We start from the raw sequence: 144,179 nt of genomic DNA, 5'->3' as shown, positions 1-144,179 counted from the left end.
AATAGGGAAAACTGCAGGGATATGAGTAGACTATGGAGGAAAGGAAGGAATTGGGGTATGTCTGTCCTTGGGGTGACACTGGATGAAGGTAGGCATTGTTATATCAAAGTTATCTTTGAGATGCTGTCATTTAACACATTGGTAAATAATTGTATACTCATATTATTCATGATAGAATGATATGATTTAAAAAAGCAAATGAACTAGTTCTCAGGGGACCTTTTGTCTAGCGTGGAAGATTTAGAATAGATTTTTGCAAACAGTAATAAATATTATTTTAAACTATAATAAATGCTTTGAAGAAAGGCTGTGAATGAAATGAGCAATTTAAACACAGAAGTTTGATTTAGAAAGGGGGTATGCAGGACAGTCATTCCTGAATTCTTGTCATTATTCTCAGGCCACAAGGATGAATAGAAGTGGTTAACAAAGAATGGGAGAGGCAGTATTCAAGGGAGAGTCAAGAAACAATAGAGATGAAGGGAAATACCTTAGTGGTGCTGTGGTTAAAGACATAAACAGGGAAGAGATCACATAGATTTATTTTGGTGGGTGAGTGTGGGGAAAATAGAAGTTCAGTGGTATGCAACGAAAGTTGGATATACAGGCCTAGAATTTTAAATGAGAGGGAGTATGGAGATATAAATGACAAAGAATAATCATACTGAGCAACAGATAAAAAACAAACATGTGTATTCTAAGTTTTAGCACAAAATCTTTGACGAACAGTTTTAAAGCTTTCAAGAAGCATAGTGTTTATTCTTCTAGACTCCCCAGAGGAAAGCTTTAAGTGGAACCATAATGAGCCTGAAAATTTTGTCAGTCAAATCACAAGAAGCAATGGAAGCAATATTGCTGAGGCTCTAGCTCATCATCTGAGATGAACTGTAACACATCAACAAATCAGATATCTTGGGCTCTTTGATCTTGCCATGATGTCCAAAGCCAAGTCTACATGGCTACGCAAACGTTTAGTCTGGGTTCAGAAGTGTCTAGCACCTCTCTACACAGTAGCAAACTAATATGTTTGAGGAAAGAAACAATTGCATGGGTGGCCCCAACTGCATGCTCAAACTGGAATTAATATCCCCAGAGTTCTTTGAAGCCCTTTCATAACATAAACAAACAAGGGAAGATATCAGTATTTGCAACCAGTAAAATGTAACTTAATTTAAAAAATTACCAAAGAAAGTTAAGCTGTTTCAAGTAAATATGCAATGAAAATAAACACATGGAGGTAAGTGAGCAAAAGCAGTCAAATTAATGTCTCTTTTTTGATGGTTTATTATCAAACACAGTAAACATAAATACACACACACTCATAGACATGCACACATGCACATACACACCTACACACACGAACAGCATTTTTAGTTGAGACTTGGAACAGTCCTGGGTAAATAAATGGCCCACACAAGAATTGGAAGATTGGAGGATGGAAGAGTTTAGAATTAGACTGGATCATAGATTGGGTCTGAACCTAAGGAACCAGAACCTGATGGAGTTTATTAATTTGAACTTTAATACAACAAATAGAGTCCAGGAATAGCTGACTTTAGCAGGCATGAAGAAGGTCCAATTTAGGGAAAGCCTATCCAAATAGACAGTGATATCTATAAATTGAATTCCCACACAGATCATAAGGGGGATGATTATCATAAAGTAGCAGAGTGTCAGACACTCTGGATTAGGATTAGGACCTTAGTATTAGGAAGATACCACGAGGAATAAGATGCTTTGATTCAGGTTCAAAGTATACAACAGAAGACCACTAGGCAAAAGTGAGGTGTACATCTCATCTCTGGAAAGAGGCATTAGTACAAGTATTGCAATACAGCAAAAAGTTAAGGGGGCCTATGTTCCCAAAAATGAGGGGTAAGTTTGAGTTACTCATCTTACTCCTGAATGGCCATTGTTTCCATCATAAAGATGGAAGAGAACCAAAGCTATAAATGAGAGCTCAGTGCTTCAGCCTCGGATAAAGAAGTCTGCAGAGACTGGGTGTCAGTCTGGGTCTAAGTGGTAGCTTGTGTTAAAGTGACCAGAAACTAAAATAAAAGGATTTAATCACTTTATTCATGAATTAATATTGATAGATAGGAATAGAATTATGGATAAGCATACAGACATACAGATATATTCATTTATATCTTAAGCTAGTTGATTAAATGTAAAGCATTTATCACAGTCTCTCAAATATTAGCTAGTACTTTTATGTATCTAATACTTAAAATGTCTCTAAGACTGGAAATAACAAATGTTGGCAAGGATGCAGAAAAAGGGGAACCCTCTTACACTGTCAGTGGGAATGCAAGCTGGTGCAGCCACTCTGGAAAACAGTGTGGAGGTTCCTCAAAAAGTTAAAAATAGAGCTACCCTACAACCCAGCAATTGCACTACTAGGTATTTACCCCAAAGATACAAACGTAGTGATCCGAAGGGGCACCTGCACCCCAATGTTCAAAGCAGCAATGTCCACAATAGCCACACCGTTGAAAGAGATGAGATGTCTATCGACAGATGAATGGATAAAGAAGATATAACAAGTAGTGGCCAGCATAGCTGACCTGAATAGGACTGCAAGAATGCAGAGCCAGACAGAGCCAAATGATGAAAGGAACCTCAAACCAAAATTGCCACTTGGAGGGAAGAGTTGTCTTATCTCATGGATCAGATCCATATTGGACCATTGTATAAGCAAGAAATAATCTTTTATCTTGGTAAACCATTAAAATTTCAGGGCTGTTCACCCTACTCTGAACCCTGAAAGTCTTAAATTTTATTATAAAAGAAATATATTATCTATAAATTGTTTTAATAAGAACAAATTCATCTTTTTGTAATTGAAGTGGCTTTTAAATAAATATATCCTGTTATAATACAGGAAGGAAGTTTCCAGCTACATTAAATAAACTATCTATAAATTCTAAATGACCAGGTAAGGACTATTTTTGAAGTAATTTAAAAAAAATATATAGGGGACTCCTGGCTGGCTTAATCGGTAAAGCATGTGACTCTTGATCTTGGGGTCATAAGTTCAAGCCCTACATTGTGCCTAGAGGTTACTTTAAAAATAAATAGCATGCAAAAATTTGTTAATAAACACAATGTCAAAGACAAGTGATTGACTAAGGAAAAATTTGCAATGCATGAAATACAATAGACTTTTTATAAGTAGTTAAGAGACACACAAGTAATAGAAAAACTGTAAAAGATGTTTACCACTACAAGACCACATGAAAGGCAAAAAGACCTCAAATGTATGAAGGCCTAAACCTTCAAAAGTAGTCAAAGAATTAAGTGGAAAATGAAACATTTTCAGCTCACTTCTACCTATGAAAAAAAGTCAATTTTTTCTTCCCCCACTATTCTCAGTGCCAAAATGCTATCTTTTAATCACATTACTAGTACTTAATGATTTATTGCAATAAATGATTATTGAAAAATATGGGACTATTCCTAATGCCCATTAGTGGAATAGAGATTGAGTAAATTATGGCATCTTTATTATGTAATATTGTGTAGCTTAAATAAGAACAACAATGAGCTATCATATTAATGTGGAGGCATAGTCATAAATTATATTAATGAGTAAACAAAAACAAACATACAAAGAAAAATCCATAGTATAATCCTATCTTTGTAAAACATAATGCAAAACAAATGAAAACATTTACAGGAGTATGTATCTATGTGTGTGTAGTGAGGTGTATGTGTGTATGCATTTATTGATGCATTCCAGGGCCATTCAGGGCCTCAGAGGTTCTGGGCAATCTTAGAATTCATCAGTGAAACAAAAGAGAAAAAGCCCTGAATGTGGAAAATACAGACAGTAACAACAAAACCAGTGAAAGTAAAATGTAGAGTACAATAGAGAGTGAGATGTGCTATAAAAAGGAGGGAAAGCAGTATTGAAGAAGGGAAGCTTTGGGGTAGCTAGGAGTTACTATTTTGAATGCAGTGATGAGGATTCATTTCAGATCACATTAGAGGGATGGGGCCTCGGCAGATGCTAAGACATGGGAACTAGACAAAGCAAAGCCTGATCAATAAAGATAAAAGCCTGCAATCATCACAGACCACTTAAGATTGTGAATTCTTCCTTAAAAATGGTAAACTGAAGGCACATCTCAAGAAACTGCATGCTTTAAGACCCTTAAAATAGCTGAAGACTATCTGAAACAATAACAAAATTTTAGCAAGGAAAAGATTCTATAAATTATCCTTTTGAAAAGAGAGATAAAGAGAAAATAACCAGATCTGTTACAATATTACAAAATGGTAAAAGTGTTATAAAGCAGTAAAAGGAAAGATGCAATTTTATCCTAAAGATTTTTTAATGGAAAATAGAATATAAATTTAACAAATGGCTGTCATCTCTTCTTATTTAGATGTGGGGGGATGGGGTAATTGGGTAATAGGTATTAAGGAGGGCACGTGATGTAATGAGCACTGGGTGTTATATGTAACTGATGAATTACTGGACTCTACATCTAAGACTAATAATACACTATATGTTAATTAATTGAATTTAAATAAAATAAGTTATAAAAAAAGAACACTATAACTTTTAAATGTGAATAAATTAAAGTCAGTAGAACAAAATGAAAGTGATAATATAGCAGAGTAAATAAGTTAAAGTGTTGATGGTTTAAAAAAAATCTAATTCAAAGTAACTTAACCTTTAGAGAACATATATTGTCTCACTTAACTTGAAAGTTCATTTAGGTCAGGCTTCAGGCAGGGTTTGATCAAAGCGCTTGCTTGGTGTCCCATTTTTCTCTGGGTACTTCTCTCCTTGTGAGTTTGAATTTGGTCTCGCCTTAGCTTCTTTCAAGGTAGCCGAATAGCTAAAGCAGTTGCATCATTTACATTTATAAACCCCAAACACTGTCCAGAAAGGAAAAGTTCCCTTTCAACAACTTCACTCTAGTCTGATTGAAGTAAGTCAGATTGAGTGTCCAACACTGAACCAGTGATCCCAAGGGGATAATATTTTATGGGTTGTCTCAGACCATCAGGTTCCATCCCTGAAGCTGAGAGAAGAGTGAATGAAACACAAAAACCTCATGACTCCTACACAGTGGGGGGTTGGTGGAATAGATGCCAGGAAGTCAACTAACCATGCCCAATAAAATTAACATTTAGAACCACTAAGTAGCAAAAACAGCTTTATGGAAAGCACAAATTAAAGAGGAGAAAGACTAGAAGAGCTCTCCCAGAGAGCAGAAGGAATTAATTGGAAACAAGAGACTATTTGGTACACAGAAAAATAGATCACAAAGAGGCAATCTGCAAATGAGAAAACAGAATACACAAAACAAAAATGACAATCAAGAGCATAATGGAAGAAAACTTTCCACATTAGAAAGAGAATTCAGATAGGAAAGCAGAAACTAACAAAATACAGTGTGGTAAAATTGTTAAAATCTCAATGGAAAGAAATGATCAAATATCTCTAGAAGAAATCATTCCCTAATGAGTAGAAATTAGGCACTATACTATATATATTTCCATACATGACCTTATTTAGTTTCGATCCTCACTATCATAAACTGTGAGATAAGTCCTATCATCTCCACTTGGCGCTTGATGAAATTGAAGCTGCAAAGTATTTAAACAACACAACTGATAGAATTGCCAAGCTTCCATTTGAACCTAGTCCCACCCAAAAACAAAATCTGCATGCTTTCAATTGTCCCATTTAAGAAAGTGAAATGAAAGAACAGCTTGCCAGAAGTTTGCATAAAAAATAGAACTCTGTTAAAACACTGTTGCTGTTGATGTGAACTTGCCATGACCATGGAAACTAAATACTCATTATACAGATAAGGGAATAGGAACACTGTCCTCTCCTCTTCCCACTGAGTGACTTTCCACTAACATGAGCCAAAACTGGTTTTTAACTAATCCACACTCAGCAAATGAATAGTGTCCTAAAGTCAAAGAATCCTCTCCTCTGTGTTTCTTTTACTAGACATACCTAACAGATGGGTAGTCAGTCTTCTCTGCAACTAATAAAAGGATATATTCAGTACTATTAAGACAAGTTAAAACATGGTAGTGGGAAGATATTTTAGCAGAACTATTTCTAACGATTTCCAACTGCCAAACCACTAGCTTCCTTTAATTTGGGCTTTCCCTTGTTAACGCACAACATTCTTAGCGGTTGGAAAATGTTCAAAGAAAAACCAAGAAAGAAAAAAAAATAAGTAAAATGAAACAAAACATTTTTTTTTAATGCCAAAGAGCATGAAAAACAATAAAATCTAAACAGACATAATCTAAACAGACAAGTTTTGGTGCAAAAGAAGATGAGGTACAATATTCTTTCTCTTTCCCAAATCCACCAGCTACAATGCATTGGCTTGGGAGGAAAGTCTTGGCATAGAATGCAAGAGTTTGCTTGTGGTGGTGGGTTACCTAGTGTTAACGTTGACATTGAATGAAGTCTTTTTTCTGAGTCACCATATTGTGATTAAGGAATGTTTATTGTATACAGACCATTCACTGAAACCAAAACAAACCAAACCAAAAAACCCCACAAAACTTTATTCAACATCAATTGCCTGTGTTGTGGGTTGAATCCTATCTCCCATCCCTCACCAATTCTTTAGTACCTCACAATGTGACTTTATTTGGAAATAGAGCCACTGTAGATGTAGATTGTAGATTGTAGATGTAATTAGCTAAATGAGGTTGAGATCTTACCGGAATAGGGTGGGCCCCTACTGGTGTCCCATACAGAGGGGAAATTGGAATTAGACATACAGGGAGAACATTATGTGAAGACGAAAGCGAAGATCAAAATAATACAGCAGAAGCCAAGGAATGCCAAAGATTGCCAGGAAACCTCCAAGAGCTAGGAGAGAGGTGTGGAACCAATTCTCCTTCACAGCCATCAAAAATAACCAACTCTATTGACATTTTGGATCTGGGACTTCTAGGCTCCAGAATTACAAGGCAATAAATTTCTGTGTCTTAGCACCCAATCTGTGGTCTTTTGTTATGTCAGCCTGAGCAATCAAATACAGTATTTAACATACTCTTCCTTGGGGAGGGGGGTGTTTATACTAAGATGATTCATAGATGTAAACAACGGACCACAATGCAGGTGTATCCAACAAATGTACTCCCTGGGTGAGAAAAAGATGAGTGAACTGGAGAGAAAAACTGAGAGGCCATTAGCTGTACACTTTGGCCAAAGAAGGGGTTCAGGGGCCCGTATCTTCAGTCACTTTTAAGATCAGGCTGTTGTGGTTTTTGGCATAATAGACTTAGTGGGCAGTGAAAAGCCAAAGAGCTTTACAGGGACCTGTAAGTATATTTGAGATGGTGACAAACAAAACAAAATATCAATCTATATAAGTACCATCACAAAATGAAAATCAATACAATTTTGATTGGATATGTATACATGTAACATGTGAACTTGGTTAATTATGAAGTTGATATTCAAGAGTAGTTTATAAAAATTGAAAAGTATTTGAAGGTTAGATTATGTTTGATTCAGCATGAACTCCCACAGTTGTATGATAATTATTAAGAAATAAAACCAAGCACAAAGTAAACATAACTCATTCATAGTTCAAATAGCAATTTCAAAGGAAAAATTACACAAAATTTTGTCAACACTTTACAGCACACATTGATATTTGATTTGAAGTGTGGTTGTGTTTTAATATGCATATATATGGTATTACAAAGGATATCTAAAAGTAACAATGCCTAGAACACAAGTGGCTCTTAAAATGCAGCATATCAGGGGTCAAAAGGAATATTCAGTAATGAAGCTCTTCTTATAGATTTGTGAAAAAATAATTAAAAATACTTAAAAATGCTATTATTTTACAAAGCACGTAAATTATCAGCAAACGAAATGGTTCACCTTAACCCATATATGGTGACAGATGGTAACTACATTTATTGTGGTGAGCATTTTATAATGTACACAGTTGTCAAATCATGTTTTTGTACACAAGAAATTATTATAATATTATGTCAACTATACTTCAATTAAAAATAAGAAGAGACTGAAAACATAAGATATTTGTATAAACTTTAAATGAAAAAATGAAAATTTTCATGGATTTTTTTTTTATATTTCAGCAAGGCAGCTCCTCAAAATCTCCCCAAATTTTAAATCAATGTGACATGTGGCAAAAATAAGAAATCAAGATTTGTTTCCTAGAGTGATTTTCAGTGAAAAAATGTTGACTTTCCAAATTTAACAGAAAGGCTAGAAGACATCTTAGACTATTTCAATTGACTGAACTTTATGTTCTTTGAATGTTTCTTGTTACTAATATTTTCATCAAATCAAGTATTTTGATTTGAAGAAAGTTCTTTTTGTCTCCTTTCCAAAAGTCTTTTCTTTGATTAAAATAATGCTGATCATAAGTATTTATGAGTATTTTGGCCTTAAAAAATTGTCATTGATATTTGGATTGGCTCTCAATCCCCATTTCATCTTCCTTCTATTTGAAGGTTGTGTCTCCAAGCTTTCTTGAAGCTTGGCTATCAGAAGTGCATTAGGGTCATCTAGGCAGAGGCCCTCAAACCAAACCAGAAGGCAGATTATGACAAATAGACAATCTCCCTGCAACTCCTTAATGATGTTGCTCCTTTGAAAGATCCAAGAGGTAACAGGGTTCATTCTTCAGCAAACTGGTGTCAGTAAAAAGAGGCTTATTGATCTGGCTCCCTTTCTGTTAGAATGAGGCTTTAGAAATTCATTTTTTCAGGTTCTTAGTGTTGAAACGAATATGACTTCAATGGTGGCCATAAACACATAGCTTCCCTTTCGGATCCATTTAAGAACTTATTCCTTCAGCTCCTCCAGTGCCTGTACATCTACACCTAGTTCCTGCCTATGTGCCTTTTTCCATAAGATACTTAACATGGTTTATGTTTTCTAAACTGAATCCTTACTGATACATAAATTTAAATCAAAATACATCAGTGTATGTCATTGAAATATTGAGAAATATATTCTCATTGTTTTATTAATCAAAGTTCCAAGTGAGATTAAAGATTGATATGAACTAAAAGCCTTTGACTATAGACCATTGCGTCTATGTTGTGGAAATCATGGATGAACCTTTAAAGATGATAATGAGTGAAAAACAACAAGTGAGAAATAAAATATATATTTTCTAGAGACTTTTAAAATAGTTTGTAAAAAGCCGCTTTTATATCAACTCTATTCATTTTCCAGAAAATTGTCAAGACTTCACTTAGAAAGTCATGAGATTTTGCAGTAGTCTTCCTGTAGGGGAAAGGAGGAGAGTGGGGAGAAGAGAAACAATAGTTCACGGCTACCATGTTTCTTTCTTTTAAAGAAAGACAATTCAGTAGGACCTCATGTGGCATCAATTCCAATTCAGTTCAGGGTCTCATTAAATCTACATGACTCTTGATTCACACATACAACTCAGTACTCTATTGATGTTAAAAAATGATGATACTTATATGTCAATAACATGCAATAAACTAGAAAATGTTAATGCTGGTAGTTGACTATGATGATCACCTTGGTCAAGGCCAGAGATCTATTTAGATTCCAAGAACATTGATTTCATTCTATTGGTTCTATTAGTCATATTGTCTCCTATGGTCATCAGGCTCTGTTTAATTAATTTAAAAGAGCCTTTCAAGAATGGAAAAAAAAAAAAAAAAACCTAGCTGTTAGGTGCTATTTGGAAGCACAGTCACCCTTCCAACATTTGGAAAACAATGAGTAAATATGGGGCTAGTCAAGGGAAACTGCCACACAATCTATGGCTGTTCTTATGTTGCCCAAGCCCTTCTGTGACTAGACTTGGCTCACCTCCGATGGCAGGAGACATCTTAGTGTTCTCCAGTCAGCATATTCTTGAGTCTGTCTTACCTGGAGCTTAGCACCTGAACTTCCCCACAGGCTAACAAAAATAATTTCATCACTGCCCTTCTCCCTTACCAAGTCTAAAGATCACTTTTCTAGTGCTCATTTCCTGCCCCTGGATTGGCTGTTTTCCAAGATGACTGGACTTGACATTTCCAACTCTCATCATAGAAAACAGCCCTCTCTCCATACAGAGCTTGGCTGTATCTTAGGACTTCACAAACATAATCCGTCAGAACATATGAATCTTATATACCACTACATTTGTCCATATTTGCGTTGCTTCATATAAAAGTAACTCCATGAATGGGTCTTTAATTGTAGATTCTACAGTAAACGTTAGCAATCCCAGTCAGATCATCTTTAGTATATGTGCTGCCGAAACGAGCACTCAGTCAGATCATCTTTACGGTCCCTCAACTAGCATGGGATCCAAATACATCACAACACCCTTGCTTTCTGTATCTTGAGCAAATGCGAGAACAAGACCACAGACACAACACATTTGTCAAGAAACAATAAATGTTATTAGGGGAAGTGCAGTCTAAGTCCATATTTATAAAAGAAACATTTCGAAGCGGGATGCTAATCTACAGACATAATGAATGAAGAGTCTTGTATATTATCAAGTAGCACGGTTTAGTTTCTTGGAGCCAGGATGTCTGGACAGTCAACATCCCAGAATGGGAACTTTGCTTAAACATTGCATAATTGAAAGCCCATTAAAGTGATTATCTGCAAATTGAAAGCCCATTAAAGTGATTATCTGCAAACAATAAACTTCCCTGTTCTGAAGGTAACTTTGTCTCAAACTCAAAAATCATAAACCTACTTTATAGCGTTCAAGTGTTTTTTCTGTCTTCTAACCAAAACAAAACAAAACAAAACCTGGTGTCCAGCATCAGCTGTTGCATATAGGAACCTTGAACTTTTGGAGAAGGTGAGGTATTGAAGAGAAACAACCAGGCCGGAGGCACAGAGACAGCGCACATAAAATGCATTGACCTGTAATGGTTTGGTCCTCCCAGTTTTTAGTCATAGTTCAGTTGTCATATAGAGATAGTGATTTGTATAATCAGCAAATTCCAGTCATGCTTATCTTCGTATTTAGTAATTATGTTCCATACTAGCTTACCAAGGCTGCCAAAACAAAGTACCACAGACAAGGTGACTTAAACAACAGAAATTTATTTTCTCTCCATTCTGGAGGCTGGAAGTCTGAGATTAGGGTGTTAGCAGAATTGGTTTCTTCTGAGGCCTCTCTCGTTGGTTTGCAAGTGGCCACTTCTCTTTGTCTTCACATGGTCTTTTTTCTGCTCATATGTGTCTGTGTCCTAATGTCCTCTTTTTAGGGACACTAGTCTTATCAGAATAGGGCCCACCCTAACTATATCTGTTTAATTTAATTACCTCTTTACATACTACTCCAAATATAGTCACATTTGAGGTACTGGGTGTTACTGTTGGGGACATAATTCAACCCATAACATGTTCCTTGTTCCTATTTGTCCTTTATCCTCTAATTTCCCTAAAAAGATCTGTCTTCTTTTAGCCAAATTAATGCAGATATTGAAATTAATATGGTGGTGTATCTTCTCTCAGTTTATGCAATGTCAGTGTTTAAAATTCATATTCTATAATGCTTTTTTGTCCTGTGGTCTTTTCTCTCAAAAATGAATTATAATAATATTAAATGTCAAGACCATTGCTCAGGAAATTGAGGTATAATGAATATATATAACCACTGCATGAGATAAATGCATTGAACATTTTTATCACCCCTTATTTTGACCATGAAAGATGTACATACTATTTTCTGCTATTACAAATAACATAATGAATATACTTACACAGACATACTTGTGAGTACATTTAATTATCCTATAAGATTAATTCCTAGGAAGGCACATTACTATTTCTAAGAATGTGTGCATTTCTAAAGCATTTAAGATATTCCTCTAAAATTGCTTTTCAGAACGAAGTTATTATACATATCACACCACAGTAAATCATTCGTAAAAAAATAAATAAGTGTTTTTTCATAATGATGTGCAAAACAGAGTGCTTATTGTTCAAGTTGCAATTTTTTCACTTAACTTGATAATATTTTGGCATTTTATTTAGTTCTTTCATATATACATATCCTTTACCAATTTTTCCATTGAAATATTTATGTTGATCTAATTGATCTGTACAAAGTTACCATAAAGGTCAATTTGAAAATCGATTATACTGGCTTGTCCACACTTCCATTTCAGTATCGAAAATTTACCCACTTGAATTATCCATAGATTATTTTATAGGATAAGGCATCATAGAATTTTTGAAACACATTTTATAAAAAAGAAGAATTGCCCACATTTACAGAGTCCATGTACCTATTTTGTACATATTTCTGTATGAGACAAAGTTCAGGACAGTTCAGTTAAGTCTTTGTCCTCTTCATTTGCTATTTTAATAGAAAATAAATTCTCTCTCTCCCTCCACTGCTCCGCCTGCTTGTGCTCTCTCTTTGTGTCAAATAAATAAAATCTTGAAAAAAAGGGCGGGGGCACCTGGGTGGCTCAGTCGGTTAAGTGTCTGCGTTCGGCTCAGGTCATGATCTCAGGGCCCTGGATCAAGCCCCACATCGGGCTTTCCATTGAGCAGGGAGAGAGCCTGCTTCTCTCTCTCCCTCTGCTGCTCCCCGTTTGTGCTCTCTCTCTTTCTCTCTCTCTGTCAAATAAATAAATAAAATCTTAAAAAAAGAAAAAGAAAATAAATGCTATCTCATCATTTCATTTTCTTCTTTCTTGCCTTAAATCAGGGAACTCTACATTTAAGAAAGATAGAGCAATGGAGTTGCTTTATTGTCATCCTCTTAAATGAAGGTAGATCCACTTAACTGCTGACATGGGATATCTCCTTTATGAGATAGTCATGGCTATATAGTATCAGGGCAAGGGAAATATAGAAAGATTAGCTAGATGCAGTAAAAATATAAATCCCAAGGAAAGGGAAAAAGATGTGTGGCAAGGGCTGGAGGCTGCAAGAAATGTGTAGAAGTATTGATAGAGATAAGATACTTATGGAAGGGCGTGATGGTCCTTAATATTGGAAGGATTGTTGTTCAAAAAGGTCAAGCTTACACTAAATGACTGCATAACTGTTTTGTTTCTTAAATTCCACATGAGTGAAATCCTACGGTATTTGTCTCTCTCTGACTGACCTATTTTGCTTAGCATAATACATTCTAGTTCCATCCATGTTGTTGCAAATGGCAAGATTTCATTCTTTTTGATGACTGAGTGAGACTCCATTGTATACATATACCACGTCTTCTTTATCCATTTATCAGAAATAAAACAGATGAATAAAGGGGAAGGGAAAGAAAAATAAAATAAGATGAAAATAGGAGGCAAACCATAAGAGATGCTGAACTCTAGGTAACAAACTGAGGGTTGCTGGAGGGGAGGAGGTGGGTGGGAGGTTGGGGTAACTGGGTGACGGGCATTAAGGAGGATGGGCATTAATGATGGAATGAGCACTGGGTGTTGTATGCGACTGATGATTCACTAAATTCTACCTCTGAAACTAATAAAAAAAAAGAAAAAAATGACTGCATGACTGCTAATACAAACCATCAGTAAAAATTGAAAGTAGGAATTGGTTTAATATAAGATGATCCTTCTAAAATTAGAGCTTTTAAAATAACAAAGTGTAGAGGTCTCCTTCTGGTGTAATGAAACACCTGTCACTGAAAGAATTCAAACTGTAGCTATATGACAGTCCTTCAGTGATGATTTAGAATATTTACTTATAGTCCATAGCATTGGCTAAAATCAGGATAAATGGCTATTAAGATCATTTTCAGTTCATCGATTCCCAGTTCATACTCTGATAATTTGGCTGTGTCTTCCTATGGTTTCATGGAAAATAACAGGAAGCATTTTATTTATTGCAATATATTAAAATATAGAAATTATGCCAAAGGAAAATTTGTAATATGATTAGATGAATGCCCCTCTTTATAATTACTGAAATCTTGGGAACATGTTTTTGTTAAATCTGAGGATAATGATTTAACTGGCGATAAGGCAATTATATTAAGTTCAAAGGAAGCACATAAAACCGGCTTTTGTAAAATAAATGTTTGGAGCATGATTTTAATGGTGATATTTTATCACAAATCATTTACATAAATGATAAGGTGAAAAGGGGAATAATATTGAGTCTTTGTGTGGCTCCAAGAAAAACTGATTGTTACAAAAAGAATGTATCATAAATATTAAATCATTTCATTTTGTTTTCTCCTAACCCCATGTTCCTGTAAGCTTTCCACATGCAGAGTAAAGCCATGTGTCCTAAATATTCCAGGGTATCAGGGAGCAAGTAATGGATCCCTTTAACAAGCAAATTACTGAAAAACAATTAGGCTTGAAAATCCAGGTATGGTAGATAAAGGCTCTTCTTAATTTCCTTTGAAATATCGAGAACCAAGCCTAGAAGTTACAGGTTGTGTGTGTATTGCTGTTTTCGTCAGTATGAGGAACATACTGCTTCCATAGTGACATTAAAAATAATTTTGTTGGGACACCTAGGTGACACGGTCAGTTATGCAGCCAACTTTTGGTTTTGGCTCAGGTCATGCTCTCAGGGTCATGGGATCGAGTCCCATGTCGGGTTCTGCGCTCATCGCAGAATCTGCTTCAGATTCTCTCTCCCTCTTCCTCTGCCCCTCCTGTTTGTGCTCTCTCTCTCTAATAAATAAATAAGTCTTTAAAAAAATAATATTTTTGCAGAATGACCTTTATATTGGTAGAAAACTATAGACAGTTGGCAATGACATTGCAACAAAAATTGAAAAAATCATGTCAATATTCAGATTAATATAAGGAGGTATTTTTTTAACACTACTGTTATAATCTAGTAAAAATTCTGTTCATTTAAGTAAATATTCAAAGCAAGCATTTAATTTTGATGTTACTACTATGTAAAGATCCGTTTTTGGTTTGGTGCCTTGCTGGGGGGGCACATGGCAGCATGCTAGAGGCATGAGCATTGGTGGCTGCCGCCTTTGGGCCGGGATGAACCGCCGTCAAAGGGGAGGCTGAGGAGCTGAGTCAGAGCCATGGCCAGTCCAGGGGTAGCAGCTGGACTGACCATTGCTGCTGCAGGATTTGCAGGCTGCTACATTTTGCAAGCCATGAGACCCATGGAGCTTCACGTAAAACAAGTTTTTCAAAGCCCACCAAAATCTGCCCTCAGTGGTGGTTATTACGGAGATGGGTTTGAATCCCAAATGACAAAATGAGAAGCAGGTAAGCCCCGCTGCCAATAAAGGAACAATATGAGATGCTCAACAACAGATTATGCTTTTCAGTCACCTGGACAAGGGAGGATCTCCTTGTACAGCAACCAAAATCAAGGAAGCTAAAGATTTACTAGAAGGTGAAGCTAAGAAATGAAGTAAATGTGTGATGAATTTTAAGTTCTTGTTAGTTTATGTAATAAGGGCCAGCTTTTTATAATAAATTACCTCAAAGCTAAGAAAAAATTCAACTTTTAAAACTAGATGTTTATTTCTTGCTGTGGCATGGGAAGGTGGTAATTTGGCAGATTCAAGGCCCAGATTTTCACGTAAGCACAGGAGAGCATCACTACTCAATCATTTTCTTAAAATCAATTACAAAGCTTTTCTAAGCCAACCTTCTCCTCCAAGCTTTATCCAAGCATCCTCTCCACATCAAATTTCATGGCAACACTACAGTTTATAGAAATGTGTAGCTAAAATAACTTAGATGTGAGCTAGGCCATTTAAAGATAGAGAAATCTTGGAAGAGGCGAAAATCTGTGCGGATATAAGGCGATGAGAAAAAAGGTAAGTGTGCGCACTCCCAAAATGTTTCATGAGAGTGGTCAGGTTGGGACACAAGTTGCAAGAGCCTTGGTAGGAAACAAGTTTACTGTTGAATGAAATAAAAAAATGGAACTATTGTAATACTGTTGTAACTAATGGTACTAATGTAAGTTGAAGTTTTCCCCCCTCTGTCTTCTGTTATTCTTCCTCTTTCTTTTTTTATAAGAACTATCAGACAATGTTTTAGACTTTGCTTAATATTGGTATTATTTAATATTTAAAGAATTTGTGTGCTACAACCATGTATTTTCTTGTACTTTTCTTTAGAGGAAGATTTTTGATAAATTCAATTGGGTTAATACAGAAGTGAATATAGACCTTTCAGTTCCTTTTTTAAAAATTCTTTCTTTTTTTCCCCCAAGTTTTTATTTAAATTCCAGCTAGTTAATACACAGTGCAGTATTAGTTTCAGGTGTACAATTTAGTGACTTACCATCTACATACAATGCCCAGTGCCCACCATTTATGTCAGTATTGATATGTTTTATTTTTCAAAGAATTGTCTTTATCATTGAAGTCTTCGAGTTTGTTGAAATAAAGTTGTTCATATATTCCACTATTACACATGTATTCTTAATAGGATTTATAAAGAGATCCCTGCTATAATTCCTGATATTAGCTATTTTCTATTTCCTAACTTGCTTTTTCCTTGACCAGTCTTGCTAGTGGTTTATCAATTAATTGATCTTTATTTTTTTCCCAGTTCAAATTACTTTATTTTTTTATTATTATGTTCAATTAGCCAGCATATAGTACATAATTAGTTTCTGATGTAGTGTTCAATGGTTCATTAGTTGCATAAACACCCAGTGTTCATCACAACATGTGCGCTCCTTAAAGCCCATCACCTGGTTACCCATCCCCCCACCCCCTCTCTTCTCTAACCCTCAGTTTGGTTCCTGGAGTCCAAAGTCTCTCATGGTTTGTCTCCCTCCCTGATTTCTTCCCATTCAGGTTTCCCTCCCTTCCCCTGTGGTCCTCCGAGCTATTCCTTATGTTCCAAATATGAGTGAAACCATATGATAATTGTCTTTCTCTGCTTGACTTATTTCACTTAGCATAATCCCTTCCAGTTCCATCCATGTTGGTGCAAATAGTAGGTATTTATCCTTTCTTTTTTTTTTTCTAATTTTTTATTGTTATGTTAATCACCATACATTACATCATTAGTTTTTGGGTATTCATCCTTTTTGAAGACTGAGTAATAGTCCATTGTATATATGGGCCACATCTTCTTTATCTATTTATCTGTTGAAGGACATCTCGGCTCTTTCCACAGTTTGCCTATTGTGGACATTGATGCTATGAACATCAGGGTGCATTTGGCCCTTCTTTTCACTACATCTGTATCTTTGGGGTAAATATCTAGTAGTACAATTGCTGTGTCATAGGGTAGCTCTATTTTTAATATCTTGAGGAACCTCCATACTGTTTTCCAGAGTGGCTGCACCAGCTTGCATTCCCACCAACAGTGTAGGAGGCTTCCCCTTTCTCCACATCCTCACTAACACTTCTTGTTTTCTGTCTTGTTAATTTTTGCTATTCTAACCGGTGTAAGGTGGTATCTCATTGTGGTTTTGATTTGTATTTCCCTGATGGCTAGTGATGTTTAAAAAACCAGACAACTTTTGTATTTCTTAATTTGTTTTCTACTTATTTAGAAAATAAATCTATGTATTTTTAATATCTGCTATCTTTATTATTTCCTTCCTTTTACTTAATTTGCATATAAATGACTCATCTTTTTCTAGCTACAGAAGATGGAAAATTCTATCACTTTTCTTTGCTATATATTTCCCCCTCAGCATATCTTAGCTGCATCCCACACATTTTGATAAGTTGTGTTGTGATCAGAATTAAATTCAAACACTTGTGGGGAGCACAGCATATTGTACAGAGAAGTTGAATCATTGTGTTGTACACCTGAAAAGGAATTCAACACCTTTTGTAATTCTCTTGTGATTTCTTGTTTTATCATATTAATTATTTAGAGGTATGTGGCTTAGTTTCCAAAAATTTGGGACTATTCTGGCTAACAATGTAATTGATTTCAAATTTAATTTCATGGTGGATGTCAAAAACTACTCTGTATGATTTCAGTCTTTTGCCATCGGTTATTGCAATGGGCCATCTTTCACTTACCACAAGAGAATTACAATTAATATTGCACCACTTCATGTGAAATGTGAGAACCTTAAAATAATGTATATATGCATCCCCATTCTATGTATTAATGGTGTGAGAGATTTTCAGTCTACTTATATTATAAATCTCAAATTTCAATGTAATTTTAGCATTAAACCATCACTTTTATTTTAAAGACTTTAAGAAAAAAGGTTTAGTCTTATTTCTGATTATCTTCATTCCCCCCTGTAGATCTGTAATTCTATCTGGTGTCATTTCACTACAGCCTGAAGAATTCCTGGTAACATAACTTATACTACAGGACTTAAGAAATGTATCTTCTTGGCTTTTGTTTACCTAAAAATATCTTTATTTGGCTGTTGTTATTTTGACTGGATGTAGGAATTTGAGTTGAATATTTTGTTCTCATTTTCATTAATTTAAAGATCATTAAAATCTTTCTACCTTCACTGATTCTTTCTGCAGTCAGCCATTACTTGTATCTTTGTTCCCTAAAAAATGCTGTCTTTTTCCCCCTGGCAAATATATATTTTTATCTTTGGTTTTTATCAGTTTGATTGTGATGTGTCTAAGTATAGTTTTTATTGTTCTTGCCTTGGAGTTTGTTAAGCTTCTCATGTCAGTAGGTTAGTGATTTTCTCCAAACCCAAAATATTTTTGGCGGTTACATCTTTAAAAACTTTCTTCTTCTTTTTTCTCTTTCTGGGAATCTAATTACATATCTACCAGACATGTTGATATTGTCTGATAAATCCTTGAGGCTATATTAAAAAAAATTTTTTTTCTTGATTTTTTTAAGATTGAGTCAATTCTATTGAAGTTCTTTAAATTCATTAACCCTGTCTTCTGCCATCGCCAATCTGTTGTAAAGTTCATCCAATATATTTTTAATGGACTTTGTTTTTAAAGCAGTTTTAGACTTACAAAAGAAAATTGAAAATACAGTACAGAGAGTTCCCTTATAACTTTTTACACAGTTTCTCCTACTGTTTACATATTAGATTAGTATGGTACATATGTTACAATTAAATGAACAAATATCAATATATTGTTATTAACTAAAATCAATACTTTATTCAGATTTTCTTAGTTTTCACCTAACATTCTTTTTCTGTTCCAGGATCTCATCCAGGGTACTGTAATATATGTAACTGTCATGTGTTCTTAGGCTTCTCTGGGCTATGACAGTTTCTCAGACTTTACCTTGTTTTTGTTGGCTTTCACAGTTTTGAGGCGTACTGGTTAGTTTTACTGAAGGATGCCTCATTACTAGAATTTATGTGATGCTTTTCTTATGAATAGATTGAGGTTATGGATTTGGGGAAGGAAAATTTCAGAAATAAAGTGCTGTTTTTATCATATATCAAGACGACATGATAAAAATTATTTATGAGTATTGATGTTGACCTCAATCACCTGGCACCTGCCTGAAGTAGCGTTTGCCAGAATTCACTGTAAAAAGTTACACTTTGCCTCCATTTCCATACTGATTATTTGAGGAAAATCGCTGTAGCCACACAGAGAGTTACACTGTTCCTTTAGGGTGGAGTATCTACATAAACTATTAACTATTTATTATACTATTAACTATTATTATTATAAATTATTAACTAATTCTTCTTCATGAGAGATTTCTTACTTTTCTCCTATGTGCTTATTAAATCATTTATTCATATCAGCTTGGACTCATGGATATGTATTTCATACTTTAGGTTGCAAACTAAAGCTACTTAATTTATTTTGTTGCCCAAATTGTTCCAACTACACACATTAGAAGCTCTTTCAGTTGATTATCCAATACATTTCTTTTTTCGTTGTGTATATTGTCCTTTTCTTTGAAGTTCTTTGAGGTTTTTTGATTCTTCTTGAGATCCTCTCTTTATTAAATAATTATGACCATTACTGCCTTTATATTTTGACATATTTGTATAATAGTTGCTTTAAATTGCCTGTCATGTAATTCTAACATGCGCATCATCTCAGGGTTCTTTTATATTGATTGATTTATGTCTGGGCTATGTGTTACTTTTTCCTCATTCTTTGCATGTCCAGATTTTTTTGTTGCATAAGTAATATGACATTAATATTTTTAGAGACTCTAGATTCTGTTACTTACCACTGAAAAGTATTAATTTTTGTTATAGTTTGCTAATTCAAGTAATAAGTCATTGGTAAGAGGCTTGTCACCTTTCTTCTGGAGACTTGGTTTTATATTTTCATAGACTATGACGTTTTCAAGTTTACTGCAGATCTCTTAATTCTGGCATATAGTGTTTTCCTACCATATGACCCTCCTAGGATTTTAATGAAAAGGTTGAGATTCATCCAAGATCTTCTTACTCAGCAGGACTCATACGTGAAATGTTCTCTCTCTTCAGGGGGCAACAAAATAAATTTTTGTACTGCATTTTCACCTTCTAGTTTGGGTTATCACCAATTTTTGATTATTACTTGATTCCTATGTACATATTCAGTCCAGGGTCATTCAAGAAGTAGAGAAGAGTTTACACACAGATTTTATATAGATTTTCAGGCTCCTCTCTTCTGTGACTAACTTCTTTTCTGGGATTTCTTCCCTCAGTTTCAAGTCATTCTAGCTCCAGACCTGTCCCCTGATACCTCAATCAGAAATAATAATGTTTGGTGCTGGGTGGACTTTGGGGTCCCTCAGGGAGAAAAATGTATAAATGATGATTTCACCACTGACACTCTCTTTTTCAAGGGCCAAACCTCATCCAGCTTTTGCCCACTTTTGTTTTGTCTCCAGGGCCTTCAAATATGTTTTTGTTATATTTGTTTAGAGTTTTAAATTTATCTGCCTCAGGAGTAGTCTGATACATGTTACCCTGCAATTTCTGGAATTAGAACTACCATTTGTTTGCTTCTTCAGTGATACTCAGATATACCTTCTAAAAACCTGGGATACAGTGTGCAAGTGAATAATTAACTTTAGTCATAGAGGTTTATAGTAACAAATGCAAAGAGTTTTTGCAAGGGAATAAAATATTATGGGTGAGAACTTCTCATGTATATTTTTCAGAGGGCATGAAAGAGATGCTGGCAGATTTCATAGCTCTGCTATTGGGTTTACTCTCTTTAACAAAATATACATGTTTTTCTGTTTTTATTTAAAATTACCAACTTCACTACCTTTGGCTGATGTAAAGCCTTCAGTATGTAAAGTGCTATAGGTCAGAGCAAAAAAAAATGACACATGGATTTGAATCATTGATCTGTTCATTGCTAGCTGACATTATAGCCTCAGAAAACTTTTCAAGACTCTTTGAGCTTTCGTTCACACCTGGAAACAGGAAAAATACTATTAATGACATAGTTTTGAAGAGAAGACTCAATCCTGGAATATAATTGTTACCCTATAGTTGGTCCTATTGCCAAACATATGCCATACTACTCTCTTCTAAGCCTACTTTAAGTCATGGGAAGAATTGAAGAGTTTTGGTTTTTAATTTATATGATTAATTCCAAAGAAGGCTGACAAGCAATATACTTACTGCCTGTGTTGCTAGTCTTGCTGATAAATGCTCTAGAACTAGGGGGACTTAATCTTATATCTGAACTTCTGCCAGTTGCTGAGGAAGCAGGAAACAAAGTCCAGCTCCAAATTGGGAGGTTATCAAGTGCTAGGCAGGGTGTCAATGTCTACTACTTGGCAGGGAGGAAGGAGTTGGATAAAGAAAGTCTGGGCTGATAATGGATATTGAAAATGTTTCAAAATTTAATAAACACGTAGCTTGGTCACACATTTTTGTTGGAAATTCTAATTTAGGGTGTTATTATACAATGAGATTTTTTAACTGAAGAGGAAAATTGGTGAAAGTATTTTAAAAGTCAGACTTCACATGGCATTATTCACATACCAGGATTACTGAGGCTATATCCTAAAGTAACTCCATAAGCTGCCTTTGGTGAAAAAGTAAAATCTAATAAGTAAGGAAAAAATCTGGATATGAGATTCACATAGGATGTGATACAGTTGTGGAAGACAAAATAAAGTGGAATTCTCAGAAAATTCTAGGGTAAAGCCACAATTCAAAACTACATAGAATTATTTGGTAAATTTACTAGAAACAGCATGCATTAACATATTAATTCTCCACATGAGTTTATTTTCTATATATTTCACATTCACTTGTTTAAATAGAGTGAGACTCGTGTATCTTGTGCTGTTTTATTTGTTGTTGTTGATGTTTTAATTATTTCAGCCATTTGAATATACCAAAGATAAAAATTCTATATTATCTTATAAGGAATTTGGCATACACTTCTTGGTTTGAAATATCCCAAAGTTAGGAAAAGCCTGCTACTCTCAGTTTAAAAACATTTACTTAAAAAATAAAAAAAAATCTTAAAAAAAATTCTTACAATCATTGGAAGAAGATATTTAATGGAAAAGAAGAGAAAGTCAATAGTCCAGCAAACTATAAGTAAATGAGGATGAGATTCATCCCAATCTTAATTGCTATAGAATAGCAATCTTTACCAGAATGCTGGAAATATGGAAGAAGATCAAGGAATATCCAAACAATGAAAAAAAATAAATGAATGACTGAAATATGTATGGTTTCTTTGTGGCAGAATTCTAAGTGTTTATTGATGGAAAATTAATTCTTACCTATTTCTCTGTATTATACTTCTACTCTTTCTCTATGTTGGCAAAAAAGAAACTATGACTGTTGCCCTAAAAGCAAAGCTGCCAGATATTAAATCCTAAATTGAAAATGCACCAATCTGGATATGAGGTTATGCAGATTTACATGGTGGTACAAACAGACACAATGGTGTATTCTATCCCAGAGGACAAGAGAATTGAGAAAGAAAAGAGGTGGGAAATATATTTTATTTTCTCAATCCTGGAATAAACCCTACAGAGAAGAGGGAAGCAAATGTTTGAGCCCATCCTGTTGTTTGAGGGATATTAGATAAAGTGTGAATATGTTTGCTCACCATTGCTCATAGCCATTTTAGGACTGTTTGAATCAACAGACTGAAAGATGTGTAGTAAACTAGAAATTGTATGATTTGTGTACAGTTCTTTCTTCCCCTCCCACATGGTTCATTGTTGGTAGAGAAGATTCTTCACTTCATTTATGTTCGTAAATTGAGAGATGAGAAGGATCCAAGAAGGTCGCAAAGTAAGCTGAGGCAACATTGAAGGGATCTCCAAGGCAGGTTGAAAGACATGTATCCGGGGATGCAGAATGTGAGCCATGAGGGGAATCAGAAGAGAGCTACATTAGAGCGGAATATGTATCCCTCACTTATAATTCTAAAGTAGGTGGGAAATTTCTATACTTCCCAGGAATGTAGGGTGAATAAATAGAGCCTCTTCCCACCTGTCACTCCTCTTTCTCAAAAAGAAATAGTATACGGACAATGTCTGGGTGACACTGGGAATTAGAACTTGTCTCTGAGTGTGAATCTCATTCTGGGTTCTTTCTGTTTTAGCCATGTCTGCCTAGGATCTTCTTCCTCATTTCAGAAAGATTACAGTTGCTGGTTCTGAATTTTTGGGCAGGTTAATAATATCCAATGGAGTTGCATAGTTGGAAGTCCAGTTTAGCCTAGAATCATGCTGATTTCTTCAGTAAGTCTTTTCTATAAGAAAAGATATTTTGATCTGTCACCCATTTGACTCATTTTTACTTCTAAGTTGTATTTGAGTTTGAAAGTGGGGTGGACAGAGAAAGGATGATTGAATCTGACCTTTATATTGTATTGTTTATCTACTTTTTTACCCTGACTTTTGCCATACTTCACTGGACGTGGAGTGTACTTTACCACACCATTTCAGCTGTGCTTGGCCATACGACTGCTTTGGTGAGTAACTAGAAGAGGAAGAGATAATGAGCCAGTCAGAAGACCTTAAGAGCTATCATGTGTTTCTTATTCTCTTCTTGGATTTCTGCCATCCACCATGAGAAGAGCAGATCCCAGGGAGCTGCTGGGCCCTGGTCCCCATTGGAGAAGACTCGAACTCATCAAACCTCCTCTAGCTGGGCTGCCCTGGTTGACCCTACACATCCATGAGAAAAATAAATGTTTGTGTTGTTTTAAGTCAGTAAGAATATAGCGTTGTTCATGATGCAGTTAAAACTCCTACAAAGAGCCTGGAACCTCAGAGGCAATGCCAAGGATTTGCCAGGGAACCAGATGTGTACTAACAAGTGAGTTCCCGTGTGGTTCCTGCCAAAAAGCAGAAGAGAACAAGAAGCAGGCCTCTCCCTTCCCATCACCAGTGGATGAACGGTCACCTAGAAGAACTTGTCCTTTTTTTTTTTGGCAACCTAGAGACTTGTAAACCTTCAGGATTGGGGCAGAACTGAGAGAAAAGGACAGATGAATATGGAGTCGTGAGCCAGGCTGCCAGACAGTTCTGATCTGATCTAGGAATTCACAGAAAAGGACAAATGCAAGAACCATAATGAGCTAGTTTAAGAAATTCATATTAGGCAAACAGAGGCCTCAAGTCAGAAATTAAGTTCAGATCTAGAAATAAAATATATTACTTTGACACACCCAAATAATAAAGTATGAATCATATGCCCAGCACATTTTTAAGCACATTACAGTATCTCAAGTCTCATAGTCTTTAGATGTCCCAAAAAAGGATTTCCTAAAGTCAATTATAAGGAAAAGAATTTAAGGCCAACTACCATGGCCATGACTTACTGGTTTTCAGTGGTAACTTCTTCTGTGACCTATTCCATATCTGTTTACACGCTCAACCATTTTGTCTTCTTGGTGTAAAGATTAACGGCCATCTTGCAGTGGGCTGGGTATACTCAGCTTTTCTGAGGATCTCAGATATTATCAGGAAATGTCAAATAAAATTGTTCCCATTGATCTGGTCAGCGAACATATTTCTTTTAGGTAAATCTATAGGTTTAAGAGCCACACCTACATAGAGATTTTTGCTTTTCCTTTTTGAGATGTATTCCCTTTCTGTGCGATTTTGTCAGGGAAACATTTTCCTAATGGTATGGAAGGTAGAGTTTCTTAAATATGCCATATTGACTGCTACGGGCTGGGTGTGGCCTCCACATAATTTTATTTAACTCCATTATTTTAACACATAAAATTCTTGTGTTAAAATCCTAATGCCCAGTATGGTGGTATTAGAAGATATGGTCTTTGGGAGGCTCTGCTGTCATGAACAGATTAGAGTCTGATTAAGAAGATTCAGAGCCCTAGCCTCTCCTTCCATGTGAGGACACAGCAATAAAGCACCAGCTATGAACCAGGGTGAGTCCTCACCAGATCACAACCACGCTGGCACCTTGATCTTGGATTTCCCAGCCTCCAGAACTATTAGAAATAAATTTCTGTTGTTTATAAGCTGCCCAGGCTATGGCACTTTGTTATAGCAGCCTAAGCTGACTAAGACATTAACACAGGCCTATTCTTGGAGTTCATGTCTCCTTGCCTTTTTAGTGAGATGTCAAGTCACTAACATCAATCCTATTTTCAATTCAATGACCTACATTTTATCTCACCTTTTTTACGCTCTGTTTGAAGGAAAAAAAATAAGCTCTCCTTCCCCAGATGAATCACATTTAAGCCTCTGGGCATCCGAAGACAATATAAATAATAGTCAATTTACTCCCATGAGGCACAGGGCCTCATTAAGAAAATTAAGAACACACACATGAAACAATCTCAACAGTCACCATATGCTATGTTGGCAAAATTAAGCCTATTTATCATTCTATCATCACTATAATCTAAAATATTAAGCAGATCAAGCATTTTTGAGTTTCACAAGCTAAGGAGAAAAGAGAACATAAAAGTGCTTAATAGAGCATAATTGAGAAATTTCTATTTCCAGGCAAACCTTGAAGATAATGCCACCATGGGCTGAAATGCTTATGTTGTTGTAACACTCATTTTACATGTCAGTGTGTCTGAACAATGTCATTGCCAACGCCATCCCTCTAGGAATCCACCTAGGTGTTGGCTCTGGTAACATCAGAAGAAAGGGCTGTCAGCACTGCTGGCTGAACAGATGAGGACAAATAAATATTCCTACTCTGATCCCTGCATGTGACACTTGAGTTGTGAAATCAATGTCCACATTTCAACATCGCCCAAACTTACCTCTTTTACTCCAGAGAAGAAGCCATCTAAAAATACTCTTTTCTTAGTCATTTAAGGTTTCAAAGAAGAGAAAGGAGAAAATTTGGGAATTATGAAATTTTAATTTTCTTGTTCTTAATGGAAATGCAAGGAATTCAAATGAGGATCCTGAAGATCAGTCATCAAGTGTCAAAATGTGTCTATAGCATATTATGAAGGCTTTAGAAGGAAATAAAATTTTGTTATAGACTTTTCGCTGTTGTACTTTTTATTAAGTTGCCTCAAAATACTTCGCTGCATACTATGGAGCATTTTTAGTAATCTTCTTTCAAGTTTCTGTTAAAAACATTTTGATGAGTTGAAGAGGTATATAATGTGTATTCTATGATGTGTAGTATGGCATCCTAATAAGCACCAACAATGCCGATTATGTAAGCAAATCTAATCAAGATATGGAGAATCTTAGATGCAGTAGAAAATAAGTCAGAATGTTCAAAAGGTAGGTCAGATCTGTCTGATTTTCTTGAGCTTGGAGTGTTTGGAATATAGTCTTTAATTTCAGGTAGAGTTTCAAAAAAAAAAAAAGAACAGTGTAAAGGCCAGGACTGCACAGCCCTTTTCTCCAACATCCCATTTGCAGCTCCTTAGAAAGAGCAAGGTTAGTGGGTTCCCATATGTGACAAACACTGCAAGTATGCATGTGCCTGAGAGAAAGGATGGAAAGGTGCCATTGACCTTGAGGATTATTTCACCTTCTCCTCTGGGTAGCCATTCAAAGTGGCAGCTGCCATGGAGCAAAGCCCACTTAAACTGTTTCTACACCCAAGGAAGGAAGTGGGGAGAGAAATACAGAAAGAAGAGGAAAGAAAGGGGACACCATCTATACAGGGATATTTGCTGTCTCTCTCACACATCCTAATGATTTAAACCATTGGTTTTATCCTGATAGACCTGTGAAGATATTTCTTCAACAACGGAAGACAAGGATTTCTTCTATCACCTTGTTACCTCTACAGTAAGATTTGTCCACCTAGCTCAATTATATAATCTCAAAATAGTGTGTGTTCTGATATTTACAGCTGGTGGAGATGCCTTTTGGATGGAACTTATAAAGACTTTCCAAGAGCTGGTAAACTATTATTACTGTCACACAATTCCTCAGAGCCCAGAAGATACATCTAAAGTAGTTATTGATGAAATAAGGAAAAATCTCTATGACCACCTGTGATCAATCCATTAATTAATAGTGCTGTCATTCAGGACATAGAAACTGGGTGACAAAATCCACTACAAAGAGCACAGAATGGGAAAGTATTATTTTCTTAAACAGTTGATTAATTAACATGTACTCACTACTCAGTCTAAAAATATTATAGAAGTTTATAGAAATACATATAATGCAATAAGTGAAAATAAAATGTAAAATAAGTATCTGTGTGGAGTTGGTGGACTATTCAATGTGGTCAGATAAAGGAATTGGCCTGGATGAAGGAAAGCACAGCTACCCATGTGTAGTTCAGAGCACCTGGATGAGCCACATGCCCAGTCTTCAGGGAAGCCTGAGGTGAAAACAGCTATAAGTAGCTTGGGATGTATATACCATTATTATATCCTCTTACTATTTTTAATGAGTCAAATATAATAATTACACATTTGTAAAATTTATATTTGCTAAAATGATAAATTTCATTAGTATCACTTATCAGATTAAATTTGTCAAGACAGGAAACTCATAAAAAATCAGGGACTTTTTTACACCATTTTGTAAATAAATAAATAAATACTGATTTATTTATAAACTGATATAAATAAATACTGATTTATTTATAAAGTTTAAGTGGAATAAAGAGCAGATAAGGAAGAGGAACCAAGAGATTGTTCAAATTTATTTGTACATAAACCTCTTTGAGATAAATATGAGGGTACATTTTGTTGAGTCTTTGTGTATAGAAAAGTGTCATTCAGACTTTTAATGAACTTGGCTTTTCAAAATTTAATATAAAATGACATTCCCAGTCTAGTTTTAAAAATAATTCTAACAATTAAAAAATTTGTAAGCCTATGAAATATAGTTCAAAAATGTTTTATTAACATCGCCAATTTTCTAAGAACATAATTTTAGTTTTTTAAATTCCTCATCCTCTGTGCTAATTTTATCTCTTAGGAAGAATGTAAATAAAGACAGCTAGACTGTATAGAGGAGATTTAAAATTCTCTACATTAACTCAGAAAGTTCGATATATTGCCTACATAATATTTTCCTCTTTTTAATTATAAGTGTAGGGATGCAACTGAATTGCATTAGGATCTTATATGAAGTAATTGTATTCATTTTCAGTGTTCTTAAGTAAAGCTACACATTCTTCCTGTCAGGTCTTTCCCTTGTTGCACAAGTTCATGTATTCTGGCTGCTGAATTTCATATCAGAGGTGATACATACTTGTGTTGTGTACATCCTTGAAATTTTCCCATTTTAAATGGTGTCAACCAAAGATAAGGGATTGCATAACATTTTCAAGTATATGAGAGGCAGAGATCATTTCTAGGTTTTTTTTTAAAAAGTGAGTAAAAACTCACACCTACAATTTTGTTGGCTTGCTAAAAGTCACATAGCTGGTCTGTAAGCCTGGATAGAGCAAAGGGTTCGAAGCAGGTTTAGTAACTCCTAGTGATTTGTCTTTTCACCATATTATCATCTTTCATCTTCAAATTCACCCCTTTGAGAAGATGTATATTGGCTAGAAATATTACATTAGACACAACACACCTTAGGATTATTTACATTATAATGGCATTTTATACTTAGATGAGTAATTTATTTTATATTGGTACATGAAGTATGCATGTGCATACACACACACACATACACACACTTTGACATGGTTTGATGAGAAATTTCCAGAGAGATTAATTTTTCCTAGATTGAAATCACACTCCTATATTAGAGCTGGATAAAACACTCACACACACACTCAAATGTAACCTGCCATAGGGCATAACACTATGTAGAAGAAAGTGCTCAGAATTTGGAGTCAGATGTTCCTGGATTCAAATGCTGTTGTATTATCCTAAAACCTATTGACTTCCTTCTTATTTATTTTTTGTCTCCAGCTTCCCTTACGTCCTCTCTACTCCTTTTTATTTCTCCTTCTTTTCCTCCATTTCTTTTTCTCTTTCTTTCTTTCTTTCTTTCTTTTTCTTTCTTTCTTTCTTTCTTTCTTTCTTTCTTTCTTTCTTTCTTTCTTTCTTTCTTTGTTTCTTTGTTTCTTTCTTTCTTCTTTCTTTCTTTCTTTCTTTCTTTCTTTCTTTCTTTCTTTCTTTCTTTCTTTCTTTTTCTTCCTTCCTTCCTTCCTTCTTTCTTTCTTTTCTTTCTTTCTTTCTTTCTTTCTTTCCTTTCCAAATAATTTAGCCAAAAACTGTTAAATACCCTAAATGAGAAATAGGACCTGGCCTGGCAAGTTTCAGGGCCTGGAGAGAGAAGTAACTGAGCAGGGAGGAGTCCAACAGGGTCAAGAGACTTGGTACACACAGGAGGACTGAGCAGTAAGTAAATGTGTTGAGGGATAATGGGAGCCAGCCTTCTCACAATCAGAGAGGTGAGGTTAAAAATATAAGGAAGGGAGACTGCTAAAATGAACGTTGGTGCTAGACTGGAATCAGAGATATTGTTTTGAACTCATAGTTTTCAGTATAGTTAGATAATAAACAGACATAGAAATAGATATAGATATAAAAACGTGTGTGTGTGTGTGTGTGTGTGTGTGTGTGTGTGTGTGTGTGTATTTTCTAGCTCTGTTCACTAAGAGGGTCCTTGGGCTGTGTTGCTCCAGTAACAAATAAGCAAACCTAGGCCCATGACCTTGGTTTCTAAATACTAATCCTTACTATCACGAACAGGAATTTTTTGGAAAAATTGCTCGTCCTAGGGCTAGGTCAGGAAAAGTACAAGAAGAAACACCTCATTTGATATAAAAATAATAAAGTACTTGAAGATTGTGGGGAATATGTCAAAAAGACACAGAACCCAGCTTTAAGAGGTTCCCACTGGCCAGATCTGGGAAAATATATGCTATCCTATTATATCTCTTTGAACCAAATAGAAATCTACAAGTATACTATGAAATAATAAATAGATGAATGGTAGAAGAGATAGTTCTTACTTAAAGTAGAATGGCCAGTTATATACACAGAAGGAATAATGAAATTAGGATATCATCATCTGGAAATAATCATAGTTTCTTTTTTTTTCTCAAGTTTTATTTAAATTCCAGTTAGTTAACATACACTTTAATATTAGTTTCAGGAGTAGAACTTAGTGATTCATCACTTACGTACAACACCTGATGCTCATCACTACAAGTGCCCTCTTTAATGTGTGTCACCCATTTAACTCATCCCCTTGCCCACCTCCCCTCCAGCAACCTTCAGTTTATTCTCTACATAAACTGTTTCTTGGCTTGCCTCTCTCTTCTTTCCCCACTATGTTCATCTGTTTCTTTTCTTGAATTTCACATATGAGTGAAATCATGTGGTATTTATCTTTCTCTGACTTATTTCGCTTAGCATAATACTCTAGCTTTATCCATGTCATTGCAAATGGCAAGATTTCACTCTTTTTTGTTGGCTGAGTAATATTCCATTGTATATATACCAAATCTTCTTTATCCATTCATCAGTCAATGGACATTTGGGCTCTTTCCATACTTTGGTTATTGTTGATAATGCTGCTATAAACATCGGGGTACAGGTGCCCCTTTGAATAAGTACCTTTGCATCCTTTGGATAAATACCTAGTAGTGCAATTGCTGGGTTGTAGGGTAGTTCTATTTTTAACTTTTTGAGGAACCTCCATACTGTGTTCCAGAGTGGCTGCACCAGTTTACATTCCCACTAAGAGCGTAAGATGGTTCCCCTTTCTCTGTGTTCTTGCCTCTTAGCATGTCTTTAAATTAGAGTCATCTATGTTGTAGTATATCTCAGAATTTCATTCCATTTTAAAACTGAATAATATTCCACTGAATGAATGTACTACAAACATTTCATTTATTTATTCATTTGTCAATGGGCATTTGGGCTGTTTCCACCATTTGGCTATAGTGCTGTGAACATTACTGCAAAAATACCTGTCCTAATCTCTGCTTTTGATTCTTTGGCTATTTATCTAAAAGTGGAAGTGCTGGATCATATGGCAGTTCTGTTAAACTTATTGAGAGATCATCATACTGTTTACCACAGTCCTTGCACCATTTTATATTACCACCAGAACACACAAAGGTTTCAATTTTTCTCCACCCTCACTAACACTTGTTTCTTTTTTTTTCTTTTTCACTTGAGATAGACATATTTGCTTGTTAAATCTTTGTTTTTTTTTTAAGATTTTTAATTTATTCATTTGACAGAGAGAGACAGCAAGAGAGAGAACACAAGCAGGGGGAGTGGGAGAGGGAGAAGCAGGCTTCCCGCTGAGCTGAGAGCCCATGTGGGGCTTGATGCGGGGCTCAATGCGGGGCTCGATCCCAGGACCCTGGGATCATGACTTGAGCCTAAGGCAGATGCTTAAGGACTGAGCCACCCAGGCGCCCCATACTTGTTAAATCTTTGAAATCCCTAAAATATAACTTTTTTTTTTACAGAACAAAAGAAATTAAATAGCTCATCTCCTCTGTCATTACTACCTTTTACTGTTAATCATTCTGCAATGTATTTAACTCATGCTATGAGCCAAGCACTTCTATCAGTTGTAAAAAGAATTAATGATTTATTGGCCTAATGCTCATGAAAATCTGAATCATCATTAATGACTCTCTTATCAGGACGTGAGCATCAGTGTCAAGTTTGCCACCCGTGTGCATAACAAAATCCACTTCTGATTTAAAAATTGCATTTCAATTTATTTAATAGGTATTTCTTAAATGTCAGACACTGCCTTTGGTGTTAGCAAAACAATGGTAAGCAAAAAGAAAATAGTCTCTACCATCAAGGCATTTATTTATTTTTTATTTTTTTAAAGATTTTATTTATTTATTTGAGAGGGACAGAGAGAGAACTGGAGGGGGAAAGAATCTGAACCAGACTGCGCTGAGCACAGAGACCAACACGAAGCTCAATCTCACAGCGCTGAGATCATGACCTGACTGGAAACCAAGAGTTGGATGTTTAACTGACTGAGCCACCCAGGCACCCCCACCATTATGGCATTTACAGGCTAATGGAGACACAGCCAAACAATGACACAAGTATGCAATTACAGCTATACTAAGTGCTATCAAGAATAGTTACCCAATAATTCTAATTGATAACCTGGTATGAAAGTTTTTTCTTTCAGGTTAATAGAAACAAGTCTTTATTAAGTCACTTTTAGTATCAGGGAAATAAAACTCTTGTAATTCTCTTTATAGCAAATATTTAATATCATTGCTTTGGTCACCTTAAGTAAAAGGACTTTTATTATAAAATAATATTTTAACTTTACACAAATTGAATTTATAATGCATATGACTTCCCTTCACATATACAATGGAAGAGTGTAGTAAAATTAGCAAATACTAAACTATATTGATAATTTATCTTCTTTAGTTTGTGTTGTTTAGAAACAATACATGCACCTAATGTATGTACACTCCTTGGCTTACTAGTTACAGTATCCAATGCAGCAAAATACAAAGTACATGTTTGGTGAGCATTCATTCACATCTATAAGATGGCAGCTAATGATTAGGTTTCAATACTGACATTTGATTATTCTATAAACAATTATCATTACATCATAATATGCCATCAAGGCAATTTTTTATACTGAAAAAAATCAAAATAAGGCTGTTATTTACAAACACTTTTCCAAAATATACCTCTTCAAGTGGGAATAAAAAATTTGTCTATTTGCTATTTAGCACACACAGAATATCAATTTTTATTATACTGAGAAAAAAACCTGTTGTGTTTTGGAAAAATAATACTTTAAACAATAATAACTAGAAAAACCCACCGGTGTAACTTTTGTCCTTTCAATAACAGCTCAGATCAAACAAAGCTTTCCTAAAGAAGTGACATCGGTACAGATCTGAAAGACAAATAGAAATCTAACTGGGAAAAGAGAGAACAGGAAACAAAAAGGATTTGCAAGAAAGCAAAGGCCCTCTCCATGGAGGGCACATGGCGGAAAAGAGCTTATACGAGCAGGGCACAGAGTGAGTGGGTGCTTAGCGCAAATGTGCTCTGAATTTAGTAAGAGTCAGATTGTACAAGGCCTTGCAGGGCACAAGGAAAGTTTCTGCTCTTTAATTATAAAATTATAAGAATTTATTAATGGGTTTTAAGCAAAATATATCTTTCAATGATCAAAGAGGAGATGTCAATTAGGCAGTTGGAGGGACATGTCTGGTGCTCAGAAGAGAAGTCCGATAGGGGGGTGTGAACTTGGAAATACTAGTTAGTATGTGCTTTGTAGTTAAATTATGTGTATAGACAAGATTGCCACGGACAGAGCTTAGAATAAGACGAAAAGAGCCAGGGTCCAAACCTTGAAGAACTCTAACCATTAGTGGTCCAGATTAGGAGGAGAATCGGCTAAAAAAAAATAAACAACCAGTAAGACAAGTAACAACAAAAACAAAGACAAGGACAAATCCAGGAAAAGGTGCAGGTCAAAAGTAAAAAAAAAAAAAAAAAAAAAAAAAAAGGAGTGTTTTTAAAAAGATGAAGCTAATCATGTAATAAGGTCGGATATTGCTGGAATGTTAAGAGAGGTAACAGCTGAGAACGCTCCCTGCACTGGATTTAGGACCACACTGAAGTTATTGGTGACTTCAGCAAGAGCTGTGGGAAGAAACTGCTGAGAGAGGACACACATTGTACTAGATTAAAAAACAGGTAGGAGGTGAAAAAAAAAATATCAAGACTAGTGAGACCCAATTGTTTTTAAGACATTCGGTTATGAACTTGTCAGGAAGGTAGGGCAGTGCATGGCAGAGTGTACTTGCTGGAGGGAGAGATTATTTTCTTTTCAGGTGGCAGAACAGGCCTTGTTTGATGGATTGGTGTTTTTTTTTTTTTTTTTAACAAAGGCGAGTAAGGACGAGACGGGCAGGTGCAATAAGGTTTATGGTTGACCACTCATCTCCTTTCTGGCTCTGCTTCTGTCTCCATGACTGGAAACCACTAACATGTTCAGGGCCTCTTTTCTTATATGTAAATTAAAGAAGTAGGGTGGGATAACTCAATACTTAAATTCCTATCGACCCTAAAATTCACTAAATTGTTTCTTATTTTCGATTCTGGCAATACCAGACGAGTTTTACATCTTGCACACCACTGGATTTTATGTGAACAGTTGGTTTGGTCTCATTTTTGACAAAGTGTGCAGCTCATAAAATCCTGTGTGTGAGCTTTGGTGAACTAGTAAGATTTTTTTTTCTTTGCTCCCCCCTGAGTGTACTCACTGATGTAAGGAGTAGTTTGTTGTGGTATTTTGATAACTATGAAGGCTAAAGCTCTCAAGAAAATGAAGGAAAAGTTTAGAGATGTTTTCCTTTTGGTTCTAACCTCACTTCTTCCAGGTTGGAACTTCAGACTTTGTTTCTCATAAATACTTTCCAAACAGCTTTATTGAGGTACAAGAGGCAAAACCCTGGGGTGCCTGGGTGACTCAATCAGTTGAGTGTCCAACTCAATTTCAGCTCAGGTCATGACTTCAGGGTCATGGGATTGAGCTCCGAGTGGGGCTCCTCACTCAGCAGGGAGATTTTCTCCTTCTCCCTCTGCCCCTCCCTCTTGCTCATACACTCTCTCTTTTTCTAAAATAAATCAGTCAATCCTAAAAAAAATAGAAAAATCTTGCACATTTTCAATTGATAGAATTTGATGAGTTTGGACATCTGCATGCACCTGTGACACTGTTAGGATGACTATCAAAACAACAAAAGGATGGCAAGGATGTGGAGAAAAAAAAACCTCAGTATACTGTTGATAGGAATGTAAAATGGTGTAGCCATTATGGAAAACGGTAAAAAACTAAAAATAGAATTAGCATATGATGCAGCAATCTCACTTCTTGGTGTGTATCCAAAAGAACTGAAACCAGGATTTTGAAGCAGCATCTGGACTCCCAAGTTAAATGCAGTCTTATTCACAATAGCCAAATTCTTGATAGGTAGGAACACACAGATCTTTCACTGATGACTTTTAAGAGTACCAAATCAAACCTTATTAATGGTTGTTTAAATGAACTGTTCTAGGTGACCTCATGTTGTCCATGGTATTTTTGGAAAGCAATACTAATAATGCTTAACATTCGTTTTGTGACACAGTCATAATATTCAACACTCTGGCTTCAATGGTTCAGAAAAGGATGGAATTACATGGTTCATGTTGACATTCATAAATACTTTTAAAGCCATCACAAAAGACATATGGTGATGTCAGTGTGGGCTGGGCACTTGTACCAGTGCCTCTCAGGGTGTTGATGTTATTGTCAAGTCCATTTTTGAGCCATCTAAACTGAGTCCCGGTAGGCACCAGCCCCACTCAACACACCTTCCTTGTTTCCTTATGATGTCAGTACCAGGACTGCCTCTTATGGAAGAAGAAACATGTCTTCCTATCTTGACATAATAACTACCCTCTGATCCAGCAATTGCACTACTGGGTATTTACCCAAAGAATACAAAAATGCTGATTCAAAGGGATACATGCACCCCATGTTTATGGCAGCATTATCAACAATAGCCAAATTATGGAAATAGCCCAAGTGGCCATCGACTGATGAATGGATAAAAAAGATGTGGTGTATAGGTACAATGGAATATTACTCAGCCATCAAAAGGAGTGAAATCTTGTCATTTGCAACAACATTAATGGAGCTAGAGAGTATTATGCTAAGTGAAATAAGTCAGAGAAAGACAAATACCATGTGATTTCACTCATATATGGAATTTAAAAAAACAAAACAGATGAATGCAGGAGGAAAAAAAAAGAGAGAAAGAGAGGCAAACCAAGAAATAGACTCTTAAGTACAGAGAACAAACTGATGGTTACCAGTGGGGAGGTGGGTGGGAGGACGGGGAAATAGGTGTTGGGGATTTAAGGGATGCAGCTGTTGAGATGAGCACCGGGTGTTGTATGGAAGTGTTGAATCACTGTATTGTACATCTGAAACAAATACTACACTGTGTGTTAACTACCTGGAATTTAAATAAAAACTTAAAAAAGCAAAACAAATAAAATAAAATACCAGGCAGCATTGATGACAAAATTTTCCCTTAAAGCAAGGGGCTAATGACTAAGAAAGGGGCTAATGACTAAGAGTTGACAAATCAACTTTTATACTTTATAGCCTCATTTCACATCTCCTCTTTGAATTAATTCCCCTTCTACTTATTGTTTCTTAGAATTACACACACACAAAATACTTTGACCGACATTATGAATTGACAGCTTCTTTATGTATTTTACTTGATTTTCAAGATGCATAGACTTTCAAAAGTATGCTTAAACAATTTTCTTTGCACTTGGTGAATAAAATTGATCATTTTGTTTCCTATAAAGGATTCTCCTTCAAATTTGCCAAGTCTATAATTCCTTATTTTCTAAATTAAGAATATTTTATAGTTTACCTGAGTAATTTAGGTTTCTACAGTCCCATTATACTTTTTATTTTATCATTCGGCACACGTGTTGGTTTTGAGCCACCAATGGAAATGCCTGGGGCACTACAGGAAAGTTTACTTTCAGGATTATCATATTTTCATTTACGGGTTACTTCTGAACAGTTTTTGAAGAGGGCGCTGCCTGAGTCAGAGCAGGAATTTTCATCAACAGGTACAGATCAAGCACCAGGGGGCAGGCTTGGATCACAAAAGTTTGTCAGCATTCCCTTTCCTTGGAGAGACGTAAGTGAATGGCTCATACATGAAAACAGTAGTGCAATTGCACTTTGGCTTACAAATTGGATCTTTCATGAGAATAAGCTATTTGATTCATTTCCACAAATTCAAGAGATTATAATTCACATAAAATTTTACATTTTTGTAAAATAAAAAATGAGCTCTCTCAATTCCAATTTTCTATTTAATTTTACTCATCATACATATCTTGGTAGTGATAAAGAATTTTTTTTTACAGATAATACTGTACTCTAAACATTAATTTATACGACAAATTTTTTTGTAACCCTAACCAAATAAATAGAAAATACTTCAAAAAAAATAGAAAATACTTCATAGGTTATTGACAAGATAATTTGGAATCTTAGATCTTTAAAATATATTTACTTTTCTCTTTATCTATGCTGTTATGGAAAACTTTGATATTGCTGATGTGCAAAAAAGAAGAAAATCCCCACATCCAAAGAGAAGCAATGTTACCATCTAGTACTTCTTTTTTTTTTTTTTAAATTTTATTTACTTATCAGAGAGAGAGAGAGAGAGACAGAGGAAGGCAGAGGGAGAAGCAGGCTCCCTGCTCGGCAAGGAGCCCGATGTGGAACTCGATCCCAGGACCCCGGGATCACGACCGGAGCCGAAGGCAGACGCTTAACCAACTGAGCCACCCAGGCGTCTAGTGTACTTCTTTTAAGATGTTTGTTCTCATCAAGATGTTTTTGTCTATCCCAATCTACCTGCTTCTATTTTTCATTTAATAACTTATTGTTAACAATTTTTCTGTCACTGAATATTTTTCCACACAGTGATGTGCAACAACTTCATAGTATTTATTGTATCCATGTGCATAATCAGTATGCTCAATACCTTATTTTAAGGTACTTAGATTACTTACAACTTTTGAAAAGTTCCTTTAAAATAAAAATAACATATTCTTTGGTTTACCAAGTAAGGGGACCAAAATGCATATGTATTTTCATATTTAGACATTTTTTATGCATTGAGAAGAACAACATAGTTTAACTTCAGTGTGAGAGACGAATTTCAGATGAGGACTGTACACTAATTTACAGCCTCTTGATGAAAGGTGAATCACAATTAAGAGGCCAGTTTTCACACTCATTTTAGGTATTAGTTATCTAATTCTCTTCCTATAGCATTATGTCAAACCGCATTTAATAACCACTTGCCAAAGTAAGTCATTTGAAATGTGGTTCCTCACTATGACTACGAATATGATAGATTTTTATTCCCATTATTTAAGTCATCCTTATTTAACGCCACATCACAACACTGTAATGGAAGGATTTCCCACATTGCAAGGGATGTTCCGGCATCAATGCATGTGTAGGCCATTACCAATGACAACTACAGTGCTTAGGGCCACTCCTAAACATATAAAGTAAAATTATTTAAGACTATCCTAAATAAATAGTTCTGGAAACTACAACTCAGCTTTCCAGGTTTTTGTACTGATACGGATTGTGACAATAATTGTGGAATTATACAACCAATGACAACAATCAGTGCTTGGGTACATTGTTTACAACATTTTTAAGCCCCAGATTCCTTTTCTATAAAGCAGGATTGGCCAGAGATATTTTTGCAAGATTACCGTGAGTAATAAAAGTGTTTGTTATAAAGAAGCTGTGGGGCTGGGCCCCGTTAATGGACACTGAAAGTAGGGAAGAACATCATGCTGTGTAACATTCAATGCCTCCAAAGTCTTACATTCACTAACAGGGGACAAGGTGACCTGACATTTGATGTAAACCGTTCCCCTCGGATGGAGAGTAAACCCAGGCATTGGGTCTAAAATGATGTCACTTCTAGATTTTCATCCCCAACTTCAGTGGTCATGAGGGGACTCGCACACTGGAGTTAAGACATGCCTTCTCAGACCTCTGTGCCTCCATTAACCATGATCAAAAAGAGCCCTGGACCCTCACATATGGCTGGCAGGTTGTAAAATGGGGCAGTCACATTAACATACAGTTTGACAGTTCCAAAGAAGATAAATATAATTACCATATGGCCCATCAATTCCACTCCCAGATATATGCCCTCCCCTAAAATAAGAACATACATCCACATAAAAATGTGAACATGAATGTCCATAGCACCATGATTCATAATAGCACAAAAGTAGAACCAACCTAAATCTATCAACTAATGACTGGATAATGCAAATGTGTAGATCCATAAAATGGGATCTTATTTGACCATAAAAAGGAATCAACTACTGATACAGGTTACAATGTGGATGAACCTTGAAAACATTCGCTAAGTGAAAGAAGCCAGTACAAAATACATATCTTATGATTCTATTTATGTGGAATGTACAGAATGGGGAAATTCACAGATACAAAAAGTAGATTTGGGTTGCCTATGGCTGGGAATGGGGAGGAGCGGAGGGAGAATGGAGAGCAAAAGCTAATGGGTTTAGGGTTTTTTTTCTGGGGTGATGAAAATGCACTTAGATGTGGTAATGGTTGCACAACTCTGTGAATATATTAAAAGAACACTGAATTGTGGACACTAAATAGGTAAAATGTATGTGATATTAATTGTATCTCAATAAAGCTGTTTAAAAAAAAAAAGATATCAAGTTAGCCAGCCCTCCCTGTTTCTCATCCCAGATGCTTAGGCCTTCACCCAAACTTTCTATCGCTATTTGCCAGGACTGATTTTACTATGTCCATTATCCCTGTTATTTCAGGCACCACGAAACTCTCAGACTCCCAGGTCTCCCCTGACCTCTGCACCATGGTCACTGGAAGTCTCTGCGTATAGCCTGTTTCTTTATGCCCTGCACTCCTGCCTTACTAAATACCCCCTTCGCCTTCTTGCATTAACAGAAACTTGTTTCTCTTCAAGAGCACTGCTTTCCCCAAAACCCTCTCAACTAGTAGTCTTCATTCTGGTGGGTTTGGAAGGGATGTGTTATCTTTGATTCTCGTTTATATTTTCAGAACTTTCACTCTTTGTTTCCTGAAAACTCCCAACCTTGAGTCTTATGTCATCAGATGATTTTAATTTTCTCTCTTCCGTCGTTATCTTCCACCAAAGTTGTTTTTCTGGGTCTCTCAATAATCTTAGTTCAGTTTCCTTTCTCTTCTTCTCTAAGATTTATTTATTTATTTTAGAGAAAGAGAGAGAGCACAGGTGGGGAGGGGCAGAGGGAGAGGGAGAATCTGAAGCAAATTCCGCACTGAGCCCGGGGCCTGACCCAGGAGCCTGACCTGGGGCTTGATCTCATGAGCCTGAGATCATGAACTGAGCCAAAACCAAAAGTCTGATGCTTAACTGACTGTGCCACCCAAGTGCTCCTTAGTTCAGTTTCTTATCTTAGGTTTTGATGATTCAAATAGCTGCATTCGAATAACTGGCTGCCAGGTTCTAGAATTTCTTGTCCAGTTCCTTAACCCAGCCACCCATTCACTGAATAAATTAGTTAATGAATAAAAATTATTTCTCAAATGTAAAACTATCGTTCATGTCACCAAAGTCCACATATGTTTAAAATAATGGGTGCCTATTTTAGAGTAGTTGGCCCGCATTTTATTTTGTTTTATCTTATTTTATTTTTTAATTTTTTTAGTTGGTCCGCATTTTTTTTAAAAAATGCTTCAGGAAAATAAGCAAAGATTTATTGATTTTATTTTTTCAATTTCCTTCTTTAACTCACAGGTGTGCACAGTGATGGAGCTATTTAGAGACATTGAGGGGGCTAGATATAGAAAATATTCCTCGGATGATGAAGTATGATTATATACTTAAGGAGCAATAGGCCAAAGATGTATTAGTAATGTGTTAATATATATTCAATTAATCAATTAAAATTATATTTCTTTATAGTTTTCAAAACTAACTAATGGATAAAACATATGCTTTTCATTTGGAAATTCCAAGAAATCCAGAGCCACAATTGTAGCCTTTGGTAAAAAAAGCTTTATAAAAATTTTCTGAAATTTTCAAGGGGATTTCTATTCACTAAACAGTTCCTTAAAAAAAGAAAAGTTGTATAAATTGTCTGTTATAAAAATTATATTAGTAAATGTCATTCTTGCTTAGAATGAGGTTTATAAATGGCAAATACCATTTGTTTAATGAGTAAAATCCTTTCATGCTCTTCAACACCTACAAGACAGACTCCTTTGCACGATGTTCCTGGTCCCTAAGTGTGTCCCCTGCCTAGGTCACCTGCACTCACAGTCCTCTGCTCTTATGCCATGAGAAGTTTATCTTTCACTCCTGTCTCAAGTTCTTCAAGTATTTTTAAGTTCCAGGACAATCCTGGGAACTTTGAGATTCACCAGTTTTGCCTGGTGCAGAAACCCCATAAATGGAAATGCCTTACAGATGGGAGATTTTCTCATTCTATCATCAGGACTCGAAAGAGCTTTATTTGAAATCTATAAAGACAAGGAGTTGGTGGTTATGTGGGTATAAATCAAATGATGTGACCTGTCAGCTCAGTTCCTTGCATTCAACACTCTCTTAACACATTTAGTCTTAAGGGAAGAGGTTCCAACTGCATAAAGTCATTGCTTTCATTTTAACCATTCAGAGTTAGCAAACCTCTAAATTGGGAAAGACCTGTGAAGACTTAAAAAAAAATTGCTTAATTTTGTTATTTGCATTCTCTGCATGGAAAAAAAGATTTCTAATGGGTCGTTTTTATTAAGTATATGCCCTGTTTTATCTTTATAAGAGAAATAGCTGATTACAGGATTATCTTTGCATTTCCCTCCTGTTGAAAATTATGAAAACTTTTATTTAAAATGATGAAAACAATAATGAGTAAATATGGTTGTTATGCAACCACGGACATGCAGGCAATCAACCTAAGATGGGAATTATTAAAACAAATTAAAATATTTATGTTACATAATTCAGCAGTTATATGTTTAATATGTCAGAAAAGATTTCATTATTTCACTTTTTGATTGATGTGTAAGTTTTTGGCAGGCTAATTTCCTAACTTCATATTTTAGTATTAGTAAATTTATAAATATTAATTAGCAAGTAAATTAAAATGAAACCCTTATATCCAGGATAACTGAAAAATGTTATCTTTCCCACTAAAAATGTGTATTAAAATGTCATATACTCAATAAGAATATCTAAATTTTATAATATAAAAATAAAAATAACAATGTAGCATAAATTTTTATCTTTCCTTTTGAAGAATTATGTTTGTTATTAAATATAATTTATGCTTTTTACCTTCAAATTCCATATCTTCCCTAGAAGCAGTCCCTGGTCCCCATCCCCAACACACACAAATAATAAAAATCTTCCCCCTCAATGAACTTGTATAATACTGTCTGATATAGAAGGGTCAGAATACTTCAAGTTGTTCATGGTAGAAAAAAATTAAAAATGAAGCACAAATAATTAAAGTTTCATCAGAAAGATTTTTTTTTTTCCCCACTTCCTAGGGATCATAACTATCTCTGGTTTATTTTCAGTCACATCCATCAAACCAAAGGCATCCTCCAAGTGAGGTCACCACAGAAGTCAAATAACACACTCCAAGCTTGTGAAGACCTGTCTGAATGGTTTTATTAGTAGGATGTGTCACCAGCAACTTTTGGTCTGATGTAAAATTGAGTTTGCAATGACACAAATTTCCTGTGTTCTCCAGTTAACCAGAGATTTCTTCCAGGCTTTCCCTTTTTTTCTAGTCATCTGTAGAAGAAAACAAGGGACTCCAGAAGACTCTGAAGGAGAAACAATTGTCTCATTTTATTCTAAATGCATTCTCTCTGTTTTTCTAGTTCCTTGGCTCTCAGAAGGTCTGCTTCATTTTCCAAATAAGAAAAACTGGCTGAGGAACTCTGGAGCCAGGAAAGAGCATTCAAAGTCTACTAAAAGTCACAGAATAGTGTTTCAGGCAGAGGAGGGCTCACAAAGATACAGTCTATAATAGTATAAAGGAATGGGGGAGAGAAGGGCAGCGGGGAGGAGACCTACAGTAATGAAAATGATTGACTGCTAGAAGGTGAAGACAAAAGAAAATACCCTTACCCCTATATGACCAGTCAAGGGAAAAAGGAGAGCTGAAGGTTGATTACATTTGTTGAGGGGAAGACTATATATATGAAAATGTATTCTTGTGTCTATTGTTGATTTTTGATTTTGTGATTTATACTTATCTAAAAGGGGAGTGATTTGAAGCCAGACTTCTAAATAGTGGATCCCTGCTCTCCTGCCTTTTGAGAGAAAGCAAAATTGTCACCTTTTTATAGGGAGCCACACTGACTCACGTGTCTGATTCCATCTCCTCAAGATTACTTCTTTCTAGTGAAACATGATCTCTAGAATAACATACATCTCCATTTTCCTCAGCCCTATCACACACATTCACTTACATACTCACACACAAAGTGATGAAACTTGAGTGAAGTAATAGAACAGAAAGCTAGGAGTGTGCTGAAGTAATGAGACAAGAGGGAGATTCTTAATACAGGGAAGAGAAGAGGCAGAGATTGCCAGACTTAGGACTATTCCCTTCCTCCAGGCTCTACTCAGATAGTTTACAAATAAGAGAAGACCCATTGAGAAAACCAAGACTCTGGCATAAACTTACTAGAGCTGGTGATATTGGACATCAAACTAAGCTGTGTTACTTCATTAGAAATTACATTTCTGGAGGAGTCTGAAAAAGTATCTGGAAAAAAGCCAGTGAATTTTTTTTTCTCCATGTTTAATTGACGTGCTTGTAAGGGTAAGCATCACCTCTGTGTCAAAGAGTGATGGTCCAAAGTTTATATTTAAAAGACTTGCTTGTTACATTGTACTTGCAGTTAGTGGAATGAGGATGGTATTCATATAATTGAGACAATCTACACTTCTTTGGGGTTGAGTTTTTTTTTTAAGTAAGAATGAAACATTTATCAGAAACAATTTTGAAGAAATTTTAAAACAGCCAGTAGTAAAAGGAGAACATCAACATCATAGTTTTATTATCTTTGTAGCTGGGAGATAATGAAATATAAATTATATTTATCCACGTCACATTAAGTTATTCTTTGGTAACAAAATAGTACTAATGAGACAGTTTTGTTTTATGATTTTTTTTTTCTGAATAAGAGGTGAATCACTGGGTGTAGAAACAAATGATTAATTACTACCTACACACTACCACCCAGTTATTTTAAAAAATCATGATATTCCCTTCCATTTTCCAGATTTTCCACCCTGGAAGGAAATTCCATCTATTGACATGAAAGAAAGTAATATTCTAAATAAATTTCTCAAGACAGATGCCAACCCATCCATTCATTTTCTAAATTTGCTTTCCAAGGGAATTTACCTGTCCTTACACACATAATACACCTTATTCTAGAAATCGGGAGTATGTGATCAAATAATGCATTGGAAAATAAAAGAATTTTCAGCAGCCTATGATAAGATATTAGACTAAGCTTTGGATAAATCTATCAGAATGAATTGTATTGGGTATTTCCATAATTTAAAATATGAAGTCATGGTATAAAAGTACCCATTAAACATTTCCTCACCCTTTAATTCCATTAAAAGTTATGTTCCCCACGTGCTAAATGTATCTACTTTCTAATAGATTTGATATATGCTGCAGTTACGATTCTAACTGGAGTTAAGTCCTGAGGCTGGGAAGACACTGAAAAGTTCAAAGGAGGCTTGAATTCTTGTGAATCACAACTACAAATGCTGCTATTCATCTTGAAAAGACAATGCATTGTTGTATGTTTCATACATCGTCTAACACAGTGTTTGGGCTCTTATTACAGGCTACATGTAAGTCATAGAACATCAGTCGCTGACTTCTTATTTCTTCCTCTTAAATTAAAAAAATAAGTGCATGTTACCTGTATCAAGGGGCTAAAATTTGGACATTTTTTTCCATGTACATATTGCAAGGAAGGACCATTTCCTGAGGAACAGTCAAACTTGATGTTTAATGGCACTGCTTTAGTCTTAACAAACATTCATTAGGGGAAGTTTAGTCATTTTCTTAAAAATATTTTATTTATTTATTTGAGAGAGAGAGAGAGAGAGAGAGCACGAGATGGGGGAGGGGTGGAAGGAGAGGGACAAGCAGACTCCCTGCTGAGTGGGGCACTCCCTACAGGGCTTGATGCCAGGACCCTGAGGTCATGCCCTGAGCAGAAGTCCGATGCTTAACTGACTGAGCCCTCCAGGCGCCCTGAATTTAGCGATTTTTATAATGATACTTTAATATTTTGTGTAATTTTTACTTAATGGGCAAATATGTTTATGAAAGATGTCTTAGGGAATGGGCATTGTAGGCAACGGTGAAAAATAATGAAAAACTAAAGCAATACAATAGAAGAGTAACAGAATATTTCATTTACTTCTACAATAATAATATTGTTTCCAGTTCAAAATTTTTATTCATAATTACATAGGTAAGATGATGTTTTGATATAAAGTCCTTTACGAAGATAAGACAGATTTTTTAAATTTAGCATTTCCATTGCTGTCAGCAGGAGTTAGTAGTACCAAATGATCAGTCTTTTTTGCTGAGAAACTATCTAAAATCTCTGTGCTAATGTGAATATACCCCAAATCTGCAGTTTATACACATATCATATTGGTGTTACATTGTGTTTTACTTATCTTGCTAATTACTCACCCAAACTGAAAATATATAAAGTTACTGTTTATGGAAACATCTTTTTATCATCTTCTTCATCAAATCTCCAAATGTTGCTTTAAACAATTTGCAGTAGATCCTCACGTTTTAAAATGTAAAATATCTGCTTTTACCCTTTCTGAAAATGATTGTTTCCTCATAATTTCTTTGGATTTTCTTTTGTGAATGAAGGTAAGTAAGACATTGGCACTGACAAAAGAAAAAAAAAGTACAGTTTTTGAATGTTTTTATTCAACTAATGGAATTTTGTGAATTATTTAGTGGCCATGAACATTATGTAGACTTTGGAATCAATAGGCAAGTGCATGTGATGGCAATTTTCACCCAGTTTTACTTCCCTTGCTCCAACTTATGTTCATTTCACTAAAAAAATACCATAAAATTCTTGGAGATGTTTTTGATGCCAATATGTAAACACAGTATGTAATCTACTCATTGCTGAATTTCCAAGAGGTACCTGGAATGTTTGAATTATATTTGCCGTCAGTCTCTGAACTTTGACATCCATTATCCAGTAGGCTAAATAATTCAACAAAATGTATTTAACATCCATTTACTAAAAACATTTTGTTTTTTAACTAAAAAAGATAGTTAAGATGATTAAGGTGATTAAAAATTATAAAAACCTTACTAGTGATAAGTCATGTGGATTTCTTGGTCCCATCATATAATTCCAAAAAAGAAGTTTATTGCAATAACAATCACAATTTTAACAAACCAAAGCTTGGAAACAAATTTCAGTGATTTAGCATAAAATTCTTCAGCAAAATCATGGTGCAAATACCCAACTTGAAATAAGTAACGATGAAAATACTTTAAATTTGTTCATACACCTTAGATCATGTGATATTCATTCTAATCTCATGTGACAGGTAGACAGGTCTTTTTCTTCCCCTTTTAAGAATAATAAAATTAAAAATTTCTGCTTAAAGACACACAGTCAACTTGTTACAAGAATAAACCTAGAAAAATGTCTCCTGAATTCACAACCAGGCTCTTTTTCATTACAACTAACTTCAGTTTTCTGGAGATTTACCATCCTTGACATTCAGAGTATGGAGTTACTTTATAGGTATGACTGGAATGTTTCAAAAGTGACATATATTTTGATTGGGGTGTGCAGTGTACTTTCTTTATGCAAATACTTCTATATAAGGAATTATATGAATAAAGGTTCATTTTAAAGAGCAAACAAGAGGCAGAACTTCCAGAATAAGAAGTAAGGAATTCCAAAAATATACTCTCTGCCAAACCAGTTAAGACGTAGGCCAAAATTGCCAAAATAACTCTTATAGAACTCTTAAAGGCTCAGAACAACCCAAAAAGTATTTACTCAAGTAAAGTGGTTGAAACTTGCTACTCAAATCAACTATATTCTTAATATATTTTTTTGCCCGCTTGATCTATCAATTAGTGATATAGAGGTGTTGAAGTCTTCAACTACCATAGTAGACTTATCTGTTTCACCTTCCAGTTCTATCAGTTTTGTCTTATGTATATAGACACTCTTTGGTTTGGTGTATACGTATTTAAGATTTTATGTCTTTTTGAAGAATTGACTCCTTTATAATTACATAATGTCCTTTTTTTATCCCCAGTAATCTTCTTTGTTCTGAAGTCCACTATGTATTATATTAATATAGCTACTACAACTTCTTTTGAATATAACTAACAAATTAAAAATCAGCCAATGTAATCTACCAGCAGGCTAAAGAGGAAAAATTATATTATTATATCTGTTGATGCAAAAAAAAAAAATCACTTGACAAAATCCAACACCCATTCATTATAAAAGAAAATCTCAGCAAAGTATTGAATGAAAGTGTACTTCCTCAACTTAATTTTTAAAAATCTACAGAAAACCCTTTATCTTTATTGTGTCTTTTGCAAATATCTTCTCCCATTCTGTGGGTTGCCTCTTTGTTTTGTTGACGATTTCCTTTGCTGTGCAGAAGCTTTTTATCTTGATGAAGTTCCAAAAGTTCATTTTTGCTTTTGTTTCACTAGCCTTTGGAGATGTATCTTGAAAGAAGTTACAGATAAAGGGCTGGTATCCAAGATCTATAAAGAACTTCTCAAACTCAACACCCAAAAAACAAATGATCAAGTCAAAAAATGGGCAGAAGACATGGACAGATACTTCTCCAAAGAAGACATACAAATGGCTAACAGACACATGAAAAAATGTTCATCATCATTAGCCATCAGGGAAATTCGCATCAAAACCACACTGAGATACCACCTTACACCAGTTAGAATGGCAAAAATTGACGAGGCAAGAAACAACAAATGTTGGAGAGGTTGTGGAGAAAGGCGAACCCTCTTACACTATTGGTGGGAATGCAAGTTGGTACAGCCACTTTGGAAAACAGTGTGGAGGTGCCTCAGAAAATTAAAAATAGAGCTACCCTATGACCCAGCAATTGCACTCCTGGGTATTTTCCCCAAAGACACAGATGTAGTGAAAAGAAGGGCCATATGCACCCCAATGTTCATAGCGGCAATGTCCGCAATAGCCAAACTGTGGAAAGAGCCGAAATGCCCTTCAACAGATAAATGGATAAAGAAGATGTGGTCCATATATACAATGGAATATTACTCAGGCAACAGAAAGGATGAATACCCAACTTTTACATCAACATGGATGGGACTGGAGAAGATTATGCTAAGTGCAATAAGTCAAGCAGAGAAAGTCAATTATCATATGGTTTCACTTATTTGTGGAGCATAAGGAATAGTATGGAGGACATTAGGAGAAGGAAGGGAAAAATGAAGGGGGGAGAAATCGGAGGGAGAGATGAACCATGAGAGACTATGGACTCTGAGAAACAAACTGAGGGTTCTAGAGGGGAGGGGGGTGGGGGGATGGGTTAGCCTGGTGATGGGTATTAAGGAGGGCACGTACTTCATGGAGCACTGGGTGTTATACAAAAACAATCATGGACCACTACATCAAAAACGAATGATGTATTGTACGGAGACTAGCATAACATAACAAAATTAAAAAAAATAGTTAAGCAGCATTTTGTTGGAGTTTCTGGGAGGAGTAAAAAGGGAAGAAGAGGCAAGAAGTGGGACAGAAGCCTAGAATCTGAGATGATAGAAATGCCCAAGAATTGCACAGAAACAAAAGGTCAGATACTCAGCTCAGCAAGGTGATGTATGGTGACTAACATAACATAAAAAATAAAATTTAAAGAAAGTCTACAGAACACCTATATTAACATCATCCTTAGTAGTGCAGTACTGAACTTTTCCAACTACTATTGGGAACAAGGCAAGGATGTCCTCTCTCATAACTCCTATTCAACATCATACTGGTAATCATAGCTAGTGCAAAAAAGTATGAGATTAAAAGATAAGAAATGACATCATCTTTACTTACAGATGACATGATTCATAGCAAGTGAACTACAAAGAATCTACAAAAAAACAAACAAAGAAACAGAAAAACCTCCTGGAAAAAATGAGCAAGGATAGGAAGTTGAAGCATATAAGATCAATACAAAAAGGCAATTGCTTTCCAGTATACCAGCAATAAAGAAATTTGGACTTTAAAAACCCCTATCATTTACATTGACATAAAAATATACAGTACTTGATATAAATCTAACAACAAATTTTCTGAGTCTTTTGCAATATACTATTAAACACTGACTGAGATAATCAAAGATCTAAATAAATGGAGGGATAGTCTATATTCATGGACTGGAAGACTCAGCCAATCCAGTGTTTCCTTCTCCCATTCATATTTTCCTCATTTATTTTTGGTTTCTAAAAGAAACCAAATCATATCTTCCCAACTTGATCTATAGAACAGTGCAATACTAATCAATATTCTAGCAAGCTGTTTTTGAAGATACCAACAATTGATCTGAATTTTTTTATGGAAATGGGAAGGACCCAGGATATTCAACACAGTACTAAAGAAGAGCACAAAGTTGAACAAGTCAAACTACGTGATTTCAAGACTCATAAATCTAGAGTAATCATGACAACAAGAAATTGGCAAAAGAATAAACAAATATATCAATGGACCAGAATAGAGAGCCAAAAATAGACGACACAAATATAGTCAACCAAATTTCAACAAAGAAACAAAGGCAGTTGAAAGCAGAAAGGATAACCTTTACAACAAGTAGTTCTTAACAACTGGACATCCGTATGTCAAAAACAGACAAAAAACCTAAACATGTGACTTGCACCCTCAAAGATTTAACTCAAAATTCATCATAGACCTACATGTGAAACTAAAATTCTTAAGGAAAGAAAAGGACAAAATATAGACAATATATGTGATGTTGGATTTGGTGATTTTTAGGTACAACACCAGATTACTCTCTTAGATACATCAGAGAGAAAATGGGCAAGATAAACTTGATTAAAATTAAAAACTGTTCTGAGAAAAAAACTATTGAGAAAATGAGAAGACAGACCATACACTAGGAAAAATATTTGCAAAAACATATGTAATAGAGGACTTTTAATCAAAATATACAACACACTTCTCAAAACAAATAATAGGAAAATGAAAAAAAAAAACAATTAAAATGGGCCAAATAGCTGAACAGTTCAAAATCTCTGAATACTTGTTATATAGTTGGCAGATAAGGAAGTAAAAAGATGTTCTACATCATTTGTATTAATGTGATATCACTGAACACTTAGAATAGCTAACATTTAAAAACTGGTGATACCAATTGCTGTGAAGAATGTAAAAAACAGAAATTCTCACTTACTGCTGATAGGAGTGCCCAATGGCAGAGCCCTTTAGGAATACAATCTGGCAGTTTCTTAGAAAGGTAAACATTGTCTACCATACAACCCAACAATCATATTTCTAGGTTGCTGCACAATTGATTTGAAAATGCATATTAAATATGATTGTTTATAACATTTTTACCCATATCTGGTAGCAACCAAGATGTAGGTGAATGAAACAAGTATGCAATGGATTATTATTCAGCAATAAAATGAAATAAACTATCAAGGAATTTGGCTTGTTAGAACAGGTATGTGACACAGATTAAAAGGGTACCTGTATGGCATTAAATTAGCAAATGTTCTATTATTTTTTAAAAGCTCATGTCTAATTACAGGAAAATTATCCAATATCCTTTAAAATGGCTGTTTTGGGTTCTTAGGTGTCTTTAAATCATGAGCTTGTTCTTACATGTGTTTTTTGGGGTAAAGAGGTCTTTTAGCTTTCATTCTAATTTCAGAGGGTTCCCCAACTCAAAAAGCTTAATGATAGTGAAAACTGTCTTCACAAGGAAGGCTTAGCAATGTGAAGAGAGCTTCATCAAGGCTAAAATGGAATCCAAAAAATCTTGAGTTGTGAAGTGAGGTTTCCTGTCTCTGAGTCTAGTGCCTTTAGCCAATTCATATCTCTAGTCAGCTGTTTAAAAAAATTGTGATCATTATTTTGATAATTTAGGTAAAATTATAGAAAGTGATTTTTTTTTTTTTTTACTGATTTCTTCATGGAAACTAAGCCCCATGACTGTTAGTCAGTCTTAGCTGTAGAATCAGTTTTTGTTTCAATTTGCTCTTTACATTTTATTCTCAAGATCATATTGCAGCTACTGTTTGCAGGAAGCTTTGCATATTTTGCCTTTGGATAGGAATACAAATTCTTCCTTGATCAAATGGGTTTTCTAGTATATATGGATGTATATACAGATGATAGAGAGATAGACATATAGAGATAGTGATATCTAACCCCATAAAATCTATTTTCACTATTAATTGGGAAATCTGATTTTCTTTAGTTGATGACACAAGGTTTGTCGTAACTCCTATTTGAATTGTACTAATTGCAAGTGAGTTCCTTTTATGTATCTAAATGAGTAATCTGATTTCCATCACATACAACCTCATGTTGTATTAGGAGTTACTCACATAAAATAGTATGTCACCAGAAATTGGTTTGGCCATGAAGATAACACCCACATAACTGTTTCTGCCATTTTTTAATTATTTTATTTTATTTTATTATTTTATTTGGGATGGGGGCATTTGAATAATAGCTGTACAACTAAGATGCTTTTAGATTCATAGCTTCTCCCAGACTAAGTGAATGTGCCAACCATACTGATATTTGTTAATATTACTTTTCACAAAAAAGGTGAAGTAAGGCACAGGAATTTGAGAGAATATCAACTTTCTACATTCCCTTTAAAGTATTATGACCTAATGTGAAATTTCCTCTTGAGTAGAATGCCAGATGTAGTCATCCTTGACAACTGATTTATGGTGAAGGTGAGATTGTCAATAAAGTGAAAGGGGATTCATAAACCAATAGGAAAAGCAACATGCACTGACTAGCAACAGGGTGTATGAAATAACTAGAATTTCAGCTTTCATTCATTGAAACATTCCCTAGCCCACATGTGTCATCAAAGAGAGTGCCGTATGCTGAATGAAGAACAGGAAATGACTGTGCCCTGAATATAGCATGTAATTAAAAAAAGAAAAAACAAAAAATCCAACTGTTGTCAAGTAATTATGCTGAAATTTAATTAAGAGTAAAAACACAACTGTGTAGGTTCCTTCGATATTTAAGGTAGTTAATAGGTCCTAAAATTAATGGACTCGCCAAATACTTATTGTTCTCTAGTTCTTATTTTACATATTTTAGTTTTCATGTGAATCTTATATTTTTAAGTTTTTTATTTGAGCGTAGTACACATGCAATGTTACCTTAGTTCATGTGAATTTTCATTCTTAGTCTTTGGGAATAGCAAAAACAGAAAAACTTTTTTCTTTTTCCAGCAGTTCGTGGAACAATTCACAAAACTATCCAGAAGGTACTGAATCGGATGAAAACTCAGGTTCAAGAAGGAAGACCGTACTCAGCCATACTCAAAAGATGGGGAATCTTCTCTGGTTTAAAAGCCTCATGTCACACAAGAACCAATACTCCTATAGGCATAGCTTCCAGGTCCCTGCAGGATACATACGGTTATGAGTCACTGCCCTCAGGAAAGCCCAATATATAACCTTATTTGGTGTTTATAACTCCTTGTCCAGATGTACTTTGTAAGTCAGGGGTAATTTCTGTGTTAAGTAATGTTGCCTAGAGATGGCATTTAACTCTTACCATGTTATCATGGAAACAGAACCTGCAAACTAACTGAAAGTCAAATCTCTATGCATAATTAGAAAAGTTTGATTTCTCTTTACCTATAACTCTCAAATTTCTATTTTCTCTCTAGACTTTTACTCTGAACTTCACACTCATATATCCTACTGCCTACTTGACATTTCACTGAAATATTTAACTAACAATGTTAACTAGTAATATCCAAGTTTGTATTCATCATTTCCCGCACCAAATATTCTTTCAGTCTCCTCAATGTCACCAAATGGCAATATCTTTCTAGAGGCCAATGTCAAATTCTCAGAGTATCCATAATTTCTCTGTATTCCTTTTACCCCATATCCAATCAACAGATACAAATCCCCCAAATCCAAACATTTCTTCCAACTATCAGTGTTACCTTTTGACCTAAATTAGCCACCATCTCTTGCCAGTAATTGCAATAAATAAATATCTACAAGGTTATTCTGCTTCAACACTTCTCTCTAAACTACTCACATCATAGAAGCATGAGCAATCTTTTACAATTGAAGTAAATTTTGATTACTCCTTTACTTAAACCCCTCCTATGGTTTCCTACCCCCTTGGAATACCATGACCTTTTTATGCCTACATGTTCTTCATAATCTGGCCTCAGTTACTTCGCTGCCTCAGCTCATGCTACACTCTCCCTCGGTATCTCTGCTGGGACCGGACCGGTCTGCTGGTTGATCATTAAATATACGAAACATGATATTACAGGGAACCTTTGCAAAAACTGGTTATTGCCCCTGGACTATTCTTCTCCAAAACATCCTCATATTTTGGTCCTCACAATTTTAAGTTCTTACTAAAATATCACCTTATTAGAAGGCATTTCCCTGGCATAAAACAGTCCCCTGCCCTGAAATCCCTGTCTGCATTGTCTACTGTAGTTATCTTCATAATGAGCATCAGCATCTAATATACTATGCATTTACATGGTCCATTTGCTTGTTGGTATTGTGTCTTGCTCACTAAATGTAAGTGTGCTGAGGTGAGAAACCCTGTGACTTTTTCTCATGGTTGTAAATATTATTTCTAAATCAGAGCCTGAAACAAATAGTCTCTTAATAAATAGGTATTGAATAAATGATGGAGGAATTAATAAATGACATGGAATATGTATGTGTATCTGTGTGTGTGTGTGTGTGTGTTTTGAATTCATCACTAAGTATGAAAATATTTGACACTACCCTTTCCCTCAAGTGTCATAACTCTGTAGGAGGAGACTGAGGCTGGTAAATAACAAATATCATTTCTTATGCGTCTACCTCATCTGGTGGTTACTTAATCTGGGCATTGTAAGGCCCAACTCTTCTCCTTACACAATTCCACTGAGGTTAAGTCAGCTTCTAATAACATGAGTTGGTCATCTTTCAGAAGAACTTCTGATGTCCTGGACCCATTGAGTTTTTTCTCCTCCAGCGTCCTGGTATCTCATATTTTCTTTACCAAATCCAAATTCCACATTTTTCTCTCAGAATTCCTTCAGAGGAGTACTCATAGCATTATACTTTCTGACATCTATTGGCAACTTGGATATTGTTATGAATTTTCATATATAAAGGGTGACTTTGACGGCATTTGTGGGTGGAAAACCACCATCTGGAGGGGTGTGAATGCCTTTCTGTCCTCTAAGATACTAATGTTTATTTTTGGAGTAGAGGACAGTTGTTTAAAATCATGTACATGTATTGTAAGAATGTACTCAAGAGAGGCACCCAAGAAGACATTTTGTATGGAGATGGTAAGTATTCTATTCAATAATAAGATTTGAATGGAATAACTTCATAATATGATAGAACTGTTAGAAAAATTTAATTTGAAGAAAAAAAGGTCCCAAATGTGTGTTTAGCATACTCCATGCGTGTAAAATACATTTTCAGGAGCATATATATGTCCTATTTGCTTGCTAATTTTTTTTGGTTTCAACATTTGCTCAAAATTGTGTGGAAGCTAAAACCAGATAAAAGTGGAAGAGCTTTTCAGTTTAATCTTACCTTTACCTCATGCTAGAAGAAAAAAACATGTAAATGAGAAGCCCTAGTCCGCCTGGAAGGTAGCCTGGCCAACTGAGGATGATACATAACACTGTATAATTAACATGATGGAAGCAAACTTTGCCTAATGTAACATCAACTCCTATGGTTATTTTTCTGCACCTTGGATCCAGGCAATTTTCAGGTGGGAGAGACTCTCAAAGGGAATTGATTTATTATCCTTCATGAATTATGTAATGTCCAGGGCAGAAAATAAGGTGAGACTTCAACTTGAAGAGAAAACAATGTCTTTTTCATTGAAGAAGATCAAGGAGCTGAAAGAAGGGATTCCTGACAATCAGGCTAAGCTGGGCAATTCTATGGAAACTTGCCAGGAGCTACTCAAGGATGATGAGGTAGAGCCTAGAACCATGGGCTTTAAGAATGGGTAATAGCAGTTTTAAGCTACTTTTCCTTTTTATTTCCATTTTCCCTAAGTTTTTCAAATCTTATTAGAAGGCACAGTCCTATCTCTTTTGTGTTACAGAGGATAAGAGAACATAATCTCCTCTTCCTTCCATTAGAGATCATTGAGGGGTATCAGAGGTGGTTACTATTGGCTGTAAGTCCCAACTCTGTGTCTATATCAAGAGGTTTGGCAGCATCGAAGGCAGTACCGGAGGGGAAAACCTTGAGTTTAATTTTTTTTCTGGAAAAAACCAAGGCAGTTCCCAGGAAGTTAACAGAAATAGTTTCTGAAATTCAGGATGCTCGGGACCTTGACAAAATAATCTGATAGAAAACAGATTCACAAATTCATTGTATAGATACAGGATAGTGCAGTCCAAGGACAAACGGCATTTTTATATAGAATCTGTTTAATGATCTGCAGAGTTGTCTTATGGAAATTTTTTTGTAACTCTGTAGCATCCACTCTGCTAACTGTTTTTTAACTTCCTTGGCATAGGAAATGAACTAGAAATCTTCCCTTGGCTTAGAGTATATATTTATTTCTATAAGGACTGTTTCAGAGAGATTTTCCTTGTACCACTTTCTCTTTCTGGAAGATGTATTTGGAATTCTCCCTGAGAATTGGCAACAGCTCTTACATTTCCTAAAAATGTTCGAACTATAGAATATTCAAATTCACATGCAAATTTCCTCTTGGGGACAGTACTAGACACCACAGATTACCTTGGAAAAAATAAATAACTCTAAACAGAAATTCCACTTGATAGTACCATAAGTAGAAATCACTCTAAACCATTCTAGTACATGAAATTTATTAGAACTATTTTAAAGGTAATTTTTAAAATTTTAAATTCAGAATCACAACCCAGCCATCATTTTATTTACTTCGTCTAATTGTATTAAATGTATGCAATGTTTAAGACATCCTATAAAAAGTTATATATAAGACTGTCATGTTCCAATATTGCCTACATATGCAAATGTGAGAATTTGCAAAAATTCAGTTCTAGAAGTCACATATTAAATTAATAGTAAAAAATCAGATTCTAAACTCACCACAAAATTGTCTTCCTTTACCATTTCTTTTTCATGGAAAATATCATGATGGTAGTCATATTAGTCAGATTTTGTTTTGTGAGAACAACTCCAAAGATTTGTGGTACAAATGCTCATCATTTATTGTTTATTTGTCCCTGATTCTGTGGTTCAGCTGGGTGATATTTTCTGGTGTGTATTTATTGGCTGATCTTTGCAGTCAGTTGGTGGAATGGATGGAAACCTGGAGCTTCTGTCCTATGTTCTCTCAACCTCTAGAAGTGTTGCTTGGATTTGTTCTCTTGGTGGGGAAAGGTTCCCAGCACTAGGAGAGGGTGCCCCCCCCCCCCCCCCCCCGCCACACACAAGTACTTCTCAGCTGTTTTGCTCCATTGTCCAGGGAAAGTTATATGGCCAAGCAAAAGTCAGTGTGGGAGGGACAATCCAAAGGCATGAGTACAAAGAGGGAAATTTTTACCACCAACTTGCAAACAGTCTCTCAGTAGATATGTTTAACATAGATGAGATTCTAATAAATAAATAGAGAAAAAAGACAGAAGCACTAATACAAACAGACTTTATGGTAGAAGGTCTTCCCTCAAGTTCTGAATTATAATATTTCACTTTTTGTATTATTTCTTTTAATAGTTATATCTATTTTTTGATGTAATAAAATCTATGGTTTAATTTTGTCTGACATGCTCCTGAACCACACCTAGGGAAAATTAATTCCTTAATCAAATAATAAGAAAAGGACTGATAATTAATATGTATCTTTTATTTCACTTGCCTTTGTATGAGTCCAAAAGTAATTAGTAATTATATAAAATAATTGTAATTAGTGCATAAATTTAAGATGTTATTTGAATAATCATTATTCCTGAACATACTGGTATATATACCTTACTTCGCTGTCTCTGAAGCTATCTTAGAAGCCAAATAAATCTGAGCAAAATTTTGAGGCAGTAAGTGACCAGTAGTTTGAATTGGATAGAATCACTACCTCTGAAAATTCCAGTGTTCTAGAGATAATTCTGGGTTTCTTTTCAGTCCTTCTTCTGGTTGATGCTGTTGCTAAACTTTGCTTCAGGAGACACTCTTATGAAATAGATAAATAAAAGAAATGAAACCACAACTGTCAGGAAATAAAGAGAAGAGGTAATAAAGGAGAGAAAGTTTGGGGCATGTGGCCCATTTCCATTTGTAACCACCTACAAAGCCTGCAGACATAGCTGCCAGACTGTGAATAATAACATGCTACCCGGAAAATGGTGCCAAATGATATCGTACCATATGGTTTGATCACTACAATCCAATCAGGATCTCTTAAGTAATGTGAGAAGAGTTTCTGCTGGGGTGTTGTGTACTGCATGTTTTTCAAGTTGAGTTTAGTTGAGGCTTGAGGGCTGGCATATACAGTGAATATAAGATTCCCTCTCAAAGTATTGAATTCTTTCAGAAAAATATTTCAGCAATGTATGAGGTATAATCCTGGCCAGAAGCCTGCGATATTAAAACAAGATTAAATTGTTACTAACTCATGCTAAATCCATAACCTTGACTATAACTTCACGAATTTTATAGGATGTAGGTTTTTTTTTTCTTTTTTAATTGAGAACATTTAATTTCAAAATGGGTGTAACATAAATTTAATGAACTCACTGGAAATTTCTTCTGGGCCTTCTAACTAACAATAATGTTGCTTTGTCTCATTTCCACATTATATATTGCAGGAATATTAAAATCCTCAATATACAAAGTACTTTCCCATTTGATTTTCACACAACTATGTGATGTGCAGTAGTTGATGAAGCTAATTTTGGTTGAAAGAAGTTACTTTCCAAGGTCATCCAGCAGATAATTGTGATTTAGCAGGGGTTAGAATTCAGATTTTTGTATATTTCAAAACATTAGTATTTATTTTATGTAAGCTTGCACAAGCAGAATTTTGAAAGATTTTCTTTTAATATTTGTTTATAAAAACAAATCAGAATGCTTGCCATGAAAATATAACACTTTGAAAGGGTTTAGATATTTGTTTTCTTTTTTAAAAAAAATCCTTGATGTTTTTTGTGAATTTTCTATTCCAACATGGAATGTAGAGAGATCTGAATTTTTATTCATGGACTACTGTTCTATAGAAAGCTTTGTCAGTGTGAGAAAAAAAAATCCTAACTACCTTACTTTAGCATTTATTTAGATAACTATATTTGCATCTTAGAATATTTATAAAAGTTTCATCACTAGAAATTTGGAGTCAAGTTTTCAATTCTTGATTGTTGAAGATAGTAGTGACTAGACATTTTCCCAAAAAAAGTTTCATGATTTCTAATTCTGAAAGCGAAATAAAAGTTTACATGCCAGTAATTGTACAAACCAAATGAAATTAAACATAATATACTAAAAATAGTACACTTCCAGTAGATACTTTTTGAATGAATTAATGTAAGAAGACTAAATGTTTATAATGAAGGAAAAACAAAGCCAAAAACCTCGATCTTTCTGTGACCTCTTTTTGGATGCTTTAAAACTATCTCCTAAGATTTGGTAAAGATAGCTCTAAAAAGCTAGGCTTCTTGGGGCACCTGGGTGGCTCAGTTGGTTAAGCGTCTGCCTTCGGCTCAGGTCATATCCCAGGGTCCTGGAATCAAGTCCCACACCGGGCTCCCTGCTCAGCAGAAAGTCTGCTTCTCCCTCTCCCTCTGCCACTGCCCTGCTCCTGCTTGCTCTCTCTCTCTCTCTCTCTCTCTCATTCATGCTTTCTCTCAAATAGATAAATAAAATTAAAAAGATAAAAAGCTATGCCTCTTTACCAGGTTTGATTTGCTTTCCTACTACAGCTATGACATATAAGAATAAGTTTTAAGGGAGACTATTTTCCACTATTGCATGGTTCAAGATTTACATTTTTCAATGTGTCAAAGTGACCTCCAAGAATTCCATATTCTAACATAATTACTATTGAGGATCTTGAGGAAAATGATTTCTTATTTGTGGATTGGTACCACCCTAATATAAAATTATGATTTGAAACATGGGTCCCAAGTGTCCATTTCATTTTGAATTTCTTCCCAATAATCTCAAAACAAACAATAATATGGGAAGTCTAACCACATGATTCATAATTCATTGTGGTTTATTAACTTGTATAAAAAACTTGAAGAGTTTTCAAGTGCATTTTACATCCATAGCTTATTTTGACATTTACAATGTGAATTCAAGTCCTAGACATGAAAGATAAAATTATGAAATGTTTTTAATGCAATCGGGAGAAAATTGTATGTCTTTGTAGTATCAAAGGCTTTCTTTTCATTCTATTATTGGTTATTTATACTTTTATTTTATTTTTTTATTTTTAAAAGATTTGTTTATTTGAGAGGGAGAGCACATGGGGGGAGGGGTAGAGGGAGAGGCAGAGAGAGTCTTGAGCAGACTATGTGCTGAGTGCTGAGCCTGACATTGGGCTGCATCTCACAACCCTGAGATCATGACCCTGAGATCACAACCTGAGCCAAAATCAAGAGTTGGATGCTTAACTGACTGAGCCACCCAGGTGGCCCAAAGGCTTTCTTTTTAAAAGGAACAAAGGATAAGGAAAAGTTAGTAATTTCTGTATATTAATAAATATCATAAGGAATATGAAGACAGATGCTGCACACTATGCCAACAAATATGTGATCAGCAAAGAATTATTACAAAGAACTTATAAAGAACTCCCACAAATCAGTAAAAAAAAGACAAATAGCACAATATATTAATTGGTAATATGCATAAACAGACATTCAATGAATGGCTTATAATTGTATGAAAAGATTTCAACCTCTTTTGTAATCAGGGAAATTCCAATTAAAACCACAATGAGATGCCATTTCACACCCACCAGATTGGCAAAAATTAACAAGTCCAAGTACAGGAAGTTTTGGCAAGGATGTAGAATAACGGGAACTCATACAAAGCAGGTAGGCTGTACATTAGTGAAAACATTTTTGAAAGCAACTTGGCATTATCTAATGAAACTTGAAAATGTGAAGTGTGAATTCACAATCCCACTCCTGGGAATATATCCTAGAGAAACTTTGACCTGTGTTTGCCACAAGTCATGTAATTGAATGCCAAATGCTCATAACAGTGGCATTGTTTGTACTGGCCAAACAAAGGAAGGCAAACAAATGAACAAATTAGCAACACATCAGAACCACAAAGATGCATTGAGAAGAAAATAAATTAATAGACTGTGTCACATTCTCATAATGTAAAACTATTCTGTGGTAAAACAAGATGCATTATCGCTATCAGTAGCATTGTAGGTAAATCTTACAAACATTATGCTGGTTAATAATAAGCAAGTTGCAAGAGGAAACATAGAAATGAAAAATGAATATTTCAGTTGTGAATCCACCACCTGATTTGGGGGGGAGGTAGACAGCAGAGAAGGAGGGGATGAAATTAAGGATGGATAAAAAGAATTTTAGAAGTATCATTAAAGTTTGATTTTTCAGACTCATTGATAGGTATTGAAGTATGTGTTATATTTTTAATGTGTTACCTATATCAGGATTGACATCTATTTATAGTTTCAGAATTGAATACACATTTAGACTAAGTTAAATAGATGTTCCAATAGTTCCTTGCCACACTGCAATAGCTTACCTTGACCAATCAACATATTAGTAGATTTAGGAGACCACCTGCCATAAAGGAGTAAAAAGAGGGTTAGTTATCAGCGGTAATAAAGGAGAAGACATTTGTAATTTCTATTCTTTTCACTCTTCTGAGCCCAGGTCAGTTCAGATTCGGTCAGAAAAGCAGAAGCCACTCGGCATATTTTGAGTTGGAAGAGACATCCTGCAGGTGATAGAAGGACCTGCAGTTATGGGAAGAGCTGGGGGACTACAGAGGAGCCAACACCAATGATCCCTGTATGTGCAGCTAGGGAGTGGGTGTTTCTCAAGAAGGTGCTCAGAAAGCATTGGCAAAACCCACACAGTCAAATGTGGAGATTAGGGAGCTACATTACCAGAGATTTTTGTTGATTACACATGGTTTTCTAGTTTTCCATGTGATTCTGATGCAACACGTCTGCAGTTAAAACTCAAGAAACTGTTGTAGGTGATTATTCTTTTATGACACTGTTGATCCCCTTTAAGATAACGTAAAACAGTATTAATATAAATATTAATGCATTGTATTCAATAGTGGCACAAATTTGGATAGTTTCATTGGAAACCAATGTTTTTGCTGTAGTTGACAACCCCTCAATCATAAGTGGCTGCCTTTATGTAAAGCCCTCCCTTCTTTTACCTTTTTCCTGAGGCTATGAATTAGAAATAAGGCAGAATTATTTTGGCTGTCCTGACCTATCAGATTTTTTACAGAACTTCCCTTGATTAGACAATTCTAAGGCCTATATACAACTCAGAATAGCTACTGGAACTTACAAATTGTTCCAACATGTCTTTATATAATTTAAGCTATTGAGAAAATTATGTTTGCATTGAAACTTACCTCTGGAGTTTCACTGTTTCATTACAATGTGGCAATTCCACCAGCCACTCTGGTCTGATCTCTACCTTTCAGGAGCACAGAAAATTACTAATTAGAGGTTTGGGATCAAGCTCTATGTAAACCTATACTGATGTCACACTGTCGAATGTATCTGTGAATCAATAGAACATTCATGTTAAAAAGAGAGTGATTTTCAAACTAACAACATCTTTCTTAGCTTAAAAAATGCCAGTGAAGTTTACTAGTCTACTCTTCTACTCATTAGGTAAAGATTTAACTCAGCTAATTGATAAATTAACTTACTTTACTCATTAAGAAACTCTAATAAGTATAAAACAGTAGAGAGGATTCAGTTTCATTTTTCTCTAAAATTATCAGCATACTTAAATTTTTCTAGCTTGAATTCTTATAAAAGAACAAGAGATGAATATGGGTATTTAACTAGATTTTTGCTAATCAAGATAATGATCATAACTACTTGGAAAACTCAGTGGTTAGCGTAAGTTCCAAAAGATTTTTATCATTTCATCCATCCCTATAAGGCAGGTTCTTTTATTATCCCCACTTTACAAATAGTAATGAACTTGCTTAAGATCCCATAGCCTTTAAGAAGCAGAGCTTTGATTAGGACTATGTCTATTTGCCTCTCGACTCACAATAGAATATCTGGGGTGTCCCATGAGAGATAAATCCTATGTTGTCATCATCACATTTTTCCCAGCTTCATTCTGGGGAGCTGCACTTTGGAGCAGTCTCTCCTGGGCCAGGAAAGCATCTCAAACCAAGACAGTCTTTGTTTAAAAATCAACTAGTGATCAGAGAACAAACTGATGGTTAACAGGAGGAGAGGTGGGTAGGGGGTTAAGGGAAATAGGTGATGGGGGTTAAGAGGACGTCTGTGATGAGCACCGGGTGTTGTATGGAACCGTCGAATCACTCAATTCTACACCTGAAACTAATATTACACTGTATGTTAACTGACTAGAATTTAAATAAAAACTTTTAAAAAATCAACTAGTGATACCTCAATATTAGCTGTGTAAACCCACACATTTTTTTCTGGACACAGAAACCTGTTTTCTACAGTCCTGTCTAAACTCACGCCTACCTTCTTAATTTTGGCAGCTTAAAACGGAACAGTGCATTTCATGATTCCTCACTTGGATGGAATTCTTTCCTGTACTCCCTGCCCTGTTCTGCCCTCTGTGATCCATGTCCCAACCTGTAAACCTTGACCGTACTTCACCCCTAATCCCTTTGCCCCTCTGAACACAAACTCCAACCCCCTACACTCTGCCCCTGAACATTCCTTTATCCAATTCTTGGCTGGCCACCAGCCTGGCCTGACCTCCAGGTCTGACTTTCTTGGCTTGGTTTATCTGGTGGGTTGTATTAAATCTGTTATTGATATTGAAAGGATTAGTATTCTGGGAAATTGTATTTTCTATTTGAATGTCACACACCTACTACAGGGACATCACTTTTTGGAGTATTTTATACGTTGTGGCAATGTGGCTGAATGATTAAAGACATAGAAAGAAACTAGATTCAGACTGGCAAGATTCAAATGCATCTTGTTGACTTTCTAGCTCTGTAACCTTGGGCAAACTTCTTTGTCTTTCTTTCTTTTTCTTTTTCTTTTTTAAGATTTATTTATTTTTTAAAGAGAGAGAGTGAGCAGGAGGAGGGGCAGAGGGAAAGAATCTCTAGCAGACTCCCCACTGAGTGTGGAGCCTGAGAAGGGGCTCAATGTCATAACCCCTAGATCCTGACCTGAGCTGAAACCAAGAGTCACCGCTCCCCGACTGAGCCTCCTAGGTGCCCCACTTTGTCTTTTCTATATAGCTCAGTTTCCTCCTCTGTAAAATAAACTGGTAGGAATCATATACCATTATTGCGATTGTTAAAAAAAAAAGAGTTAATTTATGTAAAACATTTAAAACTCTTCTTGGCACAGGATAAGTGGTTATACATTTTAATATTATTAGGAGCACCAGAATGTTACAATGATCCTAGCACATGTTTCATTTTTCATTGACATTTACAGTTGCTTCTTTTGCAAATTGTATCGAATAGCCTTCTTTACAGTAATCAGTATATTCAGTTGTCTGTTGTGGGTACCCGTATACCTTCTCTAGCAAGTGTACACATCCAGTATGTGATCTCTAGAGACTTTAACATGTCCACTTCTTTAAAAAAATTTTAACACCGACAATTTGATTATTGGGAAAAAGATATCTACGACCACTGAAGTTTGTATTTTTAGTAAAAAATACAAGTGAATAGAATAGCACTGTGCTTGGGCAGCAGTAAGGAAATCAGGTTGCCTGAAATGAAGTGTCCGTGATGAGAAATGGCTGGAGAAGGGAGAGACTCGCATGATAATCTACGTTTCACCTTTTTGCAAGGAAAATGGTGAGTAGGGATGGGCAATGCATCACTGTGTGCAATATAGTAATAGGACCTGATTTACATTTTAAGAATATTTCTCAAACAGCAGTGTGAGGATGGCCAGAGTCCTTTTGATGAGGTGGAAAGCAATTTCTTTAATTTATAGCTGAAACAATGGTGGCCAGAAATAAGGTAGAGAGAGGACTGAGAAGAGCAATTGTAAAAAAGTGGGATCTATAAATTAGTGAATATTTAAATGAATGAAGGGAAAAGTCTAGTCCCAGATGTCTCATAAGGGTTACTAAATGGTTAGTATTGCCTTTTATTAAAATGGGGACTATATAAGGGAAAACCAGTTTGTAGACTTCCAGCAGAGTATTAGATAGATCATTCTTGTACTAGGCAGGCAATGGTTAGGTAAAGGGCAGAGCAGAGAAAACTGAATGTATTCTGTAGAAGCATTTCTAGTCCAATTCTGACTAATTCTGCCCTCAGTCTGGTTATGGCATCCCAGCAATGTAGTTAATGATCAGTGGGATGTTTTGGAGACACCATCAATATCATCACTGCCAAAGCTCATGGGGCTAATGAGCAATCTAATGAAACTACTGCTGGGGTCCTGAAGGACCAAAGGAAGTAACAAGAGAAGTGACAAAGCATGGGCACCATTGTGGTACCTACATCATTGTGTCCATGTGGGCAGGCCTCAGTATATTTGAAAATGATGCTTTGATTGTTTTTGATAAATCCCCCTTCTCCACCATGTTTTAAGTCTCCCTTTAGGGATAAGAGTCCCAACCTCCCTTACCAACTTAACATTTGAAGGGATATTGTTGTTATTTGATCATATACCTTTCAATAGGAAATAGTAGTATCATGTTTCTTAATAATTTTTTCTGCTGGGAAAAGAAAAAATAAACAACAGCAAAACACAAAGTTTCTTAGTTTTTGTTTTTGTTTTTGTTTTTTTCCTTCTCAAGCAGTTCACATCCAAAGATTATACGGAGTGGAGAAAAAAAATGCTAATTTCAAATACACAATTTAGAGACTTTAATATCATGCTGAAGCCTATAATATAATGATGAAATGCAAAGACTTTGATCCCAGATGTTTAGGGTTAAAAATCTCAGTTCTAGCACTTCTAGTTACATAACAAGCAACTTACTTTGACTTGATTGGACTTCAGTTTCCTCTGAAGTAAAGTGAAGCTTGTAATAATAACTAATTTGTGGGATTATTGTATGTAAAACATTTAGAATAGTGTCTTCTATATATTAAGCACATGCATTTTAGCAAATGCAATTTTCAAGTGGCCACTCACTTTCTATTTATGACTTGTTACTAGTTTAGGTGGGATGAATTGGAATGCTAACGTTATATCAATAGATTGATGACTATAGAAATTCTTTCAATTTGTGGTGATTATAAAATTTTCATAATTGCTGGTGCTCTGAACTCTCCATTTGCGTCTGCTGAAAGATTTGGGGTTTAAAGCTAAATCCCTTTGAAAAGAGAGTTAGTCAGGAAGTTGGGATTAACTCTAAACATGGTGAATATATTTCTCAATCTCTTTATAAACCAAGATTTGCTCTGTCCTCTATTAAAAACCACAGGGAAGTATTTCTCCTGGAGGCTTTCAGTGCAATGCTGAATGTTGTATAGCCATGGACTGCATGATTAGTGTCCAAAGAGAAAAACACAAGAAAAGCTGTTGGAATCAACAGCAATGTTTGATGTCTGGTAATTATACATAACTAAATGCCTCTACTTGTCCATAAATCCTTCCACAGAAATGCCAACGATTAGTTTTTATGGGCTAGGAAGAAATTCAAGGGTTATTTTTCGAAAGATTATTATAAGGGGATTCCCAGATCCCAGTGCAATTTGAGGAGACAACTATTAAAAGAGGGTCTGGCTGGAAGACTATCAAAGGGATTGAAGTTATGCGAAGAAACAATAGATAAGGTAATTCCCAAGGTACAGGTTTACAAATAAGGAACTAAAGCAAATAAAATTAGCCCATCTGACTAAAATGCATTCTGGACCTACAGGATTATTAGCTATTACATATATTGTTATCAAGTTATGTTTATAGAAAGTTTTTCTCATTGATCAGGCTCTCCTTTAATAGTGGGGATTTTTGCTCTATCCTCCTTAGTTGCAAAATTTAAAATTTTACTCCTTTCTATTTTCAGGGAAAGTAGGATGTGGCCATAGGGCAGGGCAGTAATATTTGTTCATTCATTCAACAAATACTTCTTAAGCACCTAAAATACAGAGGTACTCTCCTGGGTACTTACACTGGCTTGCATACATTTAAATTATTGATTTTAGCAGACATATGGGCTGGCAAAGATGATAATATTACTCATATTCTTTCATAGTAACCTACTCATTAAGTAATTTTAACCTGAAAATGAAGTATTTGGTCTGTAATAAAAATAAAATGCACTCATTCTAAGTTCACAATTTGTCAAGATTTGAGAAATGTATACATCTCTGTTACCACAAATATAATCAAGATGTAGAATATTTCCCATAACTTCCAAAATGTTTACTTGGTCTTCTTTTCCTCATCTTCTGTTCCAGGCAAACAATCTGCTCTCTGTCCCTATAGGTTAGATTTGCCTTTTTGGAATTGGCAATTATGTATTGCATATGTATAATAATTAACAAAAGATAAAACACTAGAATATTGAAGTATGTCATTTTAAAATTAGGACTAAGAATTTTTTCTTAGTTTCTGACAAAATGTTTGAATCATAACTGCAACCCTACAATCACAAAGGGGAGTCAGTGACTTCCTGCAGGAGATTATATCTATTGGGAAGGCTCAGACCATGCCTTTCCCTATGTGATTAGCTATGCAAAATTATCCATGCTGCAATGCATGAGAGGGAGAATCCTAGGAGATTAAAACAGGAGGGCATTTAAGCCAACAGATTTAACATGTAGACAAAGAATCTACAGACTCTGAGGAGTCCCCAGAAATATTACTTAAAGTCACCTAGAGAGGGTGGGGGGAAAATGGAGGAGATTGACTTCAATAAGATCTGAACTGACCATTGGTATTGTGAAGAGTAAGTTATATAATTAATGCTTGCTTGCTTGTGTTAGCTCTAGAGCCATGACTTTTATATATTTCTAATGCTATGGGGTTTCTTTCTTTCTCTCCTTTCTTTCTTTCTTTCTTTCTTTCTTTCTTTCTTTCTTTCTTTCTTTCTTTCTTTCTTTCTTTCTTTCTTTCTTTCTTTCTTTCTTTCTTTCTTTCTTTCTTTCTTTCTTTCTTTTTCTTTCTTTCTTTCTCTTTCTTTCTTTCTTGTGTTAGCTCTAGAGCCATGACGTTTATATATTTCTAATGCTATGGGGTTTCTTTCTTTCTCTCCTTTCTTTCTCTTTCTTTCTTTCTTTCTTTCTTTCTTTCTTTCTTTCTTTCTCTCTCTCTCTCTTTCTTTCTTTCTTTCTTTCTTTCTCTCTTTCTTTCTTTCTCTCTTTCTTTCTCTCTTTCTTTCTTTCTCTCTTTCTTTCTTTCTCTCTTTCTTTCTTTCTTTCTTTCTCTCTTTCTTTTTCTTTCTTTCTTTCTTTCTTTCTTTCTTTCTCTTTCTTTCTTTCTTTCTTTCTTTCTTTCTTTCTCTCTCTCTCTCTCTCTCTCTTTCTTTCTTTCTTTCTTTCTTTCTTTCTTTCTTTCTTTCTTTCTTTCTTTCTTTCTTTCTTTCTTTCTTTCTTTCTTTCTTTCTTTCTTTTTGTGTTAGCTCTAGAGCCATGATGTTTATATATTTCTAATGCTATGGGGTTTCTTTCTTTCTCTCCTTTCTCTCTTTCTCTTTCTTTCTTTCTTTCTTTTTTCTTCATGACTTATATATTTCTAATGCTATGAGGTTTCTTTTCTCTTTCTCTCTTTCTTTTTCTGCTTCTTTCTTTCTTTCTTTCTTTCTCTTTCTTTCTTTCTTTCTTGCTCTATCCTCTTTAGTTGCAAAATTTAAATTTCTTTTTCTTTCTTTCTTTCTTTCTCTTTCTTTCTTCCTTCCTTCCTTCCTTCCTTCCTTCCTTCCTTCCTTCCTTCCTTCCTTTCTTTCTTTCTTTCTTTCTTTCTTTCTTTCTTTCTTTCTTTCTTTCTTTCTTTCTTTCTTTCTTTCTTTCTTTCTTGTGTCAGCTCTAGAGCCATGACGTTTATATATTTCTAATGCTTCTCTCCTTTCTCTCTTTCTCTTTCTTTCTTTCTTTCTTTTTTCTTCATGACTTATATATTTCTAATGCTATGGGGTTTCTTTCTCTCTTTCTCTCTTTCTTTTTCTGCTCTTTCTTTCTCTTTCTTTCTTTCTTTCTTTCTTTCTTTCTCTCTCTCTCTCTCTCTCTCTTTCTTTCTTTCTTTCTTTCTTTCTTTCTTTCTTTCTTTCTTTCTTTCTTTCTCTTTCTTTCTTTCTTGTGTTAGCTCTAGAGCCATGACTTTTATATATTTCTAATGCTATGGGGTTTCTTTCTTTCTCTCCTTTCTCTCTTTCTCTTTCTTTCTTTCTTTCTTTCTTTCTTTCTTTCTTTCTTTCTTTCTTTCTTTCTTTCTTTCTTTTTTCTTCATGACTTATATATTTCTAATGCTATGGGGTTTCTTTCTCTCTCTCTTTCTTTTTCTGCTTCTTTCTTTCTTTCTTTCTTTCTTTCTTTCTTTCTTTCTTTCTTTCTCTTTCTTTCTTTCTTGCTCTATCCTCTTTAGTTGCAAAATTTAAATTTCTTTTTCTTTCTTTCTTTCTTTCTTTCTTTCTTTCTTCTTCATGACTTTTATATATTTCTAATGCTATGGGGTTTCTTTCTTCAATCCTTAGGCCAAAATGACATTTATTTATGTTTTTAAAGTCCATAGTGATATCTGTGGGTCAGCTTGATCTAAGTTAGATTTCAGGAGTAGGAGAGAATTAGACCAAGATCAGGGGAAGATCAACCCTGGCTGGTGTCTCTGTTTCCACTTCTGCAGGGTTGAAGGGAGGCTTTCCATTCTTACTTTCTTGAATCTCCTTGAGTACTAAGCACATTGCATTTAAGTAACAAGAGGAATTTCCCTCTGGCCCTGTCCAGAGACTGTTTGGAACTTCCAACTTTCTGTTTGACTCCTAAATAGTTCCTTAACTCATTTGCATATAATCTGATTTTTTTTTAATATCTTCATTCCTTCATTTGTTCCTTCTTTAAGAGACTAAGCACGCTACAGCAAATATCTTTGGTTGGCCATAAGAAAAATTTTGAATTTGATATAGCTTTCAACAGCTATGCTTTTTTTTATGACCATTGCAAGTAATGTATTTAAAAATTTGTGGGTTTTTTTCAACTTTCAAATATGTAATATAGTATTATTAATTATAGTTGCCATGGTGCACATTATATAATAAATTGCTGTTTTCTTATTAAGGTAGATACATGCCTAATAGGCTTCCTTTTTGCAAAATAAGTCACACCTTCTTACTAAGTTTATAATTTTCAGAAGATTTTCTAATTATTTTTGTGCTTAATCTCTTAGGTGACTTTTAATAATATGTTTATTTTATGGCCGTAATACATAATTTAAATTTTTTTCTTTACTTCTATATGTGATTATATATATGTGTGTGTGTGTGTGTGTATGTGTGTGTATGTACACATATATAATAAACTAAATTTTTGTGGAAAATGTTGCCCTTTGATCTAGGGTACTTCAAACTGGCTATCATATTCATGCAGTAAAATGTTGCATCTATCATATATTAATTTTTAACTATCCCAATTACTGAATATGTGTGTGTGTATATAAATATGTCTATATATATCTATATGGACACATATACGTAAGAAGATAGATACATTCATATATACAGACAGACAGACATAGGTATTTCTCATATAAATAAACTCATGAGTCTGGTTTTTTTCACTTTCTAGGCAATGTAAGAGTTGAATTTTCACCACCTTCAAGTTAGGTATGGCCAGAGACTGGTTTGGCTAATTAACTCTAGGTAAAATTGACACATGAATATAATAATTTTATCATCAAACTGTATCTCTCTTTTTCTCTCTGAAATGGCAGTAAACAAACTGCATATTGTTTCCATAAGACTGAAATGATCAAAAAGACTAAAGCAACTTATGGTAGAAAATTTTTCTGCAGAGTGGCTTGAACAACTAGCAGACTGTATGGGAGCAAAAGAGAGATTCAGGGGGACTAAAACACTGAGATTTGGGAGTCATTTATTATTGTAGCTTAACCTAGCCTGTCTTGACTAATGTTTCTATTTTATGCAATTTTTTAAAAATATGTTTTTAATTAATGATATATAAAATAATTTTCTTCTTTCTGATACATTATTATTCATATTAATATTTTCTATAATATTGAATTAGTCTTGGAAAATTAATAAATTTTTAAATAAGTTCACTGTCTGCTTAAGAAAATATTCCATCTTATTAGTCAACGGTGTTGCTATATTTGTAAGAAACCTGGTTATGGAATAAAACAAAGATAAAAAATAGAAAAGAAAGTGTAGTAAAAAATTTTTTTTAAAGATTTTATTTATTTATTTATTTATTTATTTATTTATTTATTTATTTATTTTTGAGAGAGCGAGAGAGAACAAACAGGGGGAGCGGGGCAGAGGCAGAAGGAGAAACAGCTTCCCCGCTGAGCAGGGAGCCCGATATGGGACTTGATCCCAGGACCCTGGGATCATGACCTGAGCTGAAGGCAGTTGCTTAACCAACTGAGCCACTCAGTCTCCGTCAAAAAAATTTTTTTTAAATATTGACAGACTTTTCATGGACTCTAAGGCATTAATAAATATTGTTCAACAAAGGATCTTAAATGAGGCTGAACCCAAGAATATAGAACATATTTGTTAAAATGTAATTCTTTCAGAATCACATAATGCATACATTCAACATTTTTGTTTTGCTTCAAATAAATTCACCTCACTTATTTTCATGTTTAATATTTTTGTTCTCAAGAAAAATAATTTTATTGTCATTATCATTACATGTGGTAGAAAACTGTTTAGTCCATGCAGCTTCCATCTGCCCTCCGGTAGCAGAATGCCTCTTTCCTGTGGAAATTCATTCTATGTGCCATTGGTAGGGATGACCCTATATAGTCTCACACCTTCCCTTGGTTATGTTCGTGACTTCCTTGATAGAGTACAATAAGGTATGACATTGTTCACGGTAGGGGGGTAAGAGGGAACAGAAGCAAATGGTTCTCCATCAGTGTTCCAGTTCTAGAACCAAGATGATCTTTCTACTGTGATTGTTGACCAGTTATTTTCTAAGCTTGGAACTGCCTTCTGATAACTTGCCTAAACTGGAAGAGAACTTGAAGAGAAGGGCAAAAGACAGATTTCTGTTGAAACCACTGTAATTTTAATGAATAAGTGAAACAATGGTGAGCAGGTCAGGGCCTTTCTAGCATCAACTGAATCTTTGGAAGGAACTACAACTTAAACCTGCTCTGTCTGAACTTCCAGGTTAGTACAACTAATCAACTACTCCTCTCCTACAGTGTGTGTGTGTGTGTGTGTATATTGGCAATGGGGTTCTAAGGTAGTTGAGATGAATTTTAATTGTTTATTATGGAAGAGTCCTGACTGATAAATGATTACCATTATTACCATCATGATTATTATATGCCATATTTATTTTGTACAGATGGGAAAAAATGGGAAACATTCTTTCTTGCATGTAAGCTAGAGATCAAGAAAGGAGTTCTTGGAAGTTGGGTGAGATGAATGTTAGAGTAAAGCTTAATGACCTAAAGGAAAATAAAATTTCAGCAGAAAATAATAGAGAATTAGTTTGACAAAATATTCTTTCCTGCCTAGAATGTTTTTCTCTTTATCTCTATTGCATTCATTTTTGTTGAGATATTATTGTGTTATAGTATACACACTTCTACTCTGATATTTTTAGCTGTCATTAATTTAAACAGTTAACAAATTCAAACTCAAATTTCCAATAATATATTTCTACTCTATTGTGAATGGGTCAGAATTCTGTGTAATCAGATATTCATATATGTTTGAGAATCTTATGTGAGCAATGTGCAGGAGCTTTACCCATGAACTTTGTTATGGCCCATGAAGCTGAACAGAGATGCTGTGGCTCACTTCCAGGTTGAAGAAAATTGAGATCACCCTACAGGTAGAGTACAGAATACTGTTTGTATACATGATACACACACATACACACACACACACACACACACAGGATGTGTGTATACATTTATGTGCATTATTTTAGAACATTATTAGCATACCTAAGTTCAAAATTGTTGTATATGAAACCAGCTCACAATTTTATTCTAAGTTATTTCAATAGTTAAAATTCCTCAATTAACAATACGTATAGGTCAATTTAACCTCATTTTGTCACCTTTTTTCACGAAGTATCTAAAATACCATTGTACTTTATCTTTTGCTTTAAAATACTTCTAATATGTAACATTTAATTATGTTAACTGCTTACATTGACACTGTTAGTTTTATCATAATTATACTTTATCTTTTCTTAATGTAATAATAGTACTAAAACTATTTCAGTAGTTACATGATGGCATTAAATACATCTACAGAACACTCCCGAAAGTTTGTTTTTAATTAAGATTCCTTAGGAATTACATAATTGAGCATAAGCTCATCACATGGACACATGCCATGAATTAACAATAGTTACATTAGTGAACTATGTTACCTAGTAACAAAACAACATAACATTTTCATAACTTTCATAATATATTCAAATTGTCCCAAAGTTCTCATAACCAGATACATGGCGAAAATACTCACACATATTACATAAACACCCTTGTGAAACGTGCATTCTGTCTTTTTGTCTCAATGTTCCTTTTGTCTATTATTCCAGTTTTCTACTTCATATTAGAAATGTGTTCTATGCCACAGTAAGTGTCAAATGGGGAAACAGAAACAGTAAGAAAGAACCAATTGATAATTCTAGAACTAAAGAATAAAATCTCTGAAATTAAGAGATTTCTATGAATGGACTGAATAGCTGAATAGACATGACAGAGGAAAGAATAATGAACTTCATGATAAATCAATAAAAATTTATGAGAAAAACGATGAGAAAAAAAATTTTAAAAATATTTGAAACAGAGACCTGAGAAGTTGTGTGATGATTTCAAACATTACAGCATGTGGAACTAGAATAGTAGAAGGAGAGAGAGAATTGCGGACAGAAAAATATTCAAGTATAATGTTAAATATTTTCCAAATTTGATGAAAAACACATAATGGTAGATATAAGATGCTTCATGGATATCAAATAGAGAAAGGGAAAAGAAGCCTAAAGTTATGTGCATTATATTCTAATGGTTGAAAGCAAAAACAACGAATTCATCTTGAAAGTAACAAGAGAAAATTAACATACACAAGGAAAAAAATTCCAATTAATGGCTGGCTTCTCACAGAATCCTTGGGGATGAGACAAGAGAGAAACAACATCTTTAAAGTACTACAAACAAGCAAACAAACAAACGAAAACATATAAACACTGGCAACCCAGAATTCTATATCCATCAAAAACATTCTTCAATAATGAAGGTGAAATCAAGATATTTTCAGGTAGAAGAGAAGCAGAGGAATTCATAACCAACAGATCTGCCACAAAAGAACTATTAAGGAAATTTTCAGGATGAAAGAAAATGATAGGAGAAAAAAGATTATGTTCTGAGAAAAGAAGAAAAAACATCAAATATTTGGGTAGATAGAAACAAATATATTTTTTTTCTTTTTGCCACTTCTTATTTTTCTTAATAAACTCTCTCTCTCTCTCCCAACATTGTTGGGGCACCTGGGTGGCTCAGCTCCAACTCTTGATTTTGGCTCAGGTCATGATCTCAAGGTCATGAGATCGAGCCCCACATTGGGCTCTCTGATGGGTGTAGAGCTTACTTAAGACTCTCTCTCTCTCTCTCCCTTTGCCCTTCTCCACGCTGCTCCCTCTCTCTAAAAAAACAAAACAAAATAAAACATTGTCTTGTAGGTTTGTAAGTATTTAAGTGTAATGTAATCATTGGAACATAAAAAAGAGAATATATGACATATGACATAAACATGGGATTTTGAGGTTTTAGACAAAGTAGTACATTATTGAATAAACTCTGTAGAATTAAGGTTGTATATTGCAACCCTTATGTCCATCATGAAGAAAAGTGTAGTTAAAAAGCCAATGGGAAAATTTAAGTGGAATTCTAACAACTATTCAAACAATTTAAACAAGTGACAGTAAAAGAGGATCAGAGGAATAAAAACAGAGGAGGAGAGCAAAGAACATAAAAATGCAAATCCAAAAACAACCATACTGATTACATCAATTGCCAACAGATTAAAAATCTAAGTAAAAGTTGTATTTTCAGAAGGGACTCAAAAACCAAACCAACTATATGCTATTTATAAAAAATTTACTTTTAAACTCAAAAGGTTTGAAAGTAACTGAACACAAAACATACGATGCAAGCTTTAAGGAAGAGAAGAGTGGAATGTTTATATTAATTTTATTTTATTTATTTGCTGTTTTTTTACTGTGTTATTTATTTATTTATTTATTTATTCATTTATTTTTTATTATGTTATGTTCAGCACCATACACCATTAGTTTTTGATGTAGTGTTCCATGATTCATTGTTTGTGTTTAACACTCAGTGCTCCATGCAGAACGTGCCCTCTTTAATACCCATCACCAGGTTAACACATCCCCCACCCCCCTCCCCTCTAGAACCCTCAGTTTGTTTCTCAGAGTCCATAGTCTTTCATGGTTCATCTCCCCCTCCGATTTCCCCCTCTTCATTTTTCCCTTTCTGCTATTTTCTTTTTTTTTTTTTTTTAACATATAATGTATTATTTGTTTCAGAGGTACAGGTCTGTTATTCAACAGTCTTGCACAATTCATAGCACTCACCATAGCACATACCCTCCCCAGTGTCTGTCATCCAGCCACCCCATCCCTCCCAACCCCCCCCACTCCAGCAACCCTCCATTATTTCCTGAGATTAAGAATTCCTCATATCAGTGAGATCATATGATACATGTCTTTCTCTGATTGACTTATTTCTCTCAGCCTAATACCCTCCATTCCCATCCACATCGTTGCAAATGGCAAGATTTCATTCCTTTTGATGGCTGCATAATATCCCATCGTGTATATATATATATATATATATATATATATATATATATATATACCACATCTTCTTTATCAATTCATCTGCCGATAGACATCTTGGCTCTTTCCATAGTTTGGCTATTGTGGACATTGCTGCTATAAATATCGGGGTGCACGTACCCCTCAGATCCCTACACTTGTATCTTTGGGGTAAGTACCCAGTAATGCAATTGCTGGTTCATAGGGTAGCTCTATTTTCAACTTTTTGAGGAACCTCCATACTGTTTTCCAGAGTGGCTGCACCAGCTTGCATTCCCACCAACAGTGTAGGAGGGTTCCACTTTCTCCACATCCCTGCCAACATCTGTCATTTCCTGACTTGTTAATTTTAGCCATTCTGACTGGTGTGAGATGGTATCTCATTGAAGTTTTGATTTGGACTTCCCTGATATCGAGTGATGTTAAGCACTTTTTCATGTGTCTGTTGGCCATTTGGATGTCTTCTTTAGAAAACTGTCTGTTCATGTCTTCTTCCCATTTTTTGATTAGATCATTTGTTCTTTGGGTGTTGAGTTTAGTAAGTTCTTTATAGATTTTGGATACTAGCCCTTTATCTGATATGTCATTTGCAAATATCTTCTCCCATTCTGTCGGTTATATTAATTTTAAATAGAAGTTGTCAAGACAAAATGCTACAAATAAAGAGGGAAATTTCATAAATACAGTTGACCCGTGAACTGCATAGGTTTGTAGCGCACAAGTCTATTTATATATGGATTTTTTTATAAATACTATACAGTACTGAAAATGTATTTTCCCTTCTTTATAATTTTCTTAATAACATTTTTCATCTAGCTGATTTTATTTGAGAATACAGTATAAAATACATAAAATATGCAAAATATGTGTTAAATAAAACTTCTGGTCAACAATGAGTTATTAGTAGTTAAGTTTTCAGTGAGTCAAAAGTTATACAGAGATTTTCAACTGCTCGGGATCAGTGCCACTAACCCTTCAGCTGTTCAAAAGTCAACTACATAATTCTATAAAACAATAACTGCTAAAACCAACAATCTAATCTCCCCCATTTAAAGGTTAGAGAAAAAGAGCAAATTAAACCCAGAGTAGTTAGGAAAAAGGAGGTAAAGATAAAATATATCAATGGAAAAAACAGACACATAATAAAGAAAATTAACTTAATGAAAAGTGCATGTTTTAAAAAATTAATAAACTTGATAATCCCTACGGATCATGAAATCATACGACTCTGCCAATATCATGCATGGAAGAGCTTACATAAATAGACATTCTGCATGTTTCTTAAAAGAATCAAAAAGTGTATCATTAACAACTTTATGCTAATAGATATGGCAACTTTGATGAAAACAACAATTCATTCAACAACCATTGCTGCTAAAGCCAGCTTCCCACAGAGGTACCATAATCAACAGCTTCCTCAGCTTGCTTTCTGCCCCAGAGCTTTTTGGATGCTTTGGTTCCCACTCTCCTGCAAGCCAGAAAGTGCAAGGACTGCTCCTGACCAGTGGGAGATGAAGAACAAGAGTACATGGGTAAATAAATATCCTCCTTTATGCTCTTTTCAGGTGGACAACTGTGGGAGGTGTTTTACACAAATTCACAGATACTTCAGTGGATCTCAGTAGACTCAAACCCTAATTACTCCCAGCTCGATAAGAAACTGTTGTATTGGCTATACTTCATTCCTTCTCTTACTCTTGCCAATCCTTCATTCCAGTTTTCTGGCATGGCAAATACAAATAAACTATCCATAAGCAAGAGAATGTCTCAGACTCAGGTTCTGGAAAAAGTATAACATCAATGGGAACAGAAAATTTGAGAATTATCTGGAAAATACTAGCTAGAATTGAAAATGACAGGGAAAAAAAAAGAGCGGAATCACTTGATGATGATCTCCAAATGAGAGGCTTACAACAGAAGCATGTGTTTACATGTCCATTTCAGCTCTGGTGCAGCTGTGATCCCCATCATCTTCACTCAAGAATACAGTTGGATGGAATGTCTCCATCTGGAACAATGGCAGGTGTCATATCACAGGGATAAGGGGAGCATGTCACTTCCACTCACTTTTTATTGTACAAAGTTTGCCACATGGCCACACTCGAGTGTAACTGCACAAGATGTATAACATTTCAGCAGAAGGGATTCCAAATATTTATGAAAATTGATAAATGGTCAATTCAGTAAAACTCAGGAAAAAGCTAATAGAGCAATAATAAAATTTAGCTAACTGGCCACAAGATTACTTTTAGTTATAATAAATGACAGAGGAGGGAAAAATATCTCTAAATAAAGCATAAAAGACATTTTAATATATTTTAAATATAATTTCCTTAATTTCAAAAGTGAAGCTTTATTTGTTTTGTTTTTGTTTTTGTCATTTTACTGTGAAGGAAATGAGTTCCAATGAAATCAGAAAAAGAGATGTGGGACTGCAAATTTTCATTGTTTTAACAGTCCAAGAGTTTATCACAGGTTTGTTTCTCACTCGTATTTTATTTTCCTAAACTCAAAATTGTCAATTGGTAAAATGTTAACATAAAAGACATATTTTTTTCATAGAAATAAATCTGAAATAACCTTTTACAAATATGTTACCCTATTTGTGAGCTGCATAAATATTAGTTGAATGTTGAAAAAACTTGGAATTTAAAATTGTGATTTATTTCACTATTGATGTTCGTTGCCTATGATATTTAACACCCACATTAGGATTTATACATTCTCGCAAGGTTAACTGGTTTTCTGAGTAGGTCTCATATGTGCTTATTTTTATGAAAGAACATCCCTAAAGTTTTAGTGATAATTTTCATCCTTACATTTATAAGAATGAGTGATCCCACTATTCATAAGAGGAACTATATTGCCTGTAATTCAATGATAACTCCACATCATTTGATGTCAGAAAATCAGTAGCAGAGGTTGACCTGAAAATGTCAATATTCCTTCATTGTATGAGATTAATTTTGTGTTATATATCCGGCACTGGTTTTAGCCAAGCTATTAAGGAATTATAGATGTCATCACACTGTTTGAAGACATGCAGTTTCATGTTCCCAACATATTCCTCAAAGTATTAGCTAGGTAGAATTCAAACTGGTGCAGCTTCAAACACTCACACAAAATCATCCACAGTATTCAATGAGATGTTTCGTTTTACTGTCTCATTGCTAACGGCTTTGCATATCTACTAGGAAAAGTGAGAATGTATGTAAAAGAAATTCGAATGTTGGTGATGGTCACAAAAGAATGTTGATGAAGGCAAGAGTAACGTTGGATGGGAATATGTTTCCATTTAATTGTCTTGGTGGGCTTCAGGAATCTGATGCATATTGAAGATAGGTTGAGGTGGATACTTGGAGCAGAGATTCAGCTACTTTTGAGCCAGAATAGGAGGACCATACGTGCCCCTGCAAACCATGTACTTGAGCACTGTACTTAATTGTATTCCTCGGAACAAGAGAGGTGGGCATACGGTCACAATGCCTGCTATCCCAAGCCATGCCAAGCACACATTTTTATGTAACGGACTTAAAATGCCTTGCAGATATTGTGTAACTCACAATAACTCACAAGGGTGGGCTGGTCTGAATTTGATAATAGCTACTGTTGGGCTGGCCTATGCTAAGATAATAATTTAAGTTTAGCTTGTTGAATCCCATTCTTTTTTTTTATAACCAAAGTCTGCTTTTCATTTACATGTGTAAGTTGGTCATCTGCTTTGGTGACAAAGAGGAGGTGCCTGAGAAAAGGTTCTCAGACCAGACTGCTGTGTTGAAAGCTTTTTAAATCAATTTGGATTCATATAAATATTACTTCCCTAATCCAGATCTGGCATTGTTAATAATTTATTATTTTTAAAAATTTCCAACACAAAAAATGGAGAGCTTTGGAATCATAATTTATTTTCCTTTCTTGCTGTGCAGTCTGATTTGTCATCGTATTTTTCTAAGTTTTAGGCCTGATTGCTCAGAGTGTGCCTGGCTAAAATATGTCTATATTTTTAAAGATTTTATTTATTTATTTGACAGAGAAAGAGACAGCAAGAGAGGGAACACAAGCAGGGGGAGTGGGAGAGGGAGAAGCAGGCTTCCCTCAGAGCAGGGAGCCCGATGTGGGGCTCAATGCCAGGACCCCAGGATCATGACCTGAGCCGACTGCAGACGCTTAACCACTGAGCCACTAAGGTGCCCCTAAAATATGTCTTTTATCTGAAGGTAGAAACTCTAACTCCATCAACATAGCTGAGCTCTGCAAATAATAGTATAGAAGATGGTCAGTTCTTTGTCTATGGTATGTTTCTGACATCACTCTTCTGGGTTTCCCTTCCTTGAAAATAAGGAATCTGGGAAGTTTGCTTGTAGTCCAGGAGCAATTGTGAACAATGACCCTTCCAATACAGAAGGAACTCTTTCTTCCACTTATCTCCTAGAATTGACTGTATGTAGATGAAAAATTAATTGTGCTTTTATTTGGAAAGCTAAGAGATAATGCTATGTGGAATAGTCACAGATGTTTTCGATGCTCCTTTAAATGCATCTGAATTTAATAAGTTAAGAATCTGAGTCTGGGCTCTGTAAATATATTTGTCTGTCAATTAGTTTATTGCAGTACTTTTGTTGGATGTAAAATATGTTGGCCAAATTTTTACACTGTTTTGAGATCTACTCAAAGTTTGATTTCTTACTGATTCCAGCAATCAAACTTCAGTGAAAAGAAACATTAATAAAGTTTCCAAAGCTTCACTTTAAAAGTGTATTTCAGGGGCACCTGGGTGGTGTAGTTGGTTAAGTGGCAGACTCTTGGTTTCGGCTCAGGTCCTGATCTCAGGGTCCTGGGATTGAGTCCTGGGTCGGGCTCCACACTCAGCCTGGAGTCTGTTCTCAAACAGACTCTCTCTTCCTCTGCCTCTCCCGTTTGTGCTCTCTCTTTCTCTCTCTAAAATAAATAAATAAAATCTTTAAAAAAATAAAAACATAGTTCAGTAAAGTAGATTTTGATGAAATGTCAGAGGTAAATGACATTTGGAAAAATGATAACAATTAAGTGAAGTTTATAATTTATAGGTCTATATATTATATTGAACAATATTGAGTAAAAAAAAGAAATCACTATGCTTAAGTCAGCACCCAATGGTTCTTATTAATATTGATTTTCTTTCATTCATTTCAAATATATTTGTTGAGTGTCTTCTGATATTAGTTTGTCAATGTCCTTTTAAAATAAAATGGTCTATCAGTTTTGGAGATGGATCATCATTTTTAAAATATTTTTGTAAGAAATCACCTTGTCAAATAGAGGCACCTTAATTTTTATCTCAGTTTTTATTTTAAGAGAGGAAGATAAAAAATAAATTATTTTACAGCCTACAAGATCCCAAGCATATAATGATTTGAACAATGTTTCTGAGCTAGTACTGCCAGAAGGACAATTAATGGTATTTGGAAATGTTGTTCATCAGTGTAATAGAACAATGAGAAAATAATTATAGCTTGTATCACACAAAGAAATGAACACTTTAGTGAGATGAAGCAGAATTAAATACATTCCCTCATTGGGGACTTCATAGAATGCCACCAATCAAGTGCCCTACAGGGACAAAGGCACAGAGAAAAGCCTCCCCCAGGTTAATCAATAAAGCATGCTATCAGCATTTTGTAGGTCACTTTGGAGAGGAATAAAGTCTCCATATATATTCTAATAAAACAATTTCTTTCCATTTATAACTATAACCTATGTTTATAATACAAACTATAAACTATGCAGATGACAGGGGATGATAATGTTATGAAGTAAAGTAGGGACTAGCAGAATAAATAATGCCAAAAATAAAGAAACCAAAATGGACTAGTAATTTATTTTTTTAATATTGGCTCTACTAGATTAGAGTTCCCTCCTCTTTGGTGAGTAAGTGGGCTATAGTACTTTATCACTGTATTTTTTTATATTACATATATATATATGGATTGTATAGTGAAATACATTTAGTTTCATCAGAGAAAACAGTTCATTTATTAGACAAATTTTTATCTTTATTTTGTCCTCAGTTTAAATTTCTGTGCACATACACATACACATACACACACATATAGAGACCGAGATATAACCGAACTAAAAAACTATGTCAACCCAACTGATATTTGTAATCAAAAACATATATGCCCCAAACTTAGTTTCCTTTTGGAAAGGTAAGTAATGTACCTTTTAGAATACTTACATTAAAAAGGCTTATTTTTCCCTGATGGGCTGTATGTTACACTCACTCATTATTGCATAAATGCCACTGTGTTTCCAGGACCTCTAATCTTCTGTGGTCACTCAATACTAACATCCAATGACGAAACTTTTGTCCCCATCCCCCATGTAGGAAGTCTCCCCATTCTTTCCAGGTTTTCCCAGCATGTTTGCTTTCTCCTGGCCAGTCTCCATTTCAGGCTAATTTTTTTTGGACCTTGGTTTAAGAACCTTCCTACTCTTGCTTTTCTGAACACTGTCTTCAAGCTCTTGTCCCCAGGGTAACTTAAAGACACGGGTGCTGTGTGAGGCAGAGTTTTCCTAAACCATTGAGTAACAGGGTAGATTATTTCAAGGCAAAAATAGGAAAATAAAATGAAGGAAGCTATCTCTAACACTGAGTAACGAATGCACTGGTCCTAATTATTTATCTTTCCTTTCTCACCACAAGTAGTTTTAGTTTTCCTTCACCCACTCCCACTTCTCTTCCTTGGGCCCCAGTACGTCCACATTTACTTAGGCTTCTGTCCTCTCAATTACCTGTCAGCTTCGAACTCTTAAATTCTAGTTTTCCTTCCTTCTCTAAAATCAAGTTCTTAGTTTACTTTTGTGTATTACAGCAAATCAACAAACAAATGATGAAAACATTCGGTTCAATCTCAGCCTAACTTTAGCAACATAAAGTTATTGGTCTGTCTGGCCTACATCTTTTAGCAACTGAAAGAACATGATGAGTCTTTGAAATAACAGAGCTCTGCTGTTCTGTTGTTGGTGAACAGGATGTGATGTTGCACTTCCTCTCCTTAACAGCCATGGTTAGCAGAAGAAAAAGAGCATGAAGTTTCCTTCTTTTTCCCTCTGGCCTTTTACACTCAGTCCACAGAAACTCCTCTGAGGTGGTTTCTGTGTTTTTTTTTTTTTTTTTTTCCACTTTCAAAAACTCTTGCATGAGAGAAACTATTACAGGAATCTAAGAATTAATAGGTTTCCTCAGTTTGAAGGCACAATGATAGAAGTGTATTTTTTTTAAGATTTTATTTATTTATTTGAGAGAGAGAATGAGAGAGAGAGCATGAGAGGGGGGGAGGGTCAGAGGGAGAAGCAGACTCCCCGCTGAGCGGGGAGCCCGATGCCGGACTCGATCCAGGGACTCCAGGATCATGACCTGAGCCGAAGGCAGTCGCTCAACCGACTGAGCCACCCAGGCGCCCGAAGTGTATTTTGATATTTGCCTCTTCGAAATGGCAGTCACTAACCAATATGTTGTTTGAAAATGGTCCCTAATTCCCACCTTATCAAGTGCATTTAATAACTACATTCAGAACTCCTTCCGTCTGGCATCTGTTTCTGTCAATATAGATAAATAAATACGTGAAAAAACTGTAGAGGTGATAAAATACTATTTGTGTATCTATTCTTTTATTTTTTGAATGTTGAACATATTCAGTCTCAATATACTTTCAAGTAAACAGGCATTTTGTTAACAGAATTGAATAAATTACAAATCCAGGTGGGGCATTTGGATGTTGAAAAAAAAAACATTAATAAATGTAGGAAAGATTTGAGGTAGAAAGGAGGTCATTGAAAAGAAATTAAGCCAAGTGAAGTTCTAGGTTTTTATATGGCTATTTAATTAGGCACATTTAAGTAGAGGGGAATAGGATTCTCTATTAGAATAACTTCTGGTTTAAGTAAAAAAAAATAGCCCAACACAAACAGATTTAAACAATAAGAATATTAACTGGCGCCCACAGATAAGAATCTAGGGTTATCTTTAACCACTGGCTCCAGCTCTTCTGTGAAATTCTCTTATCACTGCCCTTCTCCATATGGCAGCTTCTTTCTCATGCCGGTACCAGTTCCAGGCCAATATTTAGGCAACTGCAATGTGCAGAAGGAAGAATTTACCTCCCAGTTGTTCTCTTGAGAGAGAGAAGCAACTAAAACAACAACAATAACAATAAATCAAATTTCCCCCATATTCCCAAACACATTTCTCTCACATGCCTTTGGCTGGTAGGGTCACATACCTTCCTGTGTGAATCAAATCCTACCACCAGGTTAATGCCATGGCGTGATTAGCTCCAGCCTAATTTCATTGAGAACCAATCAGTGGCAAGCACTACAGCATTATCTTAAGATTAATCATGAAAAGTTTGTTTGTTTTTAATTTTCTATACTTTTGTTGCAAAGCTTTCTAAATTCCACTGATTTATTGCTCAAGGATAATCTGTTCTTTAAAGCTGTAAGATGTTAGTTTGGCCTGATTTGGTTTGAAGTTGGGTCCATCATCGGCTTAGCAGCCAGTGTTCTGTGAGTTTGGTTACTGTTGCAGCCATGACTCACTGTGTCTAGCTGTTGGCCAGGACATTATGGAAACTTCTGAGTCTGCACCTTGTGATGTCCCATATGCTGTTGACCAGGTTTCCTGTAGTCTAGACAGTGGCCTGAGGGCAGATCATTTTTGTTATTATCTCTTCCTTGAACCATCATATGTAAATATTGTTTCTTTGGAATTTGAGATTGTCTCAAAAAACTTCTCTTCAGTGTATTTGTGTACAAGTGATCATTTAATAAGCTACAACACTGGATATTTAGTGTGTGCTTGTTATCTAGTAAAGCATATCTTGGAAAACATTTCATTAATTATATTACTTGCCACTTTATTATCTTTAGTTTTTTATCACTATGTTTTGCTTGAAAAATACGTAATATCCAAAAATGGCCTCTTATTAGATGGTAAAATCTGCTAGCTAATATACCAAGTGTGGGATTTTCTTTTATTTGAAATAACTGTATTATTTAATGACATCTCTCTGTGTATCTATCTATATCTTTCTCAGAGACTGTTGTATCACAAGTAAAAATAAGATACAAAAACTAAATACCAACTTAACAAATAGTCATATCAGAGCTGAGTCGTTCACTTTACAAACTAATTTATTATAAGTTGTCCTAGTGCCTTTAACAAATAATCTATTTACTGTAATTTCGTTTAGGCAATTTCTTTTCAGGAATACCTTAGTTGCATAACCCTTAGTACATTTGAAGATGCCATTAATATTTTCGGAAGGAAAAGAAAACAAATCAGTCTCTGTTCTCTGGAAATGTAAGATTATATATATATATACACACACATATATATATATACACACACACACACATATATATATATGTCATTTTTCCCATGTCATTTAAAAAAAATTGTGTGTTGTCCTCATTACTACTTAGTCACATGAAGACATTGTGTCCTATTTTTTTTCCTTTTTTAATATGGAATGCTTCACAAATTTGCATGTCATACTTGTGCATGGGCCTTGCTAATCTCTATATCATTTCAATTTTACTACGACATGCTGCCAAAGGAAATACTTCTTGTTTTTAATCAAGGGGTTTTTATGTTCTTGTTAGTCATAACTACTCTGAGTTATGTTAGGAGTTTCTTATTTCCCTGTGCTTATGGGAGAAGGTAGTAGAAATTCCTGTAATACTGGGGGGAGGGGAATTCCCTCTTCTACCTCCTTTTGCCAGGGGAATACCAGGAAGAAACCGCTACTAAATTTTTAGGAGCACACCTTATTCCCAGGGATTCCTATCTATTTCTTGGGAACTCTGTTATTAGAATCAGCATTGGAACACATGGAGCAATTCATTGGAATGAATACCAAGCTGACAGTTATATTTAAGTTTCTGAGAGATGTTGCAAGTAATATAGAATGCTGGAATTGGACCAGAGACTAAAGTATTAGTATTGTCAAATGGAATTTTCTAATAACAATTTAGCTTTAAAATTCAGAATCAATATTTATTGACTCCAGACTATAGATCAACATAGAGATGGGCTTGGTTTCATTCAAACACCTGACTCCAAAATCTTCAAGCTCCTGGATATGTTGTTCTATCTTCATTTCTTGTGTTTTCAAAGCACTTCTACAATTTCACTAGAAAAAAAAAATTGACCTAATCCACAGAATCACAATATTCCTATTTGTCACAGTTTTTGGAGATAAAAATTGGTAAAACATATTTATTTCCTGATTGAAGTTGTAATATTTAGGTTTTATGCTACCAGTTTCCAGAATAGAACATTTTTCTGCCAAAGGCATTGTGTTGTGCATATAACTACCAATCTTCTCACCTCCCATATCACTACTTACTATTTTCTTTATGTGAGATGCTTTGTGATACTTATAATATTTCAGATCAGAGGAATTTGCTGTCAGTTTTATGGGATAATGTGTCTGAGATTAGTAGTTTTATTTTTTTCCCCTGGTATTTCCAGTAAAGTAAACTGACACCTACAAGTTCCAATATCCAGTGGCAATTAGTCATTGCTGTTTTGTTACCTAGAGGACACGATTCAAGTTTCAGCAAGTTTTTGTCTTTCCCACATATATTGTAATATCACTTATTCTATTGGCAATGTCTCTAAATATTAGATCATCTAGCTTGTGTGCTTCATCATCTTGTTTCTGGGAAATTAAATCTATTTGAGAATATCTTTCTTCACTAATGTGAAATAAAATCTCATTGATAATAAGCTGATGATATATAGTTATCAATTACAGGTATAAAATATGTAAAATTATATTTTAAAATCTGTTACATTAAAATGTAATCATTAGAATTTGCATACAGAAGAGTAACTAAAGAACTTTACACTTAATGCAATTATTCTTATAGATCTAACAATCCTGAGACAATGATAATTTTGCATTATCCTTAACACTCCTACCATTGTGTGTTGGGTGTGGTGGGGGAAGATATCTTGTCTTGTGCATCAGATGCAATCATTCTTGAGAAATCTCATCTGTACCTTGGCCTCATTTAGTTTGAGATTACGGACCATGAGCATCAGCCTGATGATACTATAAGGAAATGAAAGCTCTGTAGGGTCTTGGGAAGCAGCGAAGTAAATTTGCATGTGGAAGAAATGTAGTTTGTGGACAGATGCCAGATTTGGGTGGTTTGAAAACGTGGCCACAAATTCTTTGGTATTTTCCCATCAAGAGGTGGGAATATGTCCTTTTTCCTTGAATATGGGCAGGATGACAGCCACAACCAATAAAATATGGCAGAAAATGCTATGATTTCCCAGGCTCCATCATAAAACACCAGGCAGTTTTTGCCTTATTCATTGAAACACTATGTGGGAGCCTTAAGCTTCCATGTAGGAGGACTAGCTAACCTAATGTGACCATGCCCCAAGGAAGCCCAAGCCACATGGGACTTGTGAAAGCAGTCCCAGTGCAACAATTTCAATTGACAGACTTAACTGAGCCTGGCCTTTGAATTCTCCAAGTTCAGTTTTGTCACATATGCATATGAGAAAGCATCCCGATGATCCTCAGCCCCAGTTACTCCCAGCCATTGAAATGTTCCCAGTAAGTCTCAAGATATCATGAATCAGAGACAATAAGCCAGGCCTATTGGCACTCTGCCTGAATTCCTGACCTATGGTATCCATGAACATAATAAAATATTCATTCTTTTATACCACCAAGTTTAGTTTGATTTGTCATGCGATGCTTGGTAACTGGATGACATACTCAGCATAAATCAACAGAATGAAGTTCAGCTTCCGAAGATCTATTTCAGCTTCAGAACTATGATTTGAAATTTCAGGTGTGATTTTCATCACTTGGAAAATTAAAAAAGAAAAAATCAAAAAACAAAAAATTTTCCCTCACCTGGACTTAACAACAGTATATATCTTCAGTAAATAGGAACTTTACATTTTTAATCATAAAAGATAGTTGTGTATTTTGTCTTAATAATAAATATCGACTGCTAATTAATTGTTTTATTTGAGTTCCTTGGGGCTCATTTATTTATTTTTTTTTTAATTTAAAGATTTCATTTATTTGAGAGAGACTGAGTGAGAGAGAGAGAGAGCATGAGCACGGAGGATCAGAGGGAGAAACAGACACCCTGCTGAGCAGGGAGCCTGATGTAGGGCTTGATTTTGGGGCTCCGGAATCAGGACCTGAGCCTAAGGTGGATGCTTAACCGAATGAGCCACCCAGGCAGGGGCTTATTAACTTTTAACACCCAAACAAAGAAGTCTCTCATAAGGTATTTAATATGCAATTGTTTATATAAGAAAGGGAAACTGAACCTGAATAAACTTTTTATTTTCTGTTCTTCCTGTTTTTTTATCTGACTTCTATTCTAACGCACATCTCTAATAAAAATGATCATTATCTGGCATACATAATGTGAAGAATTTTGGAGTATTAAATCCCAGAATCCAAAGAAAATAGATACGATTTTTTTTGTATAAGAAAAATAACATCAAGGTCTTTGTCATAATTCAAGCAGATACATATACTGGCTTTCCAAAAATTTTATATAGTTACATACACACATACATTTATTTGTTTTACCTCTTAAGATTTAAAGAATGTCAATAAGGTCTTTCCAAATCATTAGAGGTGAACAGAAATGATATTAAATATCAATAAACTTTGAAAGATATTGGCTAATTATATAGATGTGGCTTTATCCAAAATTTAAATGAACATCATACTTTAAATTTAGTAAACATAGAAACTTTTTATTATTAGTGACATTGATATATTCCTTAAGAAAATCTTCCCAAAGCCACATCACCCTTAGAGGATTTGCACATGCAAGACGAGAAATAGATTGAAATTTTATCTTTCTTTGCCTTTTGTAAATAATCTGAGGCATCTCTTTTAAAATAACCTTTAGATTTGACTCTTTGATTTGGTTGTCAATATCCATCTTCCAGAACAAACATTTTGCAATGGTACTCATGAAAACTATAGAGCTGTCTTCAGCAAGCAAGCATGAGTATTCAAAACCTGCATTTGGAAATGATGATCAAATGGAAGAAATGTTATTTATGCAGAGTAGGAAAGAATTGGGATTGCACAATGCTGTACAGTCTTCCTCAGAATGAGTACTGGCATTAAAAAAGTCAAATTCTTTTGGAATAATCAATTGTCATAACTCGGTTGTAATTAGTATAGATTGATTTCATTTCATTAAAGCCAAAACTATCTTCCCAAATAACTGTCTATAACTCACAATTACTAAATCTCATTGCCCATGGTGAATTTCATAGTGATTTGTTGAAACAACTGTGTTCTAAGAAAACACTATTTTCTTTCTTCGCCATCTTTCTCACTGAGGACGGTGCTACACTTGTCACCAAAGAAAAGCATCCTAAAGGAGGTTTCAGTGGTGTCATGTGATATTGGCTCAACTCTATACCATATGAATTGAATGAATATGTACCCACCTAACCTATATATACACATATGTAAGTTGTCTTCTCCAAAATCCACATTGTATTAGGCCATCTTAAATATAAAGCAGCATCTCATCTCTAAATAACAAATAGCAATAGCTTAAAAGGAAAGTAAACCTACAAATGATTGAACATACTATGTTTTTAAATACAAATTTATAAAATGTTAATGTTTTTGTACAAAAAGCAATATATTATAGGGAAATAGAATAGACCTAAAAATACCCCACATTTAAAATATTGCTTTCATCACATTTAGCAGTAGAAATTTTGGAAAACTTTCCAGTATTTTGAGTGTCCCTTTCACTACAAAATGGTCCTATCATCTCTCAGCGTTGTTGTGATGGTTTATGAAGGACACAGGGGCAGAGTAAATACTAAATGAATGTCAGCTTTTTTCTCTTTTGTTCCTTTCTTGGAGTAGGATCAAAGCTTAATCATACTTATATGCTCTAGTGTCTTGGAAACAGTGGACATGAAGTAAATGCTTGTAAATTATATTGACTTATTCAATTTTTACAAAATTTTAGTCAGGTATTTTTGGTAATTTCCACTTATATTTTATAACAAAAGAAACTCATAATTTCCTCATATAGAGAATACTAAATATTTTCATGTTAATGAATCAAATTTATTCCAAGATTTTTAAACTACATTGATATGATCATTATAATTTAAAGTATTAGAAGTTATGAAAGGGTAAATACAAGTGAAAAAGTAATATCCATAACAAGATAAATAAAGCAGGAGTATATCTAATTAAATTTTAAAATTTTCTTCCTTTATACTTAACCCTGAATTATGCCCATGAAAAACAGCAGATTATGCAGACTAGCAGATAATGATTTTATCAAATTCTACTTTTGAAAGGATGACTATCAGCATTTCCTATATAAATTATTCTGCTATTTACCATCATAACATTAGTATAATTATTACTCTTTTAAAAAATTCATTGATTTTATTCAGTGTATATTAAGTCCTTATCAAATAAAAGGGGGTATTTAGTATGCTTACATCTCCATTCACCTTCCAACTTCCAAATTTGGGTGATTGTATAATTTTTATTTTCTGTCTATTAGTTCATTATTCATTCATTCAAAATTATTTACTGAGCACATGATATATATCAGTCATTATTCCACAGTCTAGGAATGCAACAGTGAACAGAACAGACTTGGTGTCCACATGGAGCTTATATTTCAAGGGAAGAGACAGATACTAAAAGTAAATGAAGTAATTACGAAGTGATGTGACAGACACATCTTGCCTTGTCTTTCTTGTCTTTATAGAGAATACTGGTGGTGCCAATTTTTTTAAAGATTATTTATTTATTTATTTGACACGGAGAGAGCACACAAGCAGGTGGAGCTGCAGAGAGGGAGAGAGAGAGAGAAGCAGGTTCTCTGCTGAGCAGGGAGCCTGATATGGGGTTAGATCCCAGGACCCTGGGATCATGACCTGAGTCAAAGGCAGATGTTTAACCGACTGAGCCACCCAAGCACTCTGGTGGTATCATTTTGAATGGATAGTGGAATAAGATCTCTCTTAAGGGACAATATTTAACTGAGACCTAAAGGTTGAAAAGGAAACAGCCAGGAAGATACTAGGGTCTTAGAGCATTCCTTATAAAGGGAGCTATGATTACATAGAGACATTCCCAAGATGCAAAAGCATGAAGGAAGCCCAGAAATGGATCCACAACTATATGGTCAACTATTCTTCAACAAAGCAGGAAAGAATACTCAATGGAAAAAAGACAGTCTCTTCAACAAATAGTGTTGGGAAAACTGGACAGCAACACGCAGAAGAATGAAACTGGACCACTTTCTTATACCATACACAAAAATAAATTCAAAATGGAGGAAAGATCTAAATGTGAGACAGGAAAACATCAAAATCTTAGAGGAGAACACAGGTAGCAACCTCTCTGACACTGGGTTGTAACAACTTACTAGACAACTCCCTGGAGGCCAGGGAAACAAAAGCAGTTTGGGACTTCATCAAGATAAAAAGCTTCTGCATAGTGAAGGAAACAATCAACAAAACTAAAAGGCAGACTATAGAATGGGAGAAGATGTTTACAAATAACATATCTGATAAAGAGTTAGCATCCAAAATCTATAAAGAACTTATCAAACTGAAAACACCCAATAAACAAATAATCCAGTTGAGAAATGGGCAGAAGACATGAATGAACATTTTTCCAAAGAAGACATCCAGATGGCTAATAGATACATGAAAAGATGCTCAACATCACACATTATCAGGGAAACAGAAATCAAAACCACAATGAGATACCACCTCACACCTGTCAGAATGGCTAAAATTAATAACACGGTAAACAATGGGTATTGGCGAAGATATGGAGAAAAGGGAACCCTCTTGCACTGTTGGTGGAAATGCAAACTGGTGCAACCACTCTGGAAAACAGTATGGAGGTTCCTCAAAAAGTTAAGAATAGAACTACTGGATGATTCAATAATTGCACTACTAGGTATTTACCCAAAAGATACAGAAATACAGTTTCAAAGGGATACCTGAACCCCAATGTTTATAGCAGTTTTATCACAACAGCCAAACTATCGAAAGAGCCCAAATGTCCATCAACTGATAATGGATAAAGAAGATGTGGTACACACACACACACACACACACACACAATGGGAATGTCACTCAGCCACCAGTAAGAATGAAATCTTGCCATTTGCAACAACATGGATGAAGCTAGACTGTATTATGCTAAGTGAAATAAGTCAGAGAAAAACAAATACCATTTGATTTCACTCATAGGTGGAATTTAAGAAACAAAACAGATGAACATATGGGAAGGGAAAAAAAAGAGAGAGGGAAGCAAACCATAAGAGGCTGTTAAAGATAGAGAACAAACTGAGGTTGATGGAGGGAGGTGGGCAGTAGGATGTGTTACATGGGTGATGGATATTAAGGAGGGCACTTGTTGTGATGAGCAGTGGGTGTTATATGTAAGTGATGAGCCACTAAATTCTACTCCTGAAACCAATATTACACTATATGCCAACTAACTAGAATTTAAATAAAAATTTGAAACAAACATAGCAATAGCACACAAAAACCCACAAAAGCATGATGGCCTGAGGAAGAGAACAGGGGTCTGAGATTCAAATTATATTACTAAAATTTTGTCTTTGTCTCTCTGTTTCGGGTCCTCTGTGTATGTGTGTATGTATTTAACCAGCTCTCTTTTCATTATGGCCCCGTAAAGCTCCATGCTCACTCACATTCTTTCACCTTGTCTGCCACAGGAGAATAAGGTTTTCTTTTTTTTTTTTAGTAACTTCAGTTAAAGCACTGACATATTTCTTATGGGTCCGAATTGATTCATATGATTGGCTAAATCTGAAATATAGGCTGATGCTTAGAGCAGTGAAGGAATACATCCTATTTGAATCACATGGAATAAGTGGGGAAAAGTGACTTCCTAAATGATAATTAAGGTGCTGTTACTATAGAATGGATGAATGGATACTAATCAATGAGTGGCCAATATAGAAGCCTTGAAACATGAAAGTGGACTTGTCATAGGCAATTTGGAGCTACATCGTCTAGATATGTGTTGGAGATTTTAAAAAATGGCAGTCATCAAGAGATAGATGATATTCAAGAAAATGAGAAAAATTTAAAGGAAGTAGGAAAAAGTATAGAGCAGAGAAAATAGCATACAACCTAGCTCCATGGAACTCCAATTTAGAAGTTGAATAGATAGTAGAAAGCCAGCAGAACAGTCTACAAAGAAGCTCTTCTGAATAGCTGAATGATCTGGAAAAGTACAAGAGGCTGGGATCTTCTGCAGACAATTATGTATCTGACTATCGCTAGCCTTGCCACCTGTTCTTTGTGACTGTTCACGGAGACACTAGTTTTCTTTGATACAGATGGGAAGGATTCTCTTTTATGCAACCATCCTGTGCTTCTTTTGGATCACACTTGCTCTCTTCAGTTGCTTCTCCAATGCAATACCAATGCTACATTCCAGAAACTCCTCAAAGTCAGTGAAAAGCATTAATAACACACATCCTTGCTTTCTAAAACCATGTTTTGGATTTGCACATTTTAAAATAAATTTACCTTCATTTCTACAGGATATTGGGAGGGAAGGAGCTAAATGTCTTCCCCCAATCTGCCACTCTTCACTAGCAGTCTAAACGTTATTTTCTATAAAATAATTCCCTGAAATTTCCATGTATTAAAAAAAATCCTGCTGTGTAAACTTTGTAGTAATTTTCCCCTGGAAATTGAGATTGAGTTTAAGTAATTGAGTAAAATTAACACTTAACTAATGTGTTTTCTTTCTAATTTTTTAAATAGTTTAAGGCTTTTGAGGCAAGAGAAGCTCATTTTATAACTTTCCAGAACATCTATATTATAAACAACTTACCTAATGTAACATTTTGATATTCTTGGTTTTACTTAGAAATTGCACTTTTGTTTTTGTATCAAAATAGGAATAAATGATTTTTAAAAATTTCATCTCTTTGAAAAAAGAATGCATGCATCCATGCAACTTCTTGTTGACTGAGTCATTTGCTTCTGAAAGTTTTGATAGAATACGCCTCCCTAAACCAGTTGTCATTTAAAACTTTAGGGAAAAATATTCAATACTGCTACAACAGAATACTTACTTCAGATGATACTATTGTTAATAAGTAGCTATAACTCTGTGGGTAAAATGACCTGTCAAAGACAGCTCATTTATAAAATCCCTTTATAGAATTGTTGCTCCTCTTAGTGTTATAAAAAATGAAATAGAGCAACAAGCACATAATAGTTACTTAATCCATGTATGCTGACTACTTGACATAAAAATCAACTTCACAAACAACTCATAGATTTCTAGTTGGAGCATTTTGTTTAGTAGGTATTTTCATACTCAGTTGAACAAACATTTAAAAATCTGACATGAAACCAGTTTACATGGTTCACATCCATTTTAAAAGCAAATATTCTGTTCATTTTTCTCATTTCTTTCTGGCACTGTCTAAAACCAGACGATATTATGCTGTGAAACTCAAATTGGTTATTGAGCTCTTCCAGCTGTGAGGAAAGAAATAAAATCCCACACTTTTTAGGCACGATGTATAGGGAAAACATTTTTCATGGCAGGTAAATATATACCATGGCTCTTAACTACATCCAGGTGAGTGGTCTTATCTCAAATTGTTCTTAAAATGATCGTGATGCTAATGAGAGCTCAGCTAGTCAAGTGGGAATATCTTTTGACTTTGTGGCTGGTTCTGTTTTGAGCCTTATTCTTTACATAAAACAGGACATTTTTCCCCTGGGATGAGAGTTGATAGTATCCAGTAGAAAGCTGACACAACAGCCTATATTCAGAATAGAAATATGGCAATTCTTGTTTAGCCTTTTTATTTGGTACTATTGTAACATCAGCAAATTTTTTGCTCTTCTGAACTTTAGTCATCATCACTAAATGTGAGTAATTATGAATTCACCTCATTATCATGTGTGTGTTAAAGAACTTAACCTAATGACAATCCAAGAGTAGGCTTCCTGCATGTTATAGCAGTTTCTTCTTTTTCTATAAGAAAGACCATAGTTCAAAGTGAAACTGTATAACTCCTCATGGAAACTGTTTTTGTACTGAACTTTGTCAGAATTACACACACCATTTTCCAGATATTTTATTTGGTAACCTATAACTGTAAACATTTAGTGGACAAATAAGTATATTAAGATGAAGCTGCAGCATCCCGTTGTCTTGTAATAAATCAAAGGAAATAGGAGGCTACAGGGTAAAAAAATTCATGTGTCTTCCATGTTATATCTTTGGTTTCCAGGATACAATGTCTTTTAGAGTTTATTCCTCTGTTCAAAAGACATAGCATTCAATATCAACCTGGGGAAGAGTACATGAAAAGAATTTTTGGCCCCATGGATGTTGGAAATATTTTCATTTTATTTTCAGGCTGAATTAATAGTTTGGATGGTGTGTTAGTTTCCTATTGCTGTTGTAACAAGTTATCATAAATGTAGTAGCTTAAAACAATATGGATTTATTTATATTGGCTTGGGGACTTTTGCTTTGGAAACACCTCCTCAAGTATTTTTCAGAGAGGTATCTGGGCTGGACCTCCTACTGTGACCTCTAAGGAGACCAATAAGCCTGCAAGCTTTATTTGAATTTAAGCTTACATGGATGTGACTTATATTCCAGAGTGGAACATCAAGCCCTTGGAATGACCCCAATCTATGTAATCCGCTGCCTGTGTGGTCCAATGTGCATCTTGATTACTTCTTTCCTAAGAAGAACAAGGGACTCTTGAGGGATACCAATCCCCTTGCTTCTCCTGTAAACCCTTCCATTGAATTGCTAGGGTTATTTGCCCAAAGTTTGCATGGTACATTCAGGTGCTGGTTTCTTTTTTTTTGTTTGTTTGTTTGTTTGTTTGTTTGTTTTTGTTTGTTTGTTTGTTTTTCTTACTTCTCTATCCTAGGGCAAGTGGAAGTGTGAGGAGGGGACAAAGGGGCTGGGGAGATAGGGGAGATAACCTGGTAAGGTTAGGGAGAGGAAGTCATAGACTCAGGGGCTTCAAACAATACAAATATGTTCTCATACAGTTCCAGAGATCAGAAGTCTAAAATGGATCAGCAATGCTGCATTTCTTCTAAAAGTATTGGAGGAAAATTTGTTTTCTTGCCTTTTATAATTTTTAGAACCTGAATTTCTTAGCCTCTGACTGCATCCTACATCTTCAGATGTCTTCTAAACTTTCTCTCAGCTTCTATCATCACGTTGCCTTTTTCTGACTCTCGCCTTTCTGCCTCCCTCTTTTAGGACCTTTGTGATTATATTAGGCCTAGCCAGATAAACCAGAATATTTCCCCATTCTTGGCCTAACATCTCCAAATCCCTCTGCACCAAAAGGTAACATATTCAGAGGTTGTAGGGATTAGGGTGTGGGCATCTCAGAGGACCATTATTCTGTGTACTGCAGATACCCAGAGATTCATGTTCCTCCCATGTGCTAAGGACATTCATCTTGTTCCCAGATCTCCCTTAGTCTTAAGCGTGACAGCATCACCTCAAGTTCAAAGTTTCCTGTAAGTCTCATCATCAAAGGCACAAATCTCATTATCTAATTCAACTAGATTAAGTATGAGTGAAGCTCTCAGTATAATTCATCCCTGGACAAATCCATCCATCTTCATCTGTGGATCTGCAAAACCAGAAAACACCTTACCTGCTCCCAAAATACAATGGTGAGACAGACATAGGGTAACATTTATCAATGTCCTCATTCAAAAAGGGTTAAAATGGAAAGAAAAGGGGGTCACCAGTCCAAAACAATGTCCAAATGGGCAAGTAGCATTAAGTCCCAGCGCCTTGAAATAATCCTTGGGGTTCTGGCTGTCCACAGATCTCTCTTGGATAATCCCATCCGTGTTCCTGGCTTCTGATTCCATGGCTGAGGGGATCTATGAGTCATTTGTCTAATCTCTCATAGAGCCACATGTGTAATTGAATACTCTGATCTTCTGATCTTTCCAAAGCACTAGCAAAAGGTTGTCCAGCCACACCTTTGGCTTTCTCTTCAGAGCAGGCTCTCCTGACAGTGAATCTTCTAGTTTTAGTGTCTTTGCAATCTGGCTAGGCTAAGAATTTCACATATAATCAGGTCCTATTTCCTTTTGCTTTGACAGTGCTTCCCTCAGTCTCTTTCCTCTCACATTTTACCATAAGTGGCAGGAAGGATCAAGGTTCTACCTTCCATATTGGTTAGAAGTCTACTCACCTATCAAGTTCCTTGCTTACAAATTTTGCTTTCCGTAAAACTGTAGAATACAATTCCACCAAGCTTTCTGACATTTTATGATAAGGATCCAGCTTCTAATAACATTTTCCTCTTCCCCTTCTGAGGTTTCACCAACAGTGACTTTATGTTCAATTTTTATCAACATTCTAGGTATGATCATTTAGGTATTGCCTGAAATGGATAAGCATAGATTGGGGTGAGAAATATTTTTACTCAAGAATGCGTAATTAGTACTTCCTGTGAGAAGCGCCATACTATTCTAATTCTCAGTTTTTCCATATGACCTGCTCTCCATCTGGAGGTGGTTATTATTTTTTGTTTTTTAATATTATTGAGATGTTAGGCCCTTTAAACTGGAAACCCATGTTCCTAAGTTATGGATAATTTTCTCATATTAATTTGTTGTCAATACCCTTTTCTTCTGAAACTCTTTTTATTTCTGAAACTTTTTATTCAGTTATTGAGCTTCTTGTGTTAATCTTGTAATTTAAAAGTCTCTTTTTCTTTCTTTGCATGTTTTTTGTTCTATTTGTTTTCTTCTGTAATTTTATTTTTCAGGTTTCAAGAACCTTTACTTAACTCTGTCTTTTTTTTTAAATTTTTTAAATTTTTATTTATTTGACAGAGAGAGACACAGCAAGAGAGGGAACACAAGCAGGGGGAGAGGGAGAGGGAGAAGCAGGCTTCCTGCAGAGCAGGGAGCCGGATGCAAGGCTCAATTCCAGGACCCTGGGATCATGACCTGAGCCAAAGGCAGACGCTTAACGACTGAACCACCCAGGAGCCCCTTAACTCTGTCTTTTAACTTAAAAATTATATTATGTTGTTCTATTTTCTTTCATTATTTTCTATTTTCTCTCAGGGTACTATTTATATAATTTTTGGAATATTAATTTTTCCTACAATATCTGTGTTTTATATAGTTTCCTTTAATCTACACTTTTGTTTGCTTTGGTACCTTTCATTTAGAAATTTAAAAAAAATATCTGGTGATCCTCAACTAGCTATTAATAATTTAAAATGTGGCTCTAAAAATACTCTTTGGACATTCTGTGTGTATGAGTAGGACTTTTTGTACAGTGCTTTTTACGACGGTGATCAAGGAAGGTCCAGACATTGCATCATGGCATCTCCAAAATATTATTATCAATTTTCCTATTCTTTGAGGCCATTTCTTATTCCCAAAAAAGGATGGTCCAATCTGTTGGTAGCAGGCAAGGGAGGAAATGGTAGACTTTTATTATAATGCTTGGTTTCCCCTATACTATGTTAGCATCTACATTACAACCTCTAATATGCTTCATGTTTCTGAGATGGGCGATTTGGTGGTCCAGTGTCCCCAGAAAGTAAACTTTCCATTTTTTTCCCCCTTGGGGATGGGGTTAGTTACTTGACTACAAGAGGTTGGAAAGAGATTAGGGTTTCAGATTCTTGACATATATAATTTCCATAGACCTGATTTCAGTTGCATACCATCCCCTTATGTTTGGAGGCTTCTGGTATCTCTGATAGCTGATATCAACCAGAGTCAGTTATAATTACTATTAAATGTACTAGATTTTGTGAGTTTTATCTTTCAATGAAAGGATAAAATGGCACTCATTCTTCTTCACCTAGAAATGAATAATTGTTTTTTCCAATAACACTAACTACATTTTATTTTATTTTATTTTATTTTAAGATTTTATTTATTTATCTGACAGAGAGAGACACAGTGAGAGAGGGAACACAAGCAGGGGGAGTGGGGGAGGGAGAAGCAGGCTTCCCGCTGAGCAGGGAGCCCGATGTGGGACTCGATCCCGGATCACGACCTGAGCTGAAGGCAGACGCTTAACGACTGAGCCACCCAGGCGCCCATCACTAACTACATTTTAGATGATGTCTCTATGACCACCGATTTTGAGATTTTTTTTTTTTAATTTTCACTGGAATAATTGGAATATAGATTACTTCTAAAAGTTAAAAAAATAAATAATGTTCTTGGATCAAAAGTCTCAATAGGCTTAAAATGATAATGCTCCCTAAATCCATCTGTAGATTCTACAATATTAATCAAAATTCCAGCATTCCTTACTTATATTGACATGCCAGTTCTAAAATTTATATGGAAAATAAAAGACTTAGAATTGCCAAAACAATTTTGAATAACAAGAACAAAGTTGGAGGAACTTGCAGTAAGTTCCAGTTTCCCCCAGTATTTCCGAAGGTGGATTTCTAGTGAGTTCTGCCAGCGTATTACCCAACTTTTCTGCATCTTGTGAGCTATAAAGACTCTCTCCAGTGAGATTTGGGTCTCAGCCCCAGACAGGGTTGACCTTTTCTCTAGGTGTTTTACTTCAGTCCTAGGGGTGATGGCTGCTGCCTCTATCAACTATTGCTATATATTTTTAGGGTCCTACTTGCCTATGAGTCAATTCCCCATTACTCCAATTCCCACATTAAAAGTTTTTATGTCAAAATTTTCCTGCTAAAATTATTGTGTGGTTTCTGTGTCCTGACTGACACCTGATGCATACATTTCCTTCCAAATGGAAATAAACCAGTCTAATGGAATATTTATCAGCAATAAAATGGAACATATTTCTGATAAATACAATTATACTGGCAAACACTAAACATTATTGTAAGAGAAAGAAGCCATAAAAAGACTATATACTGTATGATTTACATTCTGAAAAATGTGGTTGTGAGGGGTAATCACTACAAATCTACTTGAGGGTACGTTTTGGGATGAAGTAAATATTCCATATACTGTTTGTGGTAGTGGTTCCAGGATGGCATTCATTTGTCAGCCTCACAGAACTGTCCCACAAAAGGTGAATAAAATGTGCATAAGTTATATCTATATAACTCTGAACAACCAGAAAAAAATAATATATTTTTAGAATGTTATGGATAGATAATACTATTCAATGCAGAATCAGAAGGTTTTCTATAACTATATTTTGTTTGCTACAGTTTATGTCTTTTGTCCACTTAAAGGAGAATATTCTTAACATATATTCTTACAAATTCTCCAGCAACTCCTCAAAAATATGAGTCATTTTGATTAACTCTATATTGGCCTTATGTCTTCTTACAGTTTGTTTTCTCTAGAATTAATGATTACCTTTCTTTTTTCTTAAATTTTGCCATTGGCACATCATCAATATTTTCTAAAGTTTATTTATTTTATTTTAATTTTTTATCCTTTAACATGTTGAATTTTTAATTTTTTTATTATGTTCAATTAACCAACATATTGTACATCATTAGTTTTTTATGTAGTGTTCAATGATTCGTTAGTTGTGTATAACACCCAGTGCTCATCATCACACATGCCCTCCTAATACCCACCACCTGGTTACCCCATCCCCTCACACCCTTCCCTTCTGTAACCCTCAGTTTGTTTCCAAGATTTAGTTCTACTTTTCCCTGAAAGACTTTTTTCTTTCAAAGGATTTGCATTTGCATCCTATGTCCTGACCAAGTCTGAACTTGTCTTTTGGGTCCTTCCTTCTCTATTTCACTGGATTCATTATCTCCTGTATCTCTTGTTTTTTATTGTTGTTGTTGTTTGTTTGTTTGTTTTACTGTTTAATGATTTCACTCTAAATTCACCATTGATGGGGCACCTGCGTGGCTCTGTCGGTTAAGCATCTCTTTTTTTTAATAATTTTTTATTGTTATGTTAATCACCATACATTACATCATTAGTTTTTGATGTAGTGTTCCATGATACATTGTTTGTGCATAACACCCAGTGCTCCACGCAGAATGTGCCCTCAAGCATCTGACTCTTGATTTAGGCTCAGGTCATGGCCTCAGGGTGGTAGGATCAGCCCCAGGTTGGGCTCTGTGTTCAGCATGGAGTCTGCTTGTCCGGCTCCCTTTGCTCCTCCCCCTGCTCAGGCTCCCTCTCTCTCTCTCTCCAAAATAAATAAAAACCTTTAAAAAATAAAAAAAAAAATAAGTTCACCACTGGTTTCCTAAAAACAGATGAATGTGAGCTAAAATTTTTGAGACCTTAAAATATCTTCATTTTTTACTATATTTTGATAGATATAAAATTATACTCTGAAATCATTTCCCACAAATCTTAAGATTGGGTTTTCTTTTGAATTTCAGGAATTACAGATGAGGTGACTAATGCCACGTTGATTCTCATTCTTTTGCCAGTAAACCGTTTTTTTTCTTGTAAAAGATTTTAGCTGATACTTCAAAGTGATGTCAATCTATACACCTATTTTTAACCTTTCTAGGAGTTTTGTGAAACCCTTTTCATTTGAAGACTTCTGTTTTCTGCTCAGGAAAATCTCCTGCACTGAGTTCTTTGGTAATTCTCTCTCTTCTCTTTCATGAAGGCTCTTTGGAAGCCCCTGGTTTTCTGGGAGCATTGCTCCTTTCTGGTGATTATTTTTCTTCCAGCACCATCTTTCTGTATTTTTTATGAGTTATTATTGTAACTGAACTAACATGAGCTCCCTCCTTAGTGAGTCCAAAATAGAAACTACACCAGGGGATTGTCACACAAAGGAAATTTTATTTGCAGCAAATAAGGAGATCATAGGGTATAACTTCCAAAATCATAACTCCCTAAGCAAGGGTGAATGGATTCTTTTTATTTAGACTTAGGATGAATATTTAAAAAAGGGAGCCTTGTCATCATATATAGTGGTGGGCATGAGATCACCCATGGACCTTAAGGAAATATACCTATACATACATCATATGTTATGTAAATGAGGCTTGTGCTCCTCCTTGGGCAGAGGTGTTAGTATTATAATGAGGTAAAAATAACTGTCGGTCCCTCCATGGCCCATCTGTGCAGGCCTGAGTCGGGGGTTAAGTTCAGACTGGTCTGGGTGGTCTGGGCCACAAAAGCTCTTTGTCAGGGCAATCATTATTGCTTTAGGGGTAGTTTTGGTTTCCATCAGATATTATGCCACTCTGGTCTTTTGCCTGAGTTAAGAGATAAACTGGAAAGAAGAGCTTAAGGAAAAATGTGGGACAAAGTTTGGTGGGTACAAGCAGGTAAGCAGTAAGGGTCAGGTCATGGGTCTAGCTAATGACACTGTGACATGACTCAATGTGTCCTGAGTGCAGTTGGTTAGTGTGAGGGAAACTCATGAACAAAGGAGTTTCAATGAGTTCCTGGGATTCTTTTTTTTTCTTTTTTAAAGATTTCATTTATTTATTTGAGAGAGAGACAGAGAGAACACGAGCAGGGAGAGGGGCAGAGGGAGAAGCAGACTCACCACTGAGCAGGGAGCCCCATGTGGGCTTGATCCCAGGACCTGGGATAATGACCTGAGCAGAAGGCAGGCCAGGTGCCCCCCTGACTTTTTTTTAACATGACACAAGAAAGAAGTCTAAAGCTGTTTTATTTCCAGGTGCTGAATTTTAAGTTGTAAAACTCAGTGTTCACTTTTATCAGTATGCAAGGGAAAGTCATGATGTGCAGTGGATTATACCTACAACAATATCTGTATCTTTATTCCCATCTTTGTCTATTATCTACCTTCATTTGTATCTGCATCAAATCAATACCTATATGTAATGATCTACTTCTATATCTATTATAGTGGTTTTCATTTAGGGGTCATTTTGACTCCCGGTGATATTTGGCCATCACATTGAGGAAGGTGCTACTGGCATCTAGTGGGTAGATGTTAGAGATGCTGTCAAACAAACTACATGCACAGGACAGTGTACTTGCAAAGAATTATCCAGCTCACAGTGCCAGTTTGAGAAACTCTGATCTGGAGAAGTTTTAGTAAAGATAAGATCTCTTGATTATTTTTCCCCACCTAAGTATTATATACTTCCTTATTCTTATTTTCTGAAAATACCTCATTATCATTAAAATTCATTCTTCTTTTCTGCTTAACTAATTCAAATTATATTTCAGATTATTTCAGCTAGGAACATCTGCACTCGCAGTGACTTTTTCTATTCATCTTAGTGTGTATTAAACAGTGGCAAGTATCTCAATGTTTTTGACTGATACTTATTCTTTGGTTGCCTTGCATGCTTATATCTGAAAACAAATTTTATTCATATTGAGAAAATAAAATTGTAAACTAACTCTAAAGACACTATACTGTTTCTTTAATATTTTGGATATCACATTTTTCTTGATATAAACATAGGGATGAAAATAATATTTTTTAAAAAATAAATAAATAATATACAAATATGAAGATAAAGCTGTGTAAAATTTATAAATATATGAAATTCCTTTTCTTTCAGCACTCATGACTAGCAGTGTCTGCCAGGCTGAAAATATTGCTGCCTATTAGCAGCCAAAATGTGTTCTGAACCAGAAAATAATGCTTGATTTGAGGCCAAAATTTTTCCCAAAGAAGTTATTTCTGAAATGTGTGCTTCTCTAGTAAGTAACAAACTTTCTCTGGAGTTAGTGACTATAGAATGCCCTAGTTGTCTGAAGTGGAGAAGACTGCAAGTATGAGAAAAAATAAACATGAAGTATAAAAAAAGTGGTCCATATTAATAATAGTTCAAAATATTATTCTGCCTTCATGAAAGAAAAAGCAAACTCTCAAATGTTCTTGTAGGGATTACCCAAGCATTTGTGTATCTTTTCTTTAAAATTTTATGTGAAAAAATTAGACCGTGGTATCTTCTAATTATCTATTTTTAAATAAATTCTTCAGAGACCTATTGGCTAGCATGCTGTGCCTTTATTTGGAAGAAATAGAAAATTTGGCTCTAACAACGAGGAACATTTATTGACTTAAGTGTCCAGAGGTGGTTCCATCTTCTGGGCTGATTGATTTGTCATTTCAAGGATGTTACTGAATTCTTGTCCATTTAAAATTCCAGTGCAGGCTTTATTCTAAGGCAAGTTCCCCATTGTGTTCCAAGAGGACTGCCAAAAATCTTCAGGGGGTATGCACTACATTGGATAAGTGCAGAGAGAGAGAGAAAGAGAGAAATTTCTAAAAGCTATCCCAAAGGGCAAGATTTCTTCCTTCTTATCAGCTCTTAGAAAGAATAATTGAGTACATATAATTATAGACTGATCAGCATAGGACAGCCTTTTCAACCTTTTATGTAAATTTGGATATATGGAACTATCATCTCTGGACCCTGTCAAGGTACAGATTCTTATTTGGTAGGTCTGGGCTGAGGTTGTATAATTTACATTTTTATCAAGTTTCTGTGCAATATCTATGCTGCTGGTCCTTATGTCTTTTAATTGATAAGTGCCCCTCACGTTGTCTCACTGTCTGTAATAATGGCTTATGATCAATGATTCCAGAATAAAAATGACCATTACTTGCTTCAAAGAAAGAAATTAACATCCAATTCTACTCTGGTTCTTGATGACCTTTTTTATCTCTCCAGCTTGAGGAAAAACTTTATGAAGTCACCTTTAGACCAAGTATCACGAATATTTTTAATAAAAACTTTGAGAAAAGAGATTTTATTTTATTTTATTTTTGTAGTCTCAAAACATTTTTATTAGAGCTATTAAACTTTATGATACTGTTCCAAAGAGTTTTCTAAAAGTCAGGGGAAATCTCTTATATTTTTCTATATTTCACTCTCTCTCTTCTATTCTTTTTTTTTTCTACTTTGTTCTTTGTTTTTTTTAAAGTGTTTATTTAAATTCCAGTTAGTTAACATACAGTGTAGTATTAGTTTGAAGTGTACAATATAGTGATTCCCTTCCATACAACACCCAGTACTCATCACAACAGGTGCACCCCTTAATCCCCATCACCTATTCCCTCCTCCCCCGGCACACCTCCCCTCCCCCACCATCAGTTTGTTCTCTATAGTTAAGAGTCTCTTTCTTGCTTTGCTTCTCTCTCTCTTTTTTCCCTTTCCTCGTTTGGTTTGTTTCTTAAATTCCACTTATGAGTGAGAAAAGCAATTTTTTAAAGATTTATTTATTTTAGAGAGAGAGAGAGCACAAGCAGGGGGGGCAGAGGGAGAGCGAGAAAGAAAATACTAAGCCTGCTGAGCACAGAGCCCAATGTAGGACCATATCTCATGACCCTGAGATCAGACCTGAGCTGAAACCTGACTGTGCCACCCAGGCGCCCAGAGAAAAGCAATTTTAAAAGACAATTCCCACACTATTTCTTACTGTCATTTGTTCGAAAATTTTACTAGAGAAACATGAATATACCGAAAAAAAATTTTCCTAGGTTTCAAAATAAAGTGACAAAAATGCACCAAAATGGAGTGTTTTGAATAAATAATTCCATTTTTGTATAAATTTGTAATCTTGACATTTGGAAATTATTTTAGGATCAAAGGAAAACTATGGCTTAGCTTTTTAGGAGTGCATCACAGTTGTGACCCAAAGAAGTAACTGATGACATTCTAACACAGCGTTCTTTAAATTCTTCTTCAAAGATCATGCTTTTGCTAACTCTTACAAGTTTATCTCTAAGTAAAAAGTACAATGTTCATTAGAAAAGTCCCAGAAATATGCTAAATTTTCTCCTTGCCAAGAGACTATTTATTACTGACTAGTAAGAGATTCCAACTTTTTCCATTTTATATCACCAGTGGTTTTATGGATTGAACTCAAGTCTATGTGCTCTCAATGGTACACTCCACTACAACTACAATCCACCTGGGTGAAGATATTCTCAGCAGGTCCTAAAGTTTACTTTCCCTAGGGATATCTTTACTTAGTCATAGAAAGCTAATGGGGAGGAGAACAAAGACTTTGCCTTTTCTCCCACCAAGAATGGATCATTATACTGTGCAAGCCTTTTGGTAAGAGTTTAGCTTTCCTTTTAGTTTTTCCATAGGCAGAGAGTATGCAGGCCACAACAAGAGTAGTACTTGCTCTTCTTGTAATAGTTATCTCTCATTGCAAATGAATACATTTTTAATACTGTTTATACCTTTTCTTTCATATCACTTTATTTAAACCTTTCATTTGGAGAAGGTTCTTTAATAATAGGACTAATAATTCCACAGATAAAACTGATAAGAGAGCATTTTGTCAGTTTCAATAAAATAAATATTTTGTTTCTATCTGTCCTCCTAGAATTGTAGACATCTCTCTCTTCTAGGACTTCATCCCATAAAGTATCCCCTTATGAATTCAAATGTTCCCTTATTATTGACTTTTTCCCTTGGCATATATAGATTTTTCCTTTCACATTAGTGGAGAAAACAGTAATCTCGTACTCTGCTCCGCATCCAGCTACCTCTCTGCACTTTTTCTTCTAACAGCCAAGAATAACAAACCTACAATCTGTGCTCACAATTTCCTTCTCCTTTCTTCCCGTTGAATTCTCCATGTGTTGTAACTTGACTTTCATACCAATAATTTCTCTAAATCTGCCTTAATTATCTCCTTAGGAACCCCCTTTTTGTCAATCCAAGTTGTTATCTAACTTGGTCTCTTGGGCATTTAATGATATTGACTCTTTTGCAATCCATTTCTTAGTTCCTTTGACTCTAATCACACTTATTTCCATTCTGTTTCTCTAATCCTTTCTGCCCCTTCTCTTTTCAGGCACTGCTATCTGTCTCTAAGGCTTGAAAATTGCCATCCCATAGAATCTGTTTTTACATTTACCTCTCCTCAATTTTCACACTCTCTAAACAGTTTCTTTCACATTAGTTGTTCGAGTTATCATCTGTATCACAATGACTTTAATAGTGAATTGACTATAAAATTTTTATTTTATAAGATACTCCAAATTATCCAAAGCCAAATTTATCCCCCTCCTATTGTCATTCACTCATACATTTGTTCAAGAATAAGTTATTGAACATCTTCTATATTTGAAGTATTATTTTAAGTGCTATGAAAAGAACCATGAGCAAAAAAATCAAAGTCCAAGTTCTAAAAGAAAAGGGACAGAAGGATTCCTGGGAGAATAGTGTCAGAAGGGGAAGACTATAGGATGCACAGATTTGAAAGGGAACAAACATTTGAAGTGTGATTTTGTTGAGGATAAACTCGAGATGTCAATTATACAGCAAAGTAGAGGAATCTTATAGGAAGTTAAATATCAGTTTGGAGTTCAGGAGAGAGATTTTAGTCATATATTAAATAAGATGGAACTCAGGAGTTAGGTAATAAGATTCATGATACTGAATAAGAGCATCAGTGAGGTGATTATAGATACGGAATATCAGAGGTCTATCTGAGTCTTTGGAAAAAACAATATTTGAATATTAGGGAGATGGAAAAAGAATAGCAAAAGTCAGTGAAAGGTAAGAGAACCATGACAGAATGGTTTCCTGGAAGCCACAATAAGGAGATGTTTGAAGAAGGAGGGGATGGGGCTTGATCCTGGAAATCCAATAAATATTTTGAGGAAGGTAAATGCTGAGCATTTCTATTTGTACCGGTGTCTGAATTATATCTACTTTCACATTAGTTCCAGTGAAATCTGGAGATGCTACCTTTTGGGGAAGGTTAAAGAAAAAGTGGAAGAAAACAAAGCTACCTAAAAGTATTTTTAGGCTAACAATTGATGTACACAAAGAACAAGGTAACTTTAAATGTTACCATGGACTTCATTCAAATAGAGGTTTTTCTTTTTAGAAGGAAATATGTGAATAAGGAAAAAAACTAGCTATGAACTTCTAGTAAACTTGGTTTTAAGGTTAAACTAAAAAAGCCATTATTTTTAAAAGGGAGACAAACATCACCCCATCATGGCAGAATATTTTAGTTGATTCCACATTTACTATCATCAACATGGAAGGGAGATTTGTAATTATTACTTGTTGTTTGTCTATTAGATCATTATGCTTTCTGTAATTCAATATTTGGTGTTGAGATGAAGCAAGTACTGATAAGTATAGAGAATACCACTATTGCTGTCTTAGTAGACTCACAGGCTCACCTTCCGTACAGGAGCAGAAAATTCCTAAAACCATCTGTTTTGCATAATTGAATTGGAATATTTCTTTCTGGTTTGTCTCTTACTTTCTAAAGAAAGACATGCAGATAAATCTCAGGACTGAAGTGACTTTTCTATGAATTATTGCAAGTAGTCCTTGGTAACTGAAGGTAGAGACTTTTCATCTTCCAACAGATGATGCCTTTAACAGAATTATTTTGTAAAATAGAGACACAAGATTAAAAAATATAGTTAGAAATTTGTTAGGCTTTGATTGTCATTTGATGATTTAGAGTTTCAGAGACAGTCTCATGACTTCCTTAATATCCATAACACTGTCTCTTGATAACTACTCTTCTTTTAACCAGATTTTCATACATCCTTCCTATAACCTGTGTTTTAAGATGGAATATGAGTGCCAGAACTGAGCTAAGTGGCATAATACAATTTGTAGCCACCGGTCTTCATCAAAGCTCAGCAAATGAGACTGGAGAAGACATTCTAGAATAACATGTTCCTTCTTTGTACCTTTTGAGGAGGAGTAGGGTAGAAATGTGAATCTTACTGTGATTATTTTGCCTCTTGGAAGGAAGCTAGCCTTAAGACAAGGTTCACTGTGGAAGGCAGAGTAGACTAATTAAAAAATCATGCTTCCTGATGATGTAGAAAAACACCAAAATCAAACAAACCTGAGCCTTTGGACTCCCCTGAGAGGTAAACCCATAATTCCACTTTATTGTTTAAACGAATTTGGGTTACATTTTCCATTATTTCAAAATTAAAGAGTCCTAAATATTATATAGAGCATTCTTATAGGTTGCCACAAGACTGTTGCTTTCTATAGGCAGTTGCTTCTATGGTGTATTTGGCTTAACCAGGAAGAACACCCTTTACCAAAAAGATCCTTTTTGTTTGTTTGTCTGAGGAAAGTACAAAAACTCCATGAAGGCATTAAATATTTTAATGACTTCTATGGTGAAAACTGAGCAATCCTGAGAAAGTGAGGACAATGGACTGGCATGTTTTGGTGGGTAACATGTGTAATTTAAAAAAAACTTTGGTTTCACAAAATTTTGTACAGGTTTGGTCAATGGGGAGCTGGGCAATGGCTGGGAAAGATTGTTGTTGGGGCATTCATGGAAGTTTGGATGAGAAAGATGTGTGGGTCCCAACTAAACCAGATTGTGTTTATCTCAAAAACGTCCATAAGCTAATATGTAATGTTTACAAATAAAGCAGATAGGTGGAAAAACAAAACAGAATTTAACAATATAAAGTACTTGTACTAAAGTAAATGTTTTGAATGTTCATACTCTTAGATCATAAAATTTTTTAAGGTAAATTCATATTTTTACATCAGTAAAACAGAACATATTCTAACTTTTAGCAACATTAAAAAAATGAATGGAAGCAGGCTATAATATGAGAAATCACCCAAATATCCTTTGCCTACCTTATTTAAAAGCACTCATTATGGGCGCCTGGGTGGCTCAGTTGGTTAAGCGACTGCCTTCGGCTCAGGTCATGATCCTGGAGTCCCAGGATCGAGTCCCGCATCGGGCTCCCTGCTCAGCAGGGAGTCTGCTTCTCCCTCTGACCCTCTTCCCTCTCGTGCTCTCTCTCTCTCTCTATCTCATTCTCTCTCTCAAATAAATAAATAAAATCTTTAAAAAAAAATAAAAGCACTCATTATTAGTTACAATTATGAATTCTAGGAATACTATTATGAATTTCCAGTGGAGACTGTGTCAGACTTGGAAATTTGCTCTTTGTGTTATTTGAGTATATTATAGGGTAAAACCAGACTAGTGAACTTTTGTCTCCATGAAAGTGTGTTGTTTACAACTTGACCATGCCCTGCCTATTAACTGCTTCCCTATTTCAACCAATAAATTTTCATAGCATCCACCAACCTAAATGAACATTTGAACTTCATGACAGGTGTAGGTTGCAAGTTTGTTACAAATTAGGATAAACATTAAATTACCTATGACAACAGGATTTGAGTGTGATTAATTTTTCAACTTTATATGAAAAACAGTCTTCAGAAGTTCTCTTTGAATTTGTTTATTTGTCATATTTGTGCTCGGAAAAAAATAATCATACCAATACAGTAATTTTCCTTTTATTAAATATAGTGAGGAAATAAATATATAGTAGACGAAACCAAAATTTTTAAATCCGACTTTTCCGGCACAACACATTTATGTGTGTGTGTGTGTGTGTGTGTGTGTGTGTGTGTGTGTGTGTGTGTGTGTGTGTGTGTCTGCTTTGTTTAATACATGTTTAATGCTAAAGAAGGTGCTCAAATTTTTTTAAAATGAATTTTTATGTAAAATGCTAGGTGTCTTTAAGTAACATTAATTTTTCTCTTTGACTTTGTTACGTCTATTGTGATTATTTCTATGCAATGATTAAAAATTAACATAAAATAAAACCAGATCCAGCATACCAGTATTTCCTAAGTTAGTGAAAATATGAATCACTTAAAAATGACTCACAGTTATACATTTTTGCAAAATAAATATGTTCTAGGAAATTTCAAGTGATTTTTTTAAGTAAGATTTCCATACTTAATTAATCAAAATATACTCCACGCCAAAATGTTAAATTATGGTATCGTATTTTGTCAAATCGGGATCCATCTAAAGTAGTGATAAGCAAACTTTTTCTGCAAAGAGAAAAATAAAAATTATTCTAGCTTTGTGATTCATAAGGTCTCTGTTGCAACTGAACTCCGCTATACTAGCCCTGAAAGCAGTAATGGTTAAGATATAAATAAATGAGATTGTTGTATTCCATCAAAGCTTTATCTACAAAAACAGGCTCTGGGCTGGATTTGGTTCACAGGCCACTGTTTTGTTGACCTCTGATCTAGACATATAAAATATATAGTTTCCTGATTCTTAATTGGACAAATGTATTCAGTATGCCTTTAGTACAACATACGTATTATTATATATACTAATAATCCACAGATATGTGTAAATATAATCTAATTTTTCTTAAAAAGTAAAAGCAATATTGCAAAGGTTAATCAGAATGACCTCATTATAAAAAAAAAAGAATGACCCCATTATCATCAAAAGTTAAGCATGCTATTTATTTAGGACTAAACATACAAAGAAAGGAAAAAAAATATTCTAGTTGATTTATGAAATCCGTCTTTATAATAATGTTTCACATTTTTGTCAGAATTCTATTTCTAATAAATTTTCATGTGGCATTTCATTTGATATTTTGAACAATTCTAGGATAGCTTATGTTAACATAATAAATGTTAACACAGCAAATGTGAATATATTTTAGGTTTCATTTAAAAAAGTCTTGTCTATTCATGTGATCATCATGAAGTTTTAACTTCAGTATTTAATCAATATTATTATTAACGTCAACTTGTATAAAAACTTCTATAATAGAAATATACTTAAAGCGTGCAATACTTTGTTATCTTCTGTATCACATTTGCCTTCAAAACTGATAACATTAAAAGGAGTGTTCCAACAGCTTGGAATATGTTGCTCCATTGTTACAATAAGAAAAAGCATAATGAACTGAAAACTAGTAACTTTTCTTGGATTTATCAGAGAACTACGATTGCAGGCCAAAACACCACCCTCTAATGTGAAGAGACAGCACACCTGAGGGTCAAAGCCCAGGTCTGCTTATCTGGGGCAGATGCTGCTCAAGCCGTGACCTGGTAGGAACACTTGAATGGGAATTTTTATAAATTGTTGGAAACTGACTATATATTAGCATGAGAGTGAGAAATTCCCATAGGCCACCATCTTGGGGGGTGGTTACTTCTAGAGACCTTGCCAAATCCTAATGGTGAAGAGTCAAGAAATATTGCACGTGGCTCTGGCCAAGAGAGAGGAGAAGAATGGTTGGAAACACACCAAGAACATTGTTCCATAACAAAGGACTACTCTCCACAGATAAAGATTTCACCAGAGTCCTATCTCACCTATGGGAAGGCACTTGCCTGATTCTAGCCCCCTCTAGGCTTCCTGTTTCACCTAAGCAAGGAAAAAAAAGTCAATAAACGCTTGTGAAAGCCACTGTTGAAGGATATGGGCCATGACACGTAAGCATAAGACTATAGAATACCTCCCCTCCTTCACCTCCTGTCCTGGAAGCAACAGGGCTCCAGGTTAATGCCAGTGGATTACAGATGAAAAGGCTGCAAGACAAAAACTCTAGCTAAGAAAGAGCCAAATGGAAGACAGTAGACGAATTTGAAGCTTCTGGCATTTACACCTGTGGCAAATATTAATTAAGCAGAACTCCAAACCAGATTAGAATAAACCATTAACTAAAGGCCTCAAACACACAATACCTCATGTCCAGATGTCAACAAAAGAATTACAAAGTATGCTAAAAGGCTAGAAAAACAAAGTCAGAAAAGACAAGGCAATCATCAGAAACATACAGATATAAAACAGATGTTAAAGTTATCAGACAGGGAATTTAAAATAGCTATGATTAACACATTATGGACACTACGGTAAGAAATTAACACCATGGAAGAACAGATGGGTAATGTGAGCAAACAGATGAACACGCTAAGAAAGAATGAAGAGGAAATGTTAGAAATCAAAAACCCTGCAACTGATATAATAGTGTCTTTGATCATCTTCTCAACTGACTGGACATAGCTGAGGAAAGAAATCAGTGAGCTGGAATATATGACCATAGAGACATCCCAAACTGAAATGCAGAGAGAAAAAGGAGTAAGAAAGATTGACAGAAAGACAGGCAAAAAGAAAGACAGAAAGAACATAGAAAAAAAAAAAAGAAAGAAAAAACAAAGAAAGAGCCAAAAAGACAATCTCTCAGAGACATGGGACAATAACAAAAGATGTCATTCGAATACCAAAAAAGGAAGAAATAGAATGGAACAGGAGAAATATTTAAAGTAAAATAGCCAAGTATTTTCCAAAATTAATGATATGTACTAAACAATAGATTCAGGAAGCTCAGTACATATTGAGCAGGCTGAAGACTGAAAAATCTACCTGACATGATGTATTTAAACTGCAGAAAATTAAGACAAAGATAAAATCTTGAAAGAAGCCAAGGGGGAATAACATCTTATTTATAGAGGAAAAAGGACTTCTCATCAGAAAACACATTAAAAGAGAGTGGAATGAAAATTTTAATGTAGTTAAAGAAAAAAGGTACCAGCCCAGAACTTTTTATCCAGCAAAATCACACTTCAGAAGTAAAGAAGAAATAAAGACTTTCTCAGAAAAATAAAAAACTTCAGGAATTCATAGTCAACAGACCTGCCCTAAAGGAAATGTCAAAAGAAAATTCCTCAAGGAAGATGAAAAGCATATAGGTTAGATACTCAAATCTATATAAAGAAAGGATGAATGTTAGAAAATGAATACACAAAAGTAAAATAAATATTTTATTTTTTCTTATCCTTATCTTCACTTCTAATACAAATCTCCAATAAAAGAAATCAGGGTTCCTTAGATTAATGGCTAATGGTAGCACTGGAGCAGGAAATACACAAGGTCAGCCTACAGTATTTTGTAGTTCTAGAAAGTATGAGAGTACTACACACACACACACACACACACACACACACACACACACACACACACACCCTCCCACAATGATTTGAGCATATTAAAAACACCAACTGAAAAATTCCCAATCACCAAAGCTAGAAAATTTGAACAATAAAATAAAAGGTAGTATTGGATTATGAGCCAAAGTATAAAATAAATATCCACAAGCCCATAATTTTATAAATAAATAACCAAATAAATGGGAGAGAAGAGATGAATCTCTCATGCTGAAGAATTTCAGATAATTTATGTATTTACACTGGCTTTATGGACATACAGCATAATCCCCCCTTAAGTGTGAGCTGCACATAGTGACTTCCTTCCTAAAGGGAAAGAATGAGAAAAATAACTTTAAAATGGATGCACCTAACTAGAATCACCTTGGCCAGGTGATCAAGAGCAATGTCAACACTGACAACTTACGTTAATAGCATGTACCGTTGGGGCGCCTGGGTGACTCAGTTGGTTAAGCATCTGCTTTCAGCTCAGGTCATGATCCCGGGGTCCTGGGATAGAGCCCTACATCAGGCGTCTCTGCTCAGCGGGGAGCCCTCTTCTCCCCCTGCTCATGCTCTCTCTCTCTCTCAAATAAATAAAATCTTAAAAAAATAGTATGTACCCTTGATGTGATGTAATGAAAATATCACTTTACCTTTGTGGTCTTCCTCTAAGAAACTCATAACCAGTCTAATGATGAAAAAAGTATCAAATTCCAATAAAGAGGCATCCTACAACATACCTGACCGGTACTCCTCAATACTGTCAAGATCATCTATGTGGAATATAAGGAATAGTGCAGAAGACAATAAGTGTGTGGGGTGGTATAAACTGAGTGGGAAGAAATCGGCGAGGGAGACAAACCATATGAGACTCTTGACTCCGGGAAACAAACTGGGGGTTGCAGAAAGGGAGGTGGGTAGGGGGTTGGGGTAACTGGGCTATGGGCATTAAAGACAGCACTCGATAGGATGAGCACTGGGTGTTATACTCAACTGATGAATCGTTGAACATTATATAAAAAAACTAATGATGTACTATACCTTGGCTAATTGAATTTAAATAAAAAATAAAAACTGGAAAAATTAAGAAATTAAAAAAAAACTGTCAAGATCATCAAAAATAAAGGAAGTCTGAAAAACTGTCCTAACCAATAGGATCCTAAAGAGACATGACAGCTGAATGTAATGCGGTGTCCATGATGGGATCCTGGAACAGATTAAGGACAGTAAATAAAAGCTAAGGGACAATGAAAAAAGTATACATTTTAGTTAATAATGATGTTAATATTGGTTGATTAATTTTAAGAAGCATACCATACTAATGTAAGATATTGATAATAGGAAATCTGGGTGTGGGGTTACCAGAACTCTCTATACAATCTTCATATTTTTTCTGTAAATCTAAAACAGCTCTAAGAAGTAAAATATACTATAAAAATTAAAGTATTAAATTATGTTCTTCATCATTAACTAAGATCTAACACTTTAAAATGTGAAGACAATTAACATTCATAAATGACTATTCAGCGTCATTTTCTTTCCATTGCTTATGTGCCTGCCATTTGCGCCAATCATTGATGCTCAGTTTAACATTTCCCTCTTCAACATGCCTTATCTCCTAACTGAAATAAAATGAGTCCCCAAATTTAAAGCTGCCACGAAAAATGCTAGTTAATGATATTGACAAGTGCCCTCAGTATGCTAATAACCTTCTCTTATATATCACTCAGTTTCTCAAAACACATCCTAAGGATTTTTATTATTAGACATAAATTCTTATACTACTCTCTGAACTATGTGAATGTATGTAATGTTTATTTCTGTACTTAAAAGTGAGGTGGAGTACTGTTTTGGTGTCTGCCCGTTAAACCTCCTGGTCATACAAAAGTAGATTTTTTAGTTTTTCTATAAAAATCAAACCAGTGGTAGTGAGAAACGGCTCTGTTTAATACAGAAACAAATGGTTTTCAGTGATTCTCCTTGTGTCTGACAATACTAGTGGATATTTTGATGGGTCTAATGAAACAAAGATTAAATTCCTTACATTTGGAGATGGTGGGGCAGAAAAGAGGAAAGAGAGACCTTTACATTCTCACTAAATTCTCATTTTTGAGGAAACATAACGGAGTTGTTCTCTCATTGTTTTAGTTGTCGATGGTAAATGTGATAGTGTTGTTGGTCATGAGGGTAAGGATCATGATAATATTGCTGTTACTGCTATTTTGGGGGCAATGTGGTGGTGGCGGCGGTGGTGATAATGGCGGTATTCATCCGTTTGGTGATTGTGTGGTCGTTTTTGGTGGATATTCGTAGTGTTGTTGATACTGGAGTCGGTAGTGGTGGTGATATAATTAAAATACATACAACAAGACAAGCAAAATTCCTCCAAATTCTTGGAGCATGTAATCCAAAAATCTCTAAAGGATTGGCCTTTTAAGGTAAGCTATGTGGTTGCCAAAGTAGTTCTCAGAACAGGATTATTGGGCGTAACTCAATTGCAAACTTGGGCTCTGGAATTTCCTTAAAACCCACGCATTGCTCTCAGGGACCTTGACAGATCTGACTATATATTACAAGGTTCATGCGTTCACATCTTTCCAAGGATTCCCCCAGTACCATTCTGGTCTGTTTACTACTCCAGTGCAAGACATTAGGTATTAAAAAAAATAAAGATTGCTGCAATTTCCTCCAAATGCATTTATAGTTACTTGTTTAGTCTTAGCCTGTGTATCTTGGAGGAAAGAGAGAGAGAAAACCAGGACGCTCAGATGGTTGTCGAAAATGGAATTCTTTTCAGTCTGAAGCGTTTCACCAGATGATCATTAACTTGCAGGTGTGCAGTACCACGGAATTCACAAACACTGGGTTAAACAAATATAAGGAAAACCATTTGGCAGTGTTAAAGCTTTTCTACAACTCATGGGGAGGTGGTAAGAGAAGGTCACTGTAAGACATGAGATTTATATGGGAAAATCAGTGGCAAAAGGAAGTATAAACAGTAACAATTGACAGCACCAAAATCCAGGACCTAAACTTGTGAAAATCAAAATGCCATTTAAGCACATAAATGCTTGGAGTCTTCTTCAAACGGTAAAATTACTTACTCTCATATATGGATAACCTTAGAACACTTTCAAGGATAGTTTTCTGCTTATGTATAGCATCTTATGATTTAAAATGAGTTAGAAATAATAGTCAGTTGGTTATAGCTGATTCTTTTACTGGTCGAGAATTTCTTTACCATCAAATAAAGTACATTTTGTACATTACACTATGTTTTCATTCATGGATCAGATATTTAGGAAATGCTGTGTGTCGCCACATCCCAGTCAGAAGGCTCTGACTTCTAATAGTTTTAATAAGCAGTGGCCAAGTTTTGGAGTCTGGAAGTTTCACATCCTAGATCCACCACTTATAAGCCATGCAGTCTTGAGAAGTTTGCTTGCTCATTCTGTGCCTCACTTTCTTTTTTTTTTTTAAGATTTTATTTATTTATTGAGAGAGAGAGAGAGAATGGTAGAGAGCATGAGAGAGAGGAAGGTCAGAGGGAGAAGCAGACCCCCTGCTGAGCAGGGAGCCCGATGCGGGACTCGATCCCGGGACTCCAGGATCATGACCTGAGCCGAAGGCAGTCGCTTAACCAACTGAGCCACCTAGGCGCCCCTGTGCCTCACTTTCTTAATCTGTAATATGAACCTATGGGGATCACACGATGTAACATAACTAAGGAAATGATGTAGAACATGATAGGCACTTTATGCCTATTCTTCACTAAAAAAAAAAGCAAAAGGAATTTTAAAATAAACTGCATTAAATTGCATATAAGTCATGGAAAATTTTAATCTAAAATTCAAGGCTGATAGTATTACCATCATGATAAATACATTTGTATGTCTTCTTCCTCATGTATTAGATATGGGCTGAATCCTTGCTTTTAACATGCACTTCTTCACCTCCAGTGATTTTTTGGCATCATTTAATGCAACCACATTGAAATGTTGATAAGCATTTGGGTCTCTGTAGAGATGATCCCTTCCCTTTTTTTCTAACATAAGCCTTACTCCCACTCATTTTTTGTTTGGCAAATCCTCATTCTGGAAGATCTATGTCTTGTTTGTTTCTTTATGACAACTTTGCTTTCCTAATTTTTATGATCACTGTCCTTTGTGCATAGACATTTTGAGACTTATTCCACTGAAATGCCACCGGTGTTTATATGCAAAATAAAGATAGTAATAATTTCTATCTCAAAGAGTAGTTGTCCAATTAAATGAGAAGAGTTTACAAACTGGTTAGCACAATGCTTTTACATAGTAAGTGCTTAATAAATATTAGCTGGTGGTATTTATGTGTCAATTTTTACACTCATGCTTGTATTATTGCTCATGCATGGCACATTTGTCACATCGTACAACCTCTACACATATTTGAAATAAGTGAAACTGAATATTAATGAAGTCAATAAACTATATCATGGGAAACATATTTTTTAAACATTAAAGTCTTTGAATGGATTACATGAATTTAAAAATGTAGTTTATTTGTATCAATGCAATATTTTATTTTACTTTTTTAAAGATTTTATTTATTTATTTCAGAGAGAGAAAGAGTGCACAAGCGGGGGAGACAGGCCGAGGGCGAGGGAGAAGCAGACTCCTCACTGAGCAGGGAGCCTGATGCTCCTTGATCCCAGTACCCTGAGAGCACAACCTGAGCTGAAGGCAGACACTTAACTGACTGAGACACCCAGGCACCCCTGTATTAACACAGTTTTTAAAAATCAAATGGCTATTTTACATGTTTTCTATTAGTATTATTGGCCCCAATATATTTCCATGAATTTAATAGGTAGAAATTTTGTAGTTTTTTTTAAGATTTTACTTATTTATGTGACACAAAGAGAGAGAGAGAGAGAGAGAGCATAAGCAGGGGGGAGGGGCACAGGGAGAGGGAGGAACAGGCTACCTGCAGAGCAGGGAGTCTGACTTGGGGTTCCATCCCAGGACCCTGGGATCATGACCTAGTCACCCAGGTGCTCTGAAATTTTGTAGATTTAAAATAAAACTCTTTTTGCTAAGAGATTTACAGTATCTTCTCAAAATAAGCTTTAGGCGGGATTTGGATGAACATCTACTTCTATCTCAAAACCTTGAAATGCTAGAAAAATGATATTCAGTAATAGTGCTAAAACAAGAAACTGTGTCATGAACAAAGAAGGAATATAAGAAGTTTCTGGAATATAGAAAGCAGTTGGAAAAAAGAGCGAAGAAACTAACCCCTTAAAGCCCTTCTAGGAAACAGTTCCTGGTAAGGTAAGAGCAGATGGAGAGAAACATAAGCTCTCAAAGATGCTGGCAATGTAAAGGTCCTAGAACCATTCTCAGAGACAGCAATCAAGCTTGAGCCTTCCTACTAGTTCAGTCTGGCCCCTTCACCGTCACCACACCCCCTCAGTAGAATTTGCTGATTATTATAAAGGTTAAAAGTATGTCTTCTCCTTAACCTAGGCTGATTACTATCTTCTGTGAAAGTGTCCCACATACCACCATAAACACACATACACCATAAACACACATAATTTTGAAAACATATTATAATATAAAAGATATATCTTAATATAAAATATATATCCAATAGATTTCAAAGTCTTGGGCAAATTAGATCAGAGCCCCTTTGAGATCACAGATTTACATTACTATTCGAAGTCTGCCATATTAAATAATCTATAGCTTCTACCATCACTTATTAAATAAGGACAGTCAAATTATGATATTCCACTAGGTCTTTGTTTGTTTTTAATGAATGAAATATAAAATATGTCGGGTGCCTGGGTGGCTCAGTTGGTTAAGCGACTGCCTTCAGCTCAGGTCATGATCCTGGAGTCCCGTATCAGGCTCCCTCCTCAGCTCCCTACTTCTCCCTCGGACCCTCCCCCCTCTCATGTGCTCTCTCTCTCTCTCTCTCATTCTCTCTCTCAAATAAATAAATAAAATCTTTTAAAAAAAGGAAATATAAAATATGTCATGAAAACAATTTCTTTTTAATTTTAAACTATGAGCAAGTTAACATTATTGGAATTTCCATCCACTCTGAGAATTTCATGTTAATGATTATGCTGAAAATTATAACTTTGTGTGAGTTGGGATATTAACATATACCTGGGATACCCTCTAAAATGCATTAACATTGTATGGAAAGGCAAAACACTTTAAACAATCTAATCTAATGGTAAAGGATGGATGAAATTAAATAATAGTTCCAATCTACAATGAGGTATTACTCATCCAGTCTAAAAGGTCTTATAGCTTGGTGGATTTTTAAATGCTATGAAGTCTTTAGCATAACAGGAAGAAGAGAATAAGCCTCAGGCCCTAGATTATCTGTTTTATTGTTGGAACAGGACTTTTTTGGATGGGTAAGGTATGGCTTAGACTATAATAGTCTGAATCACTTGTCTGGCCCACCCCTCCTCCATTATCCCCACCCACCGTTTACAGTCGTTCATTAGCAGAGCATATTTGTTTTACAAGTGAACAAAAGAGAGACTTGTTTTTTGTTATTATTGTGTTTATGTGGGACAACAGATAGCATAGGAGAATGGGAAAAATTAGAGCTCATGAAATAATTGAGGAGGAGATGCTGCTTAACCGTAAAATATAGTTTTTTGGTTGTCCAAGTGGCAGAGTCTTTGGAGGAAGGGCATCTTCTTTCTTTGTGTAGAATCTAGCAACAGTGTGAGAGAGAAGATGTTTGTGCTGTATTTATAGAAATTGGTAGTGACATCTATAACAGTTTCATGGCAAAAAGGATATTGAGCTGGAGAGAAAGAGGGAAGAATAGGTAGACATTTGATGGTCGTGGTAGTTGTATCAGTCAGGATTGGCAAGATTATGCTGAAATAACAACAACAAAAAAACCACTCCCGATGTCAGTATGTTAACACAGTGAATGTATTCCTTGTAAATCCTAAATATTCATTCTGTTTTGACAGAGTGATTCTCCTCATCAGTTATTCAAGACCCCAGGAAGATGGAAGCTTCATTTTGACATAAGCTCTGGAGAACTGGGGAAGGAGGCAGCTTGAGGAACAGCACACAGGCTCATTGCTACTTCCGTATGTAGTAACATGTTACTTCTGCTCTTATTTCACTGGCCAAATCAAATCAAATGGCCACAGGTACCTTCTCTGGGGACAAAACATTACAATCTTTTCATATGCCTAAAAGACAAAAATATGGACATTTGACAAATATAAATTGTTGCTTCCAGTTTTTCCTAGTAGCTAAGTGTCTGGGTTTGGGATACAGGCCAGACCCTCATTTGGATCTCCTATATAAATGGGGATGCTCTTTGATAATTTATGTTTTCTGTGTTTAGATTAGTGACTCTTTTGTTAACATAATCTGGTAACACAAAGAAGTATGTAATCAACATTAGCAAAGCCTAAGACTTTTGCATTTCATTTGCTTTTGAGATTTTGTTTGAATAAAGAGTACTATAGAAAAAATAGAACTAGCCTAATTAGAGAATATTTTCAGGAATGAAGATATTTACATTATTTACATGAAAAATATTGATGCAAATCATTGCATATAGCATAATTCTATTTTTGTAGCAATATTGTCTTAGTCAAGATCGCACTAGAAAACAGATGACATATTTGTCTTGAATGAGGAAGAGGAGGTGAGAGAGACAAAGATTTATCTTGAATCCAAGATAGCCAGATCTTAAACCAACCATTTATTTTATTCACATTAGCAGAATGCTTGACCAAGGACTGAGATCCAAAATATTAGGTGTGAAGTGATTAAAGGGAATGTCATTCATGAAAAGTTCTCTTAAAAGTGATCATTATCACTAAACATTTGGAAAGGGACTTATGACTGCATCTCACTTTTTGAAGCTGGAAATACAACTACTGAAAAACATAGACCTAGCCACTACATCTAATATAACACATTCACAAAGTATTCTGGAGGCAGAACATATATTATTTAACTTTACAAGGTACTTATTTAAAGCCTCAAAATTGCTCCAAGGAAGGAGGTCTGTGAAGCAAATCAGTTTTTCAGTCTTTAAATTTCCCTTTTTCTGTTCATTTCCATAGCTGAGTGAAGAGGAAGGTATATTGACAATGGAATGTCCATTTCCTGGGCATGATCTTGAAGAAACCTAAATCAGTCCTATAAGTAACTGGCTACCTGCATTGAAACAATCTGAAAAACAGTCCAAATTTCCCCTATTGTATCTTACCACAGGTCAGAGATACATTGAATGTTGACGTGTTTGGAGCACTCAACAATCCCTTGATGTAAATATAAATGTAATAATGTCCTATGTCACAGTTATTGTGACACAGTATTGAATATATCTTGATTTTGTTGTTGTTGCTTTTGTTGTTCTTGTTCTGTGAATGCTGTTTCAGACTCTGTACTTCCTTGGAAGTAAGAGGGTTTAGGTTCATTTGACCTATTATCCTGACTATGACTTGTGTTTGTATCAGGAGATTTTCCAATACGTAATTATTGTGGAAAAATTTTGAAACAGCAAGACTTTCTGGGAACTAATTGGCTGTTACCACAATTTCTATATTTTCATAACCAGTGTCTGGGTATTTTGATATTATTATTTGGATGGAAAATGATGCAAAGAATATTAAATGCTTCTTTCTTTTGCTTCAATTACTGCCAGATATTAAGCAATGGTTAGATGTACTTCCTTAGAGAAAAAAATAAAAATCACAGTGTTCAAGTCATCTTTACCACAAAAGGAAGGATATTAGCTCCTTTACACTCTTAAGCAAACACATCTGAAGCTCAAATTTATTTTAGAAAATAACTGCTTTTCGGAGATGATACAAATCTTTCCTTTTTGTATTATTGTAATATACAAAAGATATGTGTTTCTAATGATTTTCAGTGCTATAAGTGCCATTCAGTTTTATAGAAACACTTGTTAGAAAAGTACTTGGAAAGACTTTTGTTCTTAGAATATATTCTAAAAGTAAATTTCCATAATATAACAGTTGGATGGAGAGTCCAAAAGTTGGAAACTGAAATCCCTCAGTAGAGGCCATCAGGAGTTTATCCAAATGAGAAATTGTGGATTTGGCCGAATCATCCCCTTACCTTCGTGGAATAACCACTTAGGAGAAAAAATTCCCTGGATACTTCAAAGGATTTTGAAAAGATGTTTTTTCACCCAGAAATTGTTTTAAACTCTGAAACAGACAATCAAGCTCACCGCACTATCTCACACACCCTCACAGGAACTATCTTGTAGCCAAAGGTTACACCCTTTCCCCCTACTCTCTGAAGCTTTTGAAATGGATTCCAGGGATCTGAATATTTTGGATCTGTTTTTTAAAAACTCAAAAGGAATCTCTAACTTTCTAAGGATGTATCATGCATCTATGAAATAAGAGTAGAGCATTGAAGACAACTCCATTTCCTAAATATCAATCAAAAATATATGTGGAAGGCATAAAAACAACAGAAGACTCCAGAAAGATTCTGCTCTAGCAGTGACCACAAAAACTCATGCCTGTGACTTACAGGGTGGTTGTCTGCGGGAGCTGACATGAGGCTATGAGCAATGGAAAAATATAAGCCTGTTTGTTCCCAGGGCTTCTGTAACTGTTTTCAGATAGATGTTTGTGAAAAGTTAAAAAAAAAAAAAACTGAACCCTTTTCCCAAAAATTGCTTTCTCATCAACTTGGGCTTGAAATGTAGCCACCATAGAGTATTTCATGAAAAATGTGACAGTCTATATAGTGGATAACTTACATGAGAAACATATGATATTTAAAACACTAGAGTTCTGTGCCAGGAACTCACTGATACATCAGCACAGAGACATCAACTTCTTTCCAATATGAGCTGTTGATGAGAGGGTAATGGGACAAAAATAAGCCTCAAGCGTAAGGCAATAACATGGGAAAATAGATCTTCAAAAAGGTCCTTAAGAGGCAACTGAAGAATCCAGTGGGTGGAAGATAGCAGGGGAGCTATCTATGGAAGGAGCCAGAGACATTACTATCTTAAGATACTGCTTCTCTTGTATTTATAAAATTGAACCAATAATATTTTATTCCGAGCTTTTTTTTCCCTAATGGGTCAATAAGTAGAAAACTGGAACTGTCAGTTATCCAGATCATTTTGCCTTGAAGATAGTTCAGAAATGGATTGCTGCAATTATATATTCCCACCAAATTATCCACCCATTCATAAATGCTTCTATAGAAAGAGATAGGAAATTAGAACAAATTAGTGAGAAAAGTGTCAGAGAGTGACTAGTTCTATAAAAAAAAAAATTAAGTTGCAGTGAAGTGACATTGAAGAGATGGTATATACTTTATATTAGGTAAATAGAATAGAACTCCTAGAGGTGACAACTAAATTGGATCTAAGGGATAATAAGGCAATCATAGGATGATGGTGGGATGCATATTTTCAGAAAGGGGGGGAACAGATCTTAGTGCTGGAATGAGCTTGGTTATATAGGAACAGCAAGGACTGCAGAAAGTCAAAATATTCTTTGAAACTAGTCATGACAAATTGGCAAACTTCTCACAATGATGCATTTAAAACCCAACCAACCACCCCCACCACCACCATTAACAAAAGCAAAGTAGGTCTGAGATTGAAACGAATAGACTGGACTCAAAATCATGAAGCAGGGAAGCCAAAAAAAAATAATAATTCTTTGGTGAAGCAGGATTAGAATCCACTCAACCAAGCTGAACTATCATCTGGGAGGGTCAGAATTTTGATTAACAAACCACCCTATCCTTTCTAATTTTCCTTCTAAGAAAGTGTCCATAACATAGCATATTTCTTTCTTTCTAAGTATTTATTTAGTTCAAAAATGATTTTTTAAGTCTTATTATATCAGGATAAGCTCAGCTGACTATCTAAATCTGGAAAAATGAATCAGAACAAGTTTTGGGCCTAAACCTGTACATTACAGGAAAGATTGCTTAAAATTTTCAGTTTATTTAGATGTATGCAGACTCAGGAACTGAATTATTATTATTATTTTTTATTATGTTCAATTAGCCAACATATAGGAAATCATTAGTTTTTGATGTAGGAGCCGAAATGTCCTTGAACAGATGAAAGGATAAAGAAGATGTGGTTCATATATACAATGGAGCTGAATTATTTTAATCATGCTTATATATCATCTTTTAGCACATAAGAATGTCAAGGCCAGTTGGGAAACCAGAAAAGTATGCAGTAAACTTAAAGAAAAACATCTCTAAATATGATGTGCATTCAAATGTACCTTTTTGACAACCAAGATGAGGTTCACTTACCGAGATGCCTGCAGAATTTTAAATACCCAAAAAGGACCTTTTGGACATTGAAGTAGATGGGCAAATTCTTAACCAAGGCTCTATGGAAATTACTGCACATTTCTTCATTAGATAGTTTATTATTTAATTTTCCTAGGTTTGTAGTATTTTGGTGTGCTTATTGAAAGCTGAACGATTCTCTTGTTAAATAAGTAAATTTCTTAATTTCCCAGAAATTTGCAAATGGCTAAACACATCTATTTTATGTTCAGTGTTTCTGCTAAAAAACAAAGTAAAATTCTCCAGAGAATTCTGAGCTGTATCTTACAATAATTTTTATAATCAAAAACACTTTTAAAACTATAAAGCAATATGCCAATGGGAATTTTTAGTCTTATATGCTTAGCTTCTTATAAATGATTTGCAATCACTAATTCTGTCACCATGAAATGCAGCTCTATTCCGACTCTTCATTCCCTATAATTCATGCTTCATTTTCTGTAACTCTTTTGAGGTTTGCCCCTAAATTTTTATTGTTCTATTCAGATAACTAGTATGACCTACATATTTCTAGATTCCTCACTTAGAGGCTCTATCCTCACAAACTGAGCCAAGTCTCCCAAAATATTTGCCTCATCATTTCCTGTTTCTAAAATGTCTATTGAAATCTGTGATTCTTTATAAATATTCCATTGTTCTCTCTAAATTATGAGAGAGATTGTAAGTTTTTTATCCATTTATTCTAACATTCTTACCAATTAGTGGATTCAAGAATGTGACAGGCAGAAAGACTTCTTAATGATATCCATCCCCTCAACCTTTGAATATATTATATTTAATAGCTAAATAAATAAATAAATATCAGATGTAATTAAAATCAGTGACTTCTACATAGGGAGGTTACCATAGATTATCCAGGTGGGTCCAGTCTAGTCATATGAGCCCTTAAAAGTAAAGAACTTTCTCTGGCTGGAGACAGGGATAAAGATAAGACAGAGAGGTTTGAAGTGTGAGAGGATATGATGTGGTTTTGCTGATTGTGAGACGTAGAGGTCTCATAAAAAGACCGGAGAGAGGACTCTAGAAGCTGAATGCAAGCCCCAGCTGACAACAAGCAAGGAAACTGGTACCCCAATCCTCAGTTGAAAGGTGAACTAGTCTCTTGATATAATAAGTAAACTTCTTAAATTTCTTAAGTCCTTGAACCTGGATTCTGTCTGGAGCCAGAATGAGCTAGGAAGTGGATTCTCCTTTAGAGTTTCCAGATAAAAGCCCTTACCTGCCAACATCTTGATTTTGGCCTCTGGAGACTCAGTAGAGAGCCTCAGGTGAGCCCACCCAGACTTCTGACCTACAGAACTGTGAGATCATGAGTTGGCATTGTTTAAAGCTGCATGTTTGTGGTAATTTGTTACAGCAGCGATAGAAAACTAATACAAAGATACACTGTTTGTAAATACACTTGCTTATTATGAAAAAAAGATTAACTGGGAAAGAAGGGTGTTAAAGCTATTACCTCTAATTGGAGGCTTTCTTTCATGACCTTCAGAAGAATAACAGAAAAGAGAAGAAAAACAGTTTATAAGAACCTGAGTACTTTTTGCAAGTTATTTATATTCAGAGCAAATTGTCAACAGCAATCTTCACTCCTATAATATCTTTCAAGCATATCTACATTAATGAAGGTATTTATTTTACTCTCATTAAGAACAATCATGGCAAGTTCAGGTAAGAAAAACCCCCACCCAACCTTGGTTCAGTTGCTTACAACAAATGAATCATTGCCAGTGCAATTCATAAATTCCAACAGAAAAAAGAATGTGAAATACTCAGCTGAAGAAGACATTTTTATTATATTTTTTATAAAAGGATAAGCAAATCTCCTCTTATTCCAGCCTAAACTCTACTATTATAATGTGTTAGTTTTTCTTTTAAAGACATCAAAGATTTTTTTAAAGATTTTATTTATTTAATTGAGGGAGAGAGAGAGAGCATGAAGGAAAGAGAAAGAGAGAGAGAGATGAGCGGGGGGCCCAGGTAGAGGGAGAAACAAACTCCTTGCTGAGCAGGGAGCCTGATGTGGTACTCGATCCCGAGACCCTGGGATCATGACCTGAGCCAAAGGCAGACCTAACTGACTGAGCCATCCAGGTGCCCTGAAGACATTCAAAGATTTTGATAAAGTAAAACCCCAAATTATAGAATTTGATTGAAATTCAATCAATCGGAACGGATTAAAATACGAAAATTCCAGATATCAACTGAGTAAATGTTAAATTACTTTTAAACATTCAGGCAATATTTAAAAATAACAAAAATAGATTTTGTCACTAAATAAAAATTTTTTAAAAGCTTTGGTATTATATCAATAGTATTATATCCTTTATATAAAATTGCCCATTCTTTTCACATTTTAAAAATATTTATTTCAGCTAAATAACTCCTTTGTGTATTTTTGTCAAATGACTTTCTCTGCTCTTGTAATGTCTCTGAATCAAAGCATGTTATTAAAAAAAGGTATTAGTAAATACTTTATGATTCTTTAGGATATGAAAATGTACAGAACAGGATATTGTAAGTTAAATTCTGTAAACTCTTTAGATTTTTACAAGACATATTTGTATGGCATGTAGTCAAAGAGTGAATAAAGAATTCTATAGTACAATAAATTGATATTATAATTTCTATACTTATTTTTTATTTTCTGACATGATTATAATTCTTGCTTAATTAAAAAGAAAAAAAACTCCTACACATATTACCAAGAACTCTACCTTGTCTATAATTTTCTTGAACCATTATTTAATTTTTCATTCATTCATTTGTTCTTTCATTTATTCAGCAAATATTTATTAAGCATCTATTATCTAATAGGCACTCTTATAAATTGTGTGTATGTAAGTTAAGGAGAAAAAAACAACCAAAATAAAATTAAAAAAACAAAACAAAACTGTCCTCATTAGAGTCCTATTATGATTGGCAGAAGAGTATCTGAGTGTTACGTGCAGCTCGAAAAAGATTACACGTGTTGATTTTTATACATGTGTAGTCAAGTGACTTAATTTAGTTTATTTCAAATTACGAAAATTTTTATCTGTCAATCTTTAAAAAAATGTTGCAATCCTATTCTCCTTTTAAAATTGTTATTAAAAACAACAAACACATAAACAAACAAGCAAACATATATGAAAAGTAACCCAGAGTATCGCAGGAACAACTTGCAAACTGCTCAACCTTGCATGAGTAAATATTATCTTTTCCCAGTTTACAGCTGGAAAATGAGGGACAGGCCAATGTTAAGTAACTTGCTTGAGGTCACTCAGTGAGCCTCAGTTGAGTCTGGGCTCTAACTCAGAAGTTCCCAATTCCCTGCGGTTGGGCCACAAGTTCATAGCCACTGGCTCACAGCAGCTTCCGGAACAGAACACTTTTCCTGTAAGCCCTAGAGAGTCAGGCTGCCACATCAGCCCAACGGCCTACAGAAATCGGGCTACAAGGAAGGTCAGCAACTGCAAGTTCTTACTGCTTTAACCTTTCCACCCACATTGAGGAAATTCATAGCAAAGTAAATCTGGCCAAAAGAAGAGAAGCAAAGAAAGATAGCTCTGGAGGAAATATCATGGCCTCATATCTGTGGATGAAAATTCAGACTTCACGAAGGCTGAGAAAATTAACTTTTTCCACAGCAGAAGTTGTGACATTAAATTTAGCATTTTGAGTGGTTTTCTGACAAATATTTTTTGCTTTTTCATTAATCCCAAATGAAAAAAAAGTACTAACTCCAAGTTAAAATTAGAGCCAGGCCAGTGAATGTCCGCGAATTTGTAGAGCTAAGCGTTTAGTGTGCTATAGACTTAAATAGTTAAGCCTGGGAGTTTCAAGAGAAATCAACTTGGATCCAGGTACAGCTAAATCAATTCCAAATCCTTTGGCATACAAAATGCAGGGTTTCCTGCCCTGATGGATTGCAGTGCACTTGGGTGGGCTCAGAGAATGTGAGAGAAAAACAAAGTTAAATGCTTTTCAATTGACTCAAACCGCCAGATTGCTAACATTCAACACACAAAAATAACGGTATTGTAAATGCACATTGCAAAAAAATAATAATAAAACATACAAAAATCACACATAATAACACATTAAAAAACTCCAACAACATAAAAATCATATTCAGAAGACTTGATCTGCAGGGACAACAGACTCACCGATGAGGTCACTAGGCTGCTGTGGCAGCATTAAAAGAAACAGAGCAAACTTTCTTTTCTGGTGAGAGATGGAGCTGTTTGGTTGGCACCCGCTTGCTACCCCCAAATCCTATTGTACAATTAGCTGTCCAACATAGAGATCCATTTAAGAGATATTTAACAGATATTTAAATGTTTACATATTTAAATCGAATCTGTATCTTTGATATGCCCCATACCACTTTGGGTACTGAGAAAGCAGCAATGCACAAAAGAGGAAGAAAACAGCCCTGCCGTCATGGAGCTGACACACAAATTCCACACAGAAACAGTGATCAGATAAGATGATCTATAGATAGAGATATGATGATCTTATCTCTAAATAGAGACAATCAATGACATCTTCCGAATTCCCACGTTAGAGACTCAGGGTCGGTGATTTGGTGACGGGAAAAGTTGAACAGGTTATCTTGAAGCTATCTGTATATGTGTTGTGACATCTCTGCTCCACATCAGTTGTAGGTCTAGTTAGGTTAGTTGTGGAAAGAAGTTACAGATCAAGATTATCTGGGTAGAGGGGGTTAAAGACCCCTTCCCTGACTTACCACTGAATATACGCAGTCATTCCATTGACCGGACATATTCAGTATTTTAGATCATAAATTGTTATATGTCTGGATTCCTTTTGTCAATTATATTGGCAGAGGGGAAAGACATTCTTTGGCCAAATGTATCACTTGTTTCCCTGGCTTTCATAAAAACGGAAACCCTGTTTTCTTCGAGGAGAGTTAAAATAATAGGATTGAAAATATTGAAGTCATCATTCATTCATTCATCTCCAATACACAGTCACCAAGTTCAGCTGCTTGCCTTTTCTGCCCTCCCCATGCATATTAGCTCAAGAAAAAATGATCCAAATAGCACATGACCAATCTCTCCGTCTCTGGGCCCCTTTCACTACATACCATCTTGTCTTACCAATCGTTTTTTTTTTTTTTTAATTTGTTGATTTTCTTTATTGTATATTTGTCTTGTTTCCTTGATATTGGCTTTTACATCTAATACTTCTAACCTAATTGCCTTTTAACTTTTTTTTAGTTAGATGTTTTTAAATTTATTTATTTTTTTACTATGTTATGTTAATCACCATACATTACATCCTTAGTTTTTGATGTAGTGTTCCATGATTAATTGTTTGCATATAACACCCAGTGCTCCATTCAGTACATGCCCTCTTTAATACCCATCACCAGGCTAACCCATCCCCCACCCCACTCCCCTCTAGAACCCTCAGTTTGTTTCTCAGAGTCCATAGTCTCTCATGGTTCATCTCCCCCTCCAATTCCCCCCCTCTTCCTTCCTGCTATCTTCTTCTTCTTTTTTTTTTTAACATATGATGTATTATTTGTTTCAGAGGTACAGGTCTGTGATTCAATAGTCTGCACAATTCACAGCGCTCACCATAGCACATACCCTCCCCAATGTCTATTACCCAGCCGCCCATCCCTCCCACTCCCCACCACTCCAGCAGCCCTCAGTTTGTTTCCTGAGATTAAGAATTCCTCATATCAGTGAGGTCATATGATACAGGTCTTTCTCTGATTGACTTATTTTGCTCAGCATAATACCCGCCAGTTCTATCCACATCATTGCAAATGGCAAGATTTCATTCCTTTGATGGCTGCATTCCTTTGATGGCTGTATATATATACCACATCTTCTTTATCTATTCATCTGTTGATGGACATCTTGGCTCTTTCCACAGTTTGGCTATTGTGGACATTGCTGCTATAAACATCAGGGTACATGTACCCCTTCGGATCCCTATATTTGTATCTTTGGGGTAAATACTCAGTAGTGCAATTGCTGGAGTTTCCTCAAGAAGTTGAAAATAGAGCTACTGTACGATCCAGCAATTACCAATCATTCTTAAATACTAAGCTTATCAATGAACTTCTCCACTTAGAAAACTCTGATAGTGGTTATCTAATGTGTTGGGTTTAAATTCTACTCACTGGCACCAACCTACTAAGCCCAGCCTGCCCCTCACACATATGCAGTCACTGCTTCAGCCACACCTGGCTCCTTCTTTCCCACCCACCTGGAGCATGGGCTACTACTACTCTGCTTGCTTCCCACCCTCTTCCTGCCTCCCTCCCTTGCTCCCTACCTTGTTTCTTCCCTTCCTTCTCCTCTCCTTCTCCTCTTCTCCCTTCCTTTTTTGCCTTCTTCATTTCTTGTCTTTTTCAACACCTTAAGTGCCAAGTCACTTTAATAGGCTTAACATCAACCATACTGATCAAAATAGAGGGAAAAGAAAAATTAATGCTACCAGTCTTGACCTTTGTTGCTGGGAAGATCAAAAAGATCAATAATACACTTAGTTGCTGAGAATATGAAAAATAGGCATCTACATAAGTAGATAATTTGGTACAAATTATGTAGAGGGTATTTGGTAATAACTACCGAGGTGAGAATGCACTTGGCCTGTGGAAAAGCAATGCCATTTTTTAGGAGTTCATCTTACAGATGTGTACTTGTGTATGTGTGTGTAATGGATATAATGGCTACTCACTGTAGGAGTTTTGTTGTGTTGTGTTTTTTTTTAATAGCAAAAATTTAGCAAATATTCATCAAAGGAATCTGTTTAATAAATTTCACACATGGAATGTTACCTGAGTAGATAAATATGATGTCTTTATTTATTTAAATGATTAAATAAGATTATTTCTTACACAAAATTAAGTAAGATTTATCAGTAAGGAAAAAAGAACAAAAATATATGTATTTAAGTGGGAAGATATTCAAATATATGAATTGCAGAATGAAAAAAATGAGCAAGGTGCCAAAAACTATACATATGCTATAATATGTGTGAAAAACTGGAGAAATTAAGAAAGTGTATTTAAATTTACCTGCATATCCATAGATATATTCCAGATGAATATATGAGGAGTTAGAAACACTGCTATTAAACACGGGAACTGGGGCAAAGTAGGAGGAGAACTTACCTTTAAATGCCCTTTTGAAATCATAAAATTTGAAAATATATTTCTGAAAAGAGAAGTTCTTACTAAACACTGCAACTAAACTACGTTCTCCTTGTCACCAGATGCTTCAGTTAGTGTGTTCTTTATCACTTAGCACGAAATGTTGCTTCAGTATGATGGTGATCAAAGAGTAGTTTCAAAACTCCTGGGACTTGATTCAAATTTTGAATTATATGTTCTGGTGTCTGGGAAGGTTGTCAACCTCATTTCAATGATTTTTAGCATGGCTATAGCTCTGACAGGTTGTGGCATGCAGTATGATGGCAGACTTTCCACGTTTCGTGGACCATTGCATATCCAGGAATCTACCATATGTCAGTGAATATTTCTTAATGTCGGTATTTTTATTTTTGAGAATTACTGAATCCTCGAGACACAACAGTGCCTCTGAAAATTCCAAAAACCTATAATGATTGTAGTTTCCAAAAGAAAACCAAAGTAAGCATGAAAAAAAATGGTGACACATCATTCATTATGGAATCCATTGTGGTTGTAAAAGTCAACATATATATTTTTGTCAATTACAAATTTCATAGATAATTAAACATTATTCCAGATATGAAGATAAAAACTTGTCATCAGAATAGTTTTCATTTTTTTAAATACCATTAAACTAAAAAGAAAGTCTTTGTTAGGTGAAAATTTTGTGTATATGATTACTTATAGTTCATATATTTTAAGCATATGCTTTTTATTTAAGAGAATTTTTAAAAATATTCCATTTTGGTTTGAAGGATTTAATTTAAATTTTCAATCCTACCAGCAAATTTCTCAGCAGACTTTCTTTTGCTTGGCATTATATAAACACTGGGAATATTTACTGAATGGGAACCAAACCACAAAGTTCTACAGCCAACTTTGAAAAAAAAAATTAACTCATAGAAGCTTATAGTATGGTTTTTCATGTGATTTCTTTTGAGTTGCTTATGCTTTTGTTCACATGTCTCATTTCAGTAACTTCGAATGCAAATGTTTATGCGTGCAGCAAAACAGGAAACAACATTTTACTTTAAATGGGGGTAGGAAGACTCTTTTATTATGGAAACAAATATTTAGGAGTTATTTGCTTTTCTGTTTCATCAAAGTTAAAATGAAAACATACTAAGCGATATCTTGAGTTTAATAAAAGAAATGTCTTGGCAATATTCCACCATAAATTATTTAAACTTTAAAAATCAATCTGATAATATGATTTTATCATTAATTGCTTTTCCCTTTGACTGTTAGCTCTTATTTAGAATAATTTTAAAGATGTATAAGGGAATGTGTTTACCTTGTATTTATTGTGATTAGCTTTTTTAGCTGTGTTGAGAAACATAGATTATTTCAATGTTTTTACTTGAGTGTAGTTGACACACAATGTTACATTAGTTTCTGATATATAGCATAGTGGTTCAACTTCTCTATACCACAAGTGTAGCTACCATCTGTCACCAGGCAACACTATTACAATATCATTGATTGTATTCCTTATGTTGTGCCTTTTATTCCCCTGACTTATTTATTCCATAACTGGAAGCCTGTATCTCCCACTCCTCTTCACTCATTTTGCCCACCCTCCCCAGCCCCTTCCCTCTAACAACCATCAGTTTGTTCTCTGTAGAGAAATGTGGATTATCCTAAAGCTAATTCTTTCATCTCACTTTTTAATCCTAATTTTGTTGACTCTTAAAGGATAGTTTCAGAACTTCTAAAAATGAATACACTCAAAAACATTATTGACTTTAAAGTCATACAAGAAAGTCTTATTTTTATTATTTATTATTATTGTTATTTTATTTTATTTTATTTATTTTAGAGAGGGGGTTGGGGAGAGGCAGAGGGAGAGAGAGAGAGAGAGGGAATCAAGCAGGCTCCATACCCAGCATGGAGCTGGACGTGGGGCTCCATCTCACAACCCTAAGATCATGACCAAAGCCAAAATCAAGAGCTTAACCAACTGAGCCACCCAGGTACCTCATGAAATTCTTCTTTTTAATATGTAAAACTGGGTTGTATTTCAGAGGTATTGTGACATTTGAGAACTGTTTGCATGAGGCGGAGGGTACAACTATATGATGAGCTGTGTTCACGTACCATGACCAAATTCCAGGTAGCAACTGAAGTCGTTTTTAGGAATTGGAATTATTCTCCATAGTATTGGAATTATCCTTCATGAGCTTGTTCCTTAAACTTCTTGAAAAAATGTTAAGGAGTGGTAACTCCTGCAGATTTAATTCTTATGGATGTATTTAAATATAACCCATGACTTTAAATATTGCCATTGAAGTTAGCTCCCTTAGCCTTGATGACAGAGGTCTCAGCAGAAGATTTATCTATCAGTGCTATGCTTCCATCTAGCTTTTGGAATCAACTCTGCCTTCATAGTCAGTTTCATTTCCCTTTAGAGCTTCTCTTCTCTCAGACTCCAATTTGACAGTCTGAATCTGCCATTGGAGAGACCCAACTCCTGCCATGTACCTTAACTAAGAGTAGCCATGGCCTCTGGAGCTCCAAAGCCCAGTTCACGAATCCTGAATCTCCTCTGCTCAAATTGTAAACTGACAGATATTACTGCTATATCTAACTCTTCAGGATGGCCTGGTGTCCAGTGGAAATGATTAACAGAGGACTGAAACAGCTACAACTCAGAGGTTGCTGACTGTTTGGCTAAGAGCGTCATGAATATGATGTAAAAGAGTGGTGAGCTATCCCCAGAGAGTTGTTAATAACTGAGATTTCCACCAGAGCCAGATAATGGGTACAACATCTGTAAGAAATAATTGTCTGCCAAGAGGCAGTGCTTCTTTGCTACCATTAATACACTGAAAATGAACCATTCAAGAAATTCACAAGCTTTTGGAAACACATACATCCAAAAAAAGAATGATAAGAGATCTTTGAGTTGGAAGTTGTACTTGGTTATCAGAGTTCTAGACATCCTATTATGATCCATTACTGAAACTGAAAAAAGCTAAAATGATTGGAACTTATAGAGAGAATTGTCAGTTTGAATATTGACTACTGAAGCATCCAGACTGGCACATTTACTCTCTTCACATTTCAAGTGTCTTTGTTTTAATCACTCTCTCTATGGGAAATAAATATTTATTTTTCCAGCTTTTTTGAGATATAATTGACATATAACATTGTGTAAGTTTGAGGTATACAATATGTTGATTTAATACATTTGCATATTGCACAATTATTACCACCCTAGTTTTAACTAACACCTCTATCATGTCACATAATTACTGTTTCATTTTTGTAGTCAAAACATTAAGATCTACTCTCTTAGCAACTTTTAAGTATATAATACAATATTGTTAACTGTAATCACCATGCTGTACATTAGATCTCCAGACGTTATTTGTCTTATAACTAAAAGTTTGCACCCTTTGATTGACATCTCCCCATTTCCCCACCCCACAGCCCCTGGTATCCTCCATTCTACTGTCTGAGTTTGGCTTTTTTACATTCCACACATACTTGGTATCATACAGTATTTGTCTTTCTCTGACTACTTCACTTAGCATGATGCCTTAAGGTCTAGGCATGTTGTCACAAATGGCACAATTTTCTTCTTTCTCATGGCTGAATAATATTCCCTTTGTATATATATCTTCATCCATTGACAGATACCTAGGTTGCTTCAATTTCTTGGCTATTATGAATAACACTGCAATGAATATGAGAATGCAGATATTGCTTTAAGATCCCATTTTAATTTCCTTTGGGTATAAACCCAGAACTAGGATTCCTGGATTATATGGTAGTTCCATTTTTAACTGTTTGAGGAACTTTCATACTGTTTTCCATAGTGATTATATCAACTTACATTCCCACAGAATAAAATAATTTCCCTTTTTTTCATATTCTCACCAATGTGTATCGCTTGTCTTTTTGATGATAGCAATTCTAACAGGTGTGAGCTGATACCTCATTATGGTTTCAATTTGCATTTCTCTAATGAATAGTGATGTTGAGCATCTTTCTGTGTATCTGTTGACCATTTATATGTCTTTTTCTTTGGAAAAAATATTCTTTTTCTCTGCCCATTTTTATTAGAATTGTGTATTGTTTTCGATTTTGAGTTTTATGGCTTTATATATTTTTTTATATCAACCCCTCATCAGATGTATGATTTGCAAATATTTTCCCTTCCCATAGGTTTCCTTTTCATTTAGTTGATTATCTCTTTTTCTGTGCAAATGCTTTGTAGTTTGATATAGTCCTACTTACTAATTTTTGCTTTTATTGCTTGTCTTTTTAATGTCATACCCCAAAAAGCCTTGCCAAGACCAATGTCAAGAAAGTTTTTCTTTAGGTTTTCTTATAGGAATTTTACAGATTCAGTTCTTATGAACATAAAACATTCAGTTTAGGTGTTCAATCCATTTCAAGTTAATTTTTGTGAGTGGTATGAGATGGGGAAAAATTCCATTTTTCTACACGAGGTTATCCAGTTTTCTCAACACCTCTTATGGAAGAGATTATGTTTTCGCAGTGAGTGTTCTGGGCTTCCTTGTCAAATATTAGTTGATTGCGCATGTGAGGGTTTATTTCTGCGCTCGCAATTCTGTTCCATTGGTCTATGTTTCTATTTTTATGCCAGAACCATTCTGTTTTGATTACTATAATTTTACACTATAGTTTGAAATCAGGAAATGTGATACAATCAGCTTTATTCTTCTTTCGCAGGATGGCTTTGGTTAATCAGGGTCTTTTTTGGTTCCTTATAAATTATTTTTTTCTATTTCTGTGGAAAAAAAAGCCTTTGGAATTTTGATAGGGATTGCATTGAATCTATAGATGACTTTGGGTAATATTGACATTTTAACAATATTAATTCTTCTAATTCATGAACTCAGGATATCTTTCCACTTATTTGTGTCTTCTTCAATTTCTTTCCTCAAAGTCTTGTAGTTTTCAGCATACAGATCTTTCGTTTCTTTGGTTGAATTTATTCCAAAGCATTTTATTGTTTTTGGTGTTATTGTGAGTAGGATTATTTCCTTTTCCTTCTTCTCCATTTATTTTTTTTTAGATACTTCATTGATAATGTATAGAAATGCAACTCATTTCTTTATGTTGATTTTGTATCCTGAAATTCTACTGAATTCATTTATATGTTTTGGCAGATTTTTGATGCAATTTTTCAGATTTTCTATATATAAGGCTTAATAGTGCCATCTCATTGCTTTCTGTTTGTTTTATACTTCTTTTTTTCCTCTCTTCCTCTCTTGCTTCCTTCTTTTGTGAGTTGATGATTTTCTGTAGTGGCATGCTTTCTTTTTTATCTTTTGTGAATCCTTTGTAGGCTTTTGTTTTCTGGTAACCATGAGGCATATATCAAACATCTTATAGACATAATAGTCTTTTGTACTATGATAACAACTTAGTTTCAATCACATATAAAAACTCTATCCTTTCACTCCCGTCCTCATTTTATGCTTTTGATGGCACAATTTAGCCCTTTTTATATTGTGTATTTATTAACAAATTATTGTAGCTATAGTTATTTGTAATTCTCCTGTCCTTTAACCATCATACTGGAGTTAAGTGGTTAACACTCCACAATATTACAGTATTAGAGTATTCTGATGACTATATACTCTCCTTTACCATCTTGTAAATTTTCATGTTACTAATTAACATCTTTTTATTTCAGCTTGAAGGACTCCTTTCAGCATTTCTTATAAGACAAGACAGTGGTAATAAACTCACTCAAGTTTTGTTTTACTGGGAAGTCTTTATCTGATGTTCATTTTTGAAGGACAGCTTTGCCAGGTAAACAATTCTTGGTTATTCTTGGTTGGCTTTTCTTTTTTTTCCTTTAGCTCATTTAATATATCATCCCACTCTCTCTTGACTTGTAAGGTTTCTATTGAGAAACCATCTAGTTCATGGTAGCCCATATATCTTAGCTAAACTCTGGGCTATGAACTCTGCCCACTGAGCTTTCTCCCCTTTTCATAAGAAACAACCTGTGTTGGCAGCAACTTAACAGCTTTCTCATCTTGCTTCTTTTCCAAGAGGTGCAAAAGTCCAAAGATCTATTTGCAGTGTGAGCAATTCCAGCCTCCCTTAGTCCAAGCTTGTGGTCATTTTCTGATCAAATTCCTTAAAGTCTTTACAAGATTTTAAACAGTGGATTATACTCTATCCATTTGAAAATTAAAGAAAGTCATGCCTACATATGTTTTTATAAAAGGTACTCCCTACTTTGGGGACAGTGTTGGGCTGCTGTAGAACCATGTCCTTAAGAGGATTGGGAATCCATTTTTCTTTTTCTTTTTTTTAAGATTTTATTTATTTATTTGAGAGAGAGAATGAGAGACAGCACAAGAGGGAAGAGGATCAGAGGGAGAAGCAGACCCCCCGCTGAGCAGGGAGCCCAATGTGGGACTTGATTCTGGGACTCCAGGATCATGACCTGAGCTGAAGGTAGTCGCTTAACCAACTGAGCCACCCAGGCACCCAAACAATCCATTTTTCAAGTTGAGAAGGTCTACTACACCAAAAATATTTCTGGGGTCTTGTTTTAGTTGAGGGTGTTACACCAAAGGACCACAGACAGAATGGCTTATAAACAACAAAAATTTATTTCTCACGGTTTTGAGGCTACAAAGTCCAAGTTTAAGGTACCAGCAGACTCATTGTATGGTGAGGACCTACTACCTGGTTCATAGATAGGTATCTTTTCAACATGTCCTCACATGGCAGAAGCGGGGAGGTTACTCTCTGGAGGGTCTCTTTTATAAGGACCTTAATCCCATTGATGAGGGCTCCACCATCATGATCTAGCCACTTCTCAAAGATCTCACTTCCAAATACCATCACATTGGGGATTAGATCTTGACATTTGAATTGTGGTGGGACACACGTGTTCAGTCTATGGTAGACCTTAAGAAGATTCTCAGAGCCATATTAGAATGATCTTTGGCTCCAAGTCTCCTTTTATTTTTTTAAATATTTTATTTCCTTATTTGAGAGAGAAAGTGAGAGAGAGAACACAAGCCGGGGGAGAGGCAGAGGGAGAAGCAGACTCCCCACCGAGCAGGGAGCTCAAATGGGGCTGATCCCAGGACCCTGGGATCATGTCCTGAGCTGAAGGCAGACCCTTAACCAACTGAGTAACCCAGGTCCCACACAAATCTTTTATTTTGAGAATATTTGATCCACTTTTGAGACGAGGGATAAAGAGAAGTTTTGTTCCTTATGTATTTCCTCTAAATTCTGATCACTAAATAGTTTTTTTTAGCTCATCTCTCCTTTTTTTTATATTATTAAAGGAAACAAAAGAAGCCTAATAAAACTTTCAACATTCTACCTGGAAATGATTTTGTCAAGATTCACAAGATAATTTTGCTAGTTGTTTTGGTATCATATTCTCCTATAGTAGGTTTTTTTTTTTTTTTCCTGCTCTGTTATCTTCCACTAATAATTTTTTTCTGCCATTTTTCAGACCTCAGCCAATAGCAAGCCTACCAGTGGCAAAACTGCTTGGATATCAGCTATCTACAGACATATGAATGAGCCTGTCCAAGAATATCAGAGAAACTACATAGCTGTGTCCAGCCCCATTTACAGATAGACAAATTTGTAAGCTAAAAAACTGGTGTTTTAAACATTAAGTTTTATGATAGTTTGCTACATACCAATAGATAATAAAAAGCATTATCCTAAGTAAACAATTCCTATTGCTTCTCATTCCAGTCTTTCTAGCATGTATTGATTCATTACTTATTAATTTTATTTATATTTCCCTTTCTGTGGCATGACATCATCTCTGAAATTATGCAGACTTGAGTTTTTGAAGGCTGGTTGTATCAGTTGTTGGCTATGGATACTGGAATATGTTATTAAGTTTCTGGATTTTTGATATCCTTAACTGTAAAATAAGGATAGTGTATGTCACATAGAGTTTCTATGATGATTAATAAATGAAATAAGATAGGTAAGATACTTGGAATATGGTAGGGGCTTAATAAAAGTCTCCTCTATCTGTGCAGTTTTACTTGTTAAATTTTTTTATATTCTGTAGGTTTTTAAAGATTTATTTTAATTCCAGTATAGTTAACGTATTATCCTTGCAGTTTTATTTTTATACTCTGCAGCTTTTTAAAATTTTAGTTTTAATTCCAGTGTAGTTAACATACAGTGTTATATTATCTTTGCAGTTTTAAATTAATATTTTACAGTAGATTGGGAAAAATGGCTGCAAATTATTTTTTTATCTCTGTATGCACATCCCTTAACAGTATGAGTTTGCTGCTCCTCCCACCTAAAGATAGGGTTCTTTCTTCATTCTCCAGAACTTGGTCAGACCTTTGACTCATACTGTGTGGCAGAAGTAATGTTGTAGGATTTCAATGGCAAGCATCAAGGAACCTTGTAATTAACATGCTCACAGTCTTAGAAAGCAGTCACCAGAGCAAGCTAGTCTTGTAAGAGAGCTGGAGTGGTTTTGCTGACAGCTTGAGGTAATTTCCGGAGATGTAAAGGAGGCCACCCTAGACCAACCAGCCTCCAGCCAGCTACCTCTTAACCACAAATGCATGAGTGATCCCAGTTGACACCATATGATACAGAGATGAAATGTCTCAGCTGAGCCCTGCCTGAATTGCAGACCTGTAGAATCATCAACACACATTTTTTTAACCACTAACTTTAAAAGTATTTTTCTATATACCAAAAGCTAACTGAAAATATTTATAATATGCAGTTATTAAAATACATGGTATTTTAAATTTTAAAATTTGACAAGCATGGTGTCTTTATGTTTAAAAAGGGGATCACATGCATTTTACTCTTTGAAAAGAGTTAATATAAAAATGCAAAATGATAATGTATGGAAAAGTACTTTGAAGACCAAAAGTATTTTCAGCTATTTATCAACCTATATTGTTTCAATCATTTTTTAAAAAAATGCATTTCTCACATAATTGTTCCATGCCTATTTATGTAATTGCTTGTTTGTATTATAATGTTCAATAAAAAAAGTCTACCAACAAAAACTCCAGAACTAGAATTAGACATAGACAAGTAAAGAGTCAATGAAAATGTTATGGGACAAATTCTCAAATACAGCACTCTGTGTGCAAACAGGAGAGGTACCTAAACCAGTATTATAGGGATAATAGAACAATTTCTCAGGGGAGTAATAATAATAATAATATCTTGTAGTGTAGAGAGCTGCTTATTAGGGGGGAAGGTCACACAATGAGGGGAGGTACATTATGCATATACACTACAGTAGAGCATATCCAATCTATAGCATATTAAGTAGCTGAAATAGTCATAATTGCAGGATTCAGTGGAGTAAGTTAATGCTATCTCTTCCCCTCTCCAAATCAGAACCCATGAAATAATGGATATTGGATGATGTAGTTCAAAATAAAAGTTTATTAACTGGATTGGAGATGTGAATTCAGTACCTGACAAAATGTTTAAGTTTTCCCCTATAGCACACAGTCTCTGCTCTAATCACAGGAAAACTAAAGCACTATGGGTCTCAACCACAGGGGCAGAACTCTCCTCATCAAGATTAATGCAAGGCAAGAAAGCAAATGTGGATTTGTGTCCTTGAGATAGACTGATTCTGAAAAAAGAGAGGGGAAAGGATTGGTTCAAGTAAGGTTAGTTTCTTCGCCCAGACTTAGGGGTTATGTTTTTTGGTTTTGTTTTGTCTCTTTGTTTTTTGTTTTGTTCCACCCCCGCCCCTGGAGAGAAGTGAGTGACAATTTGAGAAGCTGGGATTATTATTGAAGCTGAAGTTCCTTTATTTGTAAACATGAGGCTCAGGAAACAAAGCTACCCCATTTAAAATATGCATTATTATTACAGTTATAATCCCAATTATGGTTATCCCAATTATAATCAGGCTAAAGAATATAAACTATAAAAAGGAAATGTTAACAATAAAAATAAATTTTAGCTTAGCAGAAGTATTCACCTGAAGATAACTACCCCAAGTGTAAACTATAGTGTATGTCTGTATCTGATGGTCTGAAGATGCCCTCTCCTTGGTTCTGATCGATCTGATTTAGGTAAGGGAGATGCAATCCCCTGAGTGTCCAGGCCTGACTAAGGAGCCCACTCCAAAACCTTGGTGTCAGTCAGTTCTAGCAAATCACAAGCCCTGAGATGTAAATTTAAGTGTCACTACCCCATGGGAGGGTACATGTTAAGTGGTCCAAATACCACATGTCTCCTAAGACATCCTTCATAAGAAATCAATTAGAAACACACATATTCAAAATGGGGACTGCAAATATATTGTACATGGTAAAATGCAATTATTTTTTATAAATTCATACAAAATCATTACTAAAATTTTTAACTTAGACTGATCCAGCACAACTATAGATGTGTTATATATTTTTAATATTTTAAATCATCAAACAATGGAATTCTTGATGCTTTGATATTAAAGCACATATTTCTAGAGCATATTTTTCAAGAAAACTTAAATACTATATCTGTGTATATATGTATATCTATATATACATAATACAAACAGCTATAATCTCATATACAATGTTTAATAACAATTTTGTATTGAATTTTTAAGAACCTCAAAACTAAAATCATTTATATAGCTTAAATGTTCTAATTTAAAAAATATATATATTTAGAAATATATGTGTATATGCATATATGGTATCTAAGTTACCTTTTAAAAGAGTCTGACTATGAAAAGATAGGTAAACAAGAATAAAGAAGGGTAAAGAAGTATCCCACAGAACTGAGTTCACAGGAAATGTTATTTTGCCAAAGATTCCACACTGCCTTGCTCTAAAGATGTATCATTAAAGATGTGTCACAGACCGAGTTTCACGGATGGGTGACTCACAATTAAATACTTAAAAGAGGAGAAGTAGTCTCACTAAATACATTCTCACCTCACCTCTACTTTTTATATGAAATAAGAATGTATAAAACACCTTATAACTAATAGTTCTTTGATATGAATGACTCATAACCAACGCTGCTAAGTAAAATACCACTTACAAGTCAAGTAGTGTGAATCAGAAGGTGAAACTTTCATATATGAAATTTCCTCTATAAACTAAGAATAGTATATTCAGGCAGAGAACAGGTCATATTTCCTTAATGGATGTTATAAACTTTTAGAGGAATACTGTGTGATTCATATCAGAAATATTTAGTTTCATTTCATTAAAAAACTTATGCATAGGATCTTAAGGTGTTTCTAGAAATATATATATATATATACACATATATAAATATACATTTTCACCAAAGTAGATGTAACTTATCAACAGGAATTTCGATCTTTTCAATAATTTAAATGCTCCAATAGGTCATCATGATGAAGCAATTAAAGCTCCAAATTGATTCTGGGGGGAGAAAAAGTAGAATAGATAGAAACAGAATTCTACAAGGAATAACAAATGGTTCATTTTGGTTGATTACAGTTAATTAGCACATGGTTGCACTAGTACATATTCCCTAAGAAAACATAGCTACACAAAGGAAAACGAAGAAATGTTTGTCTTACATGTAGTGATAGAAAATACAGAATAGAGAAAACTACCATTCGAAGGTGTCACCTTTGGCTACTCTGTTAAATTTTTTACCATTTATTTGTAGGTCCCAGCCCTATTTTCACAACTTTCATGTCTCAGGAAATAACTTTGCTTTATATTCCAAGGTGAAAACAGATGTTGTAAGCCACAACTTCCCTCCGTTTTCATTTCCCCTACTTCTGTGGTTACCTCAGAAGTCCCTATACTTACTTCCTTAGAAGACAAATGCTCTTCCATATGCACACCTGGATTCATCTACCTTTTGCCTTATGCAATTTTTCTCTTTACCTAACCTAGGATTTTTTTGTTTTTGTTTTTGTTTTTGTTTTTTGAGGAAGAGAGAGTGAGAGAGTGCATGAGTGAGGGGAGGGGCAGAGGGAGAGAGAGAGAATTATAAGCAGGCTCCATGCCCAGTGCAAGCCTGATGTGGGGCTCAATCTCATGACCTGAGATCATGACTTGAACAGAAATCAAGAGTTGGATGCTTAACTGACTGAGCCACCCAGGCCCCCTAACTTAGGTAATTTTTAATCCTTTTCTTCCCTGTGACTCACTTCAAACAATAAACACACTCAAAACTCTTCCACTGAAATATAACAATCTAATACAGAAGTGTTCTATTAACCTAACCTCTACTTCATTTTTTTTTCCTTTACAATCATATGTCATGGAAGTATCAAGAACCAGACAGACTTACCCAGTTGGTCCCTGGCAGTATTAGTTTAGATTAAGACCTCAACCTGCAACAGCCACCTCGGCTACAGAGTTCATCCCATGGCCTTCAACAACTGTGAACTGTGCTGTGGACAGACTCGCTCTCCAAACAGAAAGAAGATTGCAGATCAGAGCAAAGCAAGCTAATCCTGATTGTGAACTTGTCAAATAACCCCATATGGAGAAAAATGATTGAGTTGTGAAAAGCCAAAGTTGTTCCATTATGGGAGCAACCTTCATGAGGAGGGTCTGATCAGAAAAGAGGAAAACATTCCCCCACACACCCAAAACTGTGCTCAAATTTTTGTTCTTATAAACCATATAAAGTCTGTCTGTTTAAACTATGATCAATCAAGACCGTAGCTCTTGGGAAGAGGTTATATGTCCATATTGGAAGACAATTCTTTCTCGATTTCTCACCCTGGAT

General features: G+C 35.1%; 1 long non-coding RNA gene, 1 other non-coding gene and 1 pseudogene across 2 annotated transcripts; 2 read left to right on the top strand and 1 right to left on the bottom strand.

The window, feature by feature from the left end:
* The first annotated feature begins 14,993 nt into the window (after positions 1-14,993).
* LOC113918964 lies at positions 14,994-15,330 on the top strand (annotated as a pseudogene).
* A 56,034-nt stretch (positions 15,331-71,364) lies between these two features.
* On the top strand, positions 71,365-139,166 carry LOC113915787. Its single transcript, XR_003517809.1, has 4 exons — positions 71,365-71,545; positions 119,965-120,087; positions 137,155-137,273; positions 138,952-139,166. It is a non-coding gene; the product is annotated as an uncharacterized LOC113915787 (long non-coding RNA).
* Positions 84,738-84,841, bottom strand: LOC113919065. The gene has a single exon (XR_003518803.1). It is a non-coding gene; the product is annotated as a U6 spliceosomal RNA (small nuclear RNA).
* Positions 139,167-144,179: the final 5,013 nt, after the last annotated feature.

This window comes from Zalophus californianus, chromosome 1 (genome assembly GCF_009762305.2).
Source record: "Zalophus californianus isolate mZalCal1 chromosome 1, mZalCal1.pri.v2, whole genome shotgun sequence".
Lineage (NCBI taxonomy): Eukaryota > Metazoa > Chordata > Mammalia > Carnivora > Otariidae > Zalophus > Zalophus californianus.
The sequence above is the reverse complement of the archived record's forward strand: the minus strand, read 5'-3'. Positions and strand labels throughout refer to the sequence as shown.